The 144179-nt window shown below is 46.3% G+C and overlaps 1 protein-coding gene across 1 annotated transcript; it reads right to left on the bottom strand.

The window, feature by feature from the left end:
* Positions 1 to 39075: 39075 nt before the first annotated feature.
* Positions 39076 to 127805, bottom strand: LOC119395835 (uncharacterized). Its single transcript, XM_037662845.2, has 5 exons — positions 127661 to 127805; positions 125034 to 125185; positions 121057 to 121124; positions 119446 to 119529; positions 39076 to 39228 (listed from the first exon to the last, which is right to left on the bottom strand). Exons 1-5 carry the CDS (start codon positions 127775 to 127777, stop codon positions 39095 to 39097), a joined length of 555 nt encoding a protein of 184 aa, XP_037518773.1. The 5' UTR covers positions 127778 to 127805; the 3' UTR covers positions 39076 to 39094.
* Positions 127806 to 144179: the final 16374 nt, after the last annotated feature.

The following is a 144179-nucleotide window of genomic DNA, read 5'->3' as shown; positions in this document are numbered from 1 at the left end:
GGTAGTTTAAGATGCAGATATAGTACTACGTTTCCAGCGCGTACGCGGTAGTCACTTAATTTGGAAACGCCTTGCCGGTAAGGTGAAAAGCTCGAGACTTTCGACAGCGCTCGTTGTCGCGGCCACCATCGTGCACTCTTTTCCCTAGTTTCCGTTTGCTGTTTTCGTGGTTCGCCTATATCTGCGATGAAATTTGACTTTATAAAAGACTCGAGAGAGCGTACGTGACTGTGGCGGCTGTGCGGTAATTCTAACATATGATACGTTTGATCTCGACGTAGACGGCGTCCGCGCGTGCTGGGTGTCGTTCTGGCGCTCGTACTCGCATGTGTTTGTCTTAGTATTTAAGGATGGGTTACACTTGTAAAACACGCAGTCAGTAACCGCTCACGACGTGCCCCTGACTCCCGGAAGATGCGCTTGGGTTTCGGAATATGCCGGCACCAAGCCAGGCTCATTCTGAAAGCAAATTTTGAAGCGATTTCTCAGAATATAATTGCTTTCATTCGTGCATAGCCAGTGCATATTGCGAAACGAGGTTTCCGCCTTCTTTTACGTTATAAATTATTTTCGTTGCGAAATTATTTAAAACGAAACACACGTGTCAGGTGCGTGTACAGTAACGGTGGGTTGAACAGTAGGGGGTTTTAAATACAAATAATCAGTGTGTGTGTGTGTGTGTGTGTGTGTGTGTGTGTGTGTGTGTGTGTGTGTGTGTGTGTGTGTGTGTGTGTGTGTGTGTGTGTGTGTGTGTGTGTGTGTGTGTGTGTGTGTGTGTGTGTGTGTGTGTGTGTGTGTGTGTGTGTGTTGGTTATTCCAAGAATACCGAATCGCTTCTCCCGCCTCTTCATTCCAGTTGACAGCCACACTCGGAGAAACGAAGGTGTCGCTATGGTCTGGCGCCTCAGCACTCTTGATGGGAAAATCAAGAGCGGCGTTCGCCCTGTCAACTAGGCAATCGGTCCTACATTTCCTTTGGTTGGAAAACACGACGTAGGAAAAGAGGCGTGTGGCACCTACGCAAAGGAGCCTAAACCAATTTCGTTTGTTGTTTAAAAGAGTCTCAAATCGTCTTGTGCTGCAAGTTTGTCGTGAAGTGACGTGTTACAAAAGCTACCATTTGCAAGTTGTGTTTTACACGATAACGTCAAAAACTTGGTTCCTTACCATGTTTCTTTGCGTTTGTTGTTTTGTTGTGAGTTTTCATTATGTCTGTGTAAATCACTTATTGCATAGATTTTGTAAACTCTTACTGCAGTTCCGTTTTCTCATCATGATATCACGTTCTGCTTTTCAGATACAATTTTGTGGCTGTTCACGCTGAACAGGAGCGACAACATAGCAAGTCACAAGCCTGATATCTCCGGCCGTCGCCACTTCTTGGCTTATTCGTATACAAAAGGAATAAATATGAAAACATGACGCCGATTTCTGCAGTTTATTTTGCACCATATGACACTATGCACATCACAGTCACACATTTTAGTTGACTATACTCATTCAAGCATATAAATAAGAAGTACCTCATCTGCTTAGGTGGAAACCACAGTCCATCTTTTCACGCTTTCTACATTACTCTGCTGGAAAAGGTGTGTTGTTTTGACAACTTTTAATAAAATAATGCTAAAACTGAACTATTCGTTTTTTCAGTCGCTGGACACAACGGCAAGTAGTATTGGACTTGCTTAAAATGAATGCTTCACTATTTCTAACGGTAGTCGCGCAACAGTAGAGCATGGGTCAATAGAGTAACTTATTATAGCTGTCGAGTCGCTTGACGCTTCGGTGTGTGTCATTTGACCCCCATAGGAGTGTTACCTGTAAGAGTCGTCTGACTCCATCATACGTGGTAATGTGATCCTTCGAATATGAGTCCTTCCACTCTTCCTAGAGGGTCAGGGTACTCTCCTAGAGCGCGCCTACGCTGACTCACCAAGAGAGTCACCGTGCCTCTTTAAAGGGAGTCGTATACGTGGCAAGCCAGAACTCTCCGAAAAGAGTCCCACATACTCTTCCTTTTTTTATGAGTGCACTGCAATTTTTTAGAGAGAGTGCTTATATCACATTCCACTATTTATTACATATTTAATGAGTGCTGTTGCCTTCGTTATAATTCATTTCAATTCTATGAACACAGAACGGGGCCATTTATGCCTCGACCTGTAAGTCTCAAGAGGAAATGCAGTAGAAGCAAATTAAAGTCCGACATACCTGAATTGAGAGTTGTGAAAAATATTTCGGGGGCATCGCCTGAGCTGTATTGCACTGCCACGTGTTTCCTGGGGACAAAAAAAGGAGAATTCGTCACATGTTTTTACATTACTTATATTTCTACAGACGATCCATTTCTTGACCAACTGAGGACATTATCTACCTATCTATCTATCTATCTATCTATCTATCTATCTATCTATCTAAACCCCCTAAGTCCGGGTGCTCTTGTCGTCGTTTCTCTGACTTCGCATATACTCTTTTTTTATTGATATGATATATAATTAATTAATTAATATCTGGGGTTTTACGTCCCAAAACCACGATATGATTATGAGAGACGCCGTAGTGGAGGGCTCCGGAAATTTCGACCGTCTGGTGTTCTTTAACGTGCACCTAAATCTAAGTACACGGGCCTCTACCATTTCGCCTCCATCGAAATGCGACCGCCGCGGCCGGGATCGAACCCGCGACCTTCGGGTCAGCAGCCGAGCACCGTACCCGCTATACCACCGCGGCGGACGATATGATATATAAGGAGATGTTGGCGCACAATTATGGCGCCGGCTACTCCTTAGCCCTTGAGTGAAACTTGAACACATATCTTAAAGTAAAACATACAAGGCAGTTCATGTAAAATAGAACACTCGGGCACACATATGCAAAAACACACTTATAGGCACATATCACAACAAAATGATAAAGAAATGTTCCAAAGTCAGCGAATGAAGTCTCTGGTAATGTCCGTCGTTAATATTTGGTCCGTCCAGCACAAAACAGCAGAGCACACGTCTGGTCTTTAAGAAGATGTATTCGCCCGTGTGTACATAACAGTCGATACGTTATTAACTTCAGCACACACATATGATGGGTGTCTTATGAGACTGCGCATAATAAGTACGACATGTGTTATACAAATGAAAGTTCGGTATGTCTTAGTACTTGTCAGCAATGCCGCTGCCTTGTAAGAAACGTGTTAACGCTTTTAAAGCGTGCGTCTGTAAAACTCTAGTTGGCCACGGGCCCAGAAGTTTCCTCAAGCTAAACGGTCTAATGCCAACAGTTCCGATTTAAGACGGCGTCGCGGCGTGTCATGATGTGTACAGTCTATGAGAAGGTGACATACGTCTTCATCTATAAATCCACATTCGCATTCGGGAGCTTAAGGACAGGCAAGTGAAAAGCTGAATTTCTGAGAGAAGGTATACAAAACAGATGACTCATGAAGAACCAGCCGAATAAGAGTTACTTCAATGACAATAACATTGATGTGCGAGCGCATAGTAAAAAAACAACACGCAGAGGTGTCCTTAAAGAAGCACCAAGGCCACGAGCGATGTTACACAGCCATAACAACATTTGCTGATGTAATACATTATTTACGATCTGCACCGCGTGTTTGGTTCGTGATGGTCGTTGCAACATGTTTAGGAGGGTTTGCTCTGTGCGCTGTCCACATTAACATCGCCAGCTATATAAAACTGCATTTCTCTTTCGCGGTTAACTAACGCATAGTGTGTTAGAAAATTTTCAATGTCTATTTTCGCTAACTTACCGGGCTCATATAGAAAGCAAATAGTTCATTTTCATGAGGTCTCCTGCATACCCGCATGCAGCAGACTACGGTATGGGGCTGTGCTTCATACATGATCGGGATAAAATGTTCCGCGAGGTACAAGACAGGAATCCCGTGTCATGTCATTAATGTTCGTGTTATGGTTCTGTCATCCTAAACCAATTTGAGTATATGCGAGTTTCAAAATTGGTAGAGCTTTCTTTGTGTTTTCTTTGTAGTTGCAGATTTGGCAGAATCTAAGAACGCACCTTGGTTTGTCCTTGCCTGCATTGAGCGACCAATCGTAGGCAGCGGACGGGATCTCCGAGTTGTATTCTGTGCGGATAGTTCTTAAACACTTAAACATGGGGTCTTGGTTTACGTCTTTCACTGCTGCGGCTTCGGTAAACTGTGAGAATAGCTGCAAATAAAAAAAGTGAGAGAACCATAAAAACTGATAAGGCGTTGGAGGCTCAAATAATCCGAATTTTCTTGCGTGTCAGTCTTCGTAATGCCCGGCTGCCGAAAGCGTTGTAACATTCCCTGGGAGAAAGGCATATTTTCATCTTATGTCGCTACAAATTAAAGCTTAAAAGTGAAAGCAGGCAACGGTGGTGAGAACACAAGCTTAACCGAGCAAATTGCATGTGGCTTACCCATACAGCGCCCTTTATTGCGTATGAAAAATGCGTACGGACTAAATTTCCTAGTGGACTTGCAAGCACCGAATCATCGTAAAATAACTGACAGCGCAACGGTTTAACCGCGGACATAAAGAAGAAAATAACACCCTGGGTAAACTGTTGCGCTCCCAATTATTTTACGACGAACATCCACCAACTAGCCTAACGCGCAATTCTACCGCATCATCTGCGAAAAAATCACAACATATCCACGGGGTGAATGATGATGAGTGGGGCGAAGCTCCGGAGGACGTCATCGGTAAACCGTGAATACGAGTAATTCGCCCCAATAAAGTAAACACGTGAGAAATGTTAAATGACATCATTCATATTTTCATAACATCACATCTTTTCATCATATTTTATCGTACTACAAGTATAGTTTTATAACATCTCGCATCTCGCATCGGCTGCTCAAAACAGTCACACGTGAAGCGCCGGCGGTGGCCATTTCTCCTGATGTAGGGCTTGGCTGGAGAAGTTCCAGAGGGATGGCCTCGGGACTAAGGCCTCGCAGGCGGCGACTGTAGCGGTCGACAGGAGTATCCACTGCAGGAACGGGTTGCGGGATCGGACTGGCAGAACCGCTTCGTGAAGGGGTGGTGAGCATCAGGCGTTGAAGTCCGAAGAACCGAAGACCCGAGCGTCGTATTCCTCAGAGAAATCGTGGTTGCTGCTCGAGCTTCCCACTTAACCGTCCTCAGTTATCTAGCCGGCCTTGAACACGTCCGAAGAACCGAAGACCCGAGCGTCGTCTTCCTCAGAGAAATCGTGGTTTCTGCTCGAGCTTCCCACTTAACCGTCCTCAGTTATCTAGCCGGCCTTGAACACGTCCGAAACACCGAAGACCCGAGCGCCGTCTTCCTCAGAGAAATCGTGGTTGCTGCTCGAGCTTCCCACTTAACCGTGCTCAGTTATCTAGCCGGCCTTGAACACGTCCGAAGAACCGAAGTCCCGAGCGTCGTCTTCCTCAGAGAAATCGTGGTTGCTGCTCGAGCTTCCCAATTAACCGTCCTCAGTTATCTAGCCGGCCTTGAGCCGTGTTTTCATCATATACAAGTACCGCCATCTAGCGGACGCTCCACGAACTAAACGAGAGGTGGCTACTACATACATCGGGGACGCACGACCCACTGCTTAAGGAGCTTCGCCCCTAAAAAGAGCGCAGTACAAACCGTGCATAGCATACACTGCTGAAACGTGCAGGGAGAAGCCCTCAAAGTGGAGTTTTTTTACAGTACATAGACGGGTGGCACGACGTTCCGGAACAAACGTTCGGGAAAAAGAGAAATGAAGGGATGAGCTGGACAGCTATGTTCACTCTGCAGAGGTCCGCAGAGACATCGAAAATCTGCAGTGGTTGAAGTCTGAAAATAACGACTGTGGACCTTCACCGTTCGCAATGCAGATTTCGTGCGCCCTGCGGCTAGCGCAAGCAGTTGAAGAAACTTTAGCGCGGCAGGATATCTCGCCTGGCGTGCTTACAGCCGGAATCTCTTGGTAATTTGACTTTTCGCACAATGGCATCTAAAGAAATGGACTGTAAGCTATGCCGCCGAAACCCTATTGGTTGTATATATACTAGCAGCGGTGTGGTATATAGTTTGTTCTTCCTTTCGGCTTTTTATACGTATTTCGAAGAGTACACGTGGTGCACGAGGTTCGCTATGATTCTTGTCTAGGTTAGCGTACTTACAAGAAAGGTAATAAATTTGTTTTTTTCCCTCTATTCCTCTTCCTGTGGCAAAGTGCTACTATACTGAAAACAGGTGCTACATATGCAGAAGGGTGCTCGATTGGGTTTCTTTGTAGAATATGCTTTAAATTTAAATAGAGGGCGTAATAAAAAAAATAAAGGGATCCCTAAGCTTCGCCTTTAAGAGTTGAAAGCAATAGCGACATCCGGCCCCGTCCTCATAGCACTCCGTTTCGCTTCTGATTATGTTCAGTCGCCCAGCCAGCCCCCCCTCCCGCGCACACACACACACACCCACACGCAACGCACACGCACAGGCACACGCACACGACATGCTCACGACCAACGACGCCGACACCGACGCCGGAATTTCTGCGACACGGACTCTTTAATGCTATCGCATGAAACTGAACTCATGCTGCAAATGACTTTTCCTGCTAGAATATCTGCTACCAAACGCTCTTGATGATTCCCATTGGATTTGTAGAATAGATAGGTTCAGTCAGCGTCTCCACTATTTTACAGCGAAAGCTGTTATGAGATCATTTCACCGGCCGTATTTGGCGCCGTAGTTGTCCGCCGCCGCCGCCGCCGCCGGTGTCCGTAACCAGTATCGCTCGAAATAAGAAAAAAAACGAAATAAGAAAAAATTCCAGGATGGAACGAGGTTCGAACCTGGGCCCTCTGCGTGTGAGCCCAGTATTCAACCTCTGAGCCATGCCGGTGGTTGAAACTGCTTTGCAAAAAGGTCCTATACAGGCTTCGTGTCGGGAACGAACCACATTAGCATATGCAATATAGCGTGGTAGAAGAGTAATATAGCGTGGTAGCGTGGTAGAAGAGTCTTGTGGCTAATCTTAGTACAAATGACCTTGTTGACAAGAACACCGGAGACTACGCTACATCTGAAAGTTCCAGATTAATTTTCAAACTAGGTTCCGAACAACCAATTCGCTGATCCACAACCACAGAACCTGTATTGAACGTAGCTCAATGCATTCATTTTATGCTGTACTCGTATAGATTGCTTGCGGGATGTATCTACACAACGAAGTGGCTATCTACGCAACTGAGTGGGCACGGAGGCACGCACCGAGACAGCATGCTGCAAATTCCACGCTTCTGCCTTTTACAGGCTTACCTGGCTTCGCCCCTGGTGCTGCAGCCATCGTTGCAAGCTTCGCCGTGTTCCACGCGAGCGTGGCGGTTTCCGCCCCGCAATCGTGGTTACCAGCTTCCTGACTTCCAGCACGCAAAGAAATCAAGCTCTGATGCAAGCATCGTCGCCCCAACCATCTGCGCATGGTCTTTTTCTACGATGACGTCACTACCAGCACATGACTTAAGTGGGTGGCGCTGCAACAGCTTCTCCAGTGGGCACGGAGGCACGCACCGAGACAGCATGCTGCAAATTCCACGCTTCTGCCTTTTACAGGTGTGTAAGCCATGCTCCCTGTATGCTAAGAAAAGTGATAACCGGTGTTTGGTTCTGCTTCCGTGCCCGGAAGTGCTTGCCGACATTGCATGCGATTGTTTTTTGATGGTTTTCCTGTTACTTCTTTCTGGTGATATTGAAGCTAATCCGGGCCCTGACAGGCGTACTAAGGCCTTGCTCGATATGGATTCATTGCCTGATGATCCCTCCGAAAAGATGACAGTCATAATTAACCTCATTAAGGACCTTCATGCCCAGTCAACTCAGTCAGCCAAAATGCAGAACACGTTAGCAACCGACGTGAAAGAAGTAAGGACGAGCCAAAAGAAAATCGAAGCTCAAATTGCAACGATACAGGAGAGGCTTGATGAATTAGAGGCAAAAACTAATTCTTTCGAGCACTTAGAGCAGGCTGTTGATAGCGTGGAGGCGTCGGTAAGGTCGTTTGACAACCACCTTGAGAACTTCGAATCTCGCCTAAATGAACAGGAGGACCGTTCCCGGCGCAATAACTTAATCTTTCGAGGTATTCCAGACTCTCAAGAATCGTGGCAACAATCTGAATCCAAGGTAAAGTCCATTCTAACAAGTACGCTTGATGTGCTACCAGACAACGCTATCGAGCGCGCTCATCGGTTAGGGTCGTATGCACCAACAAAATGTCGGCCTATAATTGTTAAGTTTTCAGACTTCAAATCTAAAGAAAAAGTGCTTTCTGCGAGAGCAGCACTTAAAGAGAAACATATAAGTGTGACCGAAGATTTCTGTGAATCAACACGTGATGTGAGACGAAAACTATTCGAATTTGCTAGAAATCAACCTGGCGTAAACACATATCAAGTGCGGTACAAAAGGTTGATCATGAATAAGAAGCAGTACATCTACGACTCGATAAACCAATGTGTAAAAGAAGTCGAGTCATTGCAAGCACCCAGAGCTACGGCTGGCAATACAAAACATTTTTCGCAGCACGCATCTGATACCCGGCAGTCCAAACGTTCGGTGAAATAGGAACGCGACAGGGTCAGCAAACGTGAACTGCTCAATACATCCTTTCTTTTTACTAACATTAGAAGCATTATCAACAAACGCGCTTTATTGGATTCAGCAGTTGATACATGCGAACCGGATATAATCGCATTGACAGAAACATGGCTTCAACCGGCAATCGGAGACCATGAATTATTTCCCAACTCACGCGATTTTTCTATTTACCGCTGTGACCGCGTTAATCGTTCGGGTGGGGGCGTGCTTTTGGCGATAAATAAAAAGTTTCCTTCCGACTGCAGTCAAACTGCATCCAGTTTGGAGATTGTATGGGCAGTCGTAACACTAGCCTATCAAAAGATAATTTTGGGGGTTTGTCATCGGCCCCCAAGGTTTACTACAACGTTTGTGTGTGCTTTGCATGATGCAATTAATAGTGTTTTTTCCCGTTAAACCACACTGCCAATTTTCCTACTTGGTGATTTCAATATGCCTAATCTCTTATGGAATAATGTACCCGTCACAGTGTACCCAAACTCGTCTATGGCGCAAGACTTCTTAGAGCTGTGCAGTACATTTTCTCTCACACGGTTGATTAAAGAACCAACAAAGATAACACCATCTGTTACAAATACACTTGATCTTATATTGACTACGCGACCCGATCTTGTTTCTGAAGTAACATGCCTGCCAGGAATAAGTGATCATAGCCTACTCTCGTTTAAAGTCTGCCTTGAGCAACCTAAAATTGTTAAAACGATCAAGACATTAAGAAACTACAAGGCCGACTTTCTTGCTATCAACAATGAACTTGCTGTATTTCTTTATGATTACCTAAGTGATTTCGACTATCGCAACGTTCAGTCGAACTGGAGTATCTTTCTTGCTAAGGTTGTGGAATTAACAGATAAGTACATCCCTTCATACGCGATCTCCTCCAACTTAAAAAAAAACCGTGGTATAATCATCAGCTGAAACGCTTGTCTAACAAAAAGAAGCGTCTCTTCAAATCGGCTAAACTTAGCAATAGCAAGGCTCGTTGGTCAGCTTACAAACAGAGCGCTGATGAATACGTGCAGGCCTTAAAGGTTGCCAAAGATAGTTTTCTAGCCAATACCTTACCTACGATGTTGAAGACTAACCCTATAAAATTTTGGCGTGTGATCAATCCCCAAGACAACGATGTAATAGTACTTAACAATCTTAACGGTGAGGCTGTACCGACCGACCAATGCTCCAACATACTGAATGATGTTTTCTCAAAAAATTTTTCTTTAACCGCCACCGCTACTGCTCCCCATGTGCAACCATATGACCACGACGATATGTTTCCTGTCATTTTCAGTTACGATGGTGTTGCAAGCGTTATTAAGTCACTAAAACCGGCCTCGGCACCGGGTAGCGATCAAATAAATGTCAAGTTCCTCCAAAGTACTGTGTGTTATTCATCCATAATACTAACGAAAAATTTTCAGCAGTCTCTCAACGACGGTGTTCTCCCATCTGAGTGGAAAGTCGGGAAGGTAGTTCCAATCCATAAATCAGGTAATAAGCACTCTCCTTTAAACTACAGACCCATTTCTCTCACTAGTATACCATGCAAAATATTGGAACACATTTTGGCTTCTCACCTCGCAAACATTTTAGAGTCGCGCTCATTTTTCAATCATTCGCAGCATGGATTTCGCAAATCATACTCTTGCGAAACTCAATTAACACTTTTCGTACATAAACTAAACACCATTCTTGACAACAGCTCCTTAGCCGACTGTATTTTCCTCGATTTTTCTAAAGCTTTTGACAAGGTGTGTCACAAACTGCTCATTTATAAATTACGACTACCTAAACTTGATTCCTGCCTTGTAACCTGGATTGAAAACTTCCTTACTAACCGCTCGCAATTTGTCTCAGCTAATGGAACTAATTCCGAAGAATGTGCGGTACATTCTGGTGTACCACAGGGCTCCGTCCTTGGTCCGCTTCTTTTTCTAATCTATATTACCGATTTGCCATCTTGCGTCTCCTCATATGTTCATCTGTTTGCCGATGATTGTGTAATTTTTCGTGAAATACCTGAACCTAACGACGTCGCCCTTCTTCAATCTGACCTTACTGCTGTCCTTAAGTGGTGTAACACATGGCTCATGGAATTAAACAGTAAAAAATGTAAATTCATGCGTGTGTCAAGAAAAATCACTAGTTTACCTGTTTACAACTTAGATAACACACAATTAGACAGTGTCACCTCATACAAGTACCTCGGAGTTCATATCGGTAGCAACCTAACATGGCATACTCATATTAACTATGTTGTTTGTAACGCCAACCGCATGCTCGGATATCTTCGCCGTAACTTCACAAAATCACCTTCTTCTGTCAAACTAATGCTGTATAAAACACTCGTTCGCACTAAACTCGAATATGCTGCATCGGTTTGGGATCCATATCACAATAACTTGGTGCATTCATTAGAAATGGTACAAAATAACTCTGTTCGCTTTATAACTTCTAATTACAATCGAAACGCGAGTATCACACTAATGAAATCTAACCTTAAATTACCTTCACTTGCTTCTCGTCGTACAATGCTCCGCTTAACCCATTTTCACAAACTTTACCACCATTCATACTTACGTGATTTGCTAATACTTTCGCCGCATTATGTTTCTCACCGTTTGAATCATGCTCATAAGGTTGGCATCCCATCGTCTAAAACTGAATCATTTCGACAATCATACCTACCGCGCACATCAAATGATTGGAATTGCCTTCCCGCATCGCTTGTAACAATTTCAGATCATGACACATTTGTGACTGTATTAGCCAATTCTTTTAATACCTTGTAGTAGTTTTCATCTCATATGCCATATTTGTATCTCTATAAATAAGAACATTGCACTGTCACCTGTTGTATTGAATTGTAAGAGCGATTATTGTATATTGAGAAACATTCCTCTTATTTTTTACCAGAATGTATCCTTCTATTTTCTATTTTCCTCTTTGCCATGTTGATATTTGCTATTTTTGTATTTTTTGCCTATCATAATCTGTTGTTTAATCAGGAACATTGTATTGCCTCTTTGTACTTACAAACTTGTTTGTTATTATTTTTTTTACCACTCCCCCCTGTAATGTCTGTTGACCCTGAGGGTAAAATAAATAAATAATAAATAAATAAATAAACGACGACTAGAGGTAATGTATAGGGGGGGGGGGCACAGCATTTTACACGCGGAAAGTTTACTTCCGTTCGGTCTGAAATACTTCTGAACCGCAGCGCGCTATTAACATTTGAGTGGTCTACTTACCAAAAAAGCATCAGGAAATGCCGATTCAGTTGCATTTGCACCTGAAAGTGAGAGATCAGGACCCAAAATTAGGCAGATTTCGAAGGCACCCAATGCTAGAAAAAGGCCTGCCTTCGCCATTGAATCTGCACAACACTTGCTGTTGAATTGAACTGCGACGCTCTACTACTGCGACTTTAGCAGCGTTAAATTTGAGCCAGTCACGAAGTGACGTGTGCCGTTCTTCTGGATAGGTATATATAATTACAGGCTAGATAGACGTACAGGCCTCAAAGCAAAGTCTCATAAAGAGTGGCCTGTTTTTGCCCGAAATGTTTTCCACGCAGTCCAGATTGCATGCCTTGTGAATGGCAGGTAGAAGGCCGTGCTACAGAACAAAACAGCCCGTGTTTTGAAGTAATTTAAGCGCAGTTGATATTTGGTATTGCGAAGCGTTTGTGGTAGCAATAAACGAAAAAGAAAGTAGACGACTTCCATTTCCTGACAAGGTATATTTATGATACCAAGGCTGTTCACTTCAGCGGAGGTATAAGCTTTCATGTAGTGAAAATGAAATGTGTCAGCCAGGCCCGTAGCCAGGGGGGGGGGGGCAGGGGGCCCGCCTCCCCCCCGAAATTTTAATGGTACAGGGTCTTTTATCGAAAATGAATCATGAAAATAGGTGTTTTTCTCAAATAGTCAAAGCTTTGAACAAGTGCCCCCCCCCCCCCCGATAAAAATTCCTGGCTACGGGCCTGGTGTCAGCTGTACATAGCTAGCAGTAAACAAAATGCAATTTTAGGAGGACAATAACAGTCGAGTGAAAAGAATGCAAATGTGAAACAAAATGCGAGTACATATTCAATGTATTGCCATAGCACGGCAAGTATTACGTGAAATAGTGATTCTCATAAACCAATAAAGGAGATATTACCAGGTCATGCATTTAAAAACAATCCTATAAAGCAGTGACACCACACCATTCGAGTCTTTGTTTTGTGAGAATGTAATATTATAATCTAAACTGTAGTTTGCATAGCGAAATGAATCAACGAATCAACGGCACACAACAAAGATTCACATACAGCAGAGCACAACAGATCGCTCGCTTCTGTGTGAATTGTTCTTATGTCCCGTCGATTCGTTGCGGTGTGCAAAATACAGCTATGCTATACGAACACGTCCAGTCTTCACCCTTCATAATATAAGCCCCTGGATAGCAATAAATGGTGCATTCAAGAAGGTGTTCTAGCACCCGCTCGTAGGTGAAATCTAATTCTGAAATAAGCATATGCATGTTTCTTTAAAAAGCAGTTTTTAGAGCGAAGCCATCGCAGACGAAAAGCGCAAAGAAACAACATTTACAAGATCGTTGGAACGCGAGCATTAGCATCACAGGAACATTCAGCCAAAACCCTGGTAATACATGATTATTGTACTAACAGTATTGGCCTTCAAGCCGCATAAAATGGTACTGCTCGCTTTTTTGTACTACTTTTTTATTGCTAGTCTTAGTCAAGTAGAAGCAAACCTTAAACTGCCTTAGATGTCACTGCTCCGCGAAATTAAGCACATCTGTCAAGGTCAAACCGAAATGACCGTCTTTTCTATCTTTCACCACAACTGTCGGCTCGTGGTGATCATTTCCTTAAGGTTGATGTATAAAGAGTCACAACAATATAATATTTAATTAATTTGTAAACAACGATTTCAATGTAAAGTAATATTATAACTTCTAGACTGCTGTTTCTATATCATTATGGAGTTCGCGGGATCAAATCCCGGCCGCGGCGGCCGCATTTTCAATAGAGGCGAAAATATTGAGGCTCATGTACTTAGATTTAGGTACACGTTAAAGAAGCCCAGGTGGTCAAAATATTTGGAGCCCTCCACTACGGTGAACCTTGTCAATATATTGTAGCTTTCGGACGTTAAACCACAACATTTATTATATTACTAATTCATTATGAAATTTCATTCCGTTTATGAGTCGCTTGTCTATGTGCACTTCGCTGTTATGCATGTTCAGCAGTTTTGTGTCCCGACTGTTCTCTGTAATGGTTCGGTTCAGAAAGTAAATAAATCAATTAGAACTCCTTCATAGTCATCTTCAGCATGAGTATTCAATCAAGCGACACAATTAGACAGTTTACTGGGAAGAGTACTGCAGAAAATTCCGTCGAGAAAAAAATCAACTAGTAGATGGCACCCACTCGCACGGCTTTGAATATACTTGCTATTTTGTAGAACAAGCATGCTATTTTGAGCAATATGAACGGAAACACGGGATCATCAACCCTCAATTCAACCGTTACTCAGTTGGCGCTGTGAAAAAACACTTTTGCCGCAAGGTCGAAGCAATGAATGCGATAGAAACGTTTGGAATGCACCAAGCAAGCCTTGCAGCTCACTCCTTTAGCCAACACGGCCGCTGCCGCTCGCAGTGACCTTTGTGGTTTATATAGCTTCAACGCAAACTGTCACGGTGAGCGCAAATCAAGTACCATAACATGAGCCTGCTCTAGAGGTAATCTCGCGAGCATAGGTGACCGCGCCCTGTAAGTCAAAGTACAGACACCCTCTGGCTCTTGTATCCATTCGGCGCCACTAAACATGGCGGGGTGATTCTATTGAATGTGTGCCCTTTAGTGTCCTTTTATATACTGCCTCAGGTAGGAGAGTTGAGGAAAACCTTTTCTTGCGCCACTCGCGCTGCTATTCGGCGCGTGCCGTCACGGGGTGCAAAATGGCGCTAAATGTTCATTTGCTCCGCGGTGAAGCCAACTTTACGGACACGACGGTGCAGCTGCTGCACCGACTTGTTTCCGTCAGTTCCATCGTCATTCCTTTTTCGAACAGTGAAGCAGCTGTGAATGATGCTGAATGACAAATGTCACTTTGTCAGTGGTCGCCAGCGTAACCGCGCGAACGATGGTCTTTTGGTGACCGTCACTGGTAAGATTGCTTGGGCAGCCAAAATTCACTCACCTGACTGTCGACCATACGTGCGTGAAGTTCCCTTCAAAGTCCTTTCAAGACAAATAGTTAATACTTTCCGACCAGGCGAGAGAAGGTCATGTGCATGCTGAATATATTGTCACCATTTTTTGTTGCAAGGTACTGGGCGGTAGCAAGCGAACGTTTGAGCGTTTCGACCATAGCATGCATTAGAAAGTTCTAGTGGTGGGAGGGGCCGACCGCTGTGAAATTCTCTGTGGACGCGACTCGATAAACGGACGCCGTTTTGGCCAAAGCCTTGAAATATACAGCTTCATTAAATGCAAAATACCTGCGTTTCACGTAGGGCATCTTTGAATCACTTTAACGTTTCAATCACTTAATTCACATTTCATAAATCCGTCTCATTTAGTCAACTTAATCTACGTTCGATTCAACTTAATTCTGACTTGTTTCACTCAATTCACATTTTGTTGTGCGTACGAGTCACTTCACAACGTAATACCCTATACCGCTCCAAGGACCGGCCGAGGCTGTGAAAATGCTGTCCGTAAACGCTTACTCCGCGGACGCGATCCGCTAGCACCTATAGCGATACGCAGCTTCGCTCTCAAAGTCCATTCTTACTCAACGCGTGCGAATAAGTGCACCGCATATTACTCGCGACTACCTGATAAAAACACGATTGGTACATTGCACCGTATTTGCCTCCTGCGCGTGCGACGAGTGGCTTTACTGCACAGCCGTTGATAATAATGACGGACCTAAGTGCGACTCTGCTCCCTGCAGGAGCATATACAGGGGCACTAGGTACCTCATTTTAGTCCTATGCACTGGGCCCACAAGCGCCGCTGTTCAGGTACTAATAATTTGTAGAGTACTATCGCTCACAGCTCGGTCGGCATGCAGCCCCCGCCTAGGGTCTGGATAAGGCGGAAGAAAGAATTCTACTCCGACTTCAAACAAACACATTGCTGTGCGTGGCCATATAACAGTACTTCGACCTCGCGATCACTTGCAGGTGCAAACCCTGTGGGAAGGCAGCCGATGTCTACCACGTGGTATGGGCCTGCCAGATGCACACAGCCATCCCTGCTCTCCCCAACCCTACGCGAGAAGAACGGGATGCGTCGCTCCTTAGCTACTCCGACATCGGCGCCCAACAGGCCCTAAATGCGCGAGCAAAAGCAGCGGTGTTGTCCTATGACGTCACAGCAGTTCCGATTGATAACCTCACGGCGACGCCGGCACCTGCTTTTGTCCTTGCGCGTACTCCTGCTTACTGTCTTCTAATGGCAAACGTGGCGCTATTGCTAGTGTGAAGTAATTTACTAATACCAGAAAAATGGGTTATCTCGTTAGTGTCCCTTTAAAAATTGGAATTATAAGCCATCAAGTTTGCTTTGCAATGACATATTGCAGAATAAAAGGATGATCGTGATTCTTGCATTTAAGTAGTCTTGCACTTGTTAAGGAGTCAACTGGCTCAATACAGTGCATGCCAGCCGCATTCCGATTGTCTGACGGCGTTCAAAACAGAATCCCCTTGTTCTTACGTATATTATAAATTTGCGCAACCCCCTCTGTAGATATCAGAAGGTTAGAGCCGTTGATGCAGCATTTTTTTGTAGTATAACACACACGAAGGTCGCAGGTTCGGTCCCTGCCGGCGGCAAGTTATCTTTTCGTCCACTTTACTTTCTTCACACTTTATCCTAATTACAACGAATAACATCCCCTATACTTTCTTTTGCATTGTTCTCTGTTAGTTCTCATTAAAATTGTGTCTAAGAAACGAGCCCTTAAAAATGTCATATTCGTTCCTTCATTCATAGCGAGGGTCTCGTTCTGGCAGACTTGATGCCTTCAGGCAGTATGCGAGGGATTACTGGTCAGCTGCCAGCTCGTAAGAAGATCACGTGTTACGTGACGCCAACAGGCAGAAAAAGAGTGTTCCACACTCGCCGCCATGGCTACGATCGCCGCTGACTAACACTCCTAGGTTTAAATGCACATACACATCCCTTAAAGTGGACGGGAGGATGACCGCCGCCGTAGCTCAGTGGTGGAGCATCGGACGCCTTATTCGAAGGTCGCAGCTTCGGTCCCTGCCGTCGGCGAGTTATCTTTTCGTCGACTTTACTTTCTTCACATTTATATTCTAAATACTACAGATAACACCCCCTATCACTTCAAATACCATCCCCTATACTTTCCTCGGCATTATTGTCTGCTGGTTCTCATTTATATTGTGTTTAACTAAGAAACCAGCCCTTGAAATGTCATATTTGTTCCTACACTAATATCAAAGCCATTTTTTTTCTTCCCACATCCATTGCGAACATTTTTCCCCATATAACACGAACCTGCTACCTCAAAAAAGCGGCTGATTCAAGTAATAAATAGATTTTGTTATTTGTGCCTACTTTTCTTGCGCTTTTAGCTGACAATGAAATATTCGATTTTTCTCGACTAAGCAATTTCATCAGCAACGTCCTCAAATATAAACAGGCATCAACTGCAGTCATTTCACAGCTGTCAGTTCTTGTGAACATTTTGCATTTCGCAAGCTCTATAAACGTCAGGTATATTGTGTTGATGAGCAAGAACCGAGGCCCTCAACTGCTATTGCATGGTGCTGGCAATTTTCACAGGCATCAACCAAGATGCTGTCGTTCATCGAAATCAACAAAACGTGTGACTCTTTGTCCGCCAACGATTCTAGTATGAACTACCACGCTCGATAAGTTTAACACCCATTTATAAGTATCGTACTCTGCCTTTTTCTCCCTTTTTTATATTTTTCTGCCCGCGAAGTGTCTCACAATGTGACCGTCATATATATACCGGTAAGATGATCTGCTCCATACGGAAAATGCGGAAAATATGGAAAATGTGTATTTTTAAGCAGAAAAGTCGCAGCCTAAGGTCGAAGAGCGCTTGTTTTAGAGCTCGTAATAACTATTAAGGCGCCTACTGCTGGTCGAGTTGCGATGTACCCACTACGCCATACCTCATCATCAGTTTGCGAATAATAGCGAAGTACTTCGCGTGTGTAACTTAATATGTGCATTTTGGTAGCTTGGCACAATATTGTTGCTTTGAGCAGTGACGACGATGAATTATAACTCTTTTTGATATTTATTCGGTATTTACTTTTCTGATCAGTAACCCACGATAGACTGTCCGCTACCACTGACGAAGACATATACTTCAGTGTTTCGCAACTGAGCGTCTATGATAGTGGTGATAGGAACAGTTCATAATATTTTTGACGCGGCCTAAGATACGCACACACACGTTTCTCGTTGCGTGTAGAGAAACTGACGCAATGAATATTGTACCTTTAGAAATATTAACTTGGGTAGATACTCGCCATCGTAACTAAGTACCGGACAACATGGAAGACAAAACTTCATGAAATGGAATGCCGTCATTCATCTCGCAATAAAGAAGAAAGCTCGGGGTATACATGAACTAGAGCACTGCAAGGGCCCGGGCCGACCCGAAAGCCCGGGCCAAGCCGTCCGAAGCGTTTCCCGGCAGGCCCGGGCCTGGCTCGGGCTTGAAAGCGCAGGCCTTGGCCGGGCCCGGGCTTGAAGCCGTGGGCCTGGGCCGGATTCGGGCCCGGGCCCGGGATTCGCACCCGCGTTCTCGAACTTAACAGCGAAACAGCTTAACCGCTGAGCTACCACCACCGCCGAAGCAACATTTCGATGCATGTACAGGCCAGATTTTCCGTCCGATCGCCCGCTACAAAGCGCAAGGCATCATTAATAATCATCATCAACAAGTAACATCCTCTAGCGGGCCTGGCCGTGGCTCGTCATGAACAAGCGCGCCCTGGATAAGTTTGGTAATGAACGCCAGGGCTTGGAACCATGGGCCCGGGCCGCGGGTTCGGGCTTGGTTCGGTCGTGTACGTCCGGGCCCGGGCCGGGCCCGCGCTTAAGACCACGGGCCCGGGCTGGGCTCGGGCTTCATCAAGCAGGCGCGGGCCGAAAAACCAGGCCCATGCAGTGCTCTAAGTTGAACGCTCTCTGTTCTAGACTATATCCTCTATCTTGCAGTATTCCCGAGAAGCCGTGTGAAAGTTTTAAACTTCAGACAAGGTTTTAGAACTTCAGAAATCACTGCACATAAATGTTGGGTCGACCCTACGCATAGGTGGGAAACAACGCGAAAAGATGCTCGTAGTGATTTTTATGCAAATTGTAACAACAGTATGCAAACTGAAGAGCAATTACTGATATATTTATACATATGTATTGATGTTTTTATAGAAATGCATTGAAAAATGACTTATATTTAACAGGATGATATGCATATTTTGATGCATTACTGCACCTGCGCTACATTAAATACATACCAATGTATTAGACACACAGCGCACGTTTTTGTCGTTTGTGCCGCAAACCAGTCCCACTACTAACTAGGCAGAAGAGTGAGTTGTTTTTAACGTTATACGTATTCATCAATATCAATGTTCCTATCTGCACAATCGACATCAACTGGTGACATTTCAGATTAATTCACGGGCATTGTGGCATACCTGGTTTGCAAACAACGTACCTGTCACGTAGTTTGAAGTGTTTTGTGCTTGGCGTGGTTGTTGACCTTGTAGAACGGTGAGCAGTGCCGAGTACGTCGAGAAATCCGACAGGCAACCAGATACATTCAACATCTCACTCCCTCGGGCAAATACGTGGTCATTCACGCCACATGCTCTTTACGTGGGCAGTGATTGGTGCGAGTGGTGACAGCTAACAAGACCTACGCTGCACTCATTCCACGAAGGCTGGTAACTTGCGGTTTTCCGGTTTTCGGAAGTGGACTATAAAATCCCCGTAAAATAACAGAAGAAAATAAATATCATTTTGTTTTCTACTTTTGCCTCCTGCTGATGTTTCTTGTAAGTACGTGAACGTGTCAAACGTGGGAAATAAAAAGCTCCCAGGGTCAGTTAGTCAGTCAATCATCAGACAATGAACTTTATTAATAAGCTGTCCTGACGAGCCGAGTCCCTCAAGAGGGAGGTTCGGCCGCGGGTCCCTGATTCACTCACCTAAGGCGACCGGAGGGCAAAAGCCATATTCTCTTCTTCTCAGTCGACGTATTTATCCTGGCCCGCCAGGATCGGAGGCATCTCACCTGGTTTTGTACTGTCTCTATGATCGGCCCACCTTTGACCAAGCTACGATGACATGTCATGACGTCATCACGTATTGTTACGTCCCGTGACGTCACTGTGACCTCATAACGATGTTAAAAGGTTTTGACGATCTTCTCCCCCATCCCTTCCCCCTGTACGGGTAACATACCGGTTATGCCAAACTGGTTAACATCCCTGTCTTTCCTCTCTCCCGTTTTCCTTCCTTGACGATCTGTCGCGTCGTGATGAAGTCATATGGTGATGTAACATGCTATGACGATTCTTTTTCATCACTCGTGTTCACATTTGTTAACAAAATTTGTTAAGCAATTCCTTGCAAGCACGCAAAGCGCATGCTGTAGTCATTTCGTCACGTTGCCGTCCGCTATTGGTGTCTACACTCACTTGATAACCTATGCGGCTGCAGCACTCCCAGTGTAATATCGACGAAACCAACGCAATGCCTACGCGTGCAGAGAGAATCAGGACCAAATCATCGCACAACACGTAGAGTCGAATCCTGTGCAAGTCCTTTATTACCATGTGCTTCTTAAACAACGTTTCATTCCGCCCTTCGTGATACTACATTTTTTCGCTTTCATCCCTTCAAGTTCACTTCCATAAGTGCCTCGTTCTCTGAACGTTGTATAGCAATCATTTCCTTTCAGTGTCGTTGCAGAGTTCCATGTCGAAAAGCGAGACGCTTTCTCCGCACAACTCAGCATGCATTTTGTCGCAATATTCAGGATAGGAGTACCTCTTCTCGTAATCCACCCATAGTGTGCATACTGAAAAATATAGAAATATACCTCAATTTCACATTTATTTCAGTTCCAAAAGGGAAATAATTAAATAATAATAGTAATACTAATAATTTTAATAATAATGACAACTGTTACTAATATTTCTGGCGTTTAATGTGCCAAAACAACGCTGTGATTGTGAGGTACGGCGTAGTGGAGGGTCCGGAAGTTTAGACCGTCTAGTGTTTTTCAATGTGCATTGACATCGCACAGTGCGCGGGCCTCCAGCATTTCCAATTCATCGAAATGCGGCCGCCGCGGCCAGGACCGAACTCGCGACTTTCGGGTCAGCGGGCCAGCACCGTAACTACAATACCACCGCGGCGGTCGACCTGCTCAAGTTATGATATCGCAAATATGACTGGGTACATGGCGCACAAAGTGCACGAGCAGGTCAACCAAGATCTGGCTGCATTGATTTCTTGATTACGGACTTTCCGCCTCGGCATCCATCGTACATGCTTATGTTACGTCATAGGCAAGCAGCCTACATATACTTCGTTGCCTGCCAAATAAAGCTTGCGTGCGCTTGTTGCTGGCCCGGCTGTGTCACTGTCAACCGCTACGAAAGCTACGCGCTTTTCGATATAATGCTTCCCGACATCGCTGTTCCGCCGGTCGTGTCAGGATGCTGCATGCCCATCTAAGGGAAATGGAAGAATAATGAAATGGTTTCATGGTATTAAAAAAGTAAAACTGTGTTAACAGGAAGGGCTACGTATCGTACTCGTGGCTGTCTTCGTGAACTGCGCCTCAAAGCCAAATGACTCGTCAGGAGCCTTCTGCATGACTCCTCGGAGGTAACGAACATTGGCCCGACGTCAGTCACGCAAGTGAATGCTGCGCGCACATATTTCACGACATACATGAATTGATCGTGTCGCATTTCGGCGACATGGCTCACCAGCGGCGGTAACAGAGCCTCCTCGAGCGGAGCCAGCACAAATACACACAAACACGCGGCGGTCGTACTGCTGCAGTGCCCCGCGGATCGCACGCACCTTACCGACACTACTCAGCAGTGTCCGAGTTTCACGCGCTTCCCTGTAATTATTCCTCCGCGGAAAACATCGCCTTACAATACGAGCAGAATAGTCCACCAAAGTATGCGAAAACAAACATAATGAGGAGTATTCTTGTGCGCGTTTCCGGCGGAGGCGCAATGTTGTCAGATAACGGAAGGTGCTGGCATAGTGCCCGCTAAAGGTGGCTTTGGGGGAGTGATTACGTCACGAGTCCTTCAAAGGCGGGCCGTTTGACTTGCGCGAACAGTATTGCGCTAACTAATCATGTCCTTGCCACGAAACAATCACTACGCGGTTTCTCGACTGTCATTTCAAAAGCCCACGATGAGTTGTTATTTGCCTTTAGTGTTCCTTTAACTGGATATGGTACAAGAATCTAGTCCACCGCTCTCGAGCGGTAGTTACTGTGCTCCGCTGCTGAACGGAAAGTCAGGGGCTCGATCCCGGACGCGGCAGTCGCATTTCGATAGAGGTGATATGCTAGAGGCCCATGTACTGTGCGATGTCAGTGCATGTTAAAGACCACCAGAAGTTCAAAATTTCCGGAGCACTCCACCACGGCGTGCCTCAATCATATCGTTGTTTTTGCACGTCAAACCCCAGATATTATTATTATTATTATTATTATTATTATTATTATTATTATTATTATTATTATTATTATTATTACTATTATTATTATTATTATTATTATTATTATTATTATTATTATTATTATCATTATCATTATTATTATTATTATTATTATTATTATTATTATTATTATTATGGTTCAAGCATCTAAAACACATTAACAGGTCACGGGTACAGGCGGTCAAAGGCAACATTTAAAGGTAAAGACCCATCGTTTGCAAGCTATCGAAAGCGCACGTTATCAACAGTGTTCTGCAAGGTTCTCGATGTAAACTCCTTGATGGTCCCTAAGGGCAAAAAAGACGACATAAGACTGCAAAACAGCCAGGACGAGCGCTAACGGCAAAATATTTTATTCTCGAAAACAAAGCCCATTTTGTCTTACAATACGAAAGCAAGAAAACACCATGGCGCCTGCGCGCTGAAACCTGCGAACCAAAGGGAACAATTTTTCGCGCTCCGGTAAAATCATGGAATGTTACGCACTCACCTAGTGTTCTGTCACGTCTTAAGAATTTTGCCTTGAAATATTAAAAACGAAATACGCTCGTTTTTTATAAAGGACCTGTAATCCGCTAAACGATTCTGCTAAAGCTCACCACCGTAGAGTGATATCATTTTGAAAAAAGAATACATCTCAGGATGCGGAACATTCAGCGTGCGTTGGTGAGCATCCCGCGAGCGTCGGCGTTGCCAGCCGATGAAAAATACTCAGCCAGACAAGCTGTGCTTCACAGCCAGACAAGCTCTGCTTTCGCATTCGATGTGCGCAGCAAGACTTGTACTTCATCTCACAAGTTGTTTGCAGCAGATTGGAGGCTACGGGGCTGCTTAGCCAATAGTAAGAGAGAAAATCCCTCACGATGTATTCATCCACGCCGTGTCATCTGCTCGGCGTCCCCATGCTGCCTGCGCTCAGGCGTTGGGAATCTAAAGCGAACACACGGCCGCATTCAACGCACATAGCGTTCGACAGAAACGGAAGCGCGGAAAAAGATACAGCATGCTGGCACTCGTCGAAGCTGGTTACTTCCATATCGAACTTATAAAGCCAATGCCGTGTGTTGTGTAGCCCGTAAGTTCTAAAGTAAGAGATTTAAAATATACCTGCTTGGTTTTATTTCGATGCTTGTGTTTCCGTTGTATTAGCGTCCTGAAGATCAACAGTAATGTATTCGAGACTACTTTGGATAGTTTTGAAGGTTATTGTCAAATTACTGGGAGCAAGGCTTAGCACGCGCGGCTGAGCAAATAGCTGACCTCAATAACAACAAAAAAACTTACCTGACACTTTGTCCTCAGTGTGAGATGGCACAAAGCGAAAGTCTATTTATTGCTGCTAGGACAGTGGGCAAGAAGCAAACGTGATTTCGGATGAATGTGGGTGGTCGCATCTGCACGGGCGCTGCCATGTTGCTTCGCCACCACCACTGCCGGTGCTTACCGATGCAATAATTAAAGGCATATGACGCACATGCGAATCGCCATTAGAGTATCACGTATCGTTGTGATATTGCACGTGCCAAAAGAAAAACACAGTTGTCTCAACCTTGCCAATACAGGGCAACTAAATACAGAACTAGGTCTTGCTGCGGAAGCGTCTGGATTGCTTACAATCAGTAGCTTCCACCCTACTGCAACCAGCTTGTCAGATAGAGTATAGCTGCCGCGCTAGCCATTAACACTCACTTCGGCTGGTGATAAGTGGGATAACAAGTGTCGATCACTTACGATGTCCAAAGGCTTCCATTACAGTGACGGCACAACTGGTGTAGTCGGTATAGAGAAAGCGAGCTCCTGCTAGAGTATTGGGGTCTGCATGTTGAGAAACATACAAATATTCAACTAGAAAACTTTTCCTCATTCGACAAGCTGATTGTATATTTACCTTTCGACATATCACGCACATCATCAAGAAAATGTACATAGCACATATTAAACATTGATACTGGCACACGTGCTCCTTTCTTTCTATTTTTTTATGTTACCGGCCCATTACGCGTGTGGCAACCGCCTTGCGGAAACCATGATCCTATGACCGGGAACCTTCCAGACCATTTTACAACTTTCCAATGAGCTTACGCGCACAACGCGAACATTAGAATTTCATCAGTAACTTACAAGGCCACTAGCGATAATGCTGGAACCTTCGACGGTACATGTATACTAAGTGCCGACGTGCTTTACCGCTTGGCAGAACACTCGACGGCTGACGACTGTTCTCGCCGCTATCAGTCGACAGCGTGAATCGCTTGCACGTTGACTTTTCATTTGCCGGGCAAACGTTCGCCCATATAACGTGTTCTACATTTCCCAATGTTTGCTCTAGCCTTCTTCCCCGTCACAACCATGTGGTAATACTAGAGATGACTTAGGACATAGCAATTTGCTTAGTACCTTATGGTTATAATAATTATTATTTAATAATTCATGGGTTTTAACGTCCGAAAACCACAATATGATTATGACAGACGCCATGGTGGAGGGCTCCGGAAATTTTGACCACCTGGGGTTCATTAACGTGCATCTAAACCTAAGTACACGGGCCTCAAGCATTATCGCCTCCATCGAAAATGCGGTCGCCGCGGCCGGGATTCGATACTGCGACCTTCGGGTCAGCAGTCGAGCACCTTAACCACTAGACCACCGTGGCGTGTAGTACGTTATTGTAATGTGTAATGCGGACATCTCTCAGTCACAAGCTACGTTTCCAGCCGCATTCGTTTCATGATATCTGACGCGCAGACATACATATCCAGGAGAGAGCTAAGAGTGGAATAATGATCAATGAAAATAGACCGAAAAAACGTAAGACGATCCGAAGAAGGCTACAGCACGATCGCACACTAACAACTCAATTGTAATTAGAAAGAACAAACTGTGTTGACGAAGATTGACACCGGGGCTCTGGCGCGCGCGGACAGCTAGGAGCGAGGTAGAGGAAGAAGAGGGCAGACAATAGAACAGCTGGCCCAGGAACGGGTGCTGTGTCCGTTTCTGTTCATTACAATGGCGCAGCCTACAACGCAAGCCGAACCTTGCACCTGAAGCCACCTGTCATCGCGCGTCGTCGGCAGCGCGGGTCTCTCCATCCTAGGAACGCCGTCCACGCTTCCTCGGTCATGGACACCATGGCCCGACCGCTGCTACAGCTACCCATCAAACCATCCCAGGACGGCGTCCAGGCCTCCTCGGTGGCTCAAGGGCACGCTTACCTCGGCGCCGCCAAGACAGTGCACGGCCTACCGTTGCCCGGGAATGCCGCTCACGCTTCCCGTGGCGACACCCTCTCATTCAGGGCTCCATCGGCACCCGAGTCGCTTTGGTATGCGGTACGAGCTCCTTCGGACCAGCAGCCCGCCGTCGTGGGCCCAACCACCACCGCCTACTGGTCCGACATTACGGGCTCCGCACGCGAACCATCGGAGAGCGCCGCGCACCTGCGGCGTACCATTGCGCGACTTCGCGTCACGGCCAACGCCTTGACAGCGTCGAGCTCTGCGCTGTTTCCTCCAATAATTCCCGCACTGACAGCCATCAACACCATGTTGGACGTAGCCACCTCGCTAGACCTCGAGGCCAGCTCGCCTGAGCAACGTAGAGAGCTCCAGTCTACCCTCAGCCAGGTCTCTATCCAGCTTGGTGACTTCGCGCACACAATCTACCGTTTCGCGCCTGCCGTATCACTATCCCAGGCTACCTTCGTACTACCGGAGTTCCGCGGCTTCCAGGACGACGCCGAAAAATGGGTGGCGACCGTCAACGCCCTAGGAGCTCGCGAAGCCTGGACGGAGGCGCAGAAATGGTCCATGGCGGTAGACCGCCTTCTAGAAGGTGCCGCGGCGTGGCACAGGTACGAAGGCGTGGCGCAGCAGTCCTGGGCAGCATGGAGTGCAGCCCTGATTGCCGCTTTCGGCCTGATTCCCGGTACCTTCGGTGCGTCCAAGACCTCCACCGAGGACGGAGTTCTGGAGGGTCACAACCTTGAGGCTGCAATGGCGCCTTGCAGTCCATCGACGGTGTACGTCGTAGATTTTGACGCTTACCGGAGCATCCCTGCCCCTCCTCTGCAGGTCAAGGACTCTGCGTCAGTAATGGACATGAGCATATCGCCACCAGACCTTCTGCAAACGGGGAAACTGCCCTCTCGGTCATCGTCGTCAGAGCATAAACAGGCGCTCCCACCTGTCGTGCCAGATGAACGACACGACCATGAAGACTACCAGGCCACGATCGCCAGTAACGCGACCTACGCCATGCCACTTCACAAAGTAGGCCAGCCAGATGTCGCAAACGAGATGCCTGACCAGCCAGAGGACATTATCATCAGAGACTTGGCACCGCAAACCAACTGCTCTGCTGACGGCACTGCTCGCTCCCTGGACACATCTTGTTCACGTGACCCTTCATCAGGAAACGCCAGCTCGACCCAGCGTGACAACTGCACCCGACCTCACATAGTCCGACACTCGACAGTTAAGCATGTTGTACTATGTTCAGAGCTGCGGCGGGACCAACGTCACCGTTTCGGGATAAGCCTGCCATCATGCCGAAACAGTAATTGCCACCCACCCGAGCAACTACCGATATTTCGCGAGAAGTCTCTTGGCCCAAAACTTCGAGTACTTCGACACTGCCAGTTCCGTGCACGACAGGCCAATGGGAGAGATTTCCCTACAAAGTCGCAGCGTGGCCGAGGTCATCGTCCACCGCGGCACAGCCAGTGTCGCCCACCATAGAAACTTCTAGCAGACCATCAAACCATGCTGAAGCGGGGTCGGGGCCGACCACCACGAAACAGCCAGTGTCGCCCACCGGACACACTCCTGGCGGATCTTCTGACCGAGTGGCCGCGTGGTCTGTTCCGGCCATCGCGATTCAGCCAGCCCCGTCCACCTGAAATGTCGACATCTCCGCGCGCTTTGCAGTCATGGCCGAATGTGATGACGAAGATTGACACCGGGGCTCTGGCGCGCGCGGACAGCTAGGAGTGAGGTAGAGGAAGAAGAGGGCAGACAATAGAACAGCTGGCCCAGGAACGGGTGCTGTGTCCGTCTCTGTTCATTACAAAACATATATATAGGAAGCGACCACATGTTCACCACAAACAGAACCGCAAACCTCAGATGTGCGCGTCCAGGTACCTTGTGTCTGCTTTATTTAAAGCAAGGGAAGGCTTAGCCAGACAGTTATGTCCAGCTTTCAAGATTCAAAAAGCTTCAACGAGCTCACGTGCTGTCTGGTCCCTATGACGTGCGAGAACATTGGCATCATACAAGAGAGAGGAGTACACTTAGGCTCACGGCAGTGCAGGGCCAAATTTGACGAAGGCTGACTTTTCAAAGATCAACCGTGATCTTGTAGGCGCGCATTCAGACAGCAGACACTATTCTCGATATGCGTGGTATGAGTGGTAGCGCATGCGTGAGCCAACCGTCGATTAACTTGCATAAAGATGAAATCAAATGCCTTAACAGTTATCTTCCACGTAGACCGCCACGCGTGCCGGATTGATAGGTTCGCCTGTTGCATGGGCATGCGAAGGTAAGTTTTCGTGCCTTCTTTCTTTTCAGCCGTTGTGCATCTATTCAGTTGTTAGTCGGCGTTTGTGGTGTCCTGACTTCTTTCTTGTGTCCGTGTTTGCACGCCCTGTCTTTTTAGAATGAATACTTACCAACTAGCTCAGCTCTCTGTTATTCTAAGGAAAATGGTTCGTGTACAACGCCAGTACTGATGAAATTGGAGAAATTCAGAAGCATAGTGATAATCTAGAGCGTTGATCCCCTCCTCCGTCATGTCCTTCTAACTAGCGGCGCGAGAGGGGCAGTGGCTCATTTTCTTTTTCCCAAGTTTCAGTTTTTTATACTAGCGTAAGAAGTGCCTCTAACAAACATGATGCTTTATCGGCGGCAATTGACACATGTTCTGCGAATGTCATTGCGCTTACTGAAACTTGGTTACCTGCGCATGTCACGGACCCTGAAGTGTTCAGCAGTGCCGTGCAATTTCGTGTTTATCGCTGTGATCGTACTTTGCGTAGAGGAGGCGGCGCCCTTTTGGCTATTTCAAATGATATTCCATCTTCTATTATCTGTACCAACGACGACATAGAGATCGTATGGGCTTCAATAACACTTGACCACAAAACATTTGTCCTAAGCGTATGCTATTGTTCACCCTCTGCATCATCCACATTTTTTACTGAGCTGCACAATAGTATTAACCTTGTGCGCATGCCATTTCCTTCATCACCAATTCTACTTATGGGCGTTTTTAATCTTCCAAACATACCGAGGCACAATCATACTCCTTTGCACGCTCCTTTTTCATCGCCAGCTGGTTATTTTTTAGATTTGTGCTCCGTTTTTTCCTTGTCGCAGCTCGTATCTAAACCGACACGTGAATTATCTAACACTGCAAACGCCCTTGACCTGGTCTTGACATCCCACCTTGACATTACTTCTGAGATTACGCATCTACCTGGCGTAAGTGATCATTGCATCCTAGCATTTTCCATTAACGTTTGCACACCAAGACCGAAGAAACTCAAGAAAACTATACATGTTTACAAAAAAAGCATACTTCACTGCAATAAATAACGAACTGACTTTCTTGGCACTTTCTTACTAAATTTTGAAAATCGATCGGTTCAGCACAACTGGGACATGTTTGCAGCTGAAGTTCAGGTATTGACTGAAAAATACATTCCAACTCATCTCCCATTCTAATGCTCCATGGTACAATGCTCATTTAAAGCGGCTATCTAACCGCAAAAAAATGCCTATATCGCTCCGCAAAAGTGATGCCTACTAATGCTCGCTGGTCTGCGTATAAAGCTGCGTTCGATACCTACATAACGGCTCTAAAATATGCTAAATCTAACTTTCTATCCAATGTACTTCTTTCTATGCTAAAGACCAACGTCAAAAAGGTTTGGAGCGTAATAAATACCTCACGCGATGAACATATAACCCTGGAAGGCTCATCAGGCACTCATGTTCCAATTGATCAATGCGCTGCAGCTCTTAACGACTCATTTGCCTAAAACGTTTCTGCCTCTAGCAATGATTGCCTACCTCCTACTCGCCAATACAATTATGTTGCTATACCTCCAGTGATTCTTGACATGGACGGTGTTAGAAAACTAATTGATTCCTTGAACCACCACTCATCGCCTGGTTACAATTATGTTAAATAAAAATTTCTAAAAATACCAAAGCTGCTAGTTCTCTTATCCTAACTAAACTGTTTCAGCCATCACTGGATACATCTACTCTCCCTACGCAATGGAAAATCGGGAAGGTCGTAAAATTTAGCCGCTAATTATCGTCCCATCTCACTCTTAAGTACTAGCTGCAAACTTCTCGAACATATCATTTTCAAATATCTTGTTAACTTTCTAGATTTCAATGCATTTTTTACACCTGCCCAGCATAGATTTAGAAAAATTTTCTCATGTGAAACTCAGCTCGCTTTCTCTACTCATAAACTGCATCCCATTCTTGATCTTTCATCATTTGCCGATTGCATTTTTTCAGACTTGGCCAAAGCATTTGATAAGGTCTCTCATAAATATTTAATATATAAATAAAGTCTGCTTAACCTGGGTACTCACATTCTTAGATGGATTTAATGCTTCCTATCTAACCGTACTCAATTTGTAACCGCTAACGGCCACAATTCAACACTATGAAATGTAACTTCCGATGTGCCCCAAGGTGCAGGGCTCGGAAATATTTTGTTCCGTATTTATATTAACGACCTCTCTGCCTCGCTATCATCATCATCATCATCATCATCAGCCTGTCTACGCGCACTGCAGGGCAAATGCCTGTCCCATGTTCCGCCAATCAACCCGGTCCTGTGCTTTCTGCTGCACCGTTATACCTACAAACTTCTTAATCTCATCTACCCACCTAATTTTCTGTCGCCCCTTCACGCGTTTGCCTTCTCTTGGAATCCAGTCAGTTACCCTTAATGACCACCGGTTACCCTGCCGACGTGCTACGTGCCCGGCCCATATCCATTTCTTCTTGATATCAACTATGATAGCCTTAACCCCCGTTTGTTCCCTGACCCACTCTGCTCTCTTCCTGTCTCTTAAGGATACACCTATAATTTTCCTTTCAATCGCTCGCTGCGTCGTCCTCAATTTAAGTTGGACCCTCTTTGTAAGTCTCCAGATTTCTACTCCACAGATAAGTACCGGTAGGATGCAGCTGTTATATACCTTCCTCTTGAGGGATAGTGGTAGACTACCATTCATGATTTGATAATGCTTGCCGAATGAGCCCCATCTCATCCTTATTCTTCTAGTTACTTCACTCTCATGGTTCGGCTCCGTGGTTACTACCTGTCCTAAGTAGACATACTCCTTTACAACTTCCAGTGTCTCGCCACCTATTGCTATCATCTAACATTTATTTATTTGCTGATGACTGTGTTATATTTCGCGAAATAACCAGTATCGACGATCATAACCATCTTCAGTCTGATTTAACTGCCGTAACTAACTGGTGTGAACATTGGTTAATCGTACTAAACATCACTAAATGTAAAGTCATGCGTGTGTCCCGTTCAACTAACAGCATGCACACTTATTAGCTTAATAATATTCTCCTTGAATTTGTTGAGTCTTATAAATACCCAGGTGTACATATAACTAATAACTTATCTTGGAACATCGATATCGACTACTTATTTAGGAATGCTAACCGAACCCTGGGCTATTTACGCCGTGAATTTTCAACTGCACCTTCATCTCTACAAAGGCTTCTTTATACTGCCCTTGTACGTCCTAAATTAGAATATGCATGCGCTATTTGGGATACTATTACTGACAAATTGATATCTTCATTAGAACTTGTGCAAATAGTTCAACTCGCTTCATCTTATGTAACTACAATCGAACTGCAAGTGTATCTGCCATGAAAAACAATCTTTCACTCAATGACCGTCTTCTCGTCGTAAAGGCACGTATCTGGTCCTTTTTCACAAAATATTCTACCATCCATCTCTCCTTAACGAACTCATTTCTCAGCCGCAATACATATCGCCTCCAATCAATCATCGTCATAATGTTGGTCTTGAAACGTGTCACACAAAAAGCTTCTTTCAGTCATTTCTTATCCGATCATCCACTGAACGGTACCACCTTCCCGATGCCATCATATCAATTCATGATAATCGCTTGTTTAAAGCAGCTTTAACTAATATTCTATAAACTGATTCTCCTCAATTTCTTTTTTCTTGATTGGTTTTCCAACATCAGTGCTTGTAGCCACCCGGGACTTTATTTCTTTTTTCTACACACATGTTTTGCAACCTTAGTGCACTATTTATCATTGCTTACCACGTGTCTGTGAACACGTTACCTGTCTTTGTTAATTTAGCTAAAAGTGTATAACTACATGCCTTTTAACTGAAATGTTCTACCTGGTTCTTGTTCTTCTGTCGTTTTTTTTCTTATTTGTAACCACTTCCCTCTTTAATGCTTTTGGCCCTGAAGGTTTCAATAAATAAATAAATAAATAAATACATTACGTGTTCGTAGGGACGCATTCGCGTAGACATGCACAAATTTTACACCTCTCTATGATTATGAGTAGTTTACAATACACTGACGTTACCCCAACTTGTTCAAAAATTGAAGAGCGGCCTCCTAATTGGAAGCTATAAATTTCAATGAAAATGCTTCAATAAAGAGATGGAACAGATACGCAGGTAGTTAATAAAAGGCAATCTTCCTGGTATGTAAACAAAGAGGACAGCACCATGCTGGGAAGATTATAGAGCAGCACTTACACCCGCTGTATACTAATGCACAAACTTTACCCAACGTCACACGAATACCTTTGCCAAATTTGCGGCGCACTCGACACGTTGGCCCACCTGATCCTCGCGTGCCCGTGGAATATACGCGGACACATCGCCTTCATCGAATGCCTGTAACGCCAGTCAAGCAAGCGACGGCCTTCTTGAAACGTGGGAGGCCAAGCTCGTCTCAGAGGACCCTAACCAACAATGACGTCTCTTCGTTGTTGGTTAAGGTCCTCTGCGTAAGGTCCTCTGTTGACGGTAGAAGCGGGTTAGTCCCGATTCTACACCCCCATCTAGTGTAGAAGTGTGACCAGCAATGCGATACAGTTTCGAAAAATAAACGTTTATTCCTCATCCTCCTTTCATCATTAGATTTTAGCAAAGTTCTCAGATTAACAGCCGGTGTCCAGGACAACCGTTGTTTCGGTAATAACTTAGCTAACATTCTGCCATTGCTGTTCCAAGTAAGTTCTTACCACATTAGATATGGCGGTATCTAAGGAAGATAATTCTTGTATTTTATCTTGTATGTCTTATTTAAAAATACATTGCATTGTTGCTAACCAGTCCTCTCTCGAATGCATGAGGCCTTTAGGGTGTCAACAAATAAATAAATAAATAAATTGTATATTTTTTACCAATGCCTCAGTGATAAAATATAGAGCAAGCATACTATAACGTACCTACTGTAAATAAAGAATTAGGATACGCCTACGTAAGTGTAAGTGTGTAAAGCGATCAACTAACATTTCATTGGAAGTGTAACTTCACTTCGTAGTCTTAGACTAATTACAATTTCGAAAGAGCCTGCAGGCCTCAACATTATCTCAGAGCTTGTGACCTTGCGAGAGAAAGCATAAAATCTCCAAATAAAGAAACGAGAGACCCTTTAAATACAACTAAAGCTTGAAAGGACGCATTTCGGAGACTGAAGACGAAGCTGTCCAACGTGTCAGGCAAATTGCGTGCCATTACGAAATTCGCGCGCTCAAAAGCGGATCGCGAGTATGTACACTTTGTAAATATTTCTTTTTCGAAGAGCAAACGCCACTAGCAGGTGTCCACTGATGAAATGGCTCAGATATTTAACGGCGGAGGAGTTGACGCTTGAAATAGTGCCGTTTGTGTCCGCGCAAAACTCATCGGGTACGCCACACAGAAAGCAGGTATGTGCCAAGCAGCTCCAAACATTGCATAGCCACGTATAGCCATGTATAGTATAACGAGGGGTTGGGAAAGGGAAGTGAGGGTGAGGAAGGAGGAGCGAGGGTAAAGCATGACATAGCCTTCAACAGGATAGTTTAGAAAGGGGATGGGAAAGGGAAGTAAACGTGAGGAAGACGTATCTAAGGGTGAGGAGAGAGAAAGAAGGGAGCAAAAGGGGGAGGTAAGAGGGTAACCCATCTAGAAGGGCCAGTGTAGGGTCTAGTTGGTTGTTTACACATGGTTGTTTACACAGTTTGCACCTGCGTCGTGCTGTGTGAACATGAAGAAAGAGGCACAAAAAAAAACACACGTTGTAAACAAGACGACCCAAAGCATACCCATGTACAGTACAGCATAGCAAGGTGTCCTTGCTGAAAAAGTTATCCGTGCTAAAAAAGTGAGCGTTAGGAGGAGGAAGTGGGGGAGAGGGCAATAAAGAAAGTGATAAAAAAACAAATACGACAGAAAGAAAATGAAGATGTAGAAATAAATAAAGAAGAAAGAAAGAAGATGAAGAAATAACTCAATCAGCGTTCACCATGTGGTGGCGTTTGCTTACCAGCTTCGCTGCTTGCTCAGAGTTCACAGGGGGGGACGGGCTTTAACTGTATTAGAATCCCGTAAATTGGCCGATGGATTTGCTGACTGAAAGCTGATGCCCCTATCCGTGCGCTCTGTAGTACTTTTAGCGTGTATAGTAATAGACGCAGGTAACTGGATACTTTGTAGTAATCAAACCTTGCGTCTGGAATTTTAATACTCACGTTGATACTGATTTTCGAATGTCGAAGTTTGTTAATAATTTTTTTTAAAAACGTTTCCGAACTAGGTTCCGGACAACAAATTTCCTCATCCACAGCCATAGCACCTGCATCGAGCGTGGCTACATGCATTCATTCCATTACTAGCACTAGTAACGATAACTAGTAACATTACTAGTAACGATTACTAGCTGTAATGCATAGCGGGGCAGGGCGTTCTACACAAGAAAAGATCACTTCCGCTCGGTGTGAAATGCTTCTGAACCGCAGTACCCCGTTGAAAAATCCAGTTTTCCTTCTTACCATGAAAGCGTCAGGAGTTTCCCATTGAGATGGATTTTCACCTGACACTGTCAGTTCAGGAGCCAAAATTATGCAGAGTCCGAAGACGTCCAATGCTAGTAAAAGGCCTGCTTTCTCCATTTTATCTGCACAAAGCTTGATGTTCAATCCGACTCCGCCACTCTTCTATCGCGAATTCAACAGTGTTACCCACGAGTCAGCGATGAATTGACACGTGCCGTTGTTCCTGACAGGTATAGATAACTAGAGGCTGGATGACGTACAGGACTCATCTGACGTCCAGGACTCATCTGACGTACAGGACCAGTGCAGAGTGAATGCCTTGTGAATGCCAGGTAGAGGGCCCTGTTACAGAAATAGAACAGCACGTGCTTTAAGAGAACATTTCAGTGCAGTGGAAATTGGTTTTGTGAAGCTTTTGTGGCATTATCGTGGTAGCAAGAAACGAAAAAGAAAACAGACGACTGCCATTCCCTGCCATGATACATTCCTAATGCTATGGCAGGTTACTTCATTCGAGGTATAAGCTTTCATGTATTAAAAATGAAATGTGGCAGCTGTACAAAGCTGGCGGTGAAGAAATTGCAATTTTCGGAGGACAATAACAGTCGAATGAAAGAATGCAAGACTCAAACAAAACATGGTGACTTGTCTGATATATTGTCATAACATGGCAAGTATCACGTAAAATGTGGATTATTTTAAACTAATAAAGCAGATATCAGCTGGTTATGCAATGAAAAAACGTCTTATACAGCCGTGACCACACGCCATTCGTGTCGTTGTTTTGCGAGAATATTATAAGCACAAGTGGCACTTTCCATCGCGCAATGAACCCACGGTACGCAAGAAAGATAGGCGTGCAGCAGAGCGCAACCCAGCGCTCCTTCATGTCTAAATTTTTCCTATATCGTGTCAATTCGTTGCGCTGTGCAAACTACTGTTATGCTATACGAACACGTCCAGTCTTCAATCTTAATAATATAAGCTCCTAGATAGCACTGAATGTTATATTCAAGAGGCTGTTTCGAATTTAATTCTGAAATAAGCAAGTGTATGTTAAATAAAATAGCAGTTTTTAGAGCCAAGTCATAGTAGATGAACAGGGCAGAAAGGATTTCCCACCTAAAGCCCTACGATAGGCTAAACAAAGCAATGAAATAGCGTAAAAGCGACAAATATTACAAAATTGTTGGCATGCGAGAAATACCGCCACAGGAACGTTCAACTCCAAACCGCGGCAATAGATTGTTATTGTAATTACAGTAATGGCCTTGAAACCGCATGAAATGGTGCTGCGCGTTTTTTTTTTTGTACTATAGTTTTCTATTGCTAGTCTTAGTGCCGTAAAAGCAGCCCTTGGCCTGCACAACTTGTCACTGCTTCGCAGAATTAATTATATATGTCAAGGTCCAAGCAAAATGATTGTCGTTTCTAGCTTCCACCACAACTGTCGGCTGGTGGTGATCATTAGCTAAATGTTGATGTTTACAAGAGTCACACCAATATACTAGTTCTCTTGCTGATTTAGCATTTCTTTTTTTTATTGTTGTTTCCGTGTTATTTTCTTCTTCCGTGCCGTGCATACATTCGAGTTTCTCAAGAACGTAAACTAGTTGTGAGTAATTAAGCGCCTCGTATGTCCTCCTTCTTATGGTCCTCGTCTCGGTAGTTGTGCTGTGGTTCACCATGCATCACCAACTCGCCCAAATTTCCACGTTAATAATCACCGCATCTTTGGCTTCGCCAAGATTGGTTCACAAGCATATGCTGCCAATAACAACTACATTTAACGGAAGTAACGTTTTCGCGTATATTAGTTTCTACAGAAAGCGAACGTAGTGTATGACAAATATGTGCATATTCCATTTTGATGTTCAGGGTGTTCAAGAAAGTCCCAAGCGCACGAATAGCCTGTGATTTGAAACTGCCACCCAGTTACCCACCGGCCAACAGCGCGCCGCTCTGCAGCTGTGGCGAATACTGCAGTGTGCATGTTTTCACGGCGATGAGCTGAAATAATTAGGGTTCTTCCTCCAGCTAATATGTATCAGATTATACTGTGAATTGTACAGGCGCATTCTGATATCTAACAGTTATTGGAGCCAAAACGCACGTATTAAAGTTGTATTCGTGTGCTAGATTCATGTGAAGAGAACGAGTTCCCACTTGCTCTCTTCTCTGGTTCAGGCAGAGGGATCTAGGAGTGCGTGCACACGGTGCTAAGCAAGGTATACAGGTGCTGCCTTGACGAAGATTAGTACTTCTCGAAACCTTGGCTCCAACGACACCCGCTGTTCGAGGGTTTTTCATCTTTTATGCGGTGCATTAAATACGGATGTCATCTCAAGTTCAAGGTTACTTGAATTGAGACTGGTCAGTTTATCTTGACTAGACGAAAATTTATAGGCTACGGTGTGATAATCACAATTACACTGAAGGGTTTGCACGCATTAAACATCTTACGAGAAAAAAATATTCGATGTTATACTTGATGCAGTAACTCGATTGGGCAGCAATGCGAAGCACCCGTCCACTTAGACTTAGGTGCAGTTCAGAGAAGACGAAGTCGTCGAAATTAATCTGGAGTCCACCCCATGCGGCGTATATTATATTAAAACACTTCGGTGACGATATTTCGGAACGTGGACGATACTCCGACAACTTGACAGACAGGCTACCAAGTAGAATTGCACGGCAGCACGCAATCGCAGCGGTGCCTCATGCAACCGGGCGTCATCCATGTAATGCACGTTAGGCCTCTTTATGCACGCTAATGTACTTGAAGGTTTACTGCGTTAATTTTGTTGTTTGCATGGAATTTTTACCAGCATGTTGTGTGGCAGGGAGCATCGACAAGCGTACTTCGTTTTCGCTGTAACCGGTCGTCACATACCAAAACATGATACACTTGTTATCATTGCATTATTGCAAATAATGATGTCTATTGCCTGGTGTTATATGTTTAATATTGTTATCAACTGCACTTTGTTATCTATTGTACGGCGCAAAACCACTCCTGAATGGATCAAAACATTCTGGAATGTTTTAGTTTGTTCCAATCAGAGTGCATGGACGAGTTAACAGTTATTGCGCTGGAATGTACCATATTTCACGTATAAATGGCATAGGCCTTGGATCCTCCTGGTCAAATTCTCGACAGTCGATGACCATGCTTGCTGTCTCCATGTTACTGTAAGTGTCTCGTTTTTGTAGGCACTAGACATACTTCGCACTATAAAGAGGTAATTTCTTAGGCATTTGCTATGTAGTCATGAGGCCCGTCATTTTAACGACTATTTTATAGTGATGGGGCAGCAGTTACACTAATTCTGTGGCTGAACCGTATGGCGAAGAAGAATTTTTAGGCTTGAGTGGCCCGCCCGCACTACATCTGCGCACAAAAAAATTGGTTCATTGATTTGATATATTTCTTTGTTACATGTGATGGGGGATGGAGGCTAAGTGAAACGCCATTCAAGGATGGCTTGAGCGGGTCTTTGGCCTAGTATTGGCGAATACAGCAGCAAAGGCGCAGGAATTTCGATTACATTGCAGTAAACTTTGACAAACCATAATGATAAGCACAACACTGTCATACACTTTGACGAAACCACTAAATAAATAAAGCACATCATTACTTGTTCCCTTACACAGAACTTCATGTAACGCCATGCATCAGATATGCACGACGCACGAGCACAACATTTCATTTCAGCTTTCGCATCGTGATAGTGGAATTTTAAGAAATAACTACATACGGCTCAGGTGGCTTTGCAGCGTATTTTTTAGGCGTCAGTCGTCATTCCGTGACAGTTTCGCGCACACAACATGTCGCTCGACCCCCTAACGTGTACGATAACGGCAGCCCCATGATTGCAGGGCTGTTGTTAAAGTGACGGGCCCCGTCACTGCATCCAGTTTCCAGTCATTACAGGTCTGACTTCCGCATTCTTCCCCGTCACAACCATCTGACAGAAAAGCAAGTGCGCGTGTCAGTATCGAGTTTATTGAAGGTAAAACACCAGAACTAGAAGAAATATTTAAGGGATGGGGCAATACACAACCACATTTTAAAAAATGAAGTGAATTGTTTTTTTTTAAATGTTTCTTTTGTTTCTTACGCATCCTCTCGAGTTTTGAGCATTGCGTGAACGAAATATTTGTTCGTTACTGCCGATGTCTCGTCGGCTCTAGCGTTTTTGCTTTCGTTATATAGATATAATAAATATCACTGAATTGAAGCGTGACTAATGGAGATTCGTAATTTCTTCTGTACAACTGGTAATAAGCTAAAGTATAAAAAAACTGTAGTACAAAAGCGGACCATATAGTTTTTATTACCTTAACAGTGCATTGCTAGCAGAATCTGCGACTGCAGCCCTCAGAGTGTAAAAACGAAGAAATCAGGGGTAGATCATCATTGCAACAGATAGAGTCAAATTCTGCACATGTTGTTGATTGCCATAAGCTTCATATATAAATCTTAAATACCGTCCTTCTTCAAAGCATGCCTTTTCTCTATCATCACTTCCAGCTCGCTTTTATAAATACCTAGTTTTCTGGACTGTATGGAGCCATCAGTCAGTTTCAGTGTCATTGCAGAGTCCCTTGTCGGACAGCGAGACGCTTTCTCCGCACAAGTCTGCGTTCATGCCGTCGCGACATTCGGGATAGGAGTACCTGTTCTCGTAAGCCACCCACAGCGTGCATTCTGGAAAAAAGTAGACAAGTACAGCTCTGTTGTAGATTTCTTCGTTTTATACACACAACCAAGCTTTATTGAGCCTTTTGAATTCCCTGTAAAATGGCTGTTGATTTCCACATTTAAATGCACGGACAAAAGCTATAACTGCTAAACGGAATGTCTATGCACGGTATTTAAGTTCAATACGATCAAAATGGTCGCTAGGAGCTCGGTTTAGCACAGGCGAGAAATACGCATCCTGACAGCTTGCCAGCAGAATGTAGACTGGTGTTTACATACAAGTAAAAAGAGGTCTCGTCTAGTGCGGCGAGAAAGGCACAAGTGTTGGGGTTTTTGTTTCTCTACAAAAGTAGGTCGACTGGAGTTAATATAGAAAGGCTGCAAAACCATGAGAACTAGTCCACCTAAAGCAGGGCGAAAGTTACCCGTAAGTTGCCGAAAAAATATACAGCTGCATCTAGGTAATGAGTTTGGGTAACTGACTCTCGGGAGAGAGATATATATATATATAATTGTTTGGGCGACGATCGCTACAAGGTGCGCACTTAGAAAAGCAAGCGTTAGTGCTGTAGGTGCAGGAGCTATACTCGGGAACTGCTCTTGGCAGTACTGTGGAAACTACAGAACCGAAACGCCTGCCTGATAGCGCGCCAAGAAATGGAACACAAGTTTATTGATAATTTTCTCCTTTGCCTCGCTGAAATTAATACTGCTAACAATTATTGTTAACTTTACAAGAATGTATTCTTTTTCTTTCCATTTCCTAGAAAGCACCACGTTTTCTGCACGCCTGTTCCACGAAGAAAGCGTGACGTTCGAGAAGTGTGTGGGTCAGTGTGCGGCCACAAGCTCGCTGTTTAGTTCTCCAAGAAAAATATACGCGTAACATGACGCTGAAATGTACACTTAACAATAGATATGTATCTCTCCCATTGACATTTTTTGTGCAGGTTTTGCTAAACGCGTCAAATGTGCGAGCGAGCAAAATTCAAATTAACTGCAAGCTATCATACTATGCTTGCTGTGTAACACGGATGTACGGAAGCCCCACCTCCGTAGCCTACACTGTAACCGAGTATAACCTTCACTGTAGCCGTGCTGTAACCTTCACTGTAGCCGTGCTGCAGCCTTCACTGTAACCGGGCTGTAACCGAGTATAGCACAGCTAAGCGGACGGCTGCTCCCATTGATGCAACCACTCATGAAAATTTACGTCCATAAGACTACTTGTGCTTAAGCAAAACAGCTTCTGCGAGGCTTTTTACAGTGCAGCTGTTTTATTCTACCTTTGCCGTCGTCATAGTTGAAGTAGGCGTCACGCTGGTCAGGTGACCAGGGGGAGAGTGAATATACGCCAGGCCTGCGCTGAAACCGCAACACAGTCACAGAAAAACCTGGAAGAGCGGCGTTTCTAGAGCCCGTTGTAAGCTTTCTTGGGGCTACAATACAGGTACGCTAGAAAGGTACCCACTACGCCATAAATCACAATTATTGTGAAGCTGGGAAGCACCCACTAAGCCATTATTCGTCATTCTGCGGAGAAGCGAGGCACCAGCTACACGTCTGTAAGGCATTATGTGCACTTTGTTGACGCGACGACTGATGACGATGATGATTTAAGGCTCAGCCCTTTGTAATGGGTTGGAAGCTTTAAACGGCCCACCAGTTATGTAATTTGCATTGGGTGACGCCGGTTCGCTATTTCCCTCTCCCGTCATGCTGTATAACATACGTTGCCGTGGGAGAGAGACGGGGTGGGGTGAAGAACTTTACTGAGACCCCAAGTAAATGGATCATGCGCTTACGGGATTCTTTGGAAACCAATACAAATGCACTTGCGAGGAACCCACTACGCTCTAAATCATCGTAATTTTACTGAGACCCCGAGGAAATGGGTCATGCCCTGATGGGCTTCATTGGCAACCAATACAAGTGCACTTGCGAGGAACCCACTACGCTCTAAATCATTGTAATTTTACTCAGACCCCGAGGAAATGGAACATCCGCTTATGGGCTTCCTTGGCAACCAATACAAGTGCACTTGCGAGAAACCCACTACGCTCTAAATCACTGTAATTTATCTGAGACCCCGAGGAAATGAATCATACGCTTATGGGCTTCCTTGGCAACCACTACAAGTGCACTTGCGAGGACACCACTACGCTATAAATCATTGTAATGTTTGAGAAGTAGGGCAGCAGGCACTGGGCCATTTTTCGTCATTCTACGAAGAGCCGTGGTACCTGCTAAACGCATGTAAGACATTATGCGCACTTTGTTGATGCTGTGCCTGACAACGATGAAGAATTATGGCAGAGTCCTTTGTAATTGGTTGGAAGCATTCAACAACCTACTCATTGCGCAATTAGCATTGTGTGACGCCTGGTTACAGAATTCGCGTTGTGCGACGCGTTGCGCGACGCTTGGTGCTTATTTTACTCTCTACCACGCTATATTGCATATGCTAATGTGGTTCCTTCCCGACATGAAGTCTGTATAGGACCTTTTTGCATAGCAATTTCAAGCACCGAAATGGCTCAGAGGTTGAATACTGGGATCCCACGCAGAGGGCCCAGGTTCCAACCTCGTTCCATCCTGGATTTTTTTTATTTCGTTTTTTTCTTATTTCAAACGATACTGGTTACGGACACCGGCGGCGGCGGCGGCGGACAACTACAGCGCCAAAAACGGCCGGTGAAATGACCTCATAACAGCTTTCGCTGTAAAAGAAATAAGCAAAATAAGTTTCTCTCGCGAGGTTGCGTTGAACTCGGGCCCTCACGGTTCGAAGGCAACTGGCATACCTACTGGGCTATAAGCCCAGGCTTGCAGAACATGAATTTATGCGAGCATATGCATGCACTGTACCTTTCATTGTAAGACATTTGAATGAACGTGACCTTTTTTTAAAAGAAAAGGACGACCGTTGTTGGGATAAGGTGGGAAAGGAGTAAGGGGATTAAAGGGTTGGGATGCAATCACCTGCAATAAACACTGAGTTGTTAGTTTAGCGCTGTGTCCCGTCTTGCTCTGTCGTCGTCTGTGTGAATTTTTTGCGCTACTATTCAGAGTTATGCAATAGCAACTAGCCCACCAGTCTGTCCTTTTACACTCAGAACAGGCCACTTTGACTACCGCGTATTACAAGAACTGTCTGTGCTTGATCGTCCGAGTTGATTAAATACCGCAGAGCTGTCATGTGGGCGTGCAGCAGAATGCCTGCCTCTGTGGTAGAACAGAACTAAAAACCAGAACACTTGCTATGGGCGATTCATTTAAATATTTTCTCAAAATTAAGTAGGGGCATAAACCTCATTTCGATAAAAAAACAACAGAAAATCAATTCGCATTTTTTCGAGACAATTTCTATAAACCAAGGAAAGGCTCTGCGGCCCGTAAGAGGTTCATGTAAATAACTGGCAGCGCACACTTGGGAGGATTCAGAATCCACCGGTGTCAAATCACGTGACTCGGGGCATTCGCTGAAGCGCTATTCCCTTAGCCGATCGATCACGTGATATCACTTTGGCCAATCAAGTGCAAGTGCGCATTTCAAATCTATCGTCAGATTTATAACACCACGTGATCTCGTTAGCCAACTAGATACACTTGCGTGCTTACAGCTAACAGGCGGTCTGACGGCGTGGAACTTGCCGCAGTTGCCAATCATTTATTGGCAAATGAAATGGACAGGTAACATCAGACCTTCTGAAAGACGGTGGAGAGATTATGTTAGAAAAACTGGCCACCCTGTATACGCAGTGTATCTCAACGGGGAGGATACCAGAATCATGCAAGAATGCCAACATCATCTTGATCCATAAGAAAGGTGACGTCAAGGACCTGAAAAATTACAGGCCCATAAGCTTACGGTCCGTTGTCTACAAGCTATTTACAAAAGTAATTGCTAACAGAATTAATACGACGTTAGAGTTCAATCAACCAAGGGACCAGACAGGATTTCGTACAGGCTTTTCAACAATAGACCATATTCATACTATCGATCAGGTGATAGAGAAATGCGCGGAATACAACCAACCCCTATACATAGCCTTCATAGATTACGAGAAGGCATTTGATTCGGTGGCGACATCAGCAGTCATGCAGGCACTGCGGAATCAGGGCATCGACGAAGCCTATATAAACATAATGTAAGAAATCTACAGCGGATCCACAGCCACTATAGTCCTCCATAAAGAAAGCAACAGAATCTCAATAAAGAAGGGCGTACGGCAGAGAGACACGATCTCTCCAATGTTATTGACCGCGTGTTTACAGGAGGTTTTCAGGGCCCTAGATTGGGAAGAATTAGGGATAAGAGTTAATGGAGAGTATCTCAGTAACCTGCGATTCGCTGATGACATTGCATTGATGAGCAACGCGGGAGACGAATTACAGCTCATGATTACTGAACTGGATACGGAAAGTAGAAGAGTAGGTCTGAAAATATGGATAAAACTAAAGTAATGTGGAACAATTTTGGCAGAAAACAGCGCTTTGCGATAGGTGGCGAGACACTGGAAGTTGTAAAGGAGTACGTCTACTTAGGACAGGTAGTAACCGCGGAGCCGTACCATAAGAGTGAAATAACTGGAAGAATAAGGATGGGATGGGGCTCATTCGGCAAGCATTATCAAATCATGAATGGTAATCTACCACTATCCCTTAAGAGGAAGGCATATAACAGCTGCATCTTACCGGTACTTACCTACGGAGCAGAAACCTGGAGACTTACAAAGAGGGTTCAAGTTAAATTGAGGACGACGCAGCGAGCGATGGAAAGGAAAATGATAGGTGTAACCTTAAGAGTCAGGAAGAGAGCAGAGTGGTTCAGGAAACAAACGGGGGTTAAGGACATCATAGTTTTTTTTATTCAAGTACCCTAAAGGCCTGGGTAGGCATTACATAGGGGAGTTATAACACAATAAAGCTTTTACAAGTACAGTGTACAAATTGAATAACAAATATAAACGATTGATACAAATAAATATAAATATGCACATACGCTATACTATATGTAGAGATACTATTACTTAACAAAACAGGGATGCTACGCGGAGAAAATAAAGAAAGTGCTACAAAAAGAAAAAAAAGGAAAGAACAGGACAACAAAAACTGTAAGGAAAATTTTCGCAGTGTTCAAAACAAGAAAAGGATGCAAAGAAAGGATAATGCCCGTTCATTGAAATTCCGCGTACAAAGAACAACGATAACAAGTACAACAAAACAGATATGCACAAGAACAATATTAACTTTCATTAAAATAACTTTTAAGTTTATTCATGAAATCTTCATGGTTTTGAGAAGAAACGACGTCGGCAGGTAGCTTGTTCCAGTGATATATTGCGAGAAAGAGGGGGGTTTACTTAAGAAGTTTATTCGAGCAAAAACGGGTTGTACGTTAAAGGGGTGATCCATGGGCGGCCGTGATGTGGCATGCGCGGAACGAAGATGATGAGTGATAAAGTCTGTGGAAATCAGATAGAATTGCTATGATTCTTCTATTTTCTAGGGTGCTTAGATTCAGAGATTTTTTTACGTTAGTTATGCTTGATGTTCGTGAATAATCTTTGATAATGAAGCGGTTGCTTTATTTTGAATTGCTTCGAGTTTGTTGATGAGATAAGACTGGTGCGGGTTCCAAATAAAAGATGCATATTCTAGTTTTGCGCGAACCAACGTCGCATATGCCAATAATTTAGTAAACTTGTTCGCCAAGTAAACGTTACGCCTGATAAAGGCAAGGGTTTTCCATGCACTGCTACAGATTGCTTCGATGTGGTCACTCCATGAAACTTTAGAAGATAAATGAACTCCCAAGTATTTTATTGTATGCGCACGCGCAATGACTGTGTCACTTATCAAATAATGAGTAAGCTTAGGATTAGACGCTCTAGTGAAGGCTACAGCCTTAGTTTTCGAAGTATTTATCTCCATTTGGCACTGTTCACACCAATCCTGCAATTTCCGCAAGGTCATATTGCAAAGCGTCACTATCAGAGCTGGTAGTTATTCGTCTATAAATTGCGCAGTCGTCTGCGAATAATCGAACTGTAGATGAAATGTTATTGCTGATGTCATTTACGTACAAGAGGAATAAAATATGCCCCAATACAGAGCCCTGAGGCACCCCGATTTGACCAGTGATCTTGAGCAAGAAAATTCATTGGCAGTTGCAAATTGGTACCTGTTGGTTAAGAAATTCCTTATCCAATTCACAACCTGACTATGTATATTAAAATAGCGAAGCTTAAGTAATAAACGGTTATGAGCTACCTTATCGAACGCTTTGGCGAAGTCGATAAATATGGCATCTATTTGCGATGAGTCATTAACAGCTTCGTAAATGTCAGAGACCATCTCGAATAACGGCGTCTCGCAGGAGCGACCTTGTTGAAAGCCGTGCTGGTTGCTGAAAAGACTGTTGTGCTTTGTTAGGTACTCCATAATTGCTGATGATATGATATGCTCTAATAATTTACATGGTATACTGGTCTGTGAGATTGGTCTGTAGTTGGTGACAGATGACGGGTCTCCGGATTTAAAGATTGGCACTATTTTAGAAACTTTCCATCCGTCAGGAACGCATCCTGACTGAATCGATTGTTGGAAAAGGCATGCAAAAATGGGAGAAATAACAGGTTTAGTTAACTTTAGCAGTTTAGGACAAACACCATCTGGACCAGGAGCATAGCTGCTAGAAAGACGATCAATAGCAGCCTCGATTCCCTTTTCAGTGATTACGATTTCATCCATGATGGAGGTAACGGAGCTGAGGTGAATGTTGTCGGTAATAGGAAGCTCACAAGAAAAAACAGAACAAAAGAAGGAATTGAACGCAGTAGCGACTTCAGAAGGCGGGAGGAACTCGTTGCCTTGCATTATCGATATGAAACATGAAGACGACGGCTTGGGGTTTATTACTTTCCAGAATTTTTTTCTGTTCTCAGTTAACATGTTGGAGATGTCATGGTTGAAAAATTTGTCTTTTGCTGCCTCAATTTCGGTTTTGCATAACTGCGATTGTTCGCGATAAGCCTTCCAGGCATCATCAGATTGCAAGGTCTTAGCTCTTGAATAAAAGCGCTTCTTCTTGTTAATGCATCGCTTCACGTGGGAGGTAAACCAAGCGCTCCCTGTAGACACAGATATCTGTATTTTTGGAATCTATTTTTCTTTGAGTTCGATTAGCTTGTGACAGACGATCATCCAGTTTTCATAGCTGTCGCGATGCTGCATGCCGTTGAAAAATTCTACGCAAAAGGACGAGAGTTCGCAACAGATCATTTCAGCATCTGCACGTGCGTAATCATAAATTGTTTTCTTTTCATGCACGCTTTCTTTACGCGTTAGCTCGAATTCACAATGGATGACATTATGGTCACTGATGCAGTCTAACACATTAACAGACATGTTTGACGGTTCGGTGGTAAGCACAAGATCCAAGATAGCATCCCCCCGTGTTGGCATAGAAACTATTTGGCTTAAACCGTAGGACGAAATCACGTCAATAAAGTCCTTACATTCAGCTTTCCTTGCGCCGCTATCGGCTGTGCCCGTCCGCCAGTTTATTCCAGGATAGTTAAAGTCGCCCGCGAGAATCACAGGAGAGCCAGGAAATCTGTCATATACGAGGCTCAATGATTCGTTTAGGCAATTAACGAAGGTTCCTTTTGAGTCAGGCGGACGGTAACAAACCCCAACGGCCCAAGTTACACATGAAAGCTGGACCAACACCCACAAAATTTCAATACAGGAACCCGTTTCAAGTAGACGCGCTTGAAGTTCTTTTTTTACTGCAATCATAACACCACCTCCTCGTGTTTCCGTTCTGTCCTTTCGAAACAGGATAAAATTTTTAGTAAAAGACAATTCATGGTTACACACGTCACTCGTCAGCCATGTTTCAGTTGCCACTATGATGTCTGCCGAGCAGGATTCGACAAACGCACAAAGGTGATGTTGTTTTCGAAAAATACTTCTAAAATTAGCTATAATATTAGATAGTTTTTTTATTTTCGGTTGCAATGGCGCTTCAATCATAATTCGCGGGAGCGTCTTGTCTCGGGATGGGGACCACTTTATTGCTGGAGGAATCGACGGTGAAAATATCGTTGCCCATTATAAGCTTGTCAAACTGCAACTTATACTTCTCATTTTTCTATCCTTTCGCACGCGCGAAATCACGAAGCGTTTTTCTAATTAGTTGCACACGAGGTGAAAAATCGTCCTCAATCCACACTCGCGGGGTTGCCAGTTCTTTCAGCTTGGACGCATTTTTCAGAATATTGCTTTTGTCCTTAGATAAAATCAAGTTGAAATCAAGAAGTTGAAATCATAGTTGAAATCAAGATGAAATTGATATGGGCCGGGCACGTAGCACGTCGGCAGGATAACCGTGGTCATTAAGGGTAACTAACAGGATTCCAAGAGATGGCAAACGCTTGAGGGGGAGACAGAAAATTAGGTGGGTAGATGAGATTAAGAAGTTTGTAGGTATAACGTGGCAGCAGAAAACACAGGACCGGGTTGATTGGCGGAACATGGGAGAGGCCTTTGCCCTGCAGTGGGCGTAGACAGGCTGATGATGACGATGATGATGAAATGGACTTTTACAGCTTCTATCTATCTATCTATCTATCTATCTATCTATCTATCTATCTATCTATCTATCTATCTATCTATCTATCTATCTTCTGCGCATTGGTACTCTCGCTATAATCTCCTCAGCTTGGCTATAATGTTGACTATTCGCGTCATGTGAGCCATCTTGACAAAATTATCAACTACAATATGGAATGTTCCCAGACATTCTGGCGCGGCCCGCGCAAGACAGCGATCACATGTGCAAGGGACCAGTTACACAAATATAGCAAAGAAGCGCGCGTGGAATTATGCTTGGGTAAGTTGATAGCTGATGCTCACTGTTGAAGAGTCAAACAAATTTCGTTGCAAAATTTAAATAAATTACGTTTAAAGCTCCCGTTTTCTGTCAGAATTCGTTACATCATTCCTTGCAAATACGCAAAGCTCATACTGCAGTCAGTTCCGGGTCAAGATATCGTGCGAGTTTGTTCTCTACACACACTTAATAGTGTATGCGACTGCAGCAATCGAAGTCGGAAAATGACGAAGCCAGCGTCATACTTAATACTTACGCATGCAGAGAAAATCAGTAGTGAATTGTCAAAGCAACATAACATGACAAATAAGTCCTTTATTATGATGTGTTTCTTAAACAAGTGTTACGTGCTGTCCTTCTTCAAGCAACAATTTCTCGCTCTCATCACTTCCAGTTTTCTTCCGTAAATATCTCGTTCTCTGAAGTGTATATAGCAATAAATTTATTTCAGCGTCATCGCAGCTCTTGTCGAACAGCGAGACGCTTTCTCCACACAACTCAGCGTGCCTTTTGTCGCAATACTCAGGATAGAAGTACCTCTTCCCGTAATCCACACATAGCGTGCATTCCGAAAGATAGACAAATTTGCACATTCACTATTTTACGTAGATCTATTGCGTTTACTGAACAATACAAGTTTATTTAACGTTTCGAATTCCTCCTAAAATGGCTGTCGTTGGCTTCGAGATTAAACCAAGCGAATGTATATGGGCACGCAATATAACTACAGTATGACAAAAACGCTGGTTAGTAGCTCGGTCTAACGGAGCCAAAAGGCACGCATGTTGATATCCTGACAGCTGAGGGCAGATCGATGTTTCTTTGCCTGTAAAAGCAGGTCCCGACTTGTGCAGCAAGAAAGGCACAAGTGTTCGGGCCGTGGACTCGCTAGATGAGAAGAGCGACAGGAGTTAATATATCATGACATCAGCTTCCTTATAACTGGTCCAAGAAAAGCGGAGTAAAATTACTCGCAAGTTGCTAAAAGAGCACAGGTGCTTCATGTTAAGGGCGCTGATCAACCGCCAGTACCCCCAGGACAGACAGACAGACAGACAGTCAGGTAAGCAAGATAATGAAATGCGAAGACCGAGTGTTAGTGCTGTGGATGCAGCAACTAGTACAATTAGGCAATGATTGCGCACATCGATAAAACACCTTACAAATATTTGCCTCGATAAGAATCCTTGTGATTGTGGGAAGCAGCTATAGTCAGGGTTTTCTATGCCTCCTGAGTTTATAAATGCGCAGCACTTATTTGGGAAACAAATGTATTTTGACAGTTTCTATCTATCTATCTATCTATCTATCTATCTATCTATCTATCTATCTATCTATCTATCTATCTATCTATCTATCTATCTATCTGTCTGTCTGTCTGTCTGTCTGTCTGTCTGTCTGTCTGTCTGTCTGTTTGTCGGTCTGTCTGTCTTTCTGTCCTGGGGGCACTGGCGGTTGCCAGGAAAAAAAAAATCACTACCATATTCACGAAGTGAATGATGTTAGAGGAGCTTGCTCCGAGATAATCGGGTAAACCGTGAATGCTCCGTACAATTCTTCTACTGTCATTTAAAGACGTGACGCGTTGTTATAGTAGCGATTGTGGTCAATTTTTGTCGAACCACAAGCGGTCGCAGACCTTGCAGCTGTGGCCGAACGTGTGGTCGAGGAAATCGCGCTTGAAACGCGCGTCGGCACCACCAACATCAGAAGCGACCGCTTCCGGCGCTTGGCCGCTGCATCCCGCGACCGTACCTCTACGAGATTGTCTTGCCGCCGCTTCGTGAAGCCCGCTGCTTCGGCTTCACGGGCCGAAGGGTTCCGGTGTCCGCACGACGCTGGGGTCCGCACGACGCTGACGTCGCAGCGGCCTCGCTAGCTCTCACGGCAGGTTCTTGACGGCGAGCCCTCGCTGCTGCTGCCTTGCGAGCCCTCCGCTCCGACGCCTCGCCTTCTTCGTTCATGTTATTAGTATCGAAGCGCACTGACTGGCGACTGTCGAAAGAGGGAGGAAACGCGCAGTTGTGGCCCTCTAGCTGTCTCCTATCAAACTAGAGCACACGCGGGAGTGAAGCGAGCGCAGCATGCTACAGTTGGCTATGCTATATGTGGTTTGGCCTGCGTTAATATCATCATCAAGGCGCTCGAAGAACAAGAGGAAGAAGGCTTCCCTTTCAAGCGAGCGTGCTCTGAGATGGTTATCCTTTACCTGCGTTACGCCAAGTAGCGGCTACGGCGATGGCCAAGCCCTAAGCATAAGGAGCAAGCTCCTAAATATGAGAACGAAAAGCGCACTCGAGCATGGCGCACTCGTGCCCGCCAGGGCGGCGGGCTATCGGGATCTCAAGCTTGACCATTCAAAAAGCTTGTTGAGGCTGCCTCCGGCTTCTTCATCCCCTCCCACGCTGGTGCACAACGTGATCCTGCTGGGACGGTTGGGTGCCGAGTGAGCACGAGTGTTCAAGGCACCCAAGCGGCTTGACTCAGCAACCGCCACTTTCTGGGAGGCCAGGGGGATCCTGACGAGCGGGCTGCGACCGACGGGGCACCGACGCACGCCGGCGCCATGGTACAAACTGGTGCCGAAGACAAGAACCACAACAGCGCTGCCGAGAGGGAATCAGTGCCTGCCGATGATGAGAATGCCGACAATGCTCAGAATACCGAGGAGGACATCGGAAATGCTGACAGCGTTATTGGCAATTAGAACATGTGCGACAAGAATGCACAAGGGAATGACGCGGAGTGCGGTGACGAGGAGGGCGCGGACAGCGTGAGTGGCGAGGGATACGCTGAAGTGGTTGAGGAGATCGTTGAGGACGAGACAGAAGACTCCCAGGACAACGAACAAGAGGCCGATTAGTCTCAGCACTGCGATGGGCAGGGCCGAGAGTTGCAGCATGGTGATGATGAATCCGGGGAGTCCCGGGAGGTCGAAGGGGAGGGCGTTGAGGAGGATGGAGCCGAGGAGAAGTCAGGAGGTGGTGAAGATGGCACTGAAAAATTGGGAGCAGCGGCTGACGGTGACGCTGAGGACAAAGAAGACGGGACCTTGCAGGATGAACGCATCAGCGGCAACACGCTTGCAGACACGGAACTTTACCCAAAGGAAGACTTATACAAGAAAGGAGGTGTGGAAGATGAGCAGAAGGAAGAGTACGAGGCGGGCTGTGGGGAGAAGAACGAAAGCGTTGACGGAAGTCGGCTAGCCAGAGAAGAAAATGATGACGACATCAATTTCATTAGCCACAATTTTGCCATGAAGCAAGATGAGAACGGCGACTGGCACATTAAGGAATAGTTGGTCCTTAATGTGCCAGTCAGACGAGCGACAAGGTAGCTGAGGAAGCGACAAGGAAGCAGCCAGATGAGCGACAAGGAAACGGAAGAGGAGGAAAATGAAAGCAACGGAAGTGAATATACTAAAGACACTGAGGGCCACCGCTTCGGCTGCATCCTCCAGGTAAGACAGCACTCATCCCGGGCTGCTGGACGGCGCCCGACGTGGCGCGAATCTCGAGCAACGGCTGTCAATGCGGCCAAGCCTAACAGCGAGGACGGCTGCCACAAATAACAAAGGAAACGGCCGGCAGTGGACGACACGAGCAACCAGAGATAGGCTATGGTGTCAGGCTACTGGGTGAAGACGGGCAAGACGAGGGCAGCCCTGGGAAGTATCCGGGATACGAACCGGGCAAGTCCAAGAGCGACACTGCAAGAAGCGTGGAGTCGTCGGCAAGGACAATGATGCCGCTAACGGAGCCGCCGCCGAGGCGGTGTCAGCGGTGAAGTTATTCGCGTGCGCCTCAGTGCTATGTGCACTGCCGGGGCCAAGGGAAGCGGGCCGTGAGGACAGCCCTTGCCAACGGACACAGCATCCATTGTCACCGGGTGCAAACGGCCCGAACTCACCACTGTGACGCGTGCCCGCCCCTGTCATCGTAGGGGGAGTTGATGGTGGGGCATTGGCGGATACCAGAAAGAAAAGGACGAAGAAGAACGCACTCGGGCTGGATGGTCGCGCTCGCTGGGATAGTACGCAGTCGGGGCTTGGAGCATGACCATTAAAGAAGCTTGTTCAAGTTGCCTCTGGGTTTTTGCTCCCGTTCCACACTACCTATCTTAATTAGCTATGGTAAAAACATCAAAAGCACCTCCAGAAGCCAAAGGTAACAGGTACTAAAACGCAGTATTGAATTGCAAGGACTCATCGCTTCCAAGGACCCGTCGTTCAAATGCGCACGTTATTAGTAATGTTCTATAGTTAAACTCCTTGACGGTACCGAAGCGCAAGGAAGACACCGACACATGACCATAGGGCAGCCACTACGTGCGCTAACAACAAACTAAGGTTTATTCTCGAATACCAGGTCTTGCTACACCAAGGCAACAAAACACCAAGGCGCATGTGTTCTCAAACCTGCAAACCAAACCAAAGAAGTTTTTCAGCTCTAGTAGCACCATGGAATGTTAAAAACGCTCCCAATTTTCTGTATCTTAAAAAATTTGCGCCGTGTAAATTGGACAAACTGCGGAGCAGGCCTTCCTCTTTGACGCCTTCCTCTTGCCTTCCTCTCGCCTTCCTCTTTGACGCTTGGCTTGTGTTTGCCTGATTCGAAGCGCGTTAGCCTGTATGTGCAAGCGCTCGGCGTACGTCTTTGTATTTTGAAGCTGAGGGTCACCGTGCATTAGCTGGCGTTTCACTTCCGCTTCTGTCATCCGTATATGTTCTATCTGCCCTCAATGGCGTTCCGCGTTTGCTTCGCTGACTCGGACCACCTTTTTTCATTTAGCGGCAGTGCTCAGACAAACGAATTAGTCCTTCGACGACGACGGCGTTCACGGGCAAGCAAGCGCTGGTGTTGCAAATGTACAACCTGATCGGCGTTCATAAAAGGAAAGGAAACATTCATAGTGACGCAGTGACGGTCTGTCTTGGCCAATTTGTGTGTTTATTTAACCTGTATCGCCCTCTTTTGACCTATTTTGGTAATTTCCGCATGGCGCCAAGATACGACATAAGACGATATCCAGGGCCCCCATAAATTGCTCCACATTTAAATATGCGGAATTCATTGCCTTATAGGAAAAATGGGGCAAGCGAAGCTTGGCATGGGCGCGCCTAACTATTTTGCTTCCTTTCTTTTCTTTCTGTCACATTGCGCAATGCTGTCTCCACAATGTCTCCTAACTGTTTCCTTTCTTCCTGTCTGGAGTCGGGTCGTCGTGCACGTGCTTAGCAGCTCAGCACATCAGTTCCTTCAGGCAACAAAGACGGTGATACATTTATATCCAGGCAGCAATGAAAGTGGGAACATGAAATTACCAGTCGCCTCGATAACCCCGACAAATGATCAGATCCTTGTATCAGAAACGACTGATCGTCGACAAGCCCAGGATCACGAGAGCACCAATTAATAAAACGTTCCATATAAATACACACCTGAACGGCGTGCCTTCGAGGGCCATTTCAGGCTTCTTTGCGTTAGCAACTGCAATGCCGCCGGCACTGTGGAGGCAGTACAAGCTTCTCTTGAAAATTTCCTCTAAGCGATTCTTTAAAAACGACATATGCGTGTTTTTTAACAGCTGAGTTTAAGCTTTTCGTTTCGCCGGTTCGGGTTACAAGGCCACAAAAAGCGGGTATGTGCCAAGCAGCTCCTAGCATAGCATAGCCATGGATAGTAGAGTAAAGCAAGATGGCAGGAAATAGAAGCGTGGGTGAGAAGGAAGGAAGAGAGAGGGTAAAGTGGGTATGCGCCACAGAAAACAGGTGCCTGCCTAGCAGCTGCTAGCGTAGCATTGTCGTGGGAAGTGTAGTATAGCAAGGCGGTGGAAAAAGGAGAGAAAGAGATTCTTTATTTGGGAAAATTAGGTGAATAGTGGAGGTAAGTGACGCAGTAACTGTCTCTCAGGCGAGGACACCACAACCGCGACACCTGGGGGGAAAGGGGAGAAAAGTATAGGAGAAGTTAGAGTTAGAGTGGAGGAGGAGGCCTGGGGGAGTTAAATACATCACTGGGGGCAGAGGAGGAAAAAGAAGAAAAAAAAGGGAACACGCGATAAACACATGACTGGGGAAAAAAAAACACGGAAGTTCCGTTTGTTGGGGGCTTGGTCGGCGTGGTTCAGAGAAGACGGTCGGACAGTTGCGCGGCTTCGATGTAGTTGAGGACCGCGCGCAGGGCAGGGCGCACGCGATGGGCTGATCCTACCGGGTGCAGAATGTCATCTACAGTGGCAGACGGAAGTCCCAGCTGCTTGAAAGCACGAGCGAGCGCTTCGTGGTGGGTGGAGAGGGAGGAGCAGGAAAGGAAGAGATGCGCCACGGTTTCCCTCTCTCCGCAGTCACTGCAGAGGGGCGAGGGCGCACCGCGGAGGCGGTGCCGGCGCTCAGCAGGCCAGACGGAACCTGTCCGCAGTGCGAGGAGGAGGGACCGCTCTTTCCTGGTCAGCACTTTTTGCGATAGAATGCGTGGTGGAGAGCCGGCGGCCGTGCGCTGGTCGGGGTGGTTTCGCACGAGCTCTCGCCAAAGGTTTCGGCGCGCTGAGTCCACGGAGTCCGCGCACGTTGTCAGTGGAACAGCTGGGTCGTGTGCTGTCTTTGCCAGGTCATCGGCAGCCTCGTTCCCTGCGATGCCAACGTGCGAAGGTATCCACTGGAGAGCCACGTCGCATCCGTGTTCGCGCAGACTGTGGAGTGACCACGCCACACGTTGTGCGAGTGGGGGGGCGCGTTCCTCTTTGGCGAGCTGGCGGAGGGCAGACCTCGAGTCGGTGTAGATTGTCGCGCGTGTGACTTGCGGCGTTTCACGGATCAGGTCGGCAGCAAGGTGTATTCCTACCAGCTCAGCCGTGGTGGAGGAGGCGCGGTAGGCGAGCCGGCATTGGCGCTTCAATGCCAGCTGTGGTGCCGCGCAGGCAGCGGCCGCAGAGTGGTCCCGAAGCACGGAGGCATCAGTGAAAAACTGTGTCCTTCCATCAAGGTCCTGGTCCATTCTGCCTGCGGCTTCCTGCGCGATAGCACAGGCCGGTGTGTTGCGCTTCGAGCGCACGCCTGGGAGCTCGAAGCCGATGGGGAGCGGCACTCTTTGGTGAGGGGGGGGAGGGCACGGGGGAATCTCGGGTGCGGAGTCCACGACGATAGAGTCAAACGTGTCGAATAGTGTTCCGACACGCGAGTTGGGCAGTGCCCGCAACTGCGACAGGATGGCGGCCCCATCCGGTGCACGTTGGAGGCGCTCGAGGTGGTAGAGCGCGCGCAGTTCTCCTGTGAGTGACGCCGCGCCAGGCGCCTGTCTCCGCGAGCGTGGCAGCCACTCTCGAACCGCGCGGGAGTTCGTGACACATGCGGAGAACTCGGCGATGGTCAGCGTCGATGGCACTCCACTGTATGGGGCGAAGGCTGCACAGAGGAAGCGCGTAATGCACTTTGGACATTGCCATGGCCTCGTAGATGTTCATCGCGAAGGAGGCCGGGCATCCGGCTCCTCGCGCGAGAATCCGTCGGACCGCACCCTCGACTCGGCGTGCTTCACGTCTCACACGGCTCACCTCCAAGTTCCACTTTAGTCTATGGTCTATGGTGATACCAAGATAGCGGACGTGGGTTTTCCAGGGCAGCGGAACACCGTGGAGTGTCATGGGGCGGGTTGTACGCCGTTCACTGGCACGCGGGTGAACGAGGAGTGCCTCTGTTTTGGCGGCCGAGATGCGGAGTCCTATGCTGTCCAGGAACCCGGCGACGGCCTCTAGGGCGTTCTGGAGGCACTTACGCACCCTGGCGAGGCATCGTGTGGGGCCGCGCACATACAGGGCGATGTCGTCCGCGTAGGTGACCGCGTGCACACTGAAAGCATCTTGTTTGGGAAGGCACTCGGTGAGCGGTGCTAGGGCCAAGTTAAAAAGAAACGGGCTCAGCACGCTTCCTTGTGGCACTCCGGTGGTGACAGGGCGGCGCGTACTGTTCGCCTTCCCCACACGGACAGTCAGTGAGCGGTCTGCGAGGAAGGCTTCAATGTAGCGCAGGAGTTTGCCCTGCACACCAAGCGCACAGACCGCCTGGATGATCGTCGTGTGGGGGAGACAGTCAAAAGCTGACTGCACGTCGAGCAGAAGTAGCAGGGCTGTCTCCCGGTCGTGTAGCGCTTGTTCCAGGGTGCCAATAACCGCGGCAATCGCGTCAGCCGTGGCGCGAAGGGCGCGAAAGCCGCACTGTTGTGGAGGGAAGGTGCCGCTCGCAGTGGCTATTCATTGGAGGCGATGAAGCGCCATTGCCTCCATGGTTTTCCCCGGCACCGATGTCAGGGATATCGGCCGGTATGAGGCGAGGCTGCGCGGTGGCTTCCCGCGCTTCAAAACCGGCACGACCAAAGCTGTACGCCAGGTATCCGGGAGGGAGCCGCTGTTGAAGACCTCGTTGAAGGCGACGAGCAAGAGTTGGCGCTGGTCGTCGTTGAAGTTCCGTAGCATGCTGTGTGTTATGCCGTCCGGCCCCGGCGCGCTGCGGTGACGTCTGCGGTTGAGCACACGAGCGAGTTCGTGCTCAGTGAACTCGGCGTCGCACAGGCAAGCGAGTTGCTGCGAGACGGCCGCGTCTGTCGGCGCAGAGGGCGATAAGGTCGGACGGTGGCCTCCGAGAGTGCCGGCACTCACGCTTGGAGGCGCAGGGAGGGCTGGGGTAAAAGCGTCTGCTAGTAGCTCTGAAAGTTCCAGCTCCGTGATGCCGCGAGCCACCGCAATCGCGAGCACAGGGTGACAGGGGCCCTTGGGTTGAGAAGTCCTCTCATGATGGGGCAGGCGCGATTACGGCGACGTGGATCGCTGAGAGACGAGCAGACGCCGGACCAGCTGTTGCGCCTGAGTCGCCGTGCCTGTCGTCTGCAGACCGCATCTATGCGATTGTGCACCGTCCAATGTTCGACACGGTCCGTGCGGGTCGCAATGCGCTGTGCACGTCGGCGAGCGGCGCGCAAATTCAGCAGCTTCACGTCAGGGCAGGGGGAGCCGGCAGGCACAACACAGCGCGTTGTGGCTGAACGCGCGCACTCCGCTATGTGAGTGAAAAAGCCACTGGCGAGCATTGGTTTCGCGCAAAGTTCACGAAAAACACGCCACCTCACGACACTGTACATGCACTTCGCCCCGCGACTCGGGTGGCTGGGCGAGAGGGCGATGGGGTAATGGTCCGATCCGGCAGTGTCTGGGGCTCGTGTCCAGATGTACGAGCAGGACTGAGACACCAGTGCCAGATCGATCGTGGAGGGGCGTGTGTTGCGGCGCACAAACGTTGGCTCACCAGTGTTCAGAATGGAGAGACCTGTGGTGGCGATCGCGTCCGACAGGCACCGGCCGCGAAGGTCAGTCAGTCCGCAACCCCAGCTGTTGTGATGAGCGTTGAAGTCCCCACACACGATGCAGTCAACTGTGAGCGCCGCGGCGAGGCGGGGGACAAACGAGTAATCACAACGGAGGTTCGGGCGAACGTAGACACTCGCAACGGAAGTGTCCACACCACCCACACGCACTGTCACTGCGAGGCACTCCACTGCGTCATCACAGAAACGTTCACAGGGAATGCAGGTGTGCGCGAGGGTGGCGCGCACATACAGGGCAGTTCGGGGCGAGCCAGGGGAATGACCGGGGTCGGTGCAGGGCGCATCAGAGCAGTTGCTCAGCGCGCACGTCGTCGGTCTGCTGTAGCCGATGAAGTTCTGAAGCGTCAGGTCCTCGGTGCGCGCGTGCGTCTCCTGCAGGGCGAGAATGTCGAATTCATGCAGAGCTTTGTGCTCCGCAAGTTCGGCGTGTCGGCGGCGCAGCGAGCGACAATTCCATTGCAGGATGTGCGGCCTGGAACGATTGCTGGTGTCCCTAGCCATGTTCGTTTAGGGCTTGTTGTGTGGCGAGAGCTGCGACGCACAGCGAGTGGGCAGGAGAGTTCGGCGGGAGAAACTCCAGCGCTGTTCTGACTGCTGCTGCGAGCACGGCGATCGCCGAATCGCGCTGAGCGCTCGCAGAGGGGTCGGCGGGAGTGGATGCTGGTAGCTCGTTTTTTGAGCTGCCTCCAGCGATGGAGGAGTACAGCAGCCCCTGCCTAGTTGGCTGGAAAGCACGGGCCTGTTCGGAGGAGCTCTTCGCGGCGCCGTGTGTCTGCGCCGCCTGGCTAGCGGTATCTCTCCTGGCCTGAGCGCGAGCCTCTGCGAGCTGCCGCTCCTTTTGCCAGCGAGGGCAGCGAGGTTCCGTGGCAATGTGCTTGCCACCACAAAAAAAGGCATTTGGCCACCGGTGCTGCGCATTCCGACTGTTCGTGGTCTGCCCCACAGCGAAGACAGCGCCGGTCGAACGTGCAGGTGGTCTGGACGTGTCCGTACCGACCGCAGGAATCGCACTCAACAGGTCGCGGGCGTCGTGCTTTGACGGTTCGGCGCTGTTTGTGCAGGGAGACCTCCGCGGGCGTTTTGGTGCCCTCAAAGCGAACGATGAGGTTCTTCCCTGAGCGCGAACACGCTGTTACAGGGAGATCGGACGCAATGTTTTGCGTATATCGTCCTCCCTGAGAGCTGTGTCGACGCCGAAAATGATGCCGCTACAAGTGTTGTTGTTAGAGGCCCTCCTGGCGCGGACACTAATACCACAGATGTCTGTGATCGCGAGGAGGGGCTCGAGCGGGCTCCCGATGGGGACATCAGGGGCCACAACGTTCCGGCGAAAGTTTACGCGAACGCGGACGACACCGTCCACCGCGGCAAGGAGTGAAGAGATGGCCTCCTGTGTGGAGGTTCGAAAGTTCATCCTTCTGCTCCTTGGGCGGAATAGAGCCGTTTCCACAGGGCCTTTGGTGCTGGACGTGGGACGGGCCCTCTTCGGCGAGGGGCGTGGCTCAGCCGTGTTGGTGGCCGGAGGCTGTGGGGGACCGTTTGGTTTCGCTTTCGCTTGTGGTGGACCACGTGGTGGTGCGGGTACAAGCGGAGCGCAGAGGGGTGTGCCAAGAGGGGCGCCGGTGGAGGGAAGCGAGGGGAACGCATCATCCTCGTCGCTTACAGCCAGCGTGCCCATGACGCAACTCGGAATGCTGCCTCCTCCAGCGGCGTGCTGGGAGGGGGGCTGCTTCCCTTTCCCAGCGCTCTCCGACGCCTGTTTGACCGCCGCGTCAGGAGGGATCACCTGTTCGTCTGCTACAGTTGATTCCATGGTGTCAGTGGCGGCTGGGATGGGGACGAGGGTGGCCGCCGCTGTCTTGGCTGTGCCTAGAGAGGAGGCTGCCTTTTTCTGAGGGGACCTCGTGACATCAGCGGCTGCGGGAAAGGAGGGAAGAGGCGAACCGGCCAGGCGGGTTTCCTCTGGGCTGCTGTCTGCGGGAGGAGGCGCGGTGTGCTTCCAAGAAGGGGGCGTCTGTAGCGGGGGTGACCCGCGGCTGTTTGTCTCGCTCTCCTGCTGTGAGGGTGCGAACGTGAACTTGTCATGCTGTGTACAGCATTCCTCCCGGTTGCTGCTGCCTATTGGCTCCAGAAGCGGGTTTTGGGGAGAGCGTTGCTGACTCTCTGGGTGCGTTTGCGACGAGGCTGGCGGCGAGAAGATGGCCGCGGTTGTCTGCTGGGCCGACTTTCCTGACAGGGATGAAGGGGTAGTGGGGGTGCTGTCATGGCGCTCGCCTCACCCTTCCCGGCTTTGCCTGGCTGTGGTGCGTTCTTCGGGGCGGCCGGAGTACTGGAGGCCTTTCGGGTGCGTGTGCGGGACACAGGCGTGGTGTCCTTGCGTAGGAAGCTCGCCGCATCTTTTAGTTGCCGCGCGCGAGTGCGGTTGGTGCGGACTGGAGAGATGCGGGGAGGGCTGAGACGCCATGGCTCCTGAGTTGCTTGCTCGCGTACGAGGTTGGCAGCCTCTTTCGTGAGGAGCTCGTACGTTTTCGAGTGGTTTAAATCACCACTCAGTGAGTAGCACGGGGTAAATCCCGGTGGAAGGTCGTCTGCCATCATAAAAGATGGGTAGAAGATAGGCTATTGTGGGGGATCTACATTTGATGGCCTTGAAGCCCTAAGAAGGGCTGCGCACTGGGCGCGGTTCAAGAAAAAATAAAATAACAAACGCTCAGGCGCGCGGTAAATAACTCTGTATAAACAAAAATGACTGGGGAAAAGGAGAGATATTTATGCTGCTACGAGTAGCTGGTCCCACGACGGAGCTCCGCGAAAACATGACCGAACCGACGAGCAACCAGTGAGGGTTGGAGAAGTGATGTGAGGGTGAGGAGAACGGAAAGGAGGAGAGCAGAGGGTGAAGCATTGCATAGCATTGTATTGTGTGGTTTAGCAAGGGGGTTGTAAAGGGAAGTGAAGGGTAGGAGGACTGATGTTACGGTGAGATGGGAGAAGAAGAGGAGGTGACAGGTTTAACCATGTACAGTATAGCATGGCAAGCGCTGGGAAAGAGAAGTCAGGGTTATGGGCAGGATGTGAGGGTTTGGAGGAGGGAAAGGGGGAGACAGGACAGTATAGAAAGAGATAAGGAAAGAAAGATGAAACAAAGAAAACGAGGTAGCAAAACTTAAAGAAAGAAAGAATAATGAAAAAAAATCACAGCATATCCACGGAGTGAATGATGATGAGTGGGCGAAGCTCCGGAGGTCATCGGTAAACCGTGAATCTTCCGTGAATTCTGCCCAGTACATCATCACCGACGTGAGATCGGGCGCGTTTATACTAAAGGTGCGATGAGTTATGACGACTTGCAGCTCACTTTAATTTTACATGTGCGCTGTGAATTTTCATTGTTTAGAAAGCCATTGCTTTAGAAAAATCTGGCGTCTTTCGTTAAGCAGCTGGCGTCTTTTCGTTTTGCTTTAGAAACATCTGGCGTTCTTTCGTTTTGCTTTTACAAAACATCTGGCGTCTTTTGTTGGTTTATTTCATCAATCAACGGCGTTTTGAACAAAATTTTTATTGTTTAATCACGCACAGGAGAAATCTCACCAGGCACTACCTTGGAGGTAAACAATGGCTGCTAATGGGAATGAGAGACAGAAGTCGGCTTTTAGCTAACACTTACACTTCTACTTCTCCTAACGTTTCCTACTGGAACATGCCAATGGCTGCTAATGGGGAATGAGAGACAGAAGAATTCGGCTTTTAGTTAACGCGCACGCTGCGAATTTTTTATTGTTCAACAACGCACAGGGAAAATCTCTCACCGGCACCACCTTGGAGGTCAAAGCGTAAGACTTGTTACGGACTACGACTACTACTACTACTACTACGACGACGACTACGAGGGACGAACGGGTGTCGCCTTAAGGAGCTTCGCCCCTAAAATATGAAGAAGAAACAACTCACTATGCCTTTGCCAAGTGGTGACGCTTGCTTGCCAGCTCCAGTGTTTACTCAGATAGCACAGTCATGAAGCTGGTTTTAACTGTGTAATTGTGGTCCTGCCATTGCACAAAATGATTCTAGCAAAGCGCACCGCCGTAGAAGTATTCTAACACGGGAAAATAGCATTAACCGTGAGCGGAAATTTTCGCGTGCGTGCATTAAGGAGCGTGCGCCGACCGTCGATGTTACCATCCAATGGCAAGTATATTCACGCCACCAAATGATCACCCCACCTGGTGCTATTCCATGGACGGCGATATACTCGCCACAGCTAGATACGGCATTCTTTCATATTCGATGCACATAAAGAGACTTCGGTGCCTCTGTGACTTTTTAGACTGCCGTCATCTGGTGACAATGGTGAGAAGTGTAGATCACTTATGATGTCCAAAACTTTCCATTGTAGTGACGCCACACTTTGTTGTCGGTATAGAGGATGCGCGCTTCTTCTCGAGTGCTGGGATCTGGATGTTGAGAAACGGACAGATAATTAACTTTATTCAGGTTATGTGAGGCGTCTCCGAAAATCCCCTTAAGGGGGAGGAGCCACCGCAGGCCGCTGTAAAAATATTTACGTATAAATATTGTGCTTACACGCTAAGGTCATTGTATAACTTACATTTCACGCAGGTCGTGATATGTGCAGTCGCCGTCATAAGTTTGGAGGCCACACGAGCCCGTGGCAGTGTGCACGCGCGCCATGCCTAAAGGTTCGGTGTCTGCTGTCGAGTCTAACTATGTCTATGTCTGGTTGGTGTCTACGTCGAGACTGTCGAGGCCTGCTTCCTAGCTTGCTGCGCGCCGGTGCGCTGGCCGATAGCCGGAATTTTTGACTGCCTCCACCAGCAGTGCTTGTCACAAAGTAGCGGCGCAGCAGCGTGATATTGCATGGTGCCATCTCGGCACAGTTTCCTAAGTACCGAAAATTGAAACAATCTCGGCACAGACCGCTATTGTTGGCAGAATGTCACGATCGAAAAAACGCTAATTTGTACACATAGCAGCCGTTCTTTTTGTAACGTGAGCATTGTGTGTTCCCCAGAGAGCTGCCGCGGAATCGCGTATAGCAACGAATATAAAGCGCTCCCTGTTAGAGAGCACGGCAAAGCGTTGCCTGCTCGGCAGATGAAAAAACCAACGCCTCTTTTATAGTACTACACCTGCCAAATTATCCCCTTCAGTGCAATCCCCGTCTTTCTTGTCTGCCTTTCTCATTTGGCAGTGCTTGCCGTTCGTGACCCTGCCGTCTGACACTAGCGTGAAGTGTCTCGTCCCATTCGTCCCTGAGGTGCACAGGCTTGAGGCGCGCACTCATTCGCGAAAAATAAGCCAAGAAATTTTTACTTGATGGTGTTGATGTGTGCTGGAAGATGTTGTAAAGTGTGATTTGCTTCAGTGCTTTGTACGTACAGAGTTCCTCATGAGGCAATGATGCGTTCCTATGTGTGCATTAGGTGCAACAAACAAGGACACCGGACACCAAATTCTTTTATAGCTCGAGTTGCGCCAACGATGCCTCAGGTGACCTCGTGAAAGAAGTGGGAACCCAACGCAACATCGGCTTACTCCGTCGTTTCTTGTGGGCACTTTTTTACCGCTGGCTTCAGAGAGAATATCAAAATGGACAACCAAACAAGGGAGCAGTGCCCAGTGCGTTCCCGGCCTACACCTCGTACATGAAGCCTACACTTACCAAGGAACGCTGTGATTTAAGTATACAAAAGCGTGGTTTTGAGCTTGAATGCGACGAGAAGAAGGCTCAAAAAGCGGAATTAAGACCCCCTGTTGCCGTGGCGTCACGTCGGTAGCTGTGCGACCAGTGATCACGGCAGCAGGCCAACATGCTCAAACGCGGCTCTTTGAGAAACTCGTGAGGCGTTGCATTTGGTGACACAGTATGCGCTGTAGCTGAGTCGGTGCATGCCGAAGCCTTAAGTTGAGAAAGAGCGACACTTCCAGCTGAAGAGTTGGTGTCCCTAAAAGATCTCAAGTGGTTTCTCGGCATGGCGCTGTTTCACAGGAAGTCCATTACCAAACCACTTGAAACCACTGTAGAAGGTTATTTGATGTGCTTGCGGACGTCCCCGTTTTTATGTTCACGAACGAAGAACCAGGCTACAGCTCTTGTGTCTCTTGCTCCACAAGTCATCAAGCCATTGGTGAATAACCATGTTTTTATTATAACGGACAAGAATTCAGTTTCAACAGAAGCGATTGCGGCGAAAGCTTCCAAAATTCTAGTAGGCCAACTAAGCAGCTGCATTCCAGACATGTTCAAGTAAGTACAACAAATAAACGTTTGCTTCTTAAATGTCCTATTAACTTTTATCAAAATTTGACTTGTATCAAAATTTGGGTAATTTGGGTTGTAAGAACAAAATATCGCGACGGACGCGGAGGCTATGTCGCGCAATCATGTTGTTACGGTGCATCACGAACTTCTTCTGCTACCCCACCATCTACGTACCAGTGATCTCGAACAACGGCACAACGAACCGACATCCGGTCACCTTGGTGTCTCTCGTGTCTACGATCGTGTGCGACGTCAGTTTTTCTGGCCCAGCCTGTGCCGTTCTGTGGTCTGCTACGTGCTGCTTGCGACCGCTGCCAATGCCGCAAGCACCCCTCTGCGCTGCCTTCTGGACTCATGCAGCCCATCGACATACCTGCGGAACCATTTTTCCGTGTTGGATTTCGCCTAATAATCCCTTTTCCTACGTCTACTTCGAAAAATAAATCGGTTGCAGTGGCCACAAATTACGCCACATGCTTTGCCATCACTCGAGCACTGCCAACAAGTTGCTCCACTGACATCGCTCACTTTCTCTTGTATGAAGGCATTCTTCATCATGGCGCCCCTCGACAGCTGCTTACCGATCGAGGGAGGTATTCCTGTCACGTGTTGTGGATGACATCCTCCGTGCCTTCTCCACTGAGCATAAGCTTACCACCGCTTATCATCCACAGATGAATGGATTGACCTGGCGTATGAACCGAAGACTGACTCAGGTACTCTCAATGTACGTCTGACTAGATCACCGTGACTGGGACAGAGCACTCTCATTTTTCACCTTTACGTAAACTCTTCACGACATCATACCGCTGGTTATTCACTGTTATATTTTCTAGTTCGCCGACGTGTAGCGTTCCCATTTGACAGGCTCCTTCCTTCGGCTGCACCCTTGTCTGCATAAAACGACAGCGATGCCGTTGCTGGAGCCCATGCAGTTCGTCAGCTTGTCCATAACCGACTATCCTTGTCGCAAGAACACCGAAAAGACTGTTATGAAAGTTGCCACCGGAGCGTTCACTTCCTACCGGATCGCTGGTCCTTCTCTGGACGTCATACCGACAGGTCGACTTATCAGAGAAGCTCCTCCCCCGTTACAATGGCCCCTATAAAGGGTTACGCCAACTCGGTGACGTGAAGTATGAGATCACACGCCCGGACACTGCCTCTTCGACCTCCTCACCCCAGTTTCCTGACTGAAACCGTATTGCCCTGCTAGTTCTTCACTGCCATGCCAAGCTCCATAACGGCGCATCCGCCTCGGGGGAGGGATTTTACGGTGCGTCATGAACATGAGCTTGCGCGGTGATCTCCGAAGATGAAGACTACGAGTGGGCGGGAAGCGCTTGTGCGTGGAGCTTCTCGGCCATCTTGTTTAGCTGCCGATTCACTCTTGTAAATATCTATTAAATCGTTATCTCGCCTCCGTCACAATATTGCTTGTATCACGTGAAATACTGGCGATATAAGCACTTGAGCAGTGCTACGTTAGCATACTGGACGAACACGACGAATAAAAAAATATAGACCATTATGCAACTTGACAATGAACGTGATAATCGCACTGCGGGCAGTGAGCATACGTTTCAGCAGCATTCTTAACGGCAGCGTTGCGCTAGGGTGCCTTGATGCCCGCGCGCTCCGCTGAGGGTGAGGACAGGCGCGTCGTCTGCTACGACGGCCGCCATTGCGAATCCCGCCGCAGCTCGGCAGCATGCGAAATGCGCTACACAAAGCGCTTGCGGTGCGCGGATACGTCCGGAAATAAGTGCACGCTTGTGAGCTTGCTCTTTTTCTTTCCTTTTTTGAAGCTTGGGCAGCTTTTATTGCTGTTGTTGCCTAAATGTTTATTAAGGAAGCATGTAATTCATGTAAGCTGACGGCCTGTGCATGTGTTATGCGATAGAGGTAGACATAGACTCTATTATGTTGAAAACCAATCCTCTTCCTTACGCCGTAAAGGACAAAGTCTAAAGCCTTACTTAATTTTCTCGTAAGCTCTGCATTCCAAATACACAAACAATCATTTAAAGTATTTGTATACATGTCAGCAGCAGCAGTGTATGTATCTGAACACACACACTTTAATGTTGCGAAGCTACTTAAGCGTGATTAAGGTGGCTCATTTTGCTAAGTTTGCAAACAATTTACTCGTTTATTATAAATGGCATTATACATATTTTACACACGATAAAGGGCGGAGGGCCAGTATGGTGCGAATATCCTGCTAAAATGAAACGAAACCTTCTTTATCATTATTATTGCTGACATTTCTTGCTCACAATCTGTAGCCGCTACTGTATCGGCACTCGAGTTGCACCTTGAGTTCTTATCAAAACGATGACTACGTTGTTCAGTAGTATGCCGTAAAACTTGCATGCGCGCGTTTTTCCTTCTTCTTTTTGTATCTGCAGTTCCTTTTTCTGCATGTTTTCTCGCATGCCCAATTGCATGCACATATTATTGTGTGTTTCCAATACTGTTTTACGCTTTGTGCGGCAGATGCACGGCGTCGTTTATTTCTCTCTTTTATTTATAATAATATGTGGGGTTTTACTTGCCAGAACCATGATATGATTATGAGGCACGCCGTAGTGGAGGGCTCCATGAATTTTGACCATCTGGTGTTCTTTAACCTGCACTGACATCGCACAGTACACGGGCCTCTAGCATTTCGCCTCCACCTAAATGTGACCGCCGAGGCCGGGATCGAACCCCTGACTTTCGGGTCAGCAGCCGAGCTCCGTCACCACTATACCACAGTGGCGGACGTAATTTTTAAGGCGAGAGCCATAAATGCCTCATCAAACGCGAAATTTGACCGTCGGCGTCCCGCGTCTACGGCGTCAGCGTACCACGACGTTGGGGACGAAGGATGCACGAAATCATCGTCACCTGATGACGTCAACATGGCTTCACAAATTTTGGCGTGATGTCATATGATGGTGTTATCACATGACATCGTAGCTTGGTCAAAAGGGGGCAGATCACGGAGGCAGTGCAAAACCAGGTTACGTGCCTCCGATCTTGGAGGCAATGCAAAACCGCGCTTTGTGCGCAAAAAGCTAAGAAGATGGCTTTCGCTATCGAGCCGTGTCAAGCGAACGCATAAGGGAGCCTGTGAGTTTTCATTTCATTAAGTGGTTTTCATGACGTACTCATTGTACAACTTGGCTTTATTTCTTGTATTTTTTTACTGACATAGCGTGTATACTGTACACAATGCTTCCCCGTCTTCTTGTTGTTTTCATGCGTCTTCTTTGTATAGACGCTTTGCGAGAACTGTTTGTATGCGCATTCCTGCATGAGCCTTCAGGGCTTACATTATTAATAAATAAATTATGCCTGCTCAAAGAAATAAGATACTGAATATATATATATATATATATATATATATATATATATATATATATATGTGTGTGTGTGTGTGTGTGTGTGTGTGTGTGTGTGTGTGTGTGTGTGTGTGTGTGTGCGTGCGCGCTCGCGCGTTAATATCCAGTGTACAGGCCATTTATTTGTGCGCATTAATGCTGCGCTGAAGAGAAGCAATTGCACAAGTAAAACGCAAATTAAACAATCAAACACAACTGCCGCTAGTCGATTCACAGTGATCGTAAATGATTAAAAAAGCAGGAACTGCGTAAATATTTAAGACAGGACGAAAATGTAAGCTTGAAACACAGAAGCAGGGAAGGATAAAAAACATTTACCGGCACACATACATACATGGGCATTAGACCAGCACACGGAAAGGAATATAAAAAACAAGAACCCGCCGTGGTTTTAGTTATGGTGCTTGACTGGTTACCCGAAGGTTGCAGGATGGAATCGCTGCCGCAGCGGCCCCATTTCGATGGAGGTGAAATGACAGAGGCCCACGTACTTAGATTTAGCTGTACGTTAAAGAACAACAGATGGTCAAAATTTTGGGAGCCTTCCACAATATACGGATCCACTCATAATCATATCGGGGTTCTTGGGACGTAAATTCTCATAAATAATTATTATTAGTAAAAAAGAAGGATCTGATCTGCAGACAAACACGCATAATATATTCCATGATACATTTCAAATCACTAAAATAGCGGAAGCAAAAATCGAAGGCAGATACAGGACCAACCAAGTGCAGTAAAGAATGTTTGCGAAGAAGAACGCAGGATTCATGCACACGTGAACCAAAGCATTTTAAGCATGTAGGTGATATCAGTGTGTCCATTTATTACGCAAGGTTAACACCGGCAGAAGTTTTCCTTGTATGTGCATTCGAAATACCGGCCGGAAACTTACGCTGCAACTGCATAATGTGTTCTTCAGATGCCGCTTGTCACGTTTGATTTTTAATGTCCAAAGAAACCTCGTATCTTCTAAAACGATACAACTCCCAGCGTTTCTGGAATGATTGGTGCACTGCGGCACGCAACAACCCGCCATGGTGACGGTAGCGAGCGCTTAAAACTGGAGGGAAACGAGCTCCGACCTAAACTAGAGTGCCTCGATGCGCGCGCCCCCGCTTAGAGTGGTGTCAGCTTTTGAAAGGGCAGATGCCGCTTCCTCGGCCTTGGCGGCAGCGTGGCCGCCATTTTGAATCCCCCGCCCGGTCACTTGTGCGTGGCGCGCGTGCTGTTTTTGGGTCGGGGCTCGTTTCCCTCCAGTTTTATGCGCTCGCTACCATCACCATGGCCGGGTGTTGCGTGCCGCAGTGCACCAATAATTCCAGAAACGCTGGGGGTTGTATCGTTTTAGAAGATACGAGGTTTCTTTGGACAGTGAAAATCAAACGTGACAAGCGGCATCCGAAGAACACATTATGCACTTGCAGCGTACGTTTCCGGCCGGTATTTCGAATGCACATGCAAGAATAATTCTGCCGGTGTTAACCTTGAGTAATAAATGGACACACTGATATCAGCTACATGCTCAAAATGCTTTGGTTCACGTGTGCATGAATCCTGCATTTTACTTCGCAAACATTCTTTACTGCACTTGGTTGGTCCTATATTTGCCTTTGATTTTTGCTTTGGCTATTTTTGTGATTTGAAATGCGTCATGGAATATATTATGCGTGTTTGGCTGCAGATCAGATCCTTCTTTTTTCCTAATAACAATTATTCGTGAGAATTTACGTCCCAAGAACCCCGATATGATTATGAGAGGCACCGTATATAGTGGAAGGCTCCCGAAATTTTGACCATCTGTTGTTATTTAACGTACACATCAATCTAAGTACGCGGGCCTCTGTCATTTCACCTCCATCGAAATGGGGCCCGCAACCTCCATCCCGCAACCTCCGGATCACCAGTCAAGCACCATAACTAAAACCACGGCGCGGTTCTTGTTTTTAATATTCCTTTCCGTGTTTCAAGTACGCCTTCTGTGCTGGTCTAATGCCCATGTATGTATGTGTGCAGTTAAATGTTTTTATCCTTCCCTGTTTGTGTTTTAAGGTTACATTTTCGTCCTGTCTTAAATAATTACGCAGTTCCTGTTTTTTTAATCATTTACGATCACTGTGAATCGACTAGTGGCAGTTTTGTTTTATTATGTAATCTGCGTTTTATTGGTGTAATTGCTTCTGGCAGCGCAGAGTTAATGCGCACAAATAAATGGCCTGTACACTGGATAATAACGCGCGCACGCACGCACACACATACACACGCACACACACGCACACACACACACACACACACACACACACACACACACACACACACACACACACACACACACACACACACACACACACACACACACACACACACACTGAGTATCTTATTTCTTTGAGCAAGCATAATTTATTTATTAATAATGTAAGCCCTGAAGGCTCATAGAAGAATGCGTATACAAACAGTTCTCGCGAAGCGTCTATGCAAAGAAGACGCATGAAAACACCAAGAAGGCGAGGAAGCATTGTTTACAGTAGACACGTTATGTCAGTAAAAAAATACAAGAAACAAAGTCAAGTTGTACAATGAGTACGTCATGGAAAACCAGTTAATGAAATAACTCACAGGCTCCCTTATGCGTTCGCTTAAGACGGCTCGAAAGCGAAAGCCATCTTCTTCTCCGTTTTCTGCGCACAAAGCGCGGTTTAACACTGCCTCCAAGATCGGAGGCACCTCACCTGGTTTTGCACTGCCTTCGTGATCTGTCCACTTTTGACCAAGCTACGATGTCATGCGATAACGGCATCATGTGACGTCACGCCAAATTTGTGAAGCCATGATGACGTCATATGGTGACGTCATCACATATGACGATGATTTTTTGCATCCCTCGTCCCCAACGTCGTGGTATGCTGACGCCGTAGACGCGGGACGCCGACGGTCAAATTTCGTGTATGAGGAGGCATTTAAGGCTTTCGCCTTAAAAAAGACGCCCGCCACGGTGGTATAGTGGTGACGGAGCTCGGCTGCTGACCCGAAAGTCACGGGTTCGATCCCGGCCGCGGCGGTGCATTTAGGTGGAGGCGAAATGCTAGAGGCCGTGTAGCGTGCGATGTCAGTGCAGGTATCAGATGACCAAAATTCATGGAGCCCTCTACTACGGCGTGCCTCATATTCATATCATGGTTCTGGCAAGTAAAACCCTAGATATTTTTACAAGAGACAAACTACGCCGTGCATCCGCCGCACAAAATGTAAAACAGTATAGGAAACACTCAATGATATGTGCATGCAATTGGGCATGCGAGAAAACCTGCAGATACAGAAAAAGAAACTGCATATACAAGAAGAAGGAAAAACGCACTGATACTGCGCGCATGCAAAGTTTTACGGCATACTACTTAACAACGTATTGATCGTTTCGATAAGGACTCAAGGTGCAACTCGAGTGCCGATACAGTAGCGGCTACAGATTGTGAGCAAGAAATGTCAACAATAATAATTATAAAGAAGCTTTTGTTTCATTTTAGCAGGATATTCGCACCATACTGCCTCTCGGCCCTTTATTCTGTGTACAATATTTATGATGCCATTTATAATAAACGACTAAATTGTTTGCAAACTTAGCAAAATGAGCCACCTTAATCGCGCTTAGCTTCGCAACACTAAATTGTGTGTGTTCAGATACATATACTGCTGCTGCTGACACGTATACAAATACCTTAAACGATTGTTTGTGTATTTGGAATGCAGAGCTTACGAGAAAATTAAGTAAGGCTTTAGACTTTATCGTTTCCGGCGTAAGGAAGAGGATTGGTTTTCAACATAACAGTCTACGTCTACTTCTAGCGCATAACACGTGCACAGGCCGTCAGCTTACATGAATTACATGCTTCCTTAATAAACATTTAGGCAACAACAGCAATAAAAGCTGCCCAAGCTTAAAAAAGAAAAGAAAAAGAGAAAGCTCACTAGCGCGCACTTATTTCCGGACGCATCCGCGCACCGCAAGCGCTTTGTGTAGCGCGTTCCGCATGCTGCCGAGCTGCGGCGGGATTCGCAATGGCGGCCGTCATAGCAGACGACGCGCCTGTCCTCACCCTCAGCGGAGCGCGCGGCAATCAAGGCACCCTAACCCAAACACAGCACGCACAAGTGACCGGGCGGGGGATTCAAAATAGCGGCCACGCTGCCGCCAAGGCCGAGGAGGCGGCACCTGCCCTTTCAAAAGCTGACACCACTCTAAGCGGGGGCGCGCGTATGGAGGCACTCTACGTTGCGGCAGCTAGCAGCGCCGCGCCGCCAGCGGCACGTGAACTATGGTGTCCGGTGGGGATCCCAGTGTGTGGGGCCGGAATTGACAGGCATAGTCTTATAAAGAGACGTTGCGTGAACACCTGTTGAAAGCAGACACTTTCACTTATTGCGAAAAGACCGAGCTGGGGCCTTTCCCTCCGTGGCTGCTGCACTCACAGATGTAGAGGGAGTACTGCGAGGGTAGAGCGACTGTATTATAACGCTGTGGGGGAGTAGTGGAGAGTTAGCCGCGGAACTTGCTCTTTCCATGAAGACAGAGTAAAAGAGACCGCGAACTATCTGCTACTCAGATAGAGTTCTCAATCTACGGAACTCCCGCCCCGACGTAGCGTGAACAGGGTCGGGAACTCCCTCCTAAGCAGGCGGAGTACAAACTAGAGCGAGCTTCTGGCCGCGGCGCCGCACAGCGATATATAACTGTCTCTTAACCATAATCCTCCGAGCGTAGACGCCACAGATGTCACTTTATTGTGCAAGTTAATAGGATAGCTTTCAGTAATAACAAAAGAAAGTGTTTGTGATCGTAAACCTTTGGTTTCTGAAACGCCAACAGAGGCATGCTTCGAAGCCTCGAACATCGGCAACTTCTAACGCATCGCCAACTTAGGTTACGACACAAACTAATTGCCACTGGAATAAGGTACACACTAAAGCATTATTGCAATAAAAGAAGAGCCGTGAGAGAGAGAAAAAAAAAACGTCCGGCAGGAGGTATCGAACCTGCCACCATCAGATTCTCAGCCGAGGTCGCTACCACTACGCCACGCCCCAACGCAGCTCTCTTGCCGTAAAAAGACTAGTCAATTAAGACAGAGCTCACCGCTCGACTTCATCTTTACGGGTCGCATACTGAAGATAGACGCGATCTTCCTTTTCAAATAAAATTCGCGTCTTCATAACACACAAAACATCTGACGACCACGAATGACATTCAAACCTGTATTTCCTCGCGCTATCGACGATACACCCGCACAGCGCCCGTGTCAGTGTACTGATTTGCATCTGAATCGATAGGTGCAACTACATACATAACCGATCACAAACACCAAATTGAACGTGCAAGAAAGTATGCCATCAGGATAGTTCAACAAGGCGTACTAATTGACAAGTATGTGTCTGCGAAGTGCCGGCGAGTGCGCCCGGCGGCTTTCGGTGGCTGCCGGGGTGCGTTTGCTGAAAGCGGCGTCGTAACTATGCCCATCGCTTCTTGTACAAACACCGTACGCAAGAAAAAATGGTTCATTCAGGTTAACCGATACTAAAGCTCTACTGTACACTCATTTTTACACGTCGGAATTGCGTATCCTTAAACCCAGAAGCGCCGACAGCATGTACACACGGACTCGGCAGGTGCGCTAGGCCTACCTTCGCTGGGAGTCGTACGGGTCATATTGAGTGCGACCGATCTCGGCGCAAGTGGCTGAGGAAGGTTGAAGAATGCGCATTTTATCGTCGAAAGATTTGAATGCATTAAAATGCAACCGAGGTTGAGCGAAAGTGCGAGAATCGCCAGAGATGCGCTTGCATTGTGGTGATGTTGACCGGCGTTCCTTTTCTGGCGTACGTGCCGCGCCTGCCGCGGCACCGCATGTCCGATCGGACGCCAGATCGTAAGGTCGTGAAGTATTCATCAGCCAGCCCTGGTAAAAGATCGCCGCAAGTGTATTTGTAAGCGCGTGGCTGCAACTCTCAGACTTGGGCATGAGCGGCTGTACGGCATTGAGCCGATATCATAGAGTCCCAGCTGATATTTGGAATTTACGAATGAAAACAGTGTTGAATATTATGCTGTTTTATAGTAAAAGGTCGATGTGCCAACAGTATCCCAATAGATCATTAGATATTTACACGTGTTCCGTGTATATTTGCTGTGTAAATACGCACAGCAGAGCTGTTGCCACTGGCACTGGAAAGGGGGCAAGACATCATGGATAGATATACCGGTTACCGGCTGTATGGTTGTGTGCAGCGCCAGTAGTGCATATGTTCAGTGTTGCTGTGTTGTGTATGAATGAGTGTGCGGATGTGAGTTCTGTGTATGCGTGAGGTAAGCTTGAGGCATTTCAGCCAGGTTCACTGTTACATTCTAGAAAACGTACGAAGGATTTCTTTCTTTCCCCTTTTTTTAAACGTTAGTCCTAGCAGCAAGAGTGATTCTACTCTTGGAGGGAGTTCATGCACTCTAGTCCAACCAGCATTGCAACACTCTGCGAGGGAGTAGCGCAATTCCAGCCGGGAGTCTATGTACTCCATTTCAAAAGCGCGACTTTACTCTGGCGAGGGAGCTTGTTCACTCTCGTTCGGCCAGAGTACCAGAACTCTGTCGAGAGAGCGTGCCTACTCTGTGCAGCAGAGAGTTCCCAGCACTCCTGAAAAGGGAGTGAAATATGGGACAAGCGTTTACTCTAGCAAAGAGAGTTGCTAGCACTCTCTTGCCGCTGTGAGTGTGCCCCATCAGCAATACTTGCGGCAGCGATCGCTAATTCCATTAATCGGCCCGCGAACTGGCGCGATGCAAGCGAGCAAGCAGTCCTGCAAAATAAAAAGGCCGCGTATGCGCACTGCGAGACTCTCAACAGCAGGCACCGAGCCGTTAGATGGCGAGTGCATGCACACCCTCACAAGCTTGCGTAGTTTCCAAAGTTACGATCGCGACTGTACGCACTACGTAGTGAACAAGTATACTGTATACGATTGAAGAATTTAGTGCGCTTGTAACTTATTGTACTGTGTAATGACGACGTATCTCAATGACAAGTTACGCTTCCAGCCTTTTTCGTAGTACGAGCTCTGAGCCGCATATGTGCAGGTTCGGCAGACAGCTAAAAGACATGAACGTATGTATTCGGTACGCGCTTGTGTCATTCGTGTCGTCTTATAAAAGTTGGGCGCTTCATACCAAGATGGATCCATAGCAACTAGCCCGATATAATTATTTATTAAGGAATAATCGGTTCTACTAGGTCTAATCGCTTTTATTTGTGACTGTGCAACTCAATCGAAAAATATATAGCTTCTAGAATATGATAAGGATTTGGAGTATGTCTGACTAGGTTTTCAGTAATTTCAAGTAATTTTCAAGCGAACCCACTTTGACTGTACAATTCCGGCCTTTCTCGCTTATACGGAGGGCAATTCTTTTAAAGAGAACGCGAACGTTCCCATTCCGCGTTTTAGTCGTAAATCATGAGTCCTGATGCCTTGGTTAGAGCTTAGCGTAGTTCTGTGAACAAAGCGGCATAATTTCCCATGTGTGTCTCATGCTGTAAAGCTAGAGAGGCAATGCAGTGCCTGATAAATACCGCCCGGCATACATGAGTTCACAGTTGGGAAAAATACTTCGGGAGCATCGGCTCAAGTGTACTGCACCGCGGCATGTTTCCTGCGGACAAAAAGGAAAGAAAATTGATTATAGCGCTTTACATTACTTAAGCCTGAAACCGTCGGCTCGAGCACCCACCCCCTGTTTACGGATTTTTTAATCGCAAGCTTCCATCTACTCCAACCTCCCGTTTTTCGTATTCGCATTACTTGTAATTCTAAATGCAGCGTATTTTTTGGCAAACCAGACATTGATTTACATAATTATATCAGTGGTGGAGCTTCTCTAACGTCATCTCTAGGCGCAGTTGCACTGAGTATGAGCTATTATAACAATGATGATGATGAAATGAACTTTATTTGGTCCTGGAGAACCCCGATCAGACAACCCCCGAAGGGGGGTCCGCCGCAGTTGCTGGCCGCGCCCACGCCGGTACTGGAAGACCGTGGCCCTCCGCCCGTTCGCAGGCCTCCTGCACTGCCAACAGTTGGACTGAGAGCTCGCGGCTTTTAAGAGCCCTCTCCCAGTTCTCTCCTGTGCTTAACTTTGCGCTTAGGAACGCCGGGCACTTCCAGAGCATATGAGCAAGTGTGCAATTATCCGCCCCACAGCTAGGACATCCTGGATTTTTGCCTTCAGCAAAGTTTCTTCAGCAAAGTGACTATACTGTCACTGAAGTAACTTTTATATTGCTCATTCTGAATGAGTCATCGCTTTTGTATGCCTTCTATCAGAAAATAGCGTTACCTCTTGGATTCATTTAGGCAGCCCTCTTTAAGCAACCCCAGTTTTTACTCACTTGCGGTCTTTGGTATTTTTATTACTAATACTAGAAACGTCACCTGGGATGTTACACAATGACTTCATTCTTCTGCTATATATTATCGACAGGGCATGGGCGCTCTCTTAAATGCGTGAATATGGTCTGTGAATGCCTAACACTTATAATGAATAACTGTGCAAACCAAAAGACACTACAACTGACTGAACCCTTTTGGGGGCATTTGGGAGAATAAACGGGGGCTTTTATTTTTTGCAAATCCAGCGTTCCGTATACTATTTTTTCTGGCTGTATGTATGTTTTCGGTAGTATATATTTCGTACAGCAGAGCGTCCATCCGACTGTATCATAACAGCACATATAGTCGCCATGAAAGTAGAGAAAGTCAGAACATTATTAAATTGAAAGCCGTTGTATTTTAGTGCGGGGAAATATTAGAAATCATCTTCCACTAAATCCTGTAGCCTAAAGAGAATAATATTAGCTCTGAACCAAATACTTGCTATGTTGACGAAGGCTGAACACAATAGTTCAAGCAGATCTTCTCCCCATAACGGATTAAGGTCGTTTAAAGCATTTCTATGGGATTCCACACTTACTTCCTATTGTCTGTGTAGTTTTTCTAGATAATATCCACACATTTTTATGTACTCTCTATAGCCACAGGTACTGATTTCTTTCAAGAAATAAAACATAATAATCAATCAATCAATCAATCAATCAATCAAACGTTTATTTAATGTGCCCAGGAACAACCGTAAGGTCTTTGTACTGGCGCACACACAAAAAAAAACAAAAAAAACAAAAAAACAAAGGAAACATTCATAACAAAATATCAGGGATAAAAAAACGTTACAAAATTGCACATATACAACTATGCGCAGGCAGAAAAAAAAATATCAACAGTGTACAAGGCTATGTAAGTACAGTGCAAAGCTCGGAGCAGAACAACGACTGGGAGCTGTGAAAAACATCGAGCTCCATAAAGTAAGCATTGTAAAGACGTTGTATCCTGCCAATGGTCGAATGTTCACAGAGGCAGGCGGTTACATGAAAAGGTCTATTCTCTCTGGTCAGCTTACGTGGAATTCGGAAATTAAGACAGTTGAGCAGTACAGGGCAGGATATGATACCATGCACAAGCTTGTAAAGAAATAACAGATCAGCGCGATTTCGTCGGCAGCAAAGTGATGGCAATGATAATAATCCAGCAGCGTTAGAACGAGATCCAGAGTCATTTCTAGCGAAACGATGGTTGTAAATGCTTAGGAATTTTTTCTGGACTCGCTCAATGGCGTTGCTGCTGGAATTAGGAATGCCATTCCAGATCACAGATGCATACTCTAGTTGAGGAAGACATAGCGCGGTGTACAATTTTCGGAAGGGCACAGGAGAACGGAATTCTCTAGACATTCTGCAAACAAAGCCTAGGGTGCGAAGACCCCGCAAAGCAACACGCTTAGAGTGAGCAGAAAAGTGTAAGGTGCTATCAAAAAGAACACCTACATCATTGATCTCACATACCTTACACAACGACACAGAATTGACAGAATATAAAAATGGCACACTAGATGTTTTTCGAGTGAAACTCATTACCTTGGTTTTTGAAATATTTAGGGAGAGGTTATTGCTCTTGCACCATTCAGAAAAAGAACACAAATCGGATTGCAGCAAGCGACAATCGATAACTGAATGAATTTCCTTAAATATCTTTATATCATCGGCATACAAAAGGAAAGAAGAATTCCGAATGACAGAAGAAACATCATTAACATAAATTAAAAAGAGGAGTGGGCCCAGTACCGACCCTTGAGGAACCCCACTAGTAGCTTTATACAAAGAGGACGTTTGGCCATTAACGGCAACGTAACATAATCTATAAAGAAGATAGCTATGGAGGAGATTCACAATTGAAGAATCAACATCAAAGTGTGCAAGTTTATCCACAAGCAGCGAATAATAATCAATCAATCAATGATTTATTTAACGTGCCCAAGAACAACCGTAAGGCCTTTGTGCTGGCGCACGCAAAAAAAAACAATAAAAATAAACAATACAATACAGACAGTTTTCAGAAATAAAAAGAGCAAAAACACGTAGACAAAGAGAAATGAACACAAAAGGGGAGGAGTAAAATAAGACAACACGAGAAATATTGACGGGGCATAAAAAATTAGATTGCATATATACAACTATGTGGAAAGACTGAGAAGGGAAGACTTTGTACATTGTGCCACACTATGCCAAAACAGTGCAAAGCTCGGATAAAAACAATGATTGTGGGCTATGAAAAACGTCAAGATCAAGAAAATTAACATTATAGAGACTTTGTATTCTGTGAACGGTAGAGTGTTGGAAGAAGCAGGCAGGTACATGAAACGGTCTGTTCTCTCTGGTTAACTTACGCGGAATTCGAAAATTTACACAATTGAGAAGTACAGGGCAGGATATGATACCGTGGACTAGCTTGTAAAGAAATAAGAGATCAGAGCGATTTCGTCGGCAGTGAAGTGATGGCAGTGATAATAATTCAGCAGTACTTGAACGAGATCCAGAGTCATTTTTAGGAAAGCGATGGTTATATATGCTGAGGAATTTTTTCTGGACTCGTTCAATGGTGTTACAGCTGGATTGAGCAATGCCATTCCATATCACGGACGCATACTCAAGTTGCGGAAGACATATTGCAGTGTACAATTTGTGTAGGGCCATGGGAGACCTGAATTCTCGAGATATTCTACAAACACATCCGAGAGAACGAAGGCCCCGCATAGCAGCACGCTTAACGTGAGAATAAAAGTTTAACGCGCTGTCAACAACAACACCAAGATCACTGATTTCATAAACCTTGCGTAACGGCACAGAATTGACAGAGTATTGAAATGACACGCTAGATGTTTTGCGAGTGATAGACATGAATTTTGTCTTCGAGGTATTCAGAGAAAGGTTATTACCGTCGCACCATTCGGAAAAAGAGCGCAAGTCTGACTGCAGCAAGCGACAGTCGTTAACTGAATGAATTTCCTTAAAAATCTTGATGTCATCGGCATACAAGAGGAAAGAAGAATTACGAATGGCAAAAGAAACATCATTAACATAAATTGAAAATAGGAGTGGGCCTAATACCGACCCTTGAGGGACCCCACTTGTCACTTTATACAAAGAAGGCGTTTGGCCATTTACGGCAACATAACAATATCTATTGAGCAGATAGCTCTGCAGGAGATTCACAACTGACAAGTCAACATCAAAGTGCGCAAGTTTAACCATAATCAGCGTGTGGCTGACTACGTCAAAAGCCTTGCTCAGGTCACAGTAAATTACGTCAACCTGTCCTCTCTGAGAAATAGGTGTGGAGATCTGCGTCATGAAACTAGCAAGATTTGTGGTAGTTGAGCGGCCAGCGAGAAAACCATGTTGATTAGGAATCAATGAGTTTTTCACACTAAAAGACAATATGTCGTGAAGAGCCAGCTCGAAGATCTTTGATGTGGCACATAGTAGAGAAATCGGGCGATAATTAGAAGCATCTGTTTTAGAGCCCGACTTAAATACTGGAAAAACACAAGCAGTTTTCCACATGCTTGGAAATGTGGAAGCGTCCAGGCAGTTATTAAATATCGTAGTTAGTACTGGGACAAATATACTGCCATAAGCTTTTAGTATGGCGGAGGGGATGCCGTCTGGCCCACATGATAAGGATGGTTTTAAGCGCTTAATGCATTCGCAGATAAGATTTTCATCCAGCGACAAAGCACTGGATGAGCTAACCGCCTTGGGCTGTTGTCTGATATCAGTGCTAGAGTCTGAGGCCTTATAAACGGATGAGAAATGCGTGGCAAAACAGTCAGCGACGGCATGCACTTCTACCCCATTTGAGTCCAGTAGTCTGAAGGACTCTCCGCTTTTGCTGGACCGTTTACGTACATACTTCCAAAACTCAGCCGGCCTGTCAGAGGCGCTTTTTTCTAAGAATTCGATATACGAACTATGATCCCGTTTATATAGGCGTTTAGAGAGAGTTCGAAGGAAGCTGAACTCTTCCTTCCACTCGCTGGATGGAGAACATTTAGATTTCCTATGTGCGTGATCTTTATGCTTCAGTGCACTGATAAGTTCAGATGAGAACCAGTGGGGATATTTACGTTGTTTAGGTGTATATTGGGGAATAAAATTACGCATGCTGCTCAGTACAAGCTCCGTAAACCGATCAACCTGCTCATCAACATTTGGTTTTTCAGTAACCTGTGACCACTCAACGGAGGACAAGCGGTGATAAAGGCCCGTGTAATCACCTCCCTTGAACGCAAATCTTGGAGATTTGTGTACGTAACTACTGTAGCTCGTTGTTCCGGGTGATGCAGATAATCTTACGTTAAGTGGTGGGTGGAATTTGTCAGGACGTACAAGAGAGATGTTGGAGCGGGAAACTTCAATGGTTTGATCGTTTGACACACACATGTCTAAGACGTTGCCACTGGAATTGACGACTGAGTTATGTTGCAGTAGGGAATTACACGCCAGAAATCCAAGAGCAGGCTGCACTTTCTCTATGTCAAATGATTGTAATGAGAAAAGGTGAGCGGGCTCTAGTCAATTCCAGGTGCATTGAAATCCCCAAGAACAATAATTTTGTGCCCATTTTGAGAAGATATTACAAGTTCAAGAGAAGGCATGAAATCATGAAATGAGGCAGGGGAAATGCTGGGCGGTAAGTAGAAACATCCAATCAACCATTTTTCACGGCACTCAAGGTTGATTTCTAGCCAGATCGATTCTTAGATAGTTTCTAAGTCTTTCCGTCTAACGGACTTCAGTGAATTGTCAATGGCAATCAGCACGCCACCACGTTTCTATTTGGTTTCACTGAAATCTCGGTCACTGCGGAAGATGGTGTAGGTCGGGGGAAAGGAGTCAGATGAGGGAATTTCAGTGCCGAGCCAGGTTTCAGAAATAGTAATAATAGGAAAAGAAGACGAAATAACATTAGTGAAAAACTCGAGCGTCTTGGTACGCGGACCCCGAGCATTTTGGAAGAATATGTCTACGTTACATGGCACTTTCGATTCCAGGCACTAGCTCAGAGAGATGACGCATGTCATCGCGCGTCATCGCGCAGCTCCCCACGAAATGGCTTGAAGAGGCATCCGAGGGGCCACATCGAAGGGTCATTCAGGCGCTGTAGTGTTTCCTCGTCAACATCGATACAATAATAATAATAATAATAATAATAATAATAATAATAATAATAATAATAATAATAATAATAATAATAATTAATAATAATAATAATAACAATAATAATATTAATATTATTAATGACAATAATAATCAATCAATTAATCATTGATTTAACGTGCCCAGGAACAACCCTAAGGTCTTAGTGCAGGCGCACGCAAAGAAAAACAATAAACATAAGCAATACAATGCAGACAGTCTTCAGAAATAAAAAGAGCAAAAACACGTACACAAAGAGAAATGAACACAAAAGGGGAGGCGTGAAATAAGACGACCCGAGAAATATTGACGGGGAATAAAAAATTTGATTGCATATATACAACTATGCGGAAAGACTGAGAAGGGAAGTCTTTGTACATTGTGCCATACTATGTCAAAACAGTGCAAAGCTCGGATAAAAACAATGATTGTGGACTATAAAAAACGTCAAGATCAAGAAAATTGGCATTATAGAGACTCCGTATTCTGTGAACAGTAGAGTGTTTGAAGAAGCAGGCGGGTACATGAAACGGTCTGTTCTCTCTGGTTAACTTACGCGGAATTCGAAAATTTACACAATTGAGAAGTACAGGGCAGGATATGATACCGTGTACTAGCTTGTAAAGAAATAAGAGATCAGAGCGATTTCGTCGGCAGTGAAGTGATGGCAGTGATAATAATTCAGCAGTACTTGAACGAGATCCAGAGTCATTTTTAGCAAAGCGATGGTTATATATGCTGATGAATTTTTTCTGGACTCGTTCAATGGTGTTCCCGCTGGATTGAGCAATGCCATTTCATATCACGGACGCATACTCAAGTTGTGCAAGACATATTGCCGTGTACAATTTGTGGAGGGCCATGGGAGACCTGAATTCTCGAGATATTCTACAAACACATCCGAGAGAACGAAGGCCCCGCATAGCAGCACGCTTAACGTGAGCAGAAAATTTTAACGCGCTGTCAACAACAACACCAAGATCACTGATCTCATAAACCTTGCATAAGGACACAGAATTGACAGAGTATTGAAATGACACGTAAGATGTTTTGCGAGTGATTGACATGAATTTTGTCTTCGAGGTATTCAGAGAAAGCTTATTACCGTTGCACCAATGGGAAAAAGAGCGCAAGTCTGACTGCAGCAAGCGACAGTCGTTAAGTGAATGAATTTCCTTTAATATCTTGATGTCATCGGCATACAAGGGGAAAGAAGAATTACGAATGGCAAACGAAACGTCATTAACGTAAATTAAAAATAGGAGTGGGCCTAATACCGACCTTTGAGGGACCCCACTAGTCACTTTATACAAACAAGGCGTTTGGCCATTTACGGCAACATAACAATATCTATTGAGCAGATAGCTCTGCAGGAGATTCAGTATCGAGAAGTCAACGTCAAAGTGTGCAAGTTAAACCATAATCAGTGTGTGGCTGACTACGTCAAAAGCCTTTCTCAGGTCACAGTAAATGACGTCAACCTGTCCTCTCTGAGAAATAGGTGTGGAGATCTGCGCCATGAAACTAGCAAGATATGTGGTAGTTGAGCGGCCAGCAAGAAAACCATGTTGATTTAGAATCAATGAGTTTTTCACACTAAAAGACAACATTTTGTGAAGAGCCAGTTCGAAGATCTTTGATGTGGTACATAGTAGTGAAATTGGGCGATAATTAGAAACATCTGTTTTAGAGCCCGACTTAAATACTGGGAAAACGCGAGCAGTTTTCCACATGCATGGAAATGTGGAAGTGCCCAGGCAGTTATTAAATATCGTAGTCAGTACTGGGACAAATATACTACCATAAGCTTTTAGTATGGCGGAGGGGATGCCATAATGATAATAATAATAAGTATTATTATTATTATTATTATTATTATTATTAGTAGTAGTAGTAGTAGTAGTAGTAGTAGTAGTAGTAGTAGTAGTAGTAGTAGTAGTAGTAGTAGCAGTAGTAGTAGTAGTATTTGTATAAATACAAGAACTGACCTTGCTTTGTCCTTGCCTGCATTGAGTGACCAATCATAGGTAGCGGACGGAGTCTCCGAGTTGTACTGTGTGCGGATAGTCCTTAAACACTTAAAGATGGGATCTCGGTTAACTTCTCTCCCGCCTTCTCATCGGGAAACTTTGAGAACAGCTGCAAATAAAACAGTAACAGAACCATAAAAAATCACTCGATGTTTGAGAAAATCAGAATCTTCTTGCTTTTTACTCATGAAAACCCCCTGGTCTGCTGCCGAAAAGATTATACGATTCCATCGGAGAAAGGTCTGCTTTCGTCATGTGTAGCTATAAAATAAAGCTTAAAAATGAAAGCAGGCAAAACCGGTGACACCATAAGGCGGATGTCTTAGCCAGAAAATTATTATGACCTATCCATACGGCATCACCTAATACATGAAACCGATTTCATGAAAGGCATTTTTGGTGCTTACGAGAACTGTAGAATACATTAAGCGCGATTTCAAAGTGCAGAAAGTACATTATCCTCGTACTGTTTGAAACCAATATACAACGCCAACTCATCCTAAAACTGAAACTATAACACTGTATACCGTTTATGGCTCGCAGAACTCACAGCCCACTGCATGCGCCCACTGCATGCAAGCACTGCACATGAAACCGGCACGTTTTTTTGTTTTTTTTTTCAAAAAAGCGCCGGTTCACATATATGGCCAATTGCCATAATTTTTGCCTTTCTCCTTGACGACTCAAGTCACGGCTTTCACTCACCATAAGGTTTAAAACATAGCTGTCCTCCCTAGCCCTCGCTCTCACTTTACCAATGCTACATCTTACCTACCCATTCCAAATATTTCGAATCACCTGTTCCCGTTAGCTCAGTTTTAAGAATAAGGTTGCCTGCATTGGCATACCTATTGTCGAAGGCAGCCCCATTTCTTTTATTAAAGAAGCATCAATCAATCTTAAAGACTGGGCCATTCGAAGCGATAGCGAAGCGAACAGCATACCTGCTGCGTTTCTTTAACATGGCAGTGTTTTACGTCGGGGTCTACCAAGAATTGCCTCAGGTGATTTCTGCCCCGGAAATAACATCAATAGAAAGGCATTCGGCCAAATCAAAGAGAAATTCTGGGGAAAAATCAGGCCATATACACGAAGTAAATGATTATTGAGGAGCTGGCTCAGAGATTATCGGGTAAACCGTGAATGCTCCGTACATCTCCTCTACTGTCATATAAAGACGTGGCACTTTGTTATAGTAGCGATTGCGGTCAGGTTGTTGTCGAACCACAAGCGGTGGCAGACCTTGCAGCTATGGCCGAACGTGTTGTAGAGGAATTCGCGCTTGAAGCGCGCGTCGTCGCCACCACCTTGAGGTAGCGAGCGCTTTCGGCTCTTGGCCGCTGCATCCCGCGCCCGTACCTCCTCGAGTTTCTTTTGCCGCCGCTTCCGCACTGCTCCGGCTTCGCGGGCTTGTATCTCGGGATCTCGGGGTCAGGGTGACGCTAACGTCTCTCTGCCGTCTCGCGAGTTCTCAGCGCAGGGTCTTGGCGGCGAGCCCGTTTTGCTGCTGTCTTGCGAGCCCTCCGCTCCGCCACGTTGTCTTCTTCGTTCATGTTATCAGTATTGAAGCGCACTGACTGACGACTGTTGAAAGAGAGAGGAAGCGCGCAGTTGTGGCCCTCTAGCGGTCTCCCATCAAACTAGAGCACGCGCCTGAGTGGAGTGAGCGCCGCATGCTACAGCTGGTTATGCTATCTGGTTTTGCCTGCAGTATTATCATCATCAAGGTACTCGAAGAACAAGAGGAAGAAAACTTCTCTTTCGCCCGAGCGTGCACATGCTAGAGTTGGCTATGCTATATGGGCTTTTGCCAGCGTTAATATCATCATCATCGTGCTCGAAGAACAAGAGGAAGAAGACTTCTCTTTCGCTCGAGCTGCGCCTGTAGCGGTCGCCTCCGGAACTAAGGTTACGGTTACGGCGCGGGATTTTGCCCCAGCTTTAGAACCTGGTGAGCCAGTTCCTGAAATGGTTCAGTCAACCAACCGGAAAGAAAACCACCGACTTTACAAATTTGCTGGCGCAAACTCGTCCCATAAGCGTCCCGCTCTTGGCAGGTGCGGCGTCGTTGTCCAGTAGCGCTGCAGTGAACTGTGGCTCTGAAGCATTGTGCGAGAGACTCGGTGTGGTGTGATATAGTCGTGATGGCGTCGGACCAGCGACACGTACGCTATAAGCAAGCGCAACGCTTTCACGAGTTCGAGGCGCGCACTACGAAATGTGCTTAGCGCAACATACCCTGTGGCCAAAGGCACTGTGCACTCTACCGAAATTCTCGGTATAGATGTGACAGTGGTTGTGAAGATGGGTGCATAAACGTCGAAGGCTGACATGCCCGCCGATGATAAGCACGCAATGTGGAAATTGTATTTCTTAACGTTCGACATGGATGAAACGCTTCTAGAGAGACACCTTTTGCTTTCGTGTTCGCAACGATTCATGGAAAAGAGCGGTATACCATAACGGTTTGTTGCCGGTAAAAAATGCATTTCTTAACATGCGGCGCATCTTAATATTTCCAGAATTGTTAGGCTGAGTTTCTTATTTAGACGCTTAGCTGATTGCATGCGTAGTCCATAAAGTCCCGTCTCACACTTAGACGGAAGCGTCTTGTTTCCAAACAATCAAAAGAACAGCTGTTGTGTACTACACCCGTGCAGAGATTTCAGAGAGATTCTTTTTAGTATGCTAAGGATAGCTTGCTATAAGCAAGCTGCTTGCGGTGCATGAAATATGCATAGCTACAAGTAGCAACAACAGTGGTTTACGTAAACTCGACTTGCTGCGCAACGAGCAGGAATGAAGGAGGGAGACTGGAAAGAGCGCAGTTTACAAGTATGAACCAACTAGTCTGCAAAGAAGTTTTGCTGCAAGGTTTATGGCTGAGGTCAGTAACAAGTGGTCCGCAACGTCATGTCATATTGAGGGGCTTCCTGTCAGAGCACTGCATAACTTCGTGCCCCAAGCTCGACGTGCACTTCCTTACGATACATCGTCTAGCTAAAATGAGTCGTGTCTTCCTCATTTAGCCTTATATTGTCGGCGTCTCCTCTTTCGTCCTCACCTCACAACGTGCCACACCTATCTCTTATTATGAATAGTTTGCAAGAGGTCGACATTTCTTCACCGTGGACAAATACTTAAGAGCGACCCTCGAATTTGGTGTTGCAAACTTCAAATAAATGATTCCAAAGAAAACATTCTAGGGATTTCAATGAAAAGATGGCACATATAAAAATGTGAATGTCCCTTTTGTGATGTCTCAAAATCGTGTCAGTACTCCTTTAATTATTGCAAAGAAGCCAAAATTTAGCAGAGTTACCGACCTAGACATAAATGCTTTGAAGGAACGTTTAACGCCCGAAAGATCAGTGACTGTCAGTGAGACGGACTACTTGTGCTACGCGTGCTTTTGCTACCACTGCAATGAAAGATATTCACGGAACGCACAGTTTAACGATGGCATTCTTATGCCCCCTGAAAAAGAAATCGACACAATTAACCAGATCACTGCGACTACCGGTGCACGTGCGTTCAAGTCACCCGAGAGGTGTTGCTGTTTCGAACTCAATCGGTCTGAGGACGCGAAAACGAGCTCCCACTACGCCGTCTCTTACAACGAGCATCTCGGGTGCGCGCGCGCCTACTCGGTAGCCTCGCGCTCGCGGCCGCTGCAGTGACCAAATATTTTCAAAATTAACGTCTTCAGTGCCGGCGACTCCTTTTTAGGTACCTGCTGGCCTTTTAATAAAAAGAAATTCAATCCTGTCCGCATTATATACACTTTCTGGGCAAGAAGTCGGAATTGCCCATCCTTGCCTAAGGGTCTCATTGGAGGGGCCATAATTATTAGTGCAACAACATTATGCAACATGTTTTAATGATTGTGAAAGCTGATGTGGAGGACAATAAGTGGACAAAAAATAAGAAATTTAAAAAATGGGTTTTTTTTTTAGTTGTCAGAAGTTTCCATTGTTCGGTGTTTTCTTGAACTTAGCCCGATCATATCTCTTTACTGAAAAGTTATATAAATACAAGATTTGGCAGTTTGGTAGATAAGCATGCGAAGAACGTAATGCTGAATTTTTGTCGCTCTGCTACGATGCATTTTTGAGATAAAGACCTTCAAAATGAAGAAAATTTTGCCAATTGGGCCATTTTTGAGGTTTTTTATAAAAGCATCTACACTACACATAAAAACTAAAAATACCTGAGCAGAAGCACAAACATGCATATATTTAGGTAAATAAATTTCAGCTACCTAACTTTAATATATTTTGTGCAATTCATAACGAAAATTGGCCAAAACAACAGAGCGGATGAGCGCTCCACTCCACCTCTTCGTCATAATTGACTTCCTGTGCTTCGAAAAATTTTTTGGCGGCAAAACAAATTGCGGGTCTCTTCTTTCCACTCATCACGCAATAATATATAAAATTTTGAAATAAATTTGAGAGGTCCAGCCATCGTTTGTTCGATCTTACGTGGAATCACCCATAAGTTCTTAGATAGCATTGATTATGGCATTCAAGATGCTGCTGTAGCCCGCTTTCTTAGATGAAACTTAATTCTGAAGTCGGCAAATCTAAGCTGCTAAACGTAAAAGTTTTCAGAGGCAAGACACACTAGATGAATAGCAAAGAGAGGATGGCGCTCCTGAAGCCCTACGATAGGCTGAGAAAAGCCATTAAATGTCAAGAATACAACGAAATGGTCGACACGTGTGAATTCGCATCAGTGGAACATTCAGATAACAGCCCGGCAAGTCATTCATACTGCTTTTACAGTATTGGCCTTGAAGCCGTACATAATGATGCTGCTCTCGTTTTATATGGCACTAGTTTTCTATCGTTGATGCTTTCAAGCAAAAGTAAACGCTGACGTGCCTAACCTATCAGTGCTCCGTGAAATTTGGTGTATCTCTCCAAGTCAAACCTAAATGACTGTCTTTTCTATCTTCCACCACAACTGTCGGCTCGTGGTGAACATTACTTAATGGTGGATACTAGCCAGAGTCGCATTGTTATAATATTTCTGCCCTTTGTACTGAGGAATGTTAATTGATACCAATAATATACCTTCTAGACTGCTGGTTCTAATTTTTATACAATGTGATTTCGTTTGTAATTCACATGTACACTTCGTTACAGGTTCGTGCAGTTTTGCGACCCTACTTTTCTCTGTAGTTGTTCGGCGCTGAAAGTAAGTTCGAAGGCCTTGACGGCAATTTTCTCCATGAGCATTAACATCAAGAGACACCGGCCGCAGAGTACCAAGAAGGCTACTCGAGCAACCATTGTCGACACTAGTTCCAACTGCTGGATGACACCCGTTTGTATGGCTGTGCGCGACCTTCGTATCTTGAAAAACAAGTGCATTCAAGTAAATTAATGTTAATTGCCCAAATTCGCATTAGTTTGCTCATGATATTGCATGAACAGTGCTATGTCGATGCCATCGCCTTCATGCCATTGCCAATAAGTATACAAACGCTTCCAAATTTACGAAGAATTCACTAGAGGAAAAAATTCCGAGGATCTCTCAAACTCGCTGAGACGGAACGAATGCAAAAGTTTAATGGTGATAGATTAAAAAATTATAAGCAACCCTAGAGTTCGGCTTCAGCGTCGTCTGTGGCGCAAGCACAAAATGCGTGTACGAACCACACTTTTAAGCGCAATGCATTTATAGACCGAAGGTGAACGGTGGCATGGTCACGCAGTTCGAAGCGAAACAGCCGCCGAGATACCACTTTCTGTGTACGTTAATTTGACTTTCGTGGCGGTGGAATAAAAACACTCGGCAGGGCTATACATAAAGAAGAGGTTATGTATAGTGTTTCGCCGCTAGGGAGCTCTCATGCAGAAGCCAATAGGAAGGCGCCGGCGGGAGGAGGGTCTTTCCCGCCACGGACGCCCTTGAGGCGGCTCGCCTAGAACGACAGCGCGCGCTCGCCTGAGAACGGCAGAGGCGACGGAAATGAGATCGCGACGTCACGGCTAAGCGAGCAAAGGAAAAATGACTACGTGTATTGCTCAATCATAGTTTAGGAAAACAGCACACAGCAGCGAAACGGCAACCACGTTTTGATATCCAAGGTGACAGCCAGAGAAATTCAAGTGAAACGCCGGTATCGAGCCGATCTTGAGGTGTGGGTACGAGCAAATTCCGTGAAAAGAGAAGCACAGGGGCAGGCGTGCATTGCACTTCACCAGCATTCACTTAAAGTAGAGCTGCCCACAATCTTTAAGCTTCTGTGAGTAACGGATATCGGTGGCGGCAGTGGCGGCCACCATGTATTTCCCCGATTGGTGAAGGGCTCCTAAATTTAAATGAGAACCATTTCTTAGCCAAACAAATGCACTTTGACTGCTTCTATCTATCTATCTATCTATCTATCTATCTATCTATCTATCTATCTATCTATCTATCTATCTATCTATCTATCTATCTATCTATCTATCTATCTATCTATCTATCTATCTATCTATCCGCCCCGGCAACACTTTTCAAGTAATCTAACGGCTTCATTAAAGCAGGGTATTTCCTGAAGAATCGGCTGCCACAACAATTTTAAGAATCCGGCAAGTACGAGCGGAGTCACAGGAATTTTAGCACTTTGTAAGCGCTTTCTCTCCTCTCGCGTGCCGACGAGCGCGCTGGAAGCTAATCAGGGAGGAATGCTAAGGTATAGGCGATGCGCAAAGCGCCGACGACGCCATCTGCCGCCATGGCTCGGAAGCGCTCGCGGGGCCCGGCGAGCAGTGTTCCCGCGAGTGTCTATACGCGAGTGCACGGATGGATGTGTTTTTCATCGTGATTTAACGATTCTGGCGGGCCTCAGCGATGTCGAAAAATACCTGCTGCGTTGTCGGCTGCTCAACACACACAAAAAATCGCCAGGAACGCACATCTACAGGTTTCCGGTGCTATTTCATGAGCGAAAGCGACGGTGGCGGTGGATTGCGGCTGTACGACGTAGAAGCTAAGCAATCGCGCTTTGTTTACGACAGTGTTAGAATGATTACCGTGTTTTTATTTCTTCTTTTATGTCGCTACGTTTTCAGCGAACGCTACTACGTTTACACTTGGTCGCCTCGCCTGCATTGTAGACACTACAATTCGCATGAGGTTGTTATTACTGATAAGACGCGATACCTTGGCTCACTTGAAAAACGAATGGTGCGAATCTCAATGCGAGAGAATGTAGGACAGGTGACGGCTCCTTTAAAAAAGCGCCGTGGAATCACACGTGTGCTGTACGAAATCGGCTGCATTCTACCTACTGATGGCAGTGGAATGCGATCATCGGTGCAGAATGTTCGCTGTGCGCTTCTGCACCGATGATGACAAGCTTATCGTTTATTTTTTCACAAGTTTATCGTGCTGGTTTCAAAGTTTTACCAACGCTGACCCTTCACGTGGCTGCCCCTGTGAAATCTATACGCCGGTGCGACAGCGCTCCCTCAAAATCTACTATATCAGCACATGGCACGTAAACGAAGCTACTGTGTCGAGAAAAAACATTGGTTCACGCGTCAACGCATGCAGGCGTTAAGGCGCGTTCACACCGAACGCGGAGCACGCAAGCGGGCAAGCGGATTTTCGAAGCGGAGAGGCAGCGAGGGCGCGCGGCTGTTCAGACCGACCGCGTTGCTTTTTGCCCGCTCCGGCGCGGCGGCGGAGGAATCGACGAATCCACGGTGCACGTGCCGCCACCTTGCGGCTCTAGGCGATACTGGCGATACTGCCAATACGGCGCGCGCGCTCTTCTGTTGTTGTGGTACATTGTCAACATTGTCGCGCTGCCGTCCACTACGCCCTGGTGCAAAGTGTTGAGCTCAGATGAAGACGAGTTGGTTGCAATTGTCCTTTCCACTTCTCTGGCTGTTATTCAAGAGAAGCGGAAGACGCAGAGGAAGACACCCGCCAACGACGGTGGCGGGTTCGGTCGGCCTTACAAGAGCGCGATAAAATGGGTCATGAAAATGCTGTGCTGCCTCACCTTCGTTCACGTAATTTGGAGTACTACAGAGGGTGAGTCTCCGTTCTGTTTCTCGTACAACACCGTGTGGTGCTTGATTGTATCCAGCAGTATCTCGGCGGTGAACACCACAGCCGGTTCGCTCATGGTAGTAGCCATTTGCACGGACTCATCTCCGTCGTCTCGGGCCTTGATGGCTGCGGCCAAAGCGGCCAACTTCCGCTTTTGCGGATTTTCCGCTTTTGCGGATAATCCGCGTCCGCTTTCCGGATCCGCCCCTCCGCTTTCCGGGTCTGCGCTCGGTGTGAACGTGCCTTTAGTGATCGGGACGTTATAAAGAAAGCGGTGTACTTACGATGAGCTCCACTTCGTAGGAGAAGCTTGTTGTCGATTCTCTGTGACAAACACTTGTCGCGTATGGGGACATTGTCGCCCACACAGCTGTGACATCGGACACATGTCCACTATTATAAAGTGCGGCTCCTTTGCGCACACTGTTGCCGCAAAAGTAATTATCTGGGACGCGCACAACCGGCGAATCGCACGCGCGCAAATGAGGCGTCTGCTACGCGACCCGCGAGCGGCTCCAACGGCCGCCGCTACGCGGCTTTCAGTGGCGCCCCTATAGGCGCTGCGCATCGCGGATAAAGAAGTTACGTCGCGCGGGTGTCATGAGCTTGAGAACTTTCCTTTTTTTTTCCTTTGAACGCGCGGCTTACTTTCAGTGGGTTGGCGAGTGAGCGCGCGGACGCATCACGCCAACCCGTGAGGGCCGCGGTAACTGTGTAGCTCACGATGCTAAAATCAGCCAATGGCCGTCGACTTTAGGTTTATAGCGTGGTCACTTGGGTTAATGGCATCATTTGTCAAAGGAAGGGGGAAGAATTTATAGCTGACATTTAGAATTAGCTTAAATTATAGGCCAAATGCTGCACTAAATGCCTGGCTCACATGCTCTGAAGAGCCTCGACTACCGATTGGCAGCGTTTACTTACCATGCTAAAAAAAACGTCGCAGTTTCGCCGCAAGGGGGAAGCAATGAATGCGATAGCAAGAAACTAATCCTGTACGAAGTGAGGCTCGCCAATGGATACTCTCAGTTTGAACAGCGCTCCTGTTGCAAAGGCGGCCGAAGCAGCGAAGGAAACTAGCGTGATTCAAGTGTCGAGCTGTGTGGCACGTGATAGTTCGCGCTCATCTTTTTGTTCGTTTAGCGGCGTCCCTTCAGCTCGAGTGACTTTCGTACGCTCCGTAACATGAGCGCGGACATCACGGTGAAAGCTTGAAACAACCCTCTTCCCCTCACCACGAGACAACCGCGCGAGCAGACAGCGGAAGCGCAAGGTTCTCCCTGCGCAACTATCAGAAGAAGCGAGCAAGCTCGCCGACGACTTTTAAATGCGCCCGTCGCGCTCCTAGCGCCATCTCGCTGGTAATGAAGAAACGCTTATAAGCGCCTGCCGTCTCTGAGTTTGTCCAGCGATAAAGGGTGTGTATATAACGCTCGCCGGTAGCTACGTGGAGGATCTGTGTTTCGTGGCGTAGTGGTTAGCGCCGCTCGCTGCGGAGCAAGAGGTCCCTGGTTCGATTCCGCGCTTCAGAAGAATTTTTCTGAATCATTTTTCTTTGGGGCTTTTGCGTGTATATATATATATATATATATATATATATATATATATATATATATACTTATACGGTGCACGACGGCGACGGCAAAATCCAGCCGAGACTGTCCATATAATTGCTATCGCAATAAAACGCTTTGCTGGGCCCCTTTACGTTGACAGATGCCAAAATTAGAACAGGCGGACGTTAGCGCATTTCGAACACAATTCGGCTGTCACGACATGAATAACGTGACCCTCCTGTAGCTTGAAAAATTCGTGAACACGGTGTTTCACCCCATGCTCACGCATTTTTCATCTCGTGAACCTTCCATCTTTTCCTTAGCATTGACCTTTTTGAAAACATTTGCTCAAGTCACGTACGGCACATACCCGCATATCACAGCCCGTGGTATACGAGTATGCGCCGTAGGTTATTCACAGTCCACATCAAAACAGACTTAAAGGAGCGTTCTTAAAACACAGCGGCTCCTTGAGTGGAGCAGGGCGCTTCGCCTTGACTTGGTGAAGTCGAGGCGAAGCGTTGAGTGAAGGTGCGTTTAAGAATACGGGGGTTAGTAATTCTTAATGCGTTAGTTCGAAGGGGCATTTGTCGCGGAAAATATGCTGCCGGCGTCGGCAGCATTGTCGATAGCTGACGTATCTCGATAGAAGCAAAGAACAAAAGTGACGGCTCTAGCCGGAATCGGAGCCGGGCATTCTGCATGACACTCAGGTATTCTACCACCGCCCCCCAATAGTAAATCATGGTGCTTCGGAAAAAAAGACATTGTGTAGGCGTCGTGTCAGGTTAGCGCCAAATGTATGTGCAGTGTTCGCTCTCCGCTTTTGTAAGAATGTAATAAATGATCCATACATACACTTGTGACTCCACAAGATATAGCCAAACGCTGCTCGAATACGCTGACAACCACCGCATATGATCACGGCCGCACTGGAGAAGCCCGCGCGCCTCTCCAGTCCTGCCGTGGTATGATATGTATGCACATCATCGCGCCGAGTGTGCACCTCGTTCCCATAAAACTTGCGTCTTTACTCTAACGTGAATGCCGACTTTACGTCGCACCGTGAGCTACTCTTAACAAGTCGTTTTAGTCGTCATGCGCAGCATGCTCACGATATGCGTGCAACTACTCAATTTTCACAAATACGTTGATCCACCTCGTAACTCTTCGATCAAAGCGAAAACAGTGACAAAGGCTGCTACTCCTTGACTGCTTAGAATCACAGTGATTCTCATAATGCGTGGAATCTGCCACAGTTTTCTTTCTTTTGACTGAGTATTCATGTTGCCCCTTTGCAGCAGACTTGTAAATATTTAGTTTATTATATACTACATGCTTAAAGAACCTGCTTTCTAAAAGAAAGCGGCTAATTGAATCGATAAAACAACTTTATTGTTTCTCAGAGTTCTTGGTACGATTTATGTTGGAAGTTAACTCGTAGGTCTATCCAAGGCATGCGTGAACATTGTTGTAAAGTGTACACAGGCAACTACAGCAGTTCTGTAAAATCTGCCAGCTGTAGCAATTGTTCTGTCCTTCACAGACTATAAAATACAGACACATTCAGTAGGTAAGCTAAAACCGAGTTCCTTACATTGCCCTTCGTTGATGTTGGCGAGTCTGTCTTCTATGAACCCAGATGCCCAAATTCATTGCAATAAAGAAAACCATGCACGCTTTGGCAACCAAATTTTGCAGTATGAGCTACTGCGCTCGTTGTCTTCGTCCACGCTTATTATGTTTCCTGCACTCTCTCAGCTGAGTAATGCCCTACAGTGTGACACACGTGTGCAATAAATATATCTGTTGCACTGGGAATATATAACCTGATCTATGTCAGAAAATAACCTGTTCTTGAATCTTCGTAAAAAACATGGCTGATCATAGGAATCAGTATAACAAAAAAGTGAAACGTGTCTTCATAGTAGTATTGCTTATTGTGCAGTGACATATGAGAGCTTGTACAAAGTCTATTGGTGTTTGGTAGCTATAACACCGTTTAGCGTGGACGTACCCACGTTCACGCATAGTGGCACAACTCCATCACGACGACTAACGCCCATGACCACGATTTAACCGTTGCGGTAGCTGCAGTTTTTAACGTATACCTGGACACAGCGTATCGTGTACCGCGCAAAGATGACATCAACAAGCACATACTAAAACTGGTACTCGATGCGCGCTTCTTCAAAGCATCGTCAATTGAGGGAAACGACGCAGTGTGCGCTCGCGAGTAACAGGATAATGTACGCCTGTGCTCATGCATACACTACGGCACTGCGCTTCAGCAACACGGGAAACAGAAGTTCGTAGCTAGAGCCGTCAAAGCGTGTAGGCGTTCCACGTCCCGCTGGCCTCTGTCTCGCTCCACCGAGGCACCACATTCGGCTGTCGACATCTTTCCTTTCTGCCTTTCTTCTTACTGCAGCAGTTTTATTAGTCGGCGCTATCGCACTCGAATCAGTCGGCGGCGAAACACCGTTGCTGCATCTCAAAGCTGCACTACTCCGACAAGCCATCACACGCTAACACCAAGCGAAAGGCAGTGAAAGTAGCCGCGTCTGCGTCTAGGGCGACTCCCCGACGCTAGTGCGGTCAGTCTTTTTCGCTGGTATCGAGACGCTTTAACCATGGCCTCTGAGATTGCGCGCCGGCGAGCAATTTCGGAGGCCACGCTTTAACTGCGTAGCCGCCGAAGCGTTCTCTATCGGCGCTTGTAAGTGTCATGCCGCATTACTTCACTGCATCGCTCACAGACGGCGGCACAGCCCCACCGCGTCTAGAGTGCCTCGATGCGCGCGCCCCCGCTTAGAGTGGTGTCAGCTTTTGAAAGGGCAGATGCCGCCTCCTCGGCCTTGGAGGCAGCGTGGGCGCCATTTTGAATCCCCCGCCTGGTGACTTGTGCGTTGCGCGCGTGCTGTTTTTAAGTTGGTGCTCGTTTCCCTCCAGTTTTATGCGCTCGCTACCGTCACCATGGCCGGATGTTGCGTACCGCAGTGCATCAATCATTCAGGAACGCTGGAAGCTGTATCGTTTTCCAAGAGACCCGATAAGGTTTCCTTGGACAGTAAAAATCAAACGCGACAAGTGGCATTCGATCATCCATTTGCAGCGTAAGCTTCCAGCTAGTATTTCGAATTGATATGCAAGCAAAACTTGTACCGGCGTCAACCTTGCGTAAGAAGTGGACACACTGATATCAGCTGTATGCTTAAAAGATTTTGGTTCACGTGTGTTTGAATCCTGCTATTTACTTCGTAAACATTCCTTACTGCACTTGGTTGGTCCTGTATCTGCCTTTGATTTTTGATTTCGCTATTTTTCTGTTGTCAAATTTATCATGAAATATATTATGCGTGTTTGTCTGTAGATGATATCGTTCTCTTTTTTTAGTATTAATTATTTGTGGGATTTACGTCCTAGAACCACGATATGATTATGAGAGACGCCGTAGTGGAGGGCTCCGGAAAGTTAGACCATCTGTTCTTTAACGTGCACCTAATTCTAAGTATGCGGGCCTCTTGTTTTGCCTCCATGGAAATGGGGTCGCTGCGGCCGGGATTGGATCCCATGACCTTCGGGTCAGCAATCGAGCACCATAATCTCTAGAAAATCACGGCGGGTTCTTGTTTTCTATATTCCTTTCCGTGGCTTAAGAACGCCTTCTGTGCTGTCTGATACCCATGTATGTATGCGTGCAGTTAAATCTTTTTAGGGGCGAAGCTCCTTAAGGCGGCACCCGTTCGTCCCTCGTAGTCGTAGTCGTAGTGCGTAACCAGTCTTACGCTTTGACCTCCAAGGTGATGCCGGTGGGAGATTTTTCCTGTGCGTTGTTGAACAATAAAAAATTCGCAGCGTTAGCTAAAAGCCGACTTCTTCTGTGTCTCATTCCCATTAGCAGCCATTCTTTACCTCCAAGGTAGTGCCTGGTGAGATTTCTCCTGTGCGTGATTAAACAATAAAAATTTTGTTCAAAACGCCGTTGATTAATGAAATAAACCAACGAAAGACGCCAGATGTTTTGTAAAAACAAAACGAAAGAACGCCAGATGTTTCTAAAGCAAAACGAAAAGACGCCAGCTGCTTAACGAAAGACGCCAGATGTTTTCTAAAGCAATGGTTTTCTAAACAATGAAAATTCACAGCGTACATGTAAAATTAAAGTGAGCTGCAAGTCGTCATAACTCATCGAACCTTTAGTATAAACGCGCCCGATCTCACGTCGGTGATGATGTACTGGGCAGAATTCACGGAAGATTCACGGTTTACCGATGAACCTCCGCAGCTTCGCCCACTCATCATCATTCACTCCGTGGATATGCTGTGATTTTTTATTCTTCACTGTTTCTGCGTTTCCAGGCTACCTTTTTGTCTTGCCGTAAATCATTGACGATCACTTTGAAGCGACTAGTGGCAGTCCTCAACAAATTCTGCCATGGAGCATTTTATTTGTGTAATTGCGTCTGTCAGCACAGCATCAATGCGCACAAATAAATGACCTGTACACTGGATAATATTAGGGGGTTAAAAATAACACGCACACAGAAATTCAGTATTTACATGATTTGAGCAAGCATAATTTATTTATTTATTTATTTATTTATTTATTTATTTATTTATTTATTTATTTATTTATTTATTTATAATATATGCCGTGAAGGCTCATACAGAAGTGCGCATACAAACAGCACTCGCGAAGCGTCATTACAAAGAAGGCGCGTGAAAACAAGACGACGGGGCAGCATTGTGTACAGTAGACCCACTGTGTCACTAAAAATACAAGAAACAAAGTAAATTTGTACAATGAGTACCTCATGGAAAACCAGTTGATACAATAAAAACTCACAGGGTCATTTATGCATTAACTTAAGACAACTCGAAGGCGAAAGCCATCTTCTTCTCAGTCGATGTATTAGTCCTGTCCCACCATCCACCGAAAGCTTTGCGTACCTAGCGTGGTTTTGCATTGCCTCCAGGATCGGAGGCACCTCACCTGGTTTTGCACTGCCTCCGTGATCGGCCCACTTTTGTTTGACCAAGCTACGACGTCATGTAACGACAACATCATGTGACGTCACGCCAAAATTTGTGACGTAATGATGGCGTCATAAGGTGATGTCATCACCTGACGATGATTTTTTGCATCACTTGTCCCCGACGCCGCGGAACGCCAACGCCGACGGTGAAATTTCGCGTTTTACGAGGCATTAAGTCTTTCGCCTTAAAAAAAGTTGCAGTGGCTTAGCTCACCTATACCAGGATATAGTAAGCGTTAGCAAAGGTTCAACTGATTATTCTTAGCTTTCCAGATTGTCTAGGATTATTAGCTTTCATCTGTTCATTCTTCGTACGCTGAACCGCTAATTGCCAGGCAACTACTTCGGGATCCGATGAGATAAGCTTCTCGGCTCTTCTGCGCCGTTGAGCAGCATTTGCGCTCTCCTTATCCATGGCGTTACCCACCTGCAAACGCCAGTCAGAGGCGCTATCAAGCGGCTCCAGCGCAGTGTCAGACGGCGACTGCACAGCGAAGGCGAATAGCTGCGCGCGCGCCGGCGATAGTGTGTTTGCCATGGCTACGACGTCACTCCTCTCGAATGCGCAGACCAGCAGCGGCGAGTCGCGCGCGGCGGTGGTGGAGTCTGCGCGCGCGCCGGCGCCAGTGTGTCTGCTGCGGCTACGACGCCACTCCTCCCGAACGCGCAGACCAGCAGCGGGGGTGGCGGAGAGCGCGTGAGGTGCCGGCTCAGGTGAGCTAGCCGTGTGACATCACTGATCCTCGCGCATGCGCAGCACGGCTTACGAGGATCCACGCGAAATCGGCTCCAGCTAGGCAAGTGTAGCTAACGCTACAAAAACGGAAAAACGTCGCCTCGGTGGTATAGTGGTTACGGTAATCGGCTGCTGACCCGAAAATCGCGGGTTCGATCTCGACCGCGGCGGTCGCATTTCGGTGGAGGTGTAATGCTAGAGGCCCGTGTACTGTGCGATGGTAGTGCAGGTTAAAGAACACTCTATGAATTTTGATGTTAAAGAACATCAAAATTCATAGAGCCCTCCACTACGGCGTGCTTCATAATCATATCGTGGTATTGGCACCTAAAAACCCAGATATTAATAATAATAAAAGAGACAAACAAAGGACGCAGTTGATCTGCCGCGCAGAATGCAATACAGTATTGGAAACACTCACTAACATGTGCATGCGATAGGGCATGCAAAAAAGAAAAGCTGCAGGTATGAAAAAAAAGAGAAAACGCACATATACGCGCTTATGCAAAGTGTTATAGCATACTACACAACAACGCATTAATTGTTTTGATAAGGACTCCGATGCCGATACAAATGCAGCCACAGATTGTGAGCAAGCAACGTCAGCTATAATAATGATAAAGAAGCTTTCATTTCATTATGGCAGAATATTTGTGCCACACTGCCCCTCGGCCCTTTATCCAGTGTAAAATATGTATCATGCCATTTATAATAAATGAGTAAATTGTTTGTAAACTGAGCAAAATAAGCCACCTTAATCGCGCTTAGGTAGCTTCGCAACACTAAAATGTGTGTGTTGAGATACACATACTGCTGTTGCTGCTGACATGCATATAAATACTTTAAACGATTATTTGGGTTTTTGGAATGCATCGTTTACGAGAAAACTAAGTAAGGTTTTAAACTTAACTGTGCCATTTCCGGCGTAAGGAAGAGGATTCCTTTTCAACATGAGTCGACGTCTACCTCTAGTGCACACCACATACACATGCCATCAGTTTACATGAATTACATGCTTCCTTGACAAACATTTAGGCAACAACAGCACTAAAGGCTGTCCAAGCATCAAAAAATTCGGCAGATCCCACGCACTGTGGGAATCGATGTAATGCGAAGCAGCCAGCAAAGAGCTGCATACATCGCCTTGTTTGTCTTTGAGCCAAATGAAATCATTCATGCCATGGCATCTAGTCCACCATATGTCGCATGTCTTCCATGCACAGATGCATGCACAATGTAGTGTACACCATGCCAATGAAACGCATATTCTGGTATATAAATGCATGACCTGTCGTTTATGTTCATCACGCACTCGTGTCATGCCATACCAATTTTGGCATATATCACGTTAACAAAACGGCCGGAAGCGCACCATGACAGTGGCATGTAAATCATACCATACATGACATGCATAACATGATTCGCATGTTAAGACCTCTCATTTATGTTCGTCATACAGTCACATCGCGCAATACCAATTTTGGTGCATATCAAAGGAGCGAAATGGCCGCGAGTGCACCATGAGTAGAGCATGTAGATCATGCCATATATGACATGAATATTATGGTTTTTCATGTTACCACCTGTCACTAATGTTCATCATACAGTCTCATCGCGCATACCAGTTTTGGTGTATATCAAGCTATCGAAACGGCCGCGAATGCACCATGAGCGTGGCATGTAAGTCATGACATACATGGCATGCATGTCATAGTTTTCATGCTATCACCTGTTATTCATGTTTTTCATGCAGTCACGTCGCGCAATACCAATTTTGGTGTATATCAATCTAGCGAAACGGCCGCGAGTGCGCCATGAGCGTGGCATGTAAATCATGTCATACATGACATGCAAATCATGATTTTCATGTTACCACGTGTCAGTTATGTTCGTCATACAGAAATGTCTCGTCATACCAGTTTTCGTATGTATCCCTTCATTTGAACGGCCGCGAGCGCCCCGAGACCATGTCATGTAAATCATGCTGCACATGACATGCGCGTCATGATTTGCATGTTAGGACCTGTAATTATGTTCTTCATGAACTCTTGTCACGCCGTACCAATTTTGGTATATATGAAATTAACGGAACGGCCGCAAGAGCCCAAAGGCCGTGCAATGAAAATCATGCTGTTCATGACATGACTGTCATGATTTTCATGATATGACCTCTCATTTATGTTCGTGATAAGGCCATGTTATGACACAGCAATTTTAGTACACATCCGATTAACGGAACGGCCAGAGAGCCCAAAGGCCGTGGAATGTAAATCATGCTGTTCATGACATGCGTGTCATGATTTTCAGAATATGACCTATCATTTATGTTCGTAATAAGGCCATGTTATGACACACCAATTTTGGTATACATCCGATTAACGAAACGGCCAGGAGAGCACGAAGTCGTAGGCGGCTAGATAGATAGATAGATAGATAGATAGATAGATAGATAGATAGATAGATAGATAGATAGATAGATAGATAGATAGATAGATAGATAGATAGATAGATAGATAGATAGATAGATAGATAGATAGATACGCTCAAAGTCACAGAAGTTCGCTAAGAAATGCTTCGCATTTAAAAGAAAAGAAGAAGAAAAAACTCGCTAGCGCGCACTTATTTCCGCACGTATCCGCGTACCGCAAGCGCTTTGTGTAGCGCGTTTCGCATGCAGCCTAGCTGCGGCGGGATTCGCAATGGCGGCCGCCGTAGCAGACGACGCGGCTGTCCTCACCCTCAGCGGAGCGCGCGGGCATCAAGGCACCCTAACCGCGTCTAACCCCGCCAACAGAGAGCACCATGTGAGAGATGTAAGGCGCGTTTGCGGAGTGTTGTGTATGTGGCTCGTTATCTTAGTCGGAAGAGTGCAGGGCGCTTATCGTCGCGGACTAAGAGGTCACAGCTTCGATTCCAGGTGGGGAATTTTTTCTTGCAGTTTTTTCTTTCTCATTTGTTAGCGTCCATGTTATGAACGTCATATCCATGACGGAAATACGTCACTAAAGTCTTGGTGGACCCCGGCATAAAACACTTTCGTGTTAAACAACATCTTTAAAGCAGTTAATGAGCGTGTGAGCGTGTTAGGGTTTCACATGAGAATTCCCCGATAATAATTGTTGGGGTTTGACTTCCCAAAGCCATGATATGATTGTGAGGGGCGCCGTAGTGGAGGGCTCTGGGAATCTCGACCACCTGGGGCTCTTTACGTGCACCTAACCTAAGTACACGGGCCTCAAGCCTTTTCGCCGCCACCAAAAATCCCGCGACCTAGAGACTTTCCCTTCAAGACATCGTAAACCAGACCCGTAGCCAGGGGGGGATAGGGTCCCGTGCGCCCCCCCTCCAAAATTTTTGTGATGTAGGTGTTTTTACCAAAACTAAATAATAAAAATAGGTGTTTTTCTCAAATATTCAAGGTTTTCAGCAAGTGCCCCCCCCCCCCCGAAAAACATTTCTGGCTACGGGCCTGTAGTAAACGTTAACACTAGCCGCGGCGACTGTGGAAACATGTTTTGTAATTCCATTACCTAAAAATGACCTTGCTTAACAAATGTGCTCGTAGGATATTATCCTGGAGCTGTACCACAGTCCTAGGAACGTCTAACCTTAGGCCAAATCCCTTCGGCTTCAAAAGCTCGAAAGTGTAATGAAGCCCAGCGTGTAGTATAGGATGGTACTATGAACGTTTTGTTGCTGCGTTCTAGAAGGGCGTGGGTCGCATTTGTAAATAACTGGAGGTTCGCTAGCATTGAAGGCGCCGGCATGGCTATCGGTCAGAATATCACCATAAACCTTTACTATTATTAACGGCAAACCCCCTCCTGTCAAAATAACAATTAACCAATGACAGATACGCTATTCATCGAAGCTGATGGACAACAGATTAAAATTAACACAGCTAATCACTATAGAATGCATTCTTGTTTCTGACATCTCAGGCTCGTCATACGCGAGTATATTACGCGGCTTCAAAACGAAAGATATTCTGCCTACACTGTGAGCAGTAAGCTTACGGTGAAAACCCGCTGAACCTAATTAAAGTGTTGATCTCGATGCCAGTTGTAATTGCACCCGTTTCTACACATTTTGTTTCGAGCTAGAAACACAAATTTATGAACACAAGTGCACTTCGTATTTTTTAGTATATTTTATTTCTTTCTGCTCCGTTCTCAAACCAGTAGCTCATATTTCCTCGTAGCCTCACGAAGTCCTGTATTGTATATCGGAGCCGACCCACGCACAGATATCTTCAATCAAGGCAACCTCATTATATTGTGCGCGCTACATTGTCACTCACACACGTTTTTGTCATACAGAGAAACGCTTCCTTCACCACAGAGTGTGGCATACTTCTCGAAGCACGTCGGCGGAACGTCGTCTTTCGCTTCGTCAGACGTCCAAAGGATGCACTCTGCAGCGGAGACAAACACATTAAAATCACAAACAGCAAAGAGTGCAGGGAAGCTTAACTTCTGAAGCACTGCTAGTGGTTCGGCATTAGGCCAGCTAAACAAACTCCTTCAACTACTAGCGTACCTAGGATGGAACTGCAATACAGTCCTCGAGTTCAAGGTCAAGAAGGGAGCTGACAAATGGATACACGGAGTGGGATAGGTTTCAAACAGGACAAAGTGCCTCAGGGCAGGTTGGCCGACGTTTCGATAGGTGGACCTATCGTTGTCAAAGGCGCCTTGTCATCCTTGGCGTGTTAGTTTTGAAGGGTTAGTGTTAACGTCATGTCAACACTAAAGGCGCCTTGTCATCCTTGGCGTGTTAGATTTAAAGGGTTAGTGTTGACGTCATGTCAACACTAAGCCTTTGAAACTAACACGCCAAGGATGACAAGGCGCCTTTGACAAAGCTAGGTCCACCTGTCGAAATGTCGGCCAGCCTGCTCTGAGGCACTCTCTCCTGTTTGAAACCTAAACAATCCTCGGTGACACGACGTTTCAAGTGACCAACAAAGTGTACTAGAGAGCTGTCTCTATTAAAACCTTTAGGTTTTTTCGGTAAAAATCAACGTATCTCTAGAGGCTTCCGAATGTACACCTCTTCGGCAAACAAGACAAAAAACATGGAGGACGCTTGGGCTTCGCCATAAACAGTAGAGCGCTATAGCGTAATCGGACCCCTCCTCAGCGCTTCTCAATTGCTAGCCTGGCTTCGCTTCTGGGTGCACGCCTCAACCATGCCGCGAGCCAGGTGGCGTATCCTGTAATGAAAATTTTCTGCGGTGATATCCCTGAACGTACAAAATACTCGGACACCTTGGCACGCTGGACTATAACCCCTTCAGACACGAATTATGATGCACTGTATGCAAATGCGTCATATGCGCATGGCATCATTTCAAGACGCTCACTATTACATTCCAAGAAAGAAAACGAAGGAATTTGTTGTTTTGTGCGAGTTTCAGTAAAACATTTTAATTAGCGTGTAACTCATTATCTAATTATTCTGCCATCAGTCAGCTTCAATACTTGCATAAAAAGAATCAACTGTGAGGCCCGAAAAGCATGCACACCTGCTTTTTCGGTTGTATTCGTTTCGAGCGGAGAAAAAAAAAATACTCTTGACGTTGGTCCTGGAATGCGGCACGTCGAACGATCGTCTAACATGGTAGTGTCTCCAGCAAAGTGATCCTCTGCAGCAATGCGCAGTACAATGAAGTTAAATGACCACTAGTTGTCTAATCAGGAAGCGTGCACGAATGTGCACACCGAGTTTCAGGTCATTTGAAGAAACACACGGCGTGGGTCGCGCCTCCGAAGTTCGCGTCCCCAAACGAGGACACCGTGTCGCAAAGGGATAAAGCAGTAGCCAACGGCAGTACGCAATCACTGCCTCTCTGCAGGTCAACTGAGGTCATTCATGTAGGGCGCAATAAACACTTTACCGAGCGTTATTATACCTTATGACTTTGAAGTTTCACTGATTTAATTTATTTTATTCCACGCAATTTTTACCAGTGTACTGTGTTTGCAGGGATATCGACACACGTACTTTTTTTCAATGTTGTTTCGATGCGACCAATTATCACACACTCAAAATATTGTATCTTATCTATTGCAAGGTGCAAACCACGCCGATGTGGTAAAAAGGCCCGTCACTTTGGCACTTCATTATAGTGAGGGGTAGAACAGTTATACTATTTCGTGGGCAGAGCCGTACGGCGACGAAGCGTTTTTAGGCTTGAGCTGTATGCCCGCGTAACTTCTGCGCACATAACATTGATTGACTAATTGATTTGATTTCATGTACTTGTTTATCATAACACATGAAATGGGAGGCGATTGGAACAGCTATTCAAAGATGCCTTGAGGTAGTTATTCGCCCCTGTATTGTCAAATAAAGCAGCAAAAGGACAGGCACTTTGTTGCATGGTCGTACACTTTTACAAACCATCATAGTAACCACAACACTGTCATGCACTTTGACGAAGCCAGAAAATTAAAAAAAAAAACACATCGTTAGGGTTTGCCCTACACAAAACGGCATAGATTAACATACACCACATCTGCATACCACACAAGCAGAGTACTTCATTTCAGCATTCGCATTGAAATAGTATCAATTTAGGAATTAAGAACGTAAGGTACAGCCTGCGATGCAGCATTAATTTTAGGCGTCAGTCCTCTTCCCGTGACACTTTGGCGAATGCAGCATGTGGCTCGGCCACCGCACGTGTGTGAGACCTGCGGCCCCGTGATTGCCGGGCGGTTGTTTTAAAACTCACAGGCCCCGTCACTGCATTCAGTTCCCAGTCATTACAGGTCTGACTGCCGTATTCTTCCCCGTCACAGCCATGTGACTGAGAAGCAAGTGCACCTGTCAATATCTAGGTCATTGAACCTAAAATGCCGGAACTCGAACAAATATTTTGGGGCTACTGAGGTGCTTGTAGTAAGTGGTCTGTTCCAGTGGTTTCACAAAATAATGTTGATAAATTATTGAAAATCTACTCAATACAAAAACTCGTTAGTTAACTTTTAAATTTTGATTTGAGAGCAATTTATGCTAGGCAGTAGTAGCGAGTGGCAATTTTTGGCATACCCATTTTTTAGAAATCACCAAAGTTGAACGTAGCTCGATATATTCATCATCAAATTTCAAGAGCGAAATGCAAACTGATCGCGCCCGTGCTGTTACGTCAGCCCGGAAAGAGAAGTGACGAAACGTGAATAAAGGCGCGCCTTCGCCCTATTTTTTCGTGAAAAGCTGCAAAAAAAAACAGTAATCTCACCTGTACCAGCGTAATGCTTTACTTCTGCGTGTAGTGTTTGGTGCTTATCTGTTCCGTTCGAGCCGTGCACAAGAGAACCGCAATATCAACCTTTTCTTTGTCTGACAAGCATAACACTGGGGGGGGGGGGGGGGGAGCAGCCACAGCGGCGCTTCTTGCAGATAGGTGAAATAGTTTTTCGCGCATCTTAATAGTTTAAGAACAAATCACACAAGCACTACACATCGCACGTGAACAATAAGCTCTCTACTTGTGTATTTAAGCATGCTTGCCGATTTTTCGGACCAGATTCTCCTTCGGCGCGACTTGATTCCAATTCTTCATTGTCCTGCCACGGCTGGTTCCGGGCGGACGTCAGAGCACGAGCGCGCTTCGCGCGCGCCGTGCGCGATCACTTTCGATTTGGCCCTTGAAATTCGATGATGAATATCTCGAAATACGCGCAACCTTCGCGAGTTCCAAAAATTGGCTATGCCATAAATTGCCACGCTCAACAACATTCTAATATAAACAAATTCACTCAGGTCAATAATTAAAATGTGAATTATCTATCTTTTCTTAATTAGTGGCGGCAATTCATTTCTGCTGTGGTGAGGTATTTCCGCCTCGACATACAGTTTATCTGCGAAAACGACAGGAGCCTCGCTCTAATGGAATTTTTATAAAACAGGACCTGTATTGTCTAAACAATATTCGGCAGATCCCACGCATTGTGGGAATCCGTTTCATGCGAAGCAGTCAGCGAGTACTTCTATGTTGTACTTTATGGCTTTGAGCCAAGCGTTACCAGGCACCCTCTATATCTTTTCTTGTGGGATAGTGGTGTACTACCATTGATAATCAGAGAATGCCTAACCTGTGTAGGTATATTCCTTTACCACTACCAGATCCTCGCTACCTATTGCAAAGCGCTGTTCTCGTCCGAGAATGTTGAGCATTACTTTAGTTGTTTTCTCGACTCGGTGTGGCATCTTAGGAGTCTGAGCTGTGGCGCAGCTAAACTCGGGGTCGCGGGCTCGATTCCAAGCCACAGCTGTTGAAATGTAGTAATACCCGTGCACATTTAAGAACCCCAGCTAGTGAAAATTATTTCTGAGTATACCAGTGCGGTGTCCCTCATATTGTCTGTGCTTGTCTGTGTTTCCTCCTGGTCCCTCGTCCTTTTATGCGCTGTTAGTAACATTCATATTGTGGTTTCGGCGCGTAAAACACCATGAATTATTATTATTATTATTATTATTATTATTATTATTATTATTATTATTATTATTATTATTATTATTATATTCGTTTTCTCCATATTATATTGTACAACCACCATTCGGATTTCCTTGCCCAATTCAGTAATTATGTTTTCTAATTTTCCCCTAAGGTAATCAGATAGGTTAACAGCGGATTGAAGGTTACTAAGATATTTTCCAGAAAATATTATCCCCAACTGCTGGGTGTCCAAGGCTCTCAAAACATCATGTAAACTTCATTTTGCCTTCTACAGAACTCGTCAACGTACGTTACTTTCTGTACTGCCATGTCAGTGAGCAATATACATTGACTGCAATGTTCACTCACGAAAACTTGTAATTTGGATTGAACCTTTTCATGACTTACCGTGACCAAAATATTTCATATCGAGGATCGCACATGTCGTGAAGTCAGTGTAGAGGAAGCGACTGATGTCTGGATTGCTGGTGTCTGAAACGAGAGGTTGTGAACGTAGAGTTATTCTAGCTCCCTTAATGCTGTATTTAATTATAGTGTTCTAACCTTAATATATATTTGTGTGCTCTATTATATCGTAGTCCTTCAGGTGTGCATTCTGCAACAAAAAAAATCATAGTCTTGCTTCGACTTTGTCCTCGGGGCATTTCCTGCTTACAACTCTTTCTAATGTCACAAAAAGAAGTGGCATTGGTGATTGCACCCAAATACGTCTATGTCTTTCTCTGTTATTCTATCTTTTGATGTCTTTATTCCCTTTACATCTATTTTCCTCTTTCTCTTTCTACCGTGTTTTGTCTGCCTCTAACCCTTTCTCTCTTTCTTTCTCTCTATTTCTCTCTATCTCTTTCTGTCTATCTTACTCTCTTTCATGTGTTCGTTTTCGTTTACCACTCGCACCTGCTTTACCCGGTAGCGAGGCTTGTGCAATTCCTATGGCGCATACCCGCCCGAGGTATTTTGTTCGCTTTGGACAGATTACGGCCGGCTAAACCTGCTCCGCTGTTAAAAAAATAAACAAAGAATGCTCTCCGATAATGGCTTTCTCCGCCGTAAACCGCCTATAACAGTTTCTCCAGAAAAAGTTTTTTTTTTTTTTTAGCAGCGAAGCTGCTTAGGCTGCCGGTAAGTTGTGCTGCTTCATAAAAAAACACTATCATGATCCTAAAACGGCATGCGCTCGCTTCATTCTCTTTGAGGTGAAGTTGTTTAAGCTATCGGTGACTTGTGCTCCGTCGTGGAAAACTCTTCAGGCGGGTAGGCGCCACAGAAATTGGGCAAGCTCCACTACCCTGTACAGCAGGTGCGAGTGTCAAAAGAAAAGAACGCGTTAAAGAGAGAGAGAAGGCACGAGACAGAATATAGAGAGAAAAAAGCTACAAAGAGAGAGAGAGAGGAAAAGAAAGAAAGCGATAGAGAAGAAAAGAAAAACAGAGAGGAATATAGAGAATATAGGCATAAAAAGATGGCATGAAGGAGAAAAACATAGAGATAGAAATAAACAGAAAACGAGAGAGAGAGAGAGAGAAAGAAAGCGATTTAAAGAAAGAGGAAGAAAAAATATAGCGACATGAAGGGAATAAATACACAAAAAGATAGAAAAGCATAGGAGAGACAAACGAATAAAAAGAAACAGACACGAAAAACAGCTAGAAAGAAGAGACAGCAAGACAGAAAGAGAGAAAAAGAAGCAGAGAGAGAGGGTGAAATATTTGGAAGAATGGGAAATAAAGATAGGAAGAGCGAGAAAGCCAAGGATATGCCCAGAGCGAGAAAGAAATAGAAAGGAAGGGGTACAAAAAGCGATACAAGGAACACAGAAAAACAGAAAAAAAGAGAAGGAAGAAATACAAAACAAAGATAAGCAAGGAAGGTCACCCAGCTACGCTGATCCTTCGGTCTTCGCACCACTAGCGCTAAGCTGCCATAATTTTTTTTTCAGGTCGAGTAAATGCGCTTATTTACTAGGACACCGACGTCAGCAAATATTGCAAGCCCTGTACGGTGTGGTCAACGAAAACATCCGGAAGAAATGTTGTACCAGAGTTTACTATGGTGATAGCCGCCTCGGGACTACTGCCTGGCTCGAAGCGTAGTGTGATGTTTTTTCTGAAAATAAAGTAAAACCGTTTAGTGTGACGCACTTGATCTGCCTATTTTTGTGACCACAGCTGAGAAGAGTTGATGAACTTCAGGCTAGCAAATCAGCCAGCCAGTTAATGCTTTATTAGCAATGACACCGCGAGCCTTCTCTTATGCGATCGTATGACATTTCTGAACAGGTGGTGGTTGTAGAAATAAGTTGTATTGCGGTCGTGCAAGAAGGTGTTCTTGGGCGTCAGAGGCAGTTACTGATAATGGTATCAAACGCACTTTTCATTGTTTCAAAAATGAACCGGAACCATTCAAAACCCCGTCACGAAACAGTGTGTACGCACGTACAAAAACAAAAAAAAAGCGAGACTGCTTTTAGGATGCACTACAGCTGGACACTAAAGCAGTTCGAGCAGTGCTCATTTCTTGAAGACAGAGGAAAAAAGGACAAAAATATTGCGGGCACTTTGCAATAAATCGCGCAAAGCTTGGAAGAGCGAAGCACGGTCCCGTCGCCACTCGTACTCCCCGTAGACTGACACGCCTAGCTTCGAGATGCGCAGCATCCTCCTCGGGAGTACTCAGCCAGGCTATGCACTATAGGGTGGAGGTCGCGCGCGATGTCTCCGGCGGTGGGCGTGGCTTAGCTACGGCGCATGCGTGGCTTGTACGGGTGGTTAGGTGTTTGGTCGCGAGACAGCGCGATGCTTGCTTCTTCTTTATTTCTATCTTAATTCTTTCTCTCTCTTTCGCTGGTGTTCTCTCTCTTTCTCTTTCTGCCTTTCTTTCTCTGTTTATCTCTTTCCCACTCTTTCTGTGTTACGCATTACTCTCTCCCCTCCTCCTTTCCATCCTCCTCACTATCACATCTTTCCTCCTCAGGCTCACTTCCCTTTCCCACCCCCTTGCTACACCATACTATAATAGACTATGCTTTGCTCCGCTAGCGTGCCTGGATAGCCGATTGGTAAGGACGCTCGCCTTCGGATCGAGGGTACGGGGGTTCGAATCCCGCCTCGTCAAGAATTTTTTTTTCGGCAAGGGATTTTCTCTTTATCTTTCTATCTTTCTTTACGTCTCTCTGTTGGGGCTCTCTCTTTCTTTCTTTCTCTCTCGCTCGCTCTCTGTTCACGTTGTCAGGATTACTAAAGGCCACGCTGTAGCGATGAGTAGTGGAATTCGGTCTAATTCTGCGGCCCATACCCGTTCACGATGATGATAGTTTTTTTTCTATCTCCGCACTTGTTCTTAGTGTTTATTACAGGCCACTCCGTGGCGGTGAGTAGTGGGTATTGTCCAATTTGTGTGACACATACTCGTTCATGATGATGATAACTGTCGGTCACGGTCGCACACTCAAAACTACGCCGAACTAGAACAGCTTGGATGTTAAAAGAGGAGAGACTACTGCGTGCCATTGTGCTGTGTGTCACCCATTTCTTTTGTCCTCCTTTTGCCTAAGATCGAATACCAATGACTACCGTGAATTCGTTTCTTCGGAAATGTCGTTTTCACCGAATGTGACCATGTTTTGCCACGTAACAGCAAGCGCTAAAACATGCAGCTCTAGTAAGTTCATACTGTGCAAAAGCTAATAATGCAACGCAAAGCGAAGAAAACAACGTTATTACCTGTACCTATTGTTTCCTTCGCCTTGCGTTGCGTTATCACATTTTCGACAGTAAACGAATGGTGTAATGATTGACTCGCTTGAAATGTCACGTTTTTACAATGAGTGCCTAGGGATGCCGAACACCATCGATTCTTATATGACAACAAAATTTAGTGTTATTGTGTAAACGGACGCATGTATTGAAGCAGGCCCATAGGTGTCGCTCGTAATGTACCGTTGGCATGGTAGTCGGCCTCCAGTTGCTGATAAGAAACAGTAAACTGGCAAAAAGCAGTTAAAACCATGAGTGAAAAAAAAAACAAATTTTCATACAACAGACATATTCACAATTTCTGCATGTTCATCGGCACTTTGAAATGAGGCCTTCTTTGAGTGCCACACTTATGTACCTCTAACCAATTACTACGTAATAAAACATGTAAGGAAAATTTAAAGAAAGATACCTGCTATTTTATTATAAGAAGACGAACGATACGATCAGATATTTTCACGTGATGAAATATACCATCTTCATAGTTTAACTTTCACCAAGAACTGTACTATTGATGTTGCAGCGGGCTGGTAAAAATCAAATCAATGCCGCGAACCGAGACATTTCACAGCGCTTGTGGCCAGCTGTAGCACTTCTTCAAACGAGTTTAATGTTACCTTTCTTGTCCTTCTTCGGCTTTAAACGACCATACGTATGCTGCCGACGGAACCTCTGGGTTCCATTCCGTGCGCGTCGCTGTTAGGCACTTGAACATGGTATCAGGGTTTGTGTCTCTGACGGCTACGACGTATAGGAAGGACTGGAATATCTGCGAAGAGAAATTTGCCTTATAATGACCTTCGTGAAGAGACTTTTAGCAGAGAAAGCATCTCTGCATTGTCATTACAGAGATGTGGTTCATGTATCAATGTAAGCGAATTAACATTCAAAGCTGTCACGTGCTATGACGAAAAGCATCATCGGTGATTGTGCCTCGACATCCAGAGATATTCAAAGTATTTTGATATCCAGAAACATATCTGCGCATGGAAATACGAAACCTTTTGTGGCAGTGACATAATGCCCTAATTTCGCTTTGCAACGCTGAGTTGAATACCATAGTTCGTCGTTTCACAACTGCCGAATGTGAAAAATCCCAAGTACTTCAAGGAAACGGTTAACGCACCAGTAGCGCGTTTGAGAAATTTCGCAGCTGTACGTTTTCTCGAGGCCTCAGGCGTCGCAGTTGACCACCAGAGGACCAGCGCAGCAGGCTTCTAAAGCAAAACTTTCATTTCTGCGTTTGCATTTTCAGCACAGGTCGTCTATTTACTAGGGCGAAAGCGTTATAGGTCTCATCGAGTCAAGAAATTTTGAGATTTGGCGAGATCTGAAGGGACTTCGCGAGACAGCGGCGTCAACACGAATGATGAAAAAAATAAGCAATAAAAGTAGGTAAAAAATCACGTGATACTCAAGTGCATATACAACCGCTCATTTTTTAAACCTGGACGCGCGAGTGTCCACCGAAGAATAGTGATGCAGAACTATCGGTAAATTGACTATCGATAGTATCGATAGTTTTTTGAAACTATCGACAGTGTAAACAAACTATCGATAGTGCCACTATCGACAAGCTATCGATAGTCCAGTCGGTAGTATCATCAGTAATATTACTAGCGATATTACTGGCACGCGTGTTTACTGCTTTGTTTTGATGTATTCTGGTTTCACCAACAAAGACTGTTCCGAGCGTTTGAAGCAGACCGCACCGCAACGTTTGAGAAGCTTCGCGATCGTTTCAGATAATTTTGTTACTGGTATTGCGCGATATGACTGTATGATGAACATTAGTGACAGGTGGTAACATGAAAAACCATAATATTCATGTCATGTATGCATCATTTACATGCTCTACCCATGGTGCACTCGCGGCCATTTTGCTCCTTTGATATACACCAAAATTGGTATTTCGCGATGTGACTGTATGACGAACATAAATGAGAGGTCTTAACATGCGAATCATGTTATGCATGTCATGTACGGTATGATTTACATGCCACTGTCATGGTGCGCTTCCGGCCGTTTTGTTAACGTGATATATACCAAAATTGGTATGGCATGACACGAGTGCGTGATGAACATAAACGACAGGTCATGCATTTATATACCAGAATGTGCGTTTCATTGGCATGGTGTACACTAGATTGTGCATGCATGCGTGCATGGCAAACATGCGATATATGGTGGACTAGATGCCATGGCATTAATGACTTCATTTGGCTCAAAGACAAACAAGGCGATGTATGCAGCTCCTTGCTGCCTGCTTCGCATTACATTGATTCCCACAGTGCGTGGGATCTGCCGAATTTTTACTATCGATAGTTCGATAGTGACTCCGCTATCGACAGTATCGATAGTACCATCGATAGTTCTGCATCACTACCGCAGAGACGATAAACTCCGTATAGAGGAGCCCAGCGGCAAAATGAACAAGAATACGCGTGTGCGATCAGCAGTCCTATGCAGCTGTGTTCTGCTAGGCTGTTCCGGGAACAGAACACCATACTCGCTTCTTTTGAGCACCGTTACCGCCATCTTTTGTTCTTTCTGAAGGCCACCGTCACGTTATAAAGAAAAGGTCATGTAGTTGCGCGTGAGATTATACGGGCATATCAGCATTGTTTCCTTTTCCCTTTGGTTCACGCAGCCCTTTCGTGAGGCAACAAAGATATGTGCCACGGCAATCCAAAAAGCAGGACAAAAATATCGAGGACAAAACAATCCACGCATATCCACGAAATGAATGATGATGAGTGCGCGAAGCACTGGGGACCGTTCGGTAACCGTGAAACGCCCGCGACAACGCGTATTTACAGTTATATACAATGTTTTTGTTGGTCATAACTCGTATGTAGTCTTGAGTTGTGGATTCTGTTTTGCCTTCATTATTACTGCTTTGCGGTCCGTGTAATGTAGAGCCAATGGTTTTTCGATTCGATCTAGCCTGAAGTTAGCAAAGGCGAGATATATGCACGTTTCCTGTTGCTTGTTTGTTTGCAGTTATACGAAATGCGTCGTAGATCTCGGTCGTAAGGTCCATAATGTATACGTTGAGGTCGCCGACTAGTATGAAGGGTTTGTGCTTGTAGGTGTTTTATATTGTTCTGTCACAATTATGATTGTTGTTCGTGTATTGTGAACCTTTTTTATTCACATACGCACATATATTTCGACTATAGCAACGGTTTTCTAACCACCATGACAGTGGACAGTGAGCGACGACGACAAAGCTAGGTCTTAAGGTCCATAATGTCTGCGTTGAAATCGCCGACTTGTATAAAAGGTTGGTGTTTCTAGGTGTTTTATATTGTTATGTCAGAATTATGTTGTCACAATTATGGTTGACGTTGTGTTGGTTAAAACGTTTAGGGGACTCCATGAAAACCAGAGCTACGGAGGTCGATGAGAGAGGGACAAGGCTGGGACGTGATGGCACAGAGGCGCGCGCGGCAACGCTCCTTCGTCAGACGTCTCGTTGCAGCAGTCGAGTTAGTAGGATGGCTCCCAAGCGGCCCGGTGATGATTCCACGGCAAGCGGTTCGCAGAAGCGGCCCAGCAATGTGGGTACCCCCGATACCAAATGCCAGAAGAAGAATCAGCGAACGCGCATGCGGCGGGCTAACGTGTCACCGGGCACCAGTTTGAGAGAAGCGGAAAGAAAGCGGCAGCAGCGAGTGGTCGCGTCACCGGGCACCAATGCCAGGGAAGCGAAAAGTCGAATTGTCACAGGCTTTCGCTGAGCACACTTTGGAATTTACAAAGTGTCACTTTTTTTCTCCTTCATTTCGTCGTTGCGCTCCGCCATACAGCGCTTATCGACTCTGCGGTCGACGCTAGCGTGTTCAGGCTAAGAAAATGGGCGGCTGTAGGTGTGCAGACGACGTACCGAAAGTCCCATGACCCCATGCAACATGACAACATCAATGACGTCACCCCGTGATCTAATCTTGACGTCACAGAGCGCGAAAATTTGTGATCACATTATCATGTAATGATGACGTCATGCCATGACGTCACGTCAAGCCGTCATCGCAAAATACCCTGTGTTGGTCAAATCCTAGCTAAGCGCCGCGCAGAGCTATGTGAGGTGCAGAAAGCTGGCAATGAGTAACATCCGGAGGCAGTGCAAAACCACGCTAATTAAACTATACAATTAAACTTTGCAGCGGGATATTTTGGAGAACGAGCATGCTTGAAGAATTGTTCCAAATGGAATTGTATAGAAGCGCGATTGCCTCCAACTTTTGAATACATACATGCCCACTTACCGCAGCCAATAATAAGTTAATTATTGAATCTTAGTTATTTCGGCTGCTTACAGTAATAATATTGTCTCACAGCGTATGCTCCTGGATACCTAAGTTACCTGCAAAGGTGGTTTCGACGTACCTCCCCGTGGTCAAGTTTTAGAAAATTGCGAAGTTTAATTATTAACACTACATATACCAGAATGTGCATGCGGGAATTACAAACATACAGTCAAAAATGCCGCGTGATATAATCAATGACATGACATCCGTGGATAGCGTCTCTGATATAGCCTGTGTCTTTTCGGGACATAAAAGACCATACACCAAACTTACCATACCATGGAATACATGACATGCTGTGTTATATGGTTGCACAACAATTGCAGGAATTTCGAGATAGTATTAAGGCGAAATCCACAGACGCCTCATTGAACGCGCAAATTGTCCGGCGTCTCGCCACATCGGCGCCAACAAGAGTGCTGCAAAAAATTAACAACGCGTGATGACGCCACCATATGATGTCATCGTGGCGTCACTGATGGTCACGATTTGTGACGTCATCATGGCGTCACTAAGACGTCACATCACGTGACATCACATGAGGACGTCATCACATGACAGCATCGCTTAGTGAAAAGCGCGCCGATCACGGAGGCAGTGCAAAACAAGGTGAGCTGCCTCCCATCACGGAGGCAGCGAAAAAACCCGTTAGGTGCGGAAAGCTTTCGGTGGGCTGCGGGGAAGGATCAATACATTGACTGAGAATAAAAATAAGGTGGCTTTCGCCTTCCAGTCGTTTTAGGTGAAGGCATAAGTGACTTGCTATTTTACCGTATGGTCTTTAGCTGTGATTTCTCAATACCAGTGGGATAAGTATGAAATGAAATGACATATATACCGTGAGATGTTGCCTAGTATCCCGTAAATACCTACACCGGTTGGCAAACTTTCGTCTTGAGAGAAACGTGGTGGGTTAATAGGGGATTGGAAAGATAGCAGAGACCGCGAGAGAAACAAAAAAGAACATAACCACACACCACACACACACACAGACACACGAGGTCGTTCCTCTCAGATTCTGTCGGAGAGGCAGGAAGCCTAGTAGTGCTTTTACGACCGTCTTCTGCGACGCGAAGTCTCAGCCATGGCGTAGTATCGTTTCCTGACAAACGCTGGTTGTCTAACTTGTCAAGAACATTAGGAAGAGGTTTCCTCTGTGTGGTATACTCCGGGCTGTCAAACAGAACACGTGGAATTGTTTCTTCGTCGCCGCGCTGCTCAGAGGCGGTGGTGTGGGCCATCCCTATGAGGAACGCAAACGCATGGGTAAACACATCGCGCAACCATAATTTACAGAGAACGGTAGCGTCACCTCAGCTGAGTCTTGATGGAAGTCGAAGGCTTGACGTTGGATCAAGGAAGTTTAGTCGTGCATGCGTGAAATGCGGTTCATTACAATGTGACGTGGTGTATTCGCGAGCTAGGATGCGGAGCTTCCGAGGAGCGTCTGTCCTAGAAAGAGGTATAGATAGATCGCGGCCTTCTGTAGAGGCTGAACGGATAGCTTGATGGCCCGTTCATTGTTGATAACCCCACAGTGACTTGGTAGCAATTGAAATATAATGTGGTGTCCTTTTAGGTTACGTGGTTTAACATCTCTACAGTCATGAAAGCCAACTGCTCATGCGGACCGCGGCGTAAATTTCACAATAACAACTACAGTGACGGCTTGGAGTTGCAGAAAATCGTCCACCTTTTTGTCATTTGGTCTAGCGTTGTCCAATGGTACCTGTTGTTTGAAAGCTGTTGACAGGCACAGACTAATGTCGGCTAATTGCTGGCCTTTTGCCAGCAAAGGTTCGCTATCGTCGTGACCAACTGCTGCTTCGAGTTGCCTAGTCAATACTAATTCTTCGTAGCGGCGGCTGACTGGTTGATAATGTGGGCAAGCGCTGTATATTGTTAGCTGTCAGCTAGCGTCGGCAGCTGCTTCCGTATTTCTACTGGTGTTCAGTATCACTGGCTAATGCTCACTGAATAGCCACTAGTGTATAGCGACTGCTGGCTAGTACCGGCTAATATTGGCTAGTGGGGGCTCAGTATTGGCTAATGTTGTCTCGCTATCGGCCAGTGCTGGCAAGTACCTGCTGTTTACGCTACTTGCGGATATATTTCGCTAGCACTGACTAATTATAAGCTGGTTTTGTTTAGCGTGGGCTAACTTAGCACTGGATAGCGCTGGCTAACGGAGAGTAAGTGTTGGCAAGTGCTGGCCGACGTTTCCCAGCGCTGTAAATTCTTTTAACTCTCGTATTTTGTTGGCTGAGGTTGGGTAGCGATTGCTAATGTTGCCTAATTGAAGCTAGTTTTGGCTAGCATGGCTAATGTTCTGCAACATTCATGTATTGGTGACTACTGTTGGCTATCACTGGCTAGTGTTTGCAACCTGATAGCTAGTGCTAGCTACTGTTCCCTAGAGTGGCGAGTGGCGTTACACAACAGTCGTCCACTGTTGTGTAACGATCATTCTCGAACACCAAGCCACTTTTGTCTTTCTACACAAAGGCAAGGACACACCGCGCTGAATAGTCAAAGCAAAGCTTCGCGCTCCGGTATCACCATGGATTCGTACCAAGTTGCCTAGTTTTCTGTTATCTTAAAATTTGCCTCGTAAAAATATTTTGAAACAGCGTATGGCTGCTTTATTATTAAGCTCTTGCCGTTGTAGGAATGGATCATAGCAAAGCTCACTGTCCAAGAGGGATATTAATGCGAAAAACGATTTCACTTCGGATTAGACGTTGCTAAAAATGTGTTGCAGCTCCAGGACAATACATTACGAGCACATTTAACAAGAGAGCTTATTTGCAGTGAATGGAATGACTTATTTAGCTCATTTGTAGAGAATGGAATGAGAGCTTATTTGTAGGGAATGGAATGAGAGCTTTTTGTAGAGAATGGAACACACATATTAACTGCTTTAAAGAGGTTCTTTAACGCGAAAGTGTTTTACGCCGGTGTGCACGAACACTTCAGTGACGCATTTCCGTCATAGATATGACGTTCATAAAATGGACGCCAAAGAATTAGAAAGAAAAAAAAAACTGCAAGAAAGAGTTATCCCGTCCGGAATCGAACCTACGACCTCTTCGTCCGCGACCATAAGCGCCCGGCGCTCTACCGGCTAAGATAACGAGGCAGATGCACGACACTCCACAAATGCGCCTCATATCTCTCATACATTCTCTCTCGCATGGTGCTCTCTGTTGGCGGGGTTAGACGGGGAGGGCGGTGCCGCCGTCTGTGAGCGGTGTAGTGAAGTAATGCGGCATGACACTTACTAGCGCCGATAGGGAACGATTCGGTGACGACACAGTTAAAGCATGACTTCCGAGACAGCGCGCTGGCGCGAAATCTCGAAAGCTATGGTTAAACCGTCTCGTTACCAACGAGAAACACTGGTCGCGCTAGCATCGGGGAGTCGCCCAGAAGCGGTTACGTTCATTTCCTTTCGCTTCGTGTTAGGGTGTGACGTCTCGTTGTCGGAGTGGTGCAGCTTCCACATGCACCTACGGTGCTTCGCCGCCCACTGCTTCGGGTGCGATAGCACCGACTAATAAAACTGCGGCACTAAAAGCTGCAAAAAGGCAACGATGTCGATGGCCGAATGTTTTGCCTTGGTGGAGCGAGACAGAGGCCAGCGGGACGTGGAACGCCTATGTGCGCTCGCGGCTCGGGCTAGGAACATCTACCTCCCGTGTGGCTGAAGCGCAGTGTGGTAGTGTATGCATGAACACAGTCGTACGTTACCCTATTACTCGTGAGCGCACATTGTGCCGTTTGCCTCCTTAATTGAAGACGCTTTGAATAAGTGCATATCGAGTACCATTGTTTATTATGCGTTCGTTGATGTCATCTTTGCGTGGGATTGACGATACGCTGTGTCCAGGTACATGTTAAAAAAATGCCCATCGTATCCATGAAGTGAATGATCTTAGAAGAGTTTGCTCGGAGATAATCGGGTAAACCCTGACCTGAATGCTCTGTACAATTCCTCTACTATCATATAAAGACGTAACACGCTGTTATAGCAGCGATTGTGGAAACGTTGTTGTCGAACCACAAGCGGTCGCAGACCTCGCAGCTGTGGCCGAACGCGTGGTCGAGGAAATCGCGCTTGAAGCGCTCGTCGGCGCCTCCAACATCAGATAGCGAGTGCTTTCGGCGCTAGGCCGCTGCATCCCGCGCCCGAACCACTTCGAGGTTCTCTTGACGCCGCTTCCGCGCTGCTTCGGCTTCGCTGGCTTGTGTATCGGGATTCGCACGACGCTGACGTCTCTCTGCGGCCTTGCGAGCTCTCACCGCAGGGTCTTGGCGGCGAGCCCACGCTGCTGCTGCCTTGCGAGCCCTCCGCTCCGCCGCCTTGTCCTCTTCGTTCATGTTTTTAGTATTGAAGCGCACTGACTGACGGCTGTCAGAAGAGAGAGAGGAAGCGCGTAGTTGTGGCCCTCTAGCGGTCTCCTGTCAAGCTAGGGCACGGGCCGGAGTGGAGCGAGCGCCGCATCCTACAGTTGGTTATGCTATATGCGGTTTTTCCTGCGTTAATATCATCATCAAAGTGCTCGAAGAACAAGAGGAAGAAGACTTCTCTTTCGCGCGAGCGTGCCCATGCTACAGTTGGCTATGCTATATATGGTTTTTCCTGCGTCACGCCCACTGGCGACAACTAGGAGGACAAGTGTCCATCACTTACGATACCCGAAGCTTTCAATTACAGTGACGCCACAGGTTTTGAAGTCGGCATAGAGGAAGCGAGCTTCTTCTCGAGTGCTGGGGTCTGGATGGTAAGAAACATAAGAATGTTCAAATACAAAAATTATTCTTGGTTTTTAGGTTCATTGTGCAGGTTTCTACATTTTACTCAGACCAGGAAATGCATGCAGTACGCACTTGACTCGCTGCCTTAAAGATGCTACACATGATTCAAGTCTGGTTCTGCTACTGCTACTACTACTACTACTACTACTACTACTACTACTACTACTAATAATAATAATAATAATAATAATAATAATAATAATAATAATAATAATAATAATAATATTAAAGCATCTTGAACTACGTAGCGCAAGGCTGGGTCGCAATAGAGCTGGTGGTCACCTAGCTGGCCCTGGCTTGACTAGGTTTTTACCCTCTCACCTCTCTCTTTCCCATTTCCTTGCTATACTATACTGTAAATAGCTACGCCAGTTCTCTTTTTCTCCATCTTGTTTTTGTGTCTCTTTTTATTTATTTTTTCTCTATGTGTGCTTCTGTCTTTCTCTTTCCCTTTTTCTTCCCTTTCATTTTCTCTATTCTTCATTTTCTTTCCATGTATATTCCTCCCTCTCTGTGTACTCGTTCTTCCCTCCTCTTTACGAATCTACTCACCCCTCACCTCTACCCTACTCAACCTCCGCTTTGTAATGCTATACTGCAATAGGCTGCTGTATGCATTGCTGCATGCCTTGATAGCCGATTGGCTACGACGCTCGATTTCGCATCGTGGGTGCGCGTGTACGAATCTCGGCACGTCAATAATTTCTCTCTTTCCCTTTTTTTCTATGAGTATAATTTTCCATTTAGGGCTCGCGGCACATCTCTAGCATAACAGCACTACTGTAATGATAATATTTACAATAATTTCTGGGCTTTTACGTTCCAAACCCCGGATGTGAATATGAGGTACGCCGTACTGAAAATTTCTACCTTACGGCGCTCTTTACCACGCCCTGGCATTACGCCTTTATCTCTTTCGCCCCCATGGATATGCGACCTTCATGGCCGGCATCCAACACGTGACACTCTGGTTGATTCAATGCACATCAGTTAGCTTATTAAGTTTACATAACGCATAATGTCGACGTCTTTCAATGAGAAGTTGCGTTCCCAGACGTTCTATTTCAAGAGATGGGAGCCGCCGATATGCGTGTTTAGGAAGCAGCTAAAAGTTGGCTGCATGTATATTCGGGTCAGCCAGATGTAGCTGCTCTTTATTTGTTGCCGTATAATTGAATCATGAAGCAGTAGGCATATTGGATATATAAGAAAGACACTCTTCTATGTTGCACTTGAAGTGACCTTGGAACGAACCCGCCTTGACTCAATAATTTTTACCTTTCTCGCTTACCTATAGAGCAACTCCTTTAAAGAGAGCGCGAACATTCACATTCCGCATCATCGCACAGATTTTAAAAATCCTGTTGCCTTCGCTAGAATTTAGTGCCGCTTTGTGAATAGAGAACAGCGTCATTTCTCAAGCATGCCTCAAGCAGTAAGGTCCAAGACGCAATACAGTGCCCGAAAAAAGTAGCGCCCGATATACCTGAGTCGACAGTTGTGAAAAAACTTGCAGGAGCGTCGCCGGAAGTGTATTGCACCGACGCATGTTTCCTGGGGACAAGAAAAGAGTATTCGTTACCTATTTTAGTAGTAATCATAATTTTCAAAACGAAGTATTTGTTAACGAAGCACACGTACTTCTTTGACCTATCTATCTATCTATCTATCTATCTATCTATCTATCTATCTATCTATCTATCTATCTATCTATCTATCTATCTATCTATCTATCTATCTGTCTGTCTGTCTGTCTGTCTGTCTGTCTGTCTGTATGTCTGTCTATCTATCTATCTATCTATCTATCTATCTATCTATCTATCTATCTATCTATCTATCTATCTATCTATCTATCTATCTATCTATCTATCTATCTATCTATCTATCTATCTGTCTGTCTGTCTGTCTGTCTGTCTGTCTGTCTGTCTGTCTGTCTATCTATCTATCTATCTATCTATCTATCTATCTATCTATCTATCTATCTATCTATCTATCTATCTATCTATCTATCTATCTATCTATCTATCTATCTATCTATCTATCTATCTATCTATCTATCTATCTATCTGTCTGTCTGTCTGTCTGTCTGTCTGTCTGTCTGTCTGTCTGTCTGTCTGTCTATCTATCTATCTATCTATCTATCTATCTATCTATCTATCTATCTATCTATCTATCTATCTATCTATCTATCTATCTATCTATCTATCTATCTATCTATCTATCTATCTATCTATCTATCTATCTATCTATCTATCTATCTATATATCTATCTATCTATCTATCTATCTAACTGCGAAAATATGCATGCAAAGAGATGAGTGTATGAGAAACATGAATGACAGGCGATAACATGAGTAACACCGCATGCCTCTCATGAACCGACACATACTCCGCCGCGCCACACGCGATGAAATGTTAGCCTTCACATTCTATAACAATCCAGCAAAACAGCTAAATAAAACACTGGAAATATTGCAAGAACAAGTTTACATTGGTTAAAAAGGAGTTATACATACCGTTTATTTAGTTGGCGATGTTAACATAGATGTCACAAAAACAGGCAAAACGTATACAAACGTGCACCAACGACCATAGGCAACCAACCACGCGGTAGAGGTCGCAAATAAGTGTATTACATCAGCAGTTCAGGCGATGGTTGTCTAACGTCAATTATAGTTGCAGTCATGCCTATCATCTCTTAAGACAGTGTTATTCTGGTTGAAGTAACTTTTATACGGTGGGTTCTAAATGAGTCACTTGTTTTGTCTTTCTTTTGTCAGTAAATACCATTACCTCTGGTTTTCTTTGTATCTGCCGTCTCTAAATAACCGTCTCTAAATGTCAAGACATGAAAAAGCTTTCAACGTCAGTTCTCTCCAGAGCCAACGTTTCAGCAAATGTTCTTGTCTTCTTCAAGACAGCCATTGCCTTGAAAAAGAAAAGACCACGTGTCGAGCTCTTTCAGCTCTTAAAGATTCCATCCCTCTGAACTTTTGCCTTTTTCGTCTCCGAGTTTGTTGCTGAGTTACACGCGGTATACACTAATCCTATTGATAATACTAGTAACGAAATTTACTGAAACAGTGGATATTGTATATGCATTCACACGTCCACGCCGCCTCAACCGTTGTGCCATGCTGTTATGGTTGTGGCACGCCCGCGCTTGTGGAGAAAACTAGGTGATCTACCGACACCCGCTACACTGGTCAAGTAGCTATGGGGCTTGGCTGCTGACCCGAAGGTCGCGGGATCGAATCCTGACCACGGTGGCTGCGTTTCGGTGACGACAAATCGCTAGAGGCCCGTGAGCTTAGATTTGGGCGCTTGATCGATAAACCCAGGTGGTCGAAATTCTCGGAACCCTCCACTACGGCGTCTCTTGTAATTCTACCGCGGTTTTGGGACGTAAAACCCCAACAGTTATTACTTGGTGCTGCACAATTGGTTTGATTCAAGGAGCAGCGCTGTCATGAACAAGAAATTTGTGGGGACCCACCATAAGCTCCACTTAGCTAAACCGCAGTGTGGACGGGTTAGAGTTCCGCCTTCGGGTGTGGAGACGTACGGCGCGCCGGTACAGCGCAAATTTATTGGCATTTTTTAACAGGTGATTTCTCCACGCGTTGTTAAAGCACAAGATTTAAATATGCGAACATTTGCTTATTTACCCACATCCGTTTTCAGCTTTGTTTTCACATATGTGCGGTTGGAATAGTGGGAGTGGTACACACCGCGACAGAAGTTCACAGGCCATGGGCGCCAATATAAATGTGTTATTATTCTTTGAATGCACGAAGTTTTTAAATTAATAGCTACGCAGAATGCAAAGAAAAGTTACAGTTGCGCCGCAACGGCGAAGCAATGCATGCGATAGCAATCAATTGGAATGTAACGCGAAGAACGGAAAGCAGCTCTAAATTGCCAGCGCGTCGCTCGAGCCCAAAGGACGCACAAAAAGAACGCACACGGGACGAGCGCGAACTATCATACGTCACAGCTCGACCCTTGAAGCGCACTTGCTCAAACGTAAAGCCGGGCGCACGAAACGAACGAACAGGTACACACAGGACGAGCGCGAACTGTCATAGATGTTACTTATTTCTGTTTGAACAGCGGGCTCCTTTCGCAAACGCGGCCGCTGCGAAGTGACCTTCGTACGCTCTGTGGGTTCAGCGCGGACATCGCGGGGAAAGCACAAGACATACCACCGCCCGCTCCACCCCCCCCTCGGGCCACCCCCTTCATTCCTCGAGATAACCGCACGAAGGAGACAACGCCCTACAGGGCGAAGACCAACGGCGTTCGTAGGAGCAGGGCGATGATCTTTAGAACGCGCAACGCGCGCACATCGCGCCATCTATGCGGCGAATAAGAAAGCATGCTGAAGGAAATGGTGTATATAAATAGCTCGCCGTTAGCAGCTTGAAAGACGGTACTGTTGCTGGCGTAACGTCTAACACCACTCGCTGGAAAGCGAGAGGTCGCCCATTCGATTCCGCGTGGCGGAACGTTTTTCTGAATACTTTTTTTTCTTGTGGCTTTTATATATAAATATATACACATATACATATACGGTGAATGACGGCGGCCGGCGACGGCAAAAATCAGCCGAGCCTGTCCATATAATTGCTATCGCAATCAAAAACTGCAGCAACTTTTTGGAGCATATGTTCTAAGAAAAGTAGGGTTTTTTCTTTTTTTCTTTTTGCAAGTCTCCTGTCTCGTACACCAAATTTTGTTTCTGGGTGCAAGCATAACATTGTTCTGTGAGCAGGACGTCTATCTAACTAGATCATAGGAGCATGTAGAGCCGCTATATGAGAATATAGAAAGTAAGAAACTTAATAAATTGAAGGCAGTTGTACTTCAGTATATAAAAACGATGACAAAAATGTTCGCTTCTAACTGGAGCCTTAGCAGTAGAATATTGCCACGTGTCTTTATTCCTTTATTTTTTGCTTGATCGGGTTTCACATACAAAAACTTCTACTCACGCTGGTCACAGGCCACACCTCAATTTTTAGAAACTTCACGATTGCTTCAGACTGTTCCATAATGATTACGAGCAGGACACGAGCAACTGAGTTTACTGTAGATATAGCGCGAGAACCAGGGATAGCACTGCAAGGTTCGATAATGCATTTTAAAAGCCAGTAACATTTCACAGATCAGCAGATTATCGAGAGCCGACGACTGGGATTGCCGCTCTTAGTGTGGCGCGTGTGTTGCTTGCACTTTCAATTTTTCACTTCCGGGGCCCAATGAAGTGTTTCGTCTTTAAAAGCCTGACTTCATACTTTTTCACCGTCACGTCCATGTGACAATATTATGAATACAGCAAAGAGTGACCATTGTGGCGAACGCGGAACACGATGGCCCAAAAACATCGTCAACCCACGTTGTACGAAGTTCGTCTAAAGAAATTCTATGTGGTTCAAGATTTCGATCGATCGAAAAACTCACCTAGGTTTGTCTTCGCCTGCATTGAGCGACCAATCGTAGGTAGCGGATGGGGTCTCCGTGTCGTATTCTGTGCGGATAGTCCTTAAACACTTAAACATAGGATTACGGTTTACGTCTTTGACTGCTACGACGTCGGAAAACTGTGAGAACAGCTGCAAATAAAAAAGTAACACAGCCATGCCAAATCATGCGACGTGAGGGGCTGCCCAAATCAGTAACTTTTTTTTCGTTTCACTCTTCACCGCCCCCTGCTGCCGCAAGCGTTGCAGGATCCTTTCGCCGAAAGACCGGCTTTCGTCAACTGCCTGTACCAAATAGAACTTAAAAGAAATGATAACTGTTGACCGAATGTTCTCCAGACCACTGTCATGACGATGCATTTTGTGTCACAGAGAGGTCCGGTATTTTACAAAATTTTCTAGTGACTGGTGTAGTTCGAAATCCTGCGCCAAAAAGCATCTCCACCACTGTGAAAGCTGAGGAAGTGCGTAGCACGGGCCACCCAGAGATTCCCTTTCCGAGAGCTCCCACTGTTCCGTTCACTCAACCGTCGATGACGTCAATGCTTCAGGTAAGCATGTGCGGTTCCTGTGGCGCGAGTAGAATATTGGTAAAGATATTCGCAAACTCGGTTGGCGACATGCGCGTTACTTTATGCTGCGCTTTATCGACTTCCTTCTTGTTACGGTAGTTCAGATACGTGTCGTCTGCAACGAGTTCCTCAGGTTGTTTCCCTCTGGAGATGTAAAGACGAAGGTGCCGCAGAAGCCCCAGTGAGAAAATCAATCGTCAGTCAGCCGAACGTTTCCAAAGCGTTTTTAGCAATTTTATGGTAATTATTGCGAATACTTCTGGGTTATTTCTGTCTCTAATTTATATCTTGCTCGTTTCTTTTAACCCCGTTTTGAGCAATGCTAACCTTGTTTTACGCCTGTATTGACCACTTGTGTTTGGGCGCGGTCACGCCACGTGAGATCTACGGATGGACGACAAGCCGGTCCCCTAAAGTCCTACGCACTTAAAAATGCCGCCACATCTTACCTTTCGTTTCTAGCTGTTTCAAATCAATTGTATTCTCGTGCAGTTAGCTTAGCTTCCACAATGTGATTGCCTGCATTGAAATACTTGGTGTCGAAGCGCCCCCACTTGATTTTCAAGACGATTCGACCAATTTCATCAAATAGGCCATCTGGAATGCTCGCGAAGTGCCCGTATTTTAGAGCGATAGCTCCATTTCTGTTCCGACAAGCCAGGCCAGCCGCAGTGCACGTGCCAGCCCTGCATGCGCACGAGCTCCGACCGAGGGGCCAGCCCGCGTGACGGAGGAAAAAGCGAGGTTGGAGGCCAGTGGCTCGTGATATCGACAGACTCCGCATTCGCTCTCTTTCGTCCTCCTGCGCTCTATCTGTTATGCCGACGACGACAGTCTACAACGGCGGCGCCGCTCAACGCAGGAACGGGCCTCGAATGGAAGGGAAGGAATCAGTTGCAGGCCACATAAACTCGTCGGGTCCTGGTCACGAACTACAGCTGCTACCTGCTGACTTCACGGGCTTGGCTCCATTTCACTGGTTGCTCCCGTAGCCGGCGCCGGTTCGTTGTTCTTCGACCCGGGCGCATGCCAGACTCAGGCCTAGGTTGGCTGTCCGCGACTTGTTCGTACCGCGCCTACCCTGCCGCCCACTCCTGTGTATACAAGCCCGACTCCTGTCTACCGTCAGCGTGTTGGGCGGCACAGCGCCTCATCGACCCATAGACAGACATCGACCGCCACACGGTTAACCGTCACAAACGTTACGTAACACAGTGAGAGACAAGCTAATTCAGTTAACTTCGGGAATTCAAACACGCATGTCGAGTTTGCAGTCATTGCATGTTTTCGCTGAGCGCACTTAACACAATAACTTCTGCACAATTCTTTGTTTCATGAAAGAACTGTCACTCAAGCTGCAAATGACGTCGTTCCTCTCGGCAACAAGCATTTAAATGGCCGTGGTTACACCAACCTTCAATCAAACCCATCAAGTGTCTCATTCACCAGCTTAACCTGACGACATACCATTCCCATTCGATTACTTCCCATATCTCTACCAAATGCAGCAGCTTACCCCCGTGCTCATGATAGTCCACTTACACCTACGTGCGTCTGTTTCCTAAAGCGCAACTGTACTCAGTCGAGGGCGTGTGGCTTCTTAGCGTATGTGCTCGAGACTGATGACTTGACACCTACGGCCCCCTGTTGTTAAGATGACCACCCCGCAGTGTGCGTTAACTGCCCGTCCGCTGCTTTTACAGCAGCATTAGTCCCATTTTGTGCCTATTCTTATTACGAACTACATTATTTACAATATGCTCGGGGAGACGAGGCTTCAGGCAAATGTTCCAGATGAATTTGCAAACTGAATTCGAAACAACGAATTGGCTAATTCACAGCCGCAGCATCACATCCATCACGGCTATATGCATCGATTCGTGCCGTACTGCAAATCTTTCGTGCATAGTACTTGCGGGAAATTTCTTGTGTACAGTGGGGCAGAACCTTTAACGCACATTATGTTACTTCCGCTCGGTCTAAAAAAGCTACTGAAGCGCAGTACCCCGTTTGAAAACACTGTTATCTTGCTCACCATGAAAGCGTCAGGAACTTCCCATTGAGGTGGATTTTCACTGGCAACTGTACCTACAGCAAACAAAATAAGGCACAGTCCGAGGACAACCGACGCTAGAAGGCTTCCTTTAGCCATTGAATCTGCACGAAACTCTTTACTCGTGAAGTAGCGCACGCCGTTCTTCTCGACAGGTATATATGTACCTAGGGGAAAGGTATGCGTACAGGCCTCAAAAAAAGGTCTCATTATCACAGTCCTATTTTTTGGTCAGCGTGTTTTTCAGCCAGTGTACATTGAATGCGTCGTGAATGACAGGGGGGGGGCTTTGTTATCGAATTTTACAACAGCTGCTATAAAAATAATTTCAGTGCAGTTTAGATTTCTTGCTGTGAAGATTTTATGACATGGTGGGCATATCAAGACACGAAGATTGGAATAGACGGCTGCTAGAATTCCCTGCCATGTTACATTTGTGATGCCGCGGCCAATCACTTCAACTGAGAAATAAGTATCGTGCAGCAACAATGAAATGCGTCAGCTGTACATAGCAAGCGGTGAACAAGCAGCAACTTTCGGCGGCAATTACATTCGAATGAAACCATTCTACTGTCAAACAAAACACAAGTATGCAATGGGATTTCACAACATGCCGAAAATTACTTGAAATAATGATGCGATAACAATAGTGATATCGGAAGGTGAGGCACTGAAATAAGCTCCTATTAAGCAGTGACCACGCGTCATTCTGCATGTTATTTTGCGAGAATGTGTCTATACAAGCTCCTAGATAGCAGCGAATACGGCATTCAAGATGTTGCTTAGGTGAAGCTTAATTTTGAAGTCGGCAAATGAAAGTTGCTCAACATTGCAATTTTTGGAGCCAAGCCACAGTAGGAGAAATGCGCTGAAAGGATGGCACTCCTAACGCCCTAAGGTAGGCTGAGCAAAGCTATAAAATATTGCCACGCCCACTTCTTGTATTCGGGTTTGACCAGCAAAGGCGGTTATCAACGATCGATGCTGGCCGCGAAGCAGTGTTCGAGAAGCTTCGCGATTTTAGTAGATCGTTTTGTTAAGACTGCGCGCCGCACGCGAATGTTCCAGCTTTGTCGAGAGATAACGCCGCCACCAGCGATGTTGCTGGAAAGTTTGATAGCGCCTGTATAAAAGCTGACGCGCTTGACAGCTTGTCACTTGATCGATGGTCGACGCTCTGTTCGCCGCTATCAGTGTATTGCTGTAGTTTGACTTTCAGTTTTCCGGCCACAAGTTTGGCCAAATAAAGAGTTTCATCTCTGACGTGCGGACTGCTGTCTTCGTCGACGTCACGACCACGTGACAATATGAAGAATACCACGAAATGGTCGGCACGTGAGAATTAGCATCACAGGAACATTTACCTCAAAACCCAGGAATGGCATTCATACTGCGATCACAGCATTGGTCTTCAAGCCGTACATAATCGTCCTGCTATGCGTTAGAGTTTTCGGTTGTTAGCATTAGTCAAGCAAACGTAAACCTTGGCCTGCCTAACCTATCAGCGCTTCGCAAAATTAGGTATAGTTCTTCAAGCCAAACCTAAATTACTGTCTCTTCTAGCTTTCACCGCAACTGTCGGCTTGTGGAGTTAAAGGTTGATGCTAAGAAGAGCCGCATTATAACAATATTTCGTTCTTTTGTACACAGCGATGTTAATAGAAACCAATATAATAACTTCTATGTTTCTGGTTCTAATTTTTATGCTATGTTATTTCGTTTAAAAGTCCCTTCTACATTTTGCTCTTATTCACGGTCATACCGTTTTGCGACACCACTATTCTCTGTAATTGTTCGGCCTTGAAAGTAATTTGGAAGGCCTTGACGGCAATGACCTTGATGATTGATAACATCAAGAGACTCAAGCCGTACAGTTTACTAGGAAGAGTACACCAGAAACCTCTATTGAGCCATATTTCAACTGCCGGATGACACCTGTTTGTATGGCTTTGTAAGACCTTCGTGTCCCGAAAAACAAGTGCATTCAAGTAAATAAATTGCTTATTTTCCAAAGTGCGCGTAAGTTTGTTCATGCTATTGCATGGACAATGCTATTGCTAATGCTGTTGTCTACATGCCGTTGCGAATAAGTGTAGAAACGCTTGCGCCTTACTTTAAATGCGAAACATTGTTTAGCGAAGCAAACGCACATTGACCGTATCTATCTATCTATCTATCTATCTATCTATCTATCTATCTATCTATCTATCTATCTATCTATCTATCTATCTATCTATCTATCTATCTATCTATCTATCTATCTATCTATCTATCTATCTATCTATCTATCTATCTATCTATCTATCTATCTATCCGCGTACGTCTTCGCTCTCTTATGGTCGTCTGCTTAGTTTGACATATGCCAAAATTAACACAGGAGGGCATGAGCATATGACAAGCACGGTTCGGAGGTTGTGACATGAATAGCGTAACTTCCCTGTAGATTGCTTCATGAAAATATTTGTACAAGTCACGTGCGGCACATAACCGCTTACCCTGGGCCGTGGTATACGGGCATGCGCCACAAGTGATTTACAGTCCAGATCAACTCATACTTTGGAAATCTTAACGCAATACCTTCAAGGAGCCCGCTTTATGGAAAATGCGGCGCCGGCGTCGGCGGCGTTCTCGACGGGTTAAATATCCCGATGGAAGCAAAGAAAACTCACAGGGTCCCTCATGCATTCACCTCAAAGTCCAAAGCTTTTTTTTTTCACGTCAGTCGATGTACTGTTCCTGTTCCGTCCCCTCCGGAAGCACCTAACGTGGTTCTTCACCTAACGTGGTTTTCCACTGCCTCCAGTATTGGAGGCACCTCACCTGGTTTTCAATGCCACTGTGGTCGGTCCACCTTTGACCAAGCTTTACGTGCTGACGCCAAGATGTGACGTTAAGTCACATGACGTCCAAGGGACTTCAAAATAACATCAAAATGAAGAAAAATGTTTGCATCTGTGACGTCATGATGATATCACACGGTGACGTCATTACGTTATGTTGACTTGTTGCATTACTCGTCCACGATGGCTCGGGATGCGGACGCTGACCGTCATTTCTTGCGTTTGATGAGGCACCTACAGTCTTCGCCTTAATAACAATCACGGCTGCAGCCGGAATCGAACTAAGGCATTCCACATAGCAGTCAAGTGTTGTGCCCACCGACAGTGATTCAAGGTGCTTCTGAAAAAAAAACGCTGTCTAGGCATCATGTCGGAACAACGCCGAATGTGGTTGTAGTGTTCGCTGTTCACTTTTATGAGATTGTAATAAACGCCATATATTGCACCTGCGACTCCACAATCTCGAATACGGGGGCGACCACTGCTTGTAATATGCACATCATCGCAACAAGCGTGCACATCGTTCCCATAAAACTGTTGTTTCTGATGTAACGTGAGTGCCGACTTTACGTAGCACCATGAGCTGACATTTCACGTCATTGTAGCCGCCGGGCCAGGCATGTTCACGATATCCGCACAACAGCTCAATTTTCACAAAGGCATTCATCCACCTCGTAACTCTTGGATCCAAGCAAAAAATATGACAAAGGCTGCTACTCCTTGAATCTTTCGCGTCAAAGTGATTCCTACAATGTGTGGAGTCTGCCGGATATCTTTAGATGTGAAGCATCTTATAGCGGAGTTCAATCCGGTGGTGGTGGTGTGCGGCGTGACCACCCTTACTGCGCATGCGTAAACCCTCTCCACTTCTCCTCTCCCCCTCTCCCCTCCCCTCTCTCCTGCCCCTCTCCACATCACCTCACCCCTTGAAATCCTCCTTGAAATCCGGCACGAAATTTAAAAATGAAACCTTGACCTTGATTTCCTCTTTCAATAATGCATCTTTGTTGGTGAAACTAATGACATTAGATTTGTCAGAGTACAATTTATCAATCTAAGCCGATTCATTGTTTCAATTTCGTATCCATTTAAATTTTAATAGAAGGAACGAAGGAAGGAAGAAAGAAACAAGTGGAAAGACAGGGAGGTTAGCCAGTTCTTAGACCGGCTGGCTACCGTGTGCTGGGGAAGGGCGTAAGGCGAGTAAGATATGACATGAGAGAGATGTTACGAAAAATAGGAGAACAAGAAAAGGAAAAAAGAGAGAAAAAAAGAAAGGAGAATACGACACTGCTTACAGTCTGCATCTAAGACCAGTTGTCCGCAAGAAGCGCAACAATGCTTTCAAAGCCTTTTGTGCTGACGACGCACTCGGTCAAGGTCCAAAAACCTTTGTTCCCACAAAGGGCGATTATCAAGTTTATTTAGCGCTTACGACATGATTTCTATAACCAGCCTGGTAAGCGAGCAGGTGAGTGCCAGGGACAAGCTGGCACTCACCTGTAGGCTCACCAAGCTGGCTTGTGAGTGCCAGCGGCACCACACCAATGACGCCGACACTGGAATTTCTGGGAAAAGAGCTTTTTAACGCTATCGCGTTAATATTTCGCCATTTTGCGTGATCGGCTGAGAGGCAAATGTCGCTGTCTTGAGGAGAAGCACGAGCAACAAACATTTGATGATACTTCTGGTGTTCATTGCATACCACATTAGCACAAAGCTTCGGCAAGCGATATGACTAGTTCTGCTTAGTTTGCGATCAAATTGTGCTGAGCTTTAGAGTGCAGCTATGGTGCAATCGGAAAAACTATGACGGTTCCCCTAATAATATACGCGCAGCCGTTGCGCTTACTCTTTCTTATTGTGTTTTACAGTGAAAGCTGTTATGAGATCAATTTCACCAGCCGTTTTTGGCGCCGTAGTTGTCCGCCGCCGCCGCCGGTGTCCGTAACCAGTATCGCTCGAAATAAGAAAAAAAAAACGAAATAAGAAAAAATTCCAGGATAGAACGAGGTTCGAACCTGGGCCCTCTGCGTGGGAGCCCAGTATTCAACCTATGAGCCATGCCGGTGCTTGAAACTGTTTTGCGAAAAGGTCCTATGCAGGCTTCATCTCGGGCAGGAACCACATTAGCATATGCAATATAGCGTGGTAGAAGAGTAAAATAAGCACCAACCGTCGCACAACGCGAATTCTGTAACCAGGCGTCGCACAATGCGAATTGCGCAACGAGTAGGTTGTTGAATGCTTCCAACCCATTGCAAAGCCTCTGCCATAATTCTTCGTCGCCATTAGGCGCGGCACCAACAAAGTGCGCATAATTCCTTACATGTGTTTAGCAGGTACCACGGCTCTCCGTAGAATGGCTAAAAATGGCACAGTGCCTACTGCCCTACTTCTCAAAAATTACAATGATATATAGCGTAGTGGGTTCCTCGCAAGTGCACTTGTATTGGTTGCCAAGGAAGCCGATAAGCGCATGATCCATTTCCTCGGGGTCTCAGTAAAGTTCTTTGCCCTCCCCCGTCTCTCTTCCACGTCAACGTATGTTATACAGCATGACGGGAGAGGGAAATAGTGACCGGGCGTCACCCAATGCAAATTACATAACTGGTGGGCCGTTTAATGTTTCCAACCCATTACAAAGGACTGAGCCTTAAATCTTCATCGTCATCAGTCGTCGCGTCAACAAAGCGCACATAATGCCTTACAGACGTGTAGCTGGTGCCTCGGTTCTCCGCAGAATGACGAATAATGGCTTCCCAGCTTCAGCTTCCCAGCTTCACAAAAATTGTGACTTATGGCGTAGTGGGTACCTTTCTAGCGTACTTGTATTGTAGCCGCAAGAAAGCTTACAACGGGCTTTAGAAACGCCGCTCTTCCAGCTGTCGCTGTGACTGTGCTGCGACTTCAGCGCAGGCCTGGCCTTTTTTTAGCAACACTTTCTCGATTACGTATAGTTATATAGATTTAACGTGCGCCCTCACGATTGATGGCCGCCCATTGTCCTTTTTCAGATGAGGGGCGTGGAAAAAGGAAGTGTTGTAGCAATGCAAGCTCAAAACCGGGAAAGCACATTACCATAAACTCATCACCGCAATCCGCAGAATCCATGACATCTACAAAATAATGTCCTACATTCGTCGAACAAGTGGTGTGTGTTACTCGCTGCTGAAATTATATGTGCGATCGTTTAATGACGCTAACAAATTATTCGCGCGCCCTAGTCGTCCAGTTACGCTACATAAAGAACATTGTGCCCTCGCTTTTAATTTACTTGTTATTGACACCCATTGACTTGAATGCGAGACTGTAATCGATGTCTTAGACGTTGTGTATTTCACGGACGAACTCAACTTGCCCACTAAAAAAAAAATGTGAGGCCTTCATCTATTTCGTTTTTTTTTATTGTTTCTTTTTTTTTGCCGCGGCGGCTGCATTTTCGATGGAGGCGAAAATGTGTGAGGCTCGTGTACTTAGATTTAGGTGCACGTTAAAGAACCCCAGGTGGTCGAAATTTCCGGAGCCCTCCACTCCGGCGTCTCTCATAATCATATCGTGATTTTGGGACGTTGAACCCCAGATATTATTATTATTATTATTATCTATGTCGTTTTTTAAAGACGAAATGAACAACATGTGACGACACAAATAATATACTCAACCATTCATTTGAGACAGCTGTCGCCATGTGCATATTTATAGGTTATCCAGATATTTGAATAGAATTTTGAGGCGAATCAGCAGCGGTACACTCATCTGACACGCGCCCACGGTGTAATATCTTGCACTGTGGTCGGACCCGATTCTCCGCTCTGTCAGGCGCGGGAAGACAACTTCTCACAATGGGACTTTGAATAGTTCATCGAGGCGAACGCGAAAAGAGGCTTTTCCTTGAGTATATATTTGCTATCGCGATGACTTACAGAAGTGCGTAAGCCAGTTATTAAACAGCAGGCGCTGCCACGCGTAAGAGGTCGCCATTGAAGGCTGTACCTGTACTGCTTAGCATGTCAGTAAGTACTGCATCAAAGATCCCCTGATATTACTGCGACTGTATAGCAACAGACAGAAACAGCATTAGAATGAACTTATGACAATGACATTTATTTTCCATTGCGCAGCTTTCTCAACTAACTTACAACTTCAACGCCACTGGCTCTTCATCTGCAAGTTGAACTTCAATCAAGTGCAGCGTAGCGACTGCCGCCCTGCTCCAGCGTATGCAGCAGTAACTCCCGCCCTTCGCGTCACGATTGAATCACAGACAACATGGAATTAATTCGCTCTATCCAACTGCGAAGAGCCAATCAGGCAGTCGCCAACCAGCAAATATTATGACGCGTAGCCGCGTAAGAATGGTCACCGCTGGATTGCATTAACACTTGCAAGATTCATATACAAGAATGAGGTATTATGCCTTGAAATACGGCGCGAAATAACACGGTGTCAAAAAAAAACGAAACCTCCGAAGCGCAGCTGCATTCCTTAAATATAACTTCACAAATGTGATACTCAATGACACCAACAAACAAGGAAGTGGCAAGGAAAGTAACCTTCCTTTTTATTTATCTGTGTTTTTTATCGCGTGTCTGCTATTATCTCCGCTTTCCATCTTTCTTACTCTTTCCCCCTCCCCTTAGTACAGGGTAGCAAACCGGATGCTAGAATTCTGGCTGACCTCCCTGCCTCTCTCTCATTATCTCTGTCTCTCTCTCTATAGGGGCACTAGATTTATTATTTATCTTTTGTGTAGGAACCATGATATAAGTGTAAGCAAACTCGAGTGGACGGAAGACAACTTGCCCGCAGTGGCAGACAAAACCTGCAGTGGTAGCTTAGCGGCTGAGGTGTTGCACACTACTGAGCTCTAGAACAAGGGTTCGATTCCCAGCTTCGTCGACGGCGTTACGAACACGGCGATATACGGAAGTCCGTGCGTTTAGATTTAGGCGCACGTTAAATAATTCCAAGTGGTAGAAATTAATCTGTGGTTACCCGCTGTACGGTGCATCTCATAATCGTGTCGTAGTTTCAGATCAGAGAACCCCACATTTAGAATGACTTCGAGTTCGGCAAAAGTATCCGTTCTTTCTAGCGCTTCACATTGAAGGACCCAACATATTACTTCTCATTTTTCAAAGTTGATCACGTAAGGCATCATAGGACTCCAGCCGTCCTCAGATCGCCCTAATGGTGTTACGAGTGCCACTGAGCTCGGGATCTTTCAAACGAGAAAGTACAGGGGCGTCTTTGCCTGTCATGCTTTTAAACTAAAGAACTTTGTTCACTTGTCACCTATTTTTGGAAGTTATGGGATCAAGTTCTATGGATCCTTTCCAATGTTGTTTATCAGCTTTTATTGAGACATGGTCAGGCCGTTCTGACTAACATTTGCAAGACTTGCAATCTGCAGGCGGCATAAGCTGAGACTCTTGGAGCTTGCCTTGGTTTACCAGAACGTACGTCAGCATAAGCGAGCAATTTTACCGCACAGCGTCAATCGATGCAAACGCACATTGCTGTGCAAGCCTTGAGAGCTGTTACCAGGCATTTTTTCGGGCTCGTTGCCACAGTCTCGCAACACTGCCTTCAGAAAGACCAGAAGCATCGTACTGTGTAGCGGCCTCAAAGAATTCTGTCCACCTTCCTTCAGGATTTGAGTTCGGCATCTAAGCCAACAATACTTCCTTGGTACCTGATTCAGCCTGAAGTGAACCTCAGTGTTACGGGAACCGGAAAAAAATCTGAGCTCTCATCAGTGCTGCAATAGCTACCTCTGCTTCTGCTGCATGAGAGCTACGCCGATCACGTTCTACATGTTTATACTGGTGTATGAACAACTCTCTAGTGTTTGTACTGGGCAGTGGTTGTCCCAGCGAAAGTTCTTGCCCTCAATTTCAAGACAGACCACCCAACGTCATGGACAGCTGCTGGACTCTGTTTTTATGCAACCGACCCGTTGCACGTGCAGCCAATGTCTTGCGCGCGCCGCACCGGAATGTCGAGCGTTCCCGATTATTGTATATTGTTCTGGTAAGCTTGAACGCCCAACGCGAACAGTACAGCTCATTCTGAAACCAACGTGGCTGCCAACGATAAAGGTGAAATCTTCGATGTCACATGTGTAAATGCCGGCGCGCCTGGCCGCTGATCGGGTTATTCGACGTCTGACGAGTGTGCGCGCCGATATCGCTGCAATTTGAGTGCCGTTCTTTTAAAGGACACAACCTCGCCCAATAAAGAGATTTATCTTTACCGGCTGTGACTGCTTTCTTCACCGTCCCAACCACGTGAAAAATGGCAATACGCAGTACTTGTTTCACAGAGATCCCCTGCCTTCACAACGTGTTGCGACACATCACAAATAATTTTGTAAAATGGCCAGATAAACGCAGGCCTGATCAAGCCGAGTAATCTCGTCGAAACCTTGGCTCTAGAAACATCCTTCGTTCAGCGACTGGTTATCACTTCAAGCCCCCGTGCCTTCGCCTGAACTCCTCTCCGAGTTAGGGAGAAGTTCCTTTTTCAGTCACTATAGCGAGGAATTTTGTGGACTATCCAATAGAGAAGCAGGTAAGCAGGCACGTAAGCGGCGTGGCATTTACGAAAATAAGAATAGTTGCAATTACGATCTGGGGTCCTTAATCCTGTGCTTCACATGTACGGTGTTTGCTGGGTTGATGGATCGCGCAGAAGAATATACCTTACACGTTCCTACCATATGTTGCTCTTTATTGCAATATGTCAGGTTCACAAGGTTCACAAAGGGCCAGAGGCACGTCTGCGTTCATGGCCAAACAAGCTAATTTACGGTGCGTCACGGCATGTCGCGATTGCAGTGATTGGTCTAATTTTCCTTTCGGAAAATTCGTGCGGAGGTCATAAAGTGCTTCTCTGCTCATCGCGTTTCTTTTTGACATGTCGTGCAGATGTACTGGACACAGAAGTCCATTTTTTTTGTACACTGAGAGTGATGCGAAGAAGGTGTGTCCTCATTTTTACAAAAACGCACGCGGAAAACCATGCTGCGTTTGTCTCGGTTTGAACGTAGTCGAAAAATACGTTGCACGCACAATAGCTATAATATTGTAATCGCCTTATAAACTATAAGACAGATTCTAATTTTTGCGCTTTAAAAACTACAATATCAGAAATGAGGAGCCCGTGGCCACTGCCAAATGGAAGCAATTGCTTCCCTTTTCCCTCGCACTCTTTCAGAAGAAAGGGTTACCGTCTTCTCTGTGCCTTCTGAGACACGCCTTTATTGCTCGATGCACTGAGATACATTGGCATATTTCTAGACGCCAAAGAAACTTCCCATTGACTATGGCAGGGAGCCGTTGGGCTACAGTTTCCGTCAACCACATTATCGAGGCTTTAAAACCGCCGCTCTTTGTACACTTCCGGGGCACGGGGCGACACATCCTTGGTCATTTATCGCTCTATGAAGTCCACATCATGAAGCCCACACGAACATCTCAATGAACGCAGCCGCTCTTTTCTCTCAAAAGTACACAAATGAAGCGCTCCTTCAACAGCGTAGCATTCGCCAGTAACACTCTACGGTGAACGGCCCCACTTAAGTAAGGTAGAAAAATGGGCGAGTTCTAATGAATGCATACTTAAAAAACACCAGCGCGAAAAAACGGCACACATTGAAGAAACATTGCAGAACATGTCGGTACAACGCTTTCCTCAATAGCACTCATTATCATAAACCACAAAGATATTTTCTTTAATTCTTGGGGTTTAACGTCCCAAGTCAACCACATTATTATGAGGGACGCCGTAGTGAAGGGCTCCGGAAATTTCGACCAGCAGGGGTTCTCTAACGTGCACCTAAATCTAAGTGCACGGGCCTATAGCATTTTCACCTCCATCGAAAATATGGCCGCCACGGCCGGATTCGGTCCCGCGACCTGCGGGTCAACAGTCGAGCACTAGACCACCGTAATGGGTAAGCACAAAGACAGAAGGGTTCTGGAATTCGCGAAGGGCTCGGGAAGCGGGTATGTCTTCCTGCCGGCTGCTTGCCTCCCTGTATATACGACATTTAAGCAATTTGATGGATGTCGTTGTGCCATGGGATAACACATTATTGGTAATGCGTTCACTATAAAGCTCTAGAATAATGGAAAGCTGGACCAGTTGTTGGTGCTTCTTGAGCGTATTCGAAAAATAGTGCAAACACGACGCAAAGACAGAAAGGACAAACCACAACACTGATTCGCAACTGAATGTTTATTCGAAGCATATGTACAGAAAAGATTCCCACCATCGTCACACCCATGTGACCATTTTAACGCAAAAAAAAAACTGAACCATAACATTCAAGCGTCTATGAAGATTGATATTTACGTTCTACCTGACCGCCCGGCTCTGCTTTTCTGTACCAGCCAATGCGGCGTTTAGGGTAGAAGCAATTACACACCTTCATAAGAATGTCCGATCCTACCGAATACTAACATAAGCCGATTTTCTAAGTGTTATCGGTTGTCACAAACAGCAACCCGAAGAAAGCCCACAAATTGAGAGAGGATTTGCCAAGAAATCTTCGATTAACAAAAATCGCGAGCTCTGCACTGAGTACGGCAATTCCTTCAATAACGACCCACATGGAATCAGAAAGGAAATGTTCACCGATGGTTACGATACTGCCTAATGTGAATTGTGAGAGCAGCTGTTTAGGTGTTTTGATTTTGCAATAAGTTGAGGCGCGACTGCTTCGTTAAGCAAGAGACGGCGGCAGGCAGCGCGTGGGCACGTTCTACAACGGCCACCGCAGACAGGCGTCCGTTCAAGCCGCGCTTTATTAGATGCGAAGCAGCTTTTGCTCGGGGCTCGGTCCGGCGGCGGTGGTGGCGTCCGCGCTCAACTGCGCATGAGCCTATTCTCTCTCCCACTGTCCTCCTTTACGCAGCTGATCGGTCGCCTTCTCCCCTCTACTCGCCCGCGCTGCAGCCGCTGCGCAGCCTCTCCTCCCACGTGATGCAGCTGCACCGCAGCCAAAAACCGCCTGTAACCCATTATCTCTTCCCCCTCCCGCATTTGATGTGTATATAAGCGCGTGCGCTCGGTCGGCTTGTGTCATTGTCGCTTCGCTTCCGTTCTGATTAGTTGTAACGTCAACGTCGGCGCCACTCGTTCACTCGGCGCTAACGAAAACCAACGCACGAACACAACGTAATAATAACACAAACGCTAAATAGAAACCTCACACACGAACGGAAACGCCGAGTGAACGTAACGGAAACTTGGTATGGACCCCCAATGCAGCTTCACATCCCCTCATGGTTCCCTTGAATGGGAGATGGTATATTTCTTTCCTTATATGTAGGGCTCCGTGATTTCAGTTTTATCCGAAAAAATCCGATAAACAGTAGCCGGTAAAATTTTTCACTATTCGGATTTATCTGATAAACTCCAATTTCAAGGGCCAATGTGACCTGCTTTCGTTCTTTACCGAAAGCGCAAGTTCTAAGCGCTCATTGATACATCTTCTGGTTTGACCGATTTAAAGTTTACCACGCGTAGCTGTATTAGGCGACGCAGCTGAATTGTGCTCCGACTCAGCGTCTTACATGCAGAAGCTTCACAAGGACTTGCAACTCTCCAACCTCGAATTCAAGGCGCTTCACTTCAAATATCCGTGCCACCTACTCAACAACACTCTGGAGGGTGGAATCAGGACAAGCTCGTTTAACGTAGTTCACGATTTCATTGTGCACTTTCCTGTCCTGTTGAAGTCGTCGCGGGAGCTGCGCCGTAAGTTTGGTCATGTGTGCTAGGCCATGGGCACGGCCATCAAGTCGCTGAAAACGGTATGTACGTCGAAGTGGTTCTCTTTTTATGAAGCTTTAGAAGATACTTTGGACTACTGGCGCGCCATTTTATCTTTCTTGAGCAGCGACGAAGCCAAGGGAACGAAGTGTGAGAAGCTCAAATGTCTTATTTCAGCGCCTGAAGCTGTGCACGACATGCTCGTTAAGATGAGGTTTCTAACGACCAATTCGCGTAGCATGCTATCAATCATTAAGGAACTTGAGGCAGAGAGTACCCTGGTACACCAAGTTTATCCCATACTGGGGGTTCGTTTCCACTCACTCGTCAATCAATGGCGTAATCCAACCGAGGTCTTCGCATCAGATGTCACAAGTCTGTTGAACCTCCTTGATGAGACTGACTGCTTAACGACTGTCACAGACTTTCACGGATACTACGCTGCTGTCGCCGAAAAGTGGAGACATACATCTGAGAGGAACCTGTGCGATCAACTCCAGTACACCAAAGAATCGTTTGGGACTGTGTTCAAATTGTGAATCCAAATGTGAAGCATGAGCTGCCCTGCGCATTCGAAACCTATGCACCTATTTTTCGATTGGTGCTTCTTGAAATTGATGACATGAGCCAGCTCCTCAGTGATTTTGCGAACTATCAGTTCGCAAGAACACTCAGTGGGTAGTGCTTTCTCACTGCGCCCGGCGTCTTCTGGCACTTCATGTTTTTAGCGCCAACGTTGAAAGGGTATTTTCAAAGCTGAGAGTCCTCATTCGAAAGGAGCGAGCTTCGATCACTGAAAGCAACCTCGCAAAGTATTGCCACGCCCACTTCTTGTCTTGTTTTGATGTATTCGGGTTTGTCCGGCAGGGACGGTTATCAATGCTCGACGCTGTCCGCGAAGTAGTGTTCTAGAAGCGTCGCGATTGTAGTAGATCGGTTTGTTAAGATTGCGCGCCGCACGCGAATGTTCCAGCTTTGTCGAGAGATAACGCCGCCACCAGCGATATTGCTGGAAAGTTCCATAGCGCCTGTATAAAAGCCGACGCGCTTGACCGCTTGTCAGTTGATCGACGGACGACGCCCTGTTCGCCGCTATCATTGTACAGCGTGCATTGCTGTAGTTCTAGTTCTCATTTTCCGGCCACAAGTTCGGCCAAATAAACAGTTTCATCCTACAAACGCCGACTGCTGTGTTCGTCGACGTCACGACCACGTGACATCTGGTGGAGGTGCTGCTTCTTCCATGATCCGGACGCCCCCGCGAAGCCGCAGGCCGCAGGCAGAAGCCGCAGGCAGAACAAGCCGCAGGCAGAAGGGACTGCAGCCAGAGTACGGGCTCCTTCCCGAAAACACCAGGCAGCCCCAGGTCCCAACACCGACCGCAGCGACGATGACCGACCCCGTGCAGCCTGCGCCGATACTTCTCCGGCAGCCCAAGGAGCCGCCAACTTTCCGCGGGTCGTCATTCGAAGACCCGGAAACCTGGCTCGAGACCTTCGAAAGGGTCTCAGCGTTTAACAACTGGGACTCCGAGGACAAGCTGCGCCACGTCTACTTTTACCTGGAAGATGCAGCAAGGACCTGGTTCGAGAATCTGGAGTCCACTCTTCGAACCTGGGACGCCTTTCGCAGCGCTTTCCTGGAGACGTTCACAAGCGTCGTCCGAAAGGAAAGGGCCGCAGCCTTGCTGGAGACACGGGTCCAACTTCCAAATGAAAGCGTGGCCATCTTTGCAGAGGAAATGACCCGGCTATTTCGCCACGCTGACCGTGCCATGCCCGAGGACAAGAAAGTCCGCTTCCTCATTCGAGGAGTAAAGGAACAGCTCTTCGCTGGACTTATGAGGAATCCGCCGAATACCGTCGAAGAATTTGTCTCCGAAGCAACAACAATCGAGAAAACGCTTGAGATGCGAACACGGCAATACAACCGCAGCTTCTCGACCACAAGCTACGCCGACGTTCAAGCACTAGGATCCGCCGACCTGCGTGAGACGATTCGAGCAATCGTGCAAGAGGAGCTGCGAAAAATTCTACCTTCGTCGCAACCTCAAGTGGATTCCATCGCCGACGTCGTGCGCCAGGAGATCCAGCATTCAGTCGGTGCGCCTCAGCTAGCAGAGCCGCAGCCGCAAGCTATGAGCTATGCTGCTGCAGTCCGCCGTCATGCTCCTCCTCCACGCCCACGCCAAGACGACACACCGCCGCAGTACCGTCGCCAGACGCCGCCAGCGACGCCCTACCGTCCACCTGTCGGCCAGACGCCGCCGCGGCCACCGACGCCCTACCGCCCACCTGTCGGCCAGCGCTACACCCCGAGGAAGACCGATGTCTGGCGTGCCCCTGACAACCGCCCGCTCTGCTACCACTGCGGGGAGGCCGGCCACACGTACCGCCGCTGCCAGTACCGTCAGATGGGGCTACGCGGATTCCCCGTCAATGCGCCGCGCCCGCAGCCAGGCGAACGGCCTCGCGACATCGACGACTACCTCACAGGCACACACAGTGGCAAGAACGACGACCTTCCCGCTCACCGTCGCCCGGCCGCTACATGTCACAGCACCGCCGGCAGTACACTGGCCCAAACCGGGGCCGGTCGCCTAGCCCGTATCCGGAAAACTAAGGGCAGCAACCGATGGAGGTGCGGTTGCTGAACGACGAAATGCTGAAGATCCTCCGCCGTCGACGACGACACCGCGACGAAGTTCAGAGCCCCCGCCGCACGGCGAACGACGTCGACGTCCCGAAGATGAAACTTTGCGACCGGAAGCAGACCTGACGACGCAACGCGGAAGCAGCGGTGCAAACCGACGTAGCCGTGACCCGACGCCGCGACGTAACCGCAACGCAAGACGGCGGACTAGCGACCTCGACGTTCTGATCGACGGCCACAACGTCACCGCTCTCGACGATACTGGAGCCGACTATTCCGTCATCAGTGGGCCGTTCGCAGCAAAGTTGAAGAAAGTTAGGACTGCTTCGGAAGGCCCCGAGGTCCGTACCGCTGGAGGCCATCTAATAACGCCGATTGGTGTCTGCACGGCGAGAGTCACTATCAACAACCGGACTTATCCTGTGAGCTTTGTAATCCTACAAAACTGCTCCAGGGATGTGATACTTGGAATTGACTTCCTAAGTGACCACGGCGCCGTCATCGACTTAAGAACCAAGTCGATAACTCTATCGTCGGAGAAAGCGACACCACCGGATACGAACCCATGTCAACATGCCCTCAACGTGCTCGAGGATCAAGTCACCATTCCTCCTAGATCCAGCATCATAATTCCCGTCGGCACCGAAACGGCTGAATGCATCGAAGGTGTCATCGAGAGCGATCAGGGTTTGCTGCTAGACCGTGACATTTGCGTCGCAAGAGGCATTGCTCAGCTGTATGAAGGGAAAGGAAGCGTGATGCTAACGAATTTCAGCCAGGAATACAGACACCTGAGGAGGGGCACGACGATTGCATACATCGAAGAAATCTTGGCCGTCAGCGATGCGTTTGCCTTTTCAGATTCTGACGAAGCTACGACGACGATCCCTGAGCCACCCTTCGACGTAAACCCAAGACTTCCCGCTCGCCAACAGCAACAGCTTCGACGCCTTCTGCAGGAATACAGGGACTGTTTCTCGTCGTCGTCGCGGGTCCGACAAACGCCCCTTGCTAAGCACCGCATCATAACAGAAGAAAATGCTCGACCACTCCGTCAGAGTCCCTACCGGGTTTCGACGCGGGAACGGGAGGCCGTTAAGAAACAAGTCGATGAAATGCTACGCGACGACATCATCCAGCCGTCCAACAGCCCGTGGGCGTCTCCCGTGGTGTTAGTGAAGAAGAAGGATGGGACCCTACGTTTCTGCGTCGATTATCGTCGCCTG

Source organism: Rhipicephalus sanguineus, chromosome 6 (assembly GCF_013339695.2).
Source record: "Rhipicephalus sanguineus isolate Rsan-2018 chromosome 6, BIME_Rsan_1.4, whole genome shotgun sequence".
Classification (NCBI taxonomy): domain Eukaryota; kingdom Metazoa; phylum Arthropoda; class Arachnida; order Ixodida; family Ixodidae; genus Rhipicephalus; species Rhipicephalus sanguineus.
This window is presented reverse-complemented; position numbering and strand designations above follow the sequence as displayed.

What these genes read in the sequence shown, in the direction of transcription:
- LOC119395835 (XM_037662845.2), bottom strand. Translation starts at nt 127,777, where the DNA reads ATGGCTAAAGGAAGCCTTCTAGCGTCGGTTGTCCTCGGACTGTGCCTT. An exon ending in AAGTTCCTGACGCTTTCATG is followed by an intron (nt 125,186 to 127,660) that starts GTGAGCAAGATA and finishes TTTTATTTGCAG; the next exon opens with CTGTTCTCACAGTTTTCCGA. An exon ending in TTTCACAACTGTCGACTCAG is followed by an intron (nt 119,530 to 121,056) that starts GTATATCGGGCG and finishes CTTACCATCCAG; the next exon opens with ACCCCAGCACTCGAGAAGAA.